Source organism: Mirounga leonina, unplaced genomic scaffold (assembly GCF_011800145.1).
Source record: "Mirounga leonina isolate KUSES-001 unplaced genomic scaffold, KU_Mleo_1.0 Mir_166, whole genome shotgun sequence".
In the NCBI taxonomy this organism is placed as follows: domain Eukaryota; kingdom Metazoa; phylum Chordata; class Mammalia; order Carnivora; family Phocidae; genus Mirounga; species Mirounga leonina.
The window spans coordinates 28689654-28815440 of NW_023270418.1; the positions used below are offsets into that span (position 1 = coordinate 28689654).

The 125787-nt window shown below is 54.1% G+C and overlaps 3 protein-coding genes across 4 annotated transcripts; 1 reads left to right on the top strand and 2 right to left on the bottom strand.

Annotated features, from left to right (window-relative positions):
* Positions 1–41994: 41994 nt before the first annotated feature.
* FADS2 (fatty acid desaturase 2) lies at positions 41995–72622 on the top strand. Its single transcript, XM_035012986.1, has 12 exons — positions 41995–42201; positions 50155–50265; positions 51947–52144; positions 52264–52365; positions 56882–57007; positions 64185–64245; positions 64636–64712; positions 69360–69457; positions 69631–69727; positions 69976–70055; positions 70510–70635; positions 70973–72622. Exons 1-12 carry the CDS (start codon positions 41995–41997, stop codon positions 71022–71024), a joined length of 1335 nt encoding a protein of 444 aa, XP_034868877.1. The 3' UTR covers positions 71025–72622.
* Positions 72623–77239: 4617 nt separating this feature from the next.
* On the bottom strand, positions 77240–90848 carry FADS3 (fatty acid desaturase 3). Its single transcript, XM_035012995.1, has 12 exons — positions 90470–90848; positions 82502–82612; positions 81810–82007; positions 81339–81440; positions 81088–81210; positions 80711–80771; positions 80061–80137; positions 79500–79597; positions 79017–79113; positions 78816–78895; positions 78486–78611; positions 77240–77598 (listed from the first exon to the last, which is right to left on the bottom strand). Exons 1-12 carry the CDS (start codon positions 90674–90676, stop codon positions 77547–77549), a joined length of 1332 nt encoding a protein of 443 aa, XP_034868886.1. The 5' UTR covers positions 90677–90848; the 3' UTR covers positions 77240–77546.
* Positions 90849–94244: 3396 nt separating this feature from the next.
* On the bottom strand, positions 94245–114430 carry RAB3IL1 (RAB3A interacting protein like 1). Of its 2 annotated transcripts, none has more exons than XM_035012997.1 (10): positions 114353–114430; positions 105335–105572; positions 104807–104902; positions 104632–104709; positions 104174–104392; positions 102476–102604; positions 102268–102380; positions 100652–100751; positions 97744–97810; positions 94245–96932 (listed from the first exon to the last, which is right to left on the bottom strand). In XM_035012997.1, exons 1-10 carry the CDS (start codon positions 114361–114363, stop codon positions 96850–96852), a joined length of 1134 nt encoding a protein of 377 aa, XP_034868888.1. In that variant the 5' UTR covers positions 114364–114430; the 3' UTR covers positions 94245–96849. The 2 variants fall into 2 exon arrangements, with proteins under 2 accessions (XP_034868888.1, XP_034868887.1); XM_035012996.1 differs by having other exon boundaries at positions 104632–104727.
* Between the last annotated feature and the right edge of the window lie 11357 nt (positions 114431–125787).

Genomic DNA, 125787 nt, shown 5'->3' on the forward strand with positions numbered 1-125787 from the left:
ATTGTGCAAGACTGTTGAATGTCAGATCTGTACCTCTGAAACAAATAATGCAATATATGTTAAGAAAAAAAAAAAGAAGAAGAAGGTAGCAGGAGGGGAAGAACGAAGGCGGGGAAATCGGAGGGGGAGATGAACCATGAGAGATGATGGACTCTGAAAAACAAACTGAGGGTTCTAGAGGGGAGGGGGGTGCGAGGATGGTTTAGCCTGGTGATGGGTATTGAGGAGGGCACATTCTGCATGGAGCACTGGGTGTTATGCACAAACAATGAATCATGGAACACTACATCTAAAACTAATGATGTAATGTATGGGGATTAACATAACAATAAAAAAATTAAAAAAAAAAAAAAAGAAAAGAAATGGGCAGAAGACATGAACAGACATTTCTCCAAAGAAGACATCCAAATGGCCAACAGACACATGAAAAAGTGCTCAACATCACTCGGCATCAGGGAAATACAAATCAAAACCACAATGAGATACCTCCTCACACCAGTCAGAATGGCTAAAATTAACAAGTCAGGTAAAGACAGATGTTGGCAAGGATGTTGGTGGGAATGCAAGCTGGTGCAGCCACTCTGGAAAACAGTATGGAGGTTCCTCAAAAAGTTGAAAATAGAGCTACCCTATGACCCAGCAATTGCACTACTGCATATTTACCTCAAAGATACAAATGTAGTGATCTGAAGGGGCATGTGCATCCCAATGTTTATAGCAGCAATGTCAAAAATAACCAAACTATGGAAAGAGCAGAGGTGTCCATCGACAGATGAATGGATAAAGAAGAAATGGTGTATATATATACACAATGGAATATTATGCAGCCACCAAAAAATGAAATCTTGCCATTTGAAATGACATGGGTGGAACTAGAACGTATTATGCTAAGCGAAATAAGTCAATCAAAGAAAGAAAATTATCATATGATCTCACTGATATGTGGAATTTGAGAAACAAGGCAGAGGATCATATGGGAAGAGAGGGAAAAATGAAACATGATGAAACCAGAGGGGGGAGACACACCATAAAAGACTCTTAATCTCAGGAAACAAACTGAGGGTTGATGGAGTGGAGGGGGGTAGGAGAGATGGGATAGCTGGGTGATGGACACTGGGGAGGGTATGTGCTATGATGAGCACTGTGAATTGTGTAAGACTGATGAATTACAGACCTGTACCCCTGAAACAAATAATACATTATATGTTAATTTTTAAAAATGGGCAAAGACTTTACCAGACACCAGAGAAGATACACAGATGGCAAGTTAACATATGAAAAGATGCTCAACATTGTATGTAGTTAGAGAATTGTACATTAAAAAAACAATGACTTATCATTACACACCTATTAACATGGCAAAAATCCAAAACACTGATGATACCAAAATGCTGGCAATGATGTAGAGCCACAGGAATTCTTATTCATTGCTTGGTGGAAATGCAAAATGGTACAGCCACTTTGAAAGACAGTTTGGCAGTTTCTTACAAAACTAAGCATAGTCTTACCACATGATCCAGACAGTGCACTTGTAGGTATTTACTCAACTGAGTTTAAAACTTATGTCCACATAAAAATCTACAACCAATGTTTACTAAACCAATGTTTGCTAAAACCAATGTTTGGCTTTATTCATAATTACCAAAACTTGGAAGTGACCAAGATGTCCTTCAGTAAGTGAATGGACAAACAAACTTTGGTTCATCCAGACAATGGATTATTATTATTTTTTTTTTTAGTGCTAAAAATAAATGAGGTATCAAGCCATAAAAAGACATGGAGGAAAGTTAAATGTGTATTGTTAAGTGAGAGAAACCAGTCTTGGTCTCTTCAGCCTAATATAATAGAAATACCACAGACTAGGTATTATTTATTTATTTATTTTTAAGATTTTATTTATTTGCAAGAGAGAGAATGAGAGACAGAGAGCATGAGAGAGAGGAGGGTCAGAGGGAGAAGCAGACTCCCTGCTGAGCAAGGAGCCCGATGCGGGACTCGATCCCGGGATTCCAGGATCATGACCTGAGCTGAAGGCAGTCACTTAACCAACTGAGCCCCACAGGTGCCCAGAGACAGAAATTTATTTCTCATAGTTCTGGATGCTGGGAAGTCCAAGATCAAAGTGCTGACAGAATGGGTGTCTAGTGAGGGAGTCCACTTCCTAAGCCATCCTGCTTGCTTTCACCTCCATGGCAGTAGAGTGGAGTGTTTCTTTTATAGGGGCCCATTCATTTGTCTATCCCATGTATGAAGGCTGCACCCTTATGACCTAGTCACCTCCCAAAGACCTCATCTCCAAATACCATCACACTGGGGATTAGGTCCAACATAATGAATTTTGCGGGAGACACAAAGAGTCATTCCATTGCTTAGTGTATGATTCCAATTATATGACATTCTGGAAAGGGAGACAGTAAAAAGATCAGTGGTTTCCAGGGCTTAGTGAGACAGGGAGGGATGAATAAGTGGAGCACAGAGGATTTTTAGGGAGTGAAACTATTCTATATGATACCATGATCATAAATACATGTCATTACACATTTGTCCAAATCATAGAATGTACAACCCTAAGAGTGAACCCTAACCTATGGACTTCGGATGATAATGATGTGTCAATACAGGTTAATCAGTTCTAACAAATATACCGCTGGTCGGGGATGTTGATAATGGGGGAGGCTGTGTGCGTGTAGGGACAGGGGTTATGTGGGAACTCTCTGTACTTTCTGCTCAATTTTGCTGTGAGCCTAAAACTGCTCTGAAGAATAAAGTCTATTTTAAAAAAAGAGAGAACTTAAAAATCAAAAACCATCTATTTCGTAGCAGAGGTAACACCTGCAGTGTCCAACTTGGACCATATCTGTAGTACCCACTTTCTTTTTTTTCTTTTCAAATTTTTATTTAATTTCTAGTTAGTTAACGTACAGTGCAATATTGGTTTCAGGAGTAGAATTCAGTAATCCATCACTTGCATACAACACCCAGTGCTCATCACAACAAGTGCCCTCCGTAATCCCCATCACCCATTTAGCCCATTCCCCGCCTGCCTTCCTCCATCAACCCACAGTTTGTTCTCTATAGTTAAGAGTCTCTTATGATTTGTTTCCCTCTCTGTCTCTTTTTGCCCCCTGTAGTACACACCTTTTTTTTTTAGATTTATTTATTTATTTTAGAGAGAGAAACCCAATGTGAGTGGGGGAGGGGCAGAGTGGGAGGAAGAGGGAGAGAGTCCCAAGCAGACTCCACACCCAGCTTGGAGCCTGACAGGTGGCCCAATCCCACAACCCCGAGATCATGACGTGAGCTGAAATCAAGTGTTGGATGCTTAACTGACAGAGCCACCCAGGCACCCCTATAGTGCCCACTTTCTAACTCTAGGGCTTTGAGCAAGTCATGGGACCTCTTGAGGGCTTGATTTTGGTTCTATTTGAAAATGAAGAATTGACCAAGATCTGTTCTTTTGCTTTTAAATTTTTCATGAAGAAGTAAATTAAAAATAGAAATAAGTGTGGAGTTGTCAACTTTTCATTTTGTCAAATAAATACATTTTTTAGAACTCCACCTACTGTTACCATTTCATTAAAAAAAAACACTTTAGTATAAAAAATTAGGGCTTAATTTTTATTCGTTTTTTATTTTTTATGACATAACTTTTAAATAAAAGGCAATTATTTAAATTGAATATCTTTAGTTTTATGGAGAACTCTACATTTTCCTTTATTTTTCTGAGTTTTCCATTAAGTGCTGCAAACTCTATCATATCTGGTACCAGTTTCTGGACCAGCACTTTGTCTGACTAAATATATTCCAACCCTAATTTTCTGAGACTTTATGCACAAGTAGATTTTGTGTTGCAGAAAGGTCCACAGTAGATATCTTCAGTGTGGGTCCTAAGCAAGACAGTGAAAAATAATTACCAGCATGGAAGCCTGCCCCCACCATATATGCTAGGCATATTATTGCTAATACTTAAAACAACCCTATAGGGTAGATATTATAGGTGCCAAAACTGAGACTCAGAAAAAGTAAGTAACCTGCTCAGTCATACGGTAGTGGTGGCAACACCACTTTTAAAAATGGTTCCTTTCATCATTCTGACATGTGGATTACTTGAGATCAATCTCCAGGCCATAGTAAATTCATGCAAGATTCATGCATCAATCATGCATGATTCCTTGGAACTTGATCCAAAGAGGGAGTGCCAGCCAGAGCCCTTCCTCATGTGTTTGTTTACACTTCAAGAGATTAGAAGGTGTTACAGTTCAATGCAACAAACCATAAGATCTAAGACCTGGTGGTTTTTAGCACTCTATCCACCAGAAACTGCTCTGCAAGGAGAGAGAATGACATGACACCAACAAGAAACAGGAGGGGGAAACCTGGAACCTTCAAGTCCCAGATCCATTTGTTCCTGAGGCCTCACCTTTCCACAGTTAGATTCCACAGTTAGATTGTTGCACCTTTCCTTGAATTTAGTGAGGCAACACATTCCTCCCTTTTTCCTGAACCAATTCAAGTTTTGTCCCACACAATATAGCATAGATCCCAGAGCTCTCATCCTTCTGCCCTAGGAAGGAGACAGCACTCTATTATAATGGAAAGAATGTGAACTTCAGAGAAACATCCTTGGCAAGATGATGACAAAACAATGCCTCATGGTGTGAGAGCTTTGGAAACTATTGGATGCACTTATATTAAAGCCACCACAGAAAGAACAAGAGACTGGGCTGTTGTCTCAAACACCAGATAGTACATTTAGGCTGTTGTGCTGGAGGACAAAGGTCTTAGATCTATTTGAGAAAGGAAAACAAAACAAACCCCGTATGTTCATTTTCAGTTCAGTTTCCTTTCTTTAAAAACATTTTATTTATTTATTTGAGAGAGAGAGAGAGAGCACAAACAGGGGGAATGGCAGGCTGAGGGAGAGGGAAAGCAGGCTTCCTGCTGAGAAGGGAGCCTGATGCAGGGCTCTATCCCAGGACCCCAGAGTCATGACCTGAGCTGAAGGCAGATGCTTAACTGCCTGAGCCACCCAGGCACCCCCAGTTCAGTTACTTTTGAAGTAATAACAAAAAGTACATTTTATGAAATGTACTTTTAGCAGTCATTTTTTTATAATTCTAACATTTTACAATTCCATTTATTTTTATTATTTTTATTTTATTTAAAGATTTTTATTTTTATTTTTTTGAGAGAGAGAGAGAATGATAGAGAGAGAGCTTGAGAGGGAAGAGGGTCAGAAGGAGAAGCAGACTCCCTGCTGAGCAGGGAGCCCGATGCGGGACTCAATCCTGGGACTCCAGGATCATGACCTGAGCCAAAGGCAGTCGCTTAACCAACTGAGCCACCCAGGAGCCCCCTACAATTCCATTTATTTTTAAAGAACATGCTATGTACATTCATATGGGTCAAAATTCAAAAAGTCACAAAAGACTGCGCCTGACCCAGTCCTCCCTACCCCCAGGCAACCAATGTAACCTGTAAAGAAGTCTTTCCAGAGATACCCTCTGCATGCATATGTTGGCTTTTGCTGCATATATAGCTAAAGAGTCACTCCAAAACTTAACCACTTAAAACAACAAGCATTTATATTCACTCAAGATTCTATGGGCCACTGGACAGTGTATGACCTCTTTTTAATATAACATTACTCTGAGGTGTAGGAAATATTACAAGCTTTCATAACATACAAAAGATAGAAATTTAGCCAAAATGACAAGACGGAGGAATTCTCTCAAAAAAAATCAGGAAGATATCACAGCCAGGGACTTACTCAAAACAGATATAAACAATATACCTGAACAAGAATTTAGATGAACAGTCATAAGATGACTAGCTGGACTTGAAAAAAGCATAGAAGACACCAGAGAAACCCTTGCTGCAGAGATAAAATACCTAAAAATTAGTCAGGCTGAAATTTAAAAATGCTATAATTGAGATGCAACACCAACTGGATATAATCACAACAAGGATTGAAGAAGCAGAGGAGAGAATAGGCAGTTAGAAGATAAAATTATGGAAAATAATGAAGCTGAAAAGAAGAGGGAAGGAAAACTATTAGATCACAAAGGTAGACTTAGGGAACTCAGTGATTCCATAAAGCGAAATAATATCTATATCATGGGTGTCCGAGAAGAAGAAGAGTGGGGGGGCGTGCATCTGGGTGGCTCAGTCGTTAATCGTCTGCCTTCAGCTCAGGTCCTGATCCCAGGGTCCTGGGATCGAGCCCCGCATTGGACTCCCTGCTCTGTGGGAAGCCTCCTTCTCCTTCTCCCACTCCCCCTTCTTGTGTTCCCTCTCTTGCTGTTTCTCTCTCTGTCAAATAAATAAATAAAATCTTTAAAAAAGAAGAAGAGTGGGGGAAATGGGGCAGAAGGTTTACTTGAACAAATTATAGCTGAGAACTTTCCTAACCTGGGGAAGGAAACAGGCATTCCAGTTTAAGAGGCACAGAGAACTCCCTCAAAATCAACAAAAACAGGTCGACACCAGGACATATAGTGAAATTTGCAAAATACAGTGATAAAGAGAGAATCCTGAAAGCAGCTCTGGAAAAAAAGTCCTTTACAAGGGTAGACATATAAGGCTGGCAGCATACCTGTCCACAGAGACCTGGCAGGCCAAAAAGGACTGGCATGATATATCCAATGTGCTAATTGGGAAAAATATGCAGCCAAGAATACTTTATCCAGCAAGGGTATCATTCAGAATAGAAGGAGAGATAGAATTTCCAAGATAAACAAAAACTAAAGGAGTTCATAAACACTAAACCAGCTCTGTAAGAAATATTAAAGGAGACCCTTTGAATAGGAAAGAGAAACCAAAAGTAACAGAGACTAGAAAGAAACAGAGACAATCTACAGGCACAGTGACTTTATAGGTAGCACAATGGCACTAAACTCATATCTGTCAATAATTACTCTGAATGTAAATGGACTAAATGCTCCAATCAAAAGACATATGGTATCAGAATGGATAAAAAACAAGACTCATTGGTATGCTGCTTACAAGATACTCATTTTTTACCCAAAGACACTTCCAGATTGAAAGTAATGGGATGGAGAACCATTTATCACACTAATGGACATCAAAAGAAAGCTGAAGTAGCCATACTTATATCAGACAAACTAGATTTTAAACCAAAGACTGGAATAAGAGATGAAGAAAGATATTATATCATAATAAAGCGGTCTATCGAGCAAGAAGATCTTACAAATGTAAATATTTATGACCCTAACTTGGGAGCAACCAAATATATAAATCAGTCAATAATGAACTTAAAGAAACTCATTGATAATAATACAATGATTGTAGGGGACTTTAACACCCCATTCACAGCAATGGACAGATCATCTAAGCAGAAGATCAACAAGGAAACAAGGGTTTTAAATGACTCACTGGACCAGATAGACTTAACAGATATATTCAGAGCATTTTTCTTTTAAAGATTTTATTTTTTTTATTTGACAGAGAGAGAGAGAGCACAAGCAGGGGGAGCAGCAGGGAGGGGGAGAAGCAGGCTTCCCGAGGAGCAGGGAGCCTCATGCGGGGCTCAATCCCAGGACCCTGGGATCATGACCTAAGCCAAAGGCAGTCGCTTAACCAACTTGAGCCACCCAGGCGCCCTATTCAGAGCACTTTATCCTAAAGCAGTAGAATACACATTCTTTTGGAGTGCACATGGAACATTCTCCAGAATAGATCACATCCTGGGTCACAAATCAGGCCTCAACTGGTACAGAAAGATTGAGATCATACCATGCATGTTTTCAGACCATAATGTTATGAAACTAGAAGTCAACTACAGGAAAAATTTTGGAAAGACCACAAATACATAGAGATTAAAGAATATCCTAGTAAAGAATGAATGGATCAACCAGGAAATTAAAGAACTAAAAAAGACATGGAGGCAAATGAAAATGAAAACATGACAGTCCAAAACCTTTGAGATGCAGCAAAGGCTGTCCTAAGAAGGAAGTATATAGCAATATAAGCCTTTCTCAAGAAACAAGAAAAGTCTTAAATACACAACCTAACCTTACACCTAAAGGAGCTGGGAAAAGAATAAAGCCTAAAGGAATAAAGCAGGAGAAGGGAAATAATGAATATTAGAGCAGAAATCAATGATACGGAAATTTCAAAAAACCAGAACAGATCAGTGAAACCAGGAGCTGGTTCTTTGAAAGAATTAACAAAATTGATAAATGCCTTGCCAGCCTTATAAAAAGAAAAGAGAAAGGACCCAAATAAATAAAATCATGAATGAAAGAGGAGAGATCAAAACCAACACTGCAGAAATACAAACAATTATAAGAGAATATTATGAACAATTACATGCCAACAAATTAGGCAATCTGGAAGAAATGGATGCATTCCTAGAAACTAATATAAATGACCAAAACTGAAACAGGAAAAAATAGAAAATCTGAACAGTCCCATGACCAGCAAAGAAATTGAATCAGTAATCAAAAATCTCCCAACAAACAGGAGTCCAGGGCCTGACGGGTTCCCAGGGGAATTCTACCAAACATTTAAAAAAGAATTAATACCTATTCTTCTGAAACTGTTCAAAAAAATAGAAATGGAAGGAAAACTTCCAAACTCGTTTTATGAGGCCAGGATTACTTTGATCCCCAAACCAGATAAAGACCCCACCAAAAGGGAGAATTACAGACCAATATTCCTGATGAACATGGTTGCAAAAATTCTCACCAAGATACTAGCTAATTGGATCCAACAGTACATTAAAAGGATTATTCACCACAATCAGGTGAGATTCATTCCTGGAATGTAGGGGTGGTTCAAAATCCACAAATCTATCATTATCAAACACCACATTAATAAAAGAAAGGATAAGAATCATGATCCTGTCAACAGATGCAGATAAGGCAAATACAGTATCCTTTCTTTATAAAAACCCTCAAGAAGTAGGGCTAGAAGGAACATACCTCAACATCATAACGGCCATATATGAAAGACCCACAGCAAATATCATCCTCATTGGGGAAAAACCGAGAGCTTTTCCCCTAAGGTCAGGAACACAACAGGATTCTCTACTCTCACCACTGTTGTTCAACATAGTACTGGAAGTCCTAGCTTCAGCAACCAGACAACAAAAAGAAGTAAAATGCATCCAAATTGGCAAGGAAGAAGTCAAACTTTCATTCTTCTCAGACAACATGATATTCTATATAGAAAACCCAAAAGACTCCACCAAAAAATTGCTAGAACTATTACAGGAATTCAATAAAGTCACAGGATATAAAATTAATGCACAGAAGTCTGTTGCATTTCTATGCATCAATAATGAAACAGCTGAAAGAGAAATCAAGGAATTGATCCCATTTACAATTGCACCAAAAACCATAAGATATCTAGGAATAAATATAACCAAAGAGGTAAGAGATCTGTACTTAGAAAACTATAGAACACTTATGAAAGAAATTGAGAAAGACACAAAGAAATGGAAAAACATTCCATGCTCTTTGGAAGGACAAATACTGTTAAAATGTCTATACTATCCAAAGTAATCTACACATTCAATGCAATCCCTATCAAAATAACACCAGCATTTTTCACAGAGCTGGAACAAACAATTCTAAAATTTGTATGGAACCAGAGAAGAATCCGAATAGCCAAAGTAATGTTGAAAAAGAAAACCAAAGCTGGTGGCTTCACAATTCTGGACATTAAGCTCAATTACAAAGCTGTAATCATCAAGACACTGGCACAAAACTGGCACAAAAACAGACACATAGATCAATGGAATAGAATAGAGAACCCAGAAATGGACCCTCAACTCTATGGTCAATTAATCTTCAACAAAGCAGGAAAGAATATCCAATGGAAAAAAAGACAGTCTCTTTAATAAACGGTGCTGGGAATATTGGACAGCCACCTGCAGAAGAATGAAACTAGACTATCTTCTTACACCACACACAAAGATAAACTCAAAATGGATAAAAGACCTAAATGTGAGACAAGAGTCCATCAAAATCCTGGAGGAGAACACAGGCAGCAACCTCTTTGACCTTGGCCACAGCATCTTCTTACTAGACATGTCTCCAGAAGCAAGGGAAATGAAAATAAAAATAAACTATTGGGACTTCATCAAGATAAAAAGCTTCTGCACAGCAAAGTAAATAGTCAACAAAACTAAAAGGCAACCTACAGAATGGGAGAAGATATTTGCAAATGACATATCAGATAAAGGGCTAGTATCCTAAATCTATAAAGAACTTATCAAACTCAACACCCAAAGAACAAATAATCCAATCAAGAAATGGGCAGAAGACATGAACAGACATTTCTCCAAAGAAGACATACAAATGGCCAACAGACACATGAGAAAATGCTCAACATCACTCGGCATCAGGGAAATACAAATCAAAACCACAATGAGATACCACCTCACACTAGTCAGAATGGCTAAAATTAACAAGTCAGGAAATGACAGATGTTGGAGAGGGTGTGGAGAAAGGGGAACGCTCTTACACTGTTGGTGGGAATACAAACTGTTGCTGCCACCCTGGAAAACAGGGAGGGTCCTGAAAAATCTAAAAATATAGGTGCCTGGGTGCCTCAGTGCCTTCAGCTCAGGTCATGATCCTAGGGTCCTGGGATCGAGGCCCGCATCGGGCTCCCTGTTCAGAGGGGAGCCTGTTTCTCCCTCTCCCTCTGCCCCTCCCCTGACTTGTGCTCTCTCTCCAATAAATAAATAAAATCTTGAAAATAGAGCTACCCTACCACCCAGCAATTGCACTACGAGGTATTTATCCAAAGGATATAAAAATAGTGATTTGAAGGAGCACATGCACCCCAATGTTTATAGCAGCAATGTCCATAATAGCCAAACTATGGAAAGAGCCCAGATATCCATAAAAAAGATGTGAGATATATGTATATATATAATGAAATATTACTCAGCCATCAAAAAGAATGAAATCTTGCCATTTGCAATGATGTGGATGGAATTAGAGTATATTATGATAAGTGAAATTTTAAGTCAGTTAGAGAAAGACAAATACCATATTATTTTACTCATATGTGGAATTTAAGAAACAAAACAGATGAACATAGGGGAAGGGAAGGAAAAATAAAATAAGATAAAAACAGAAAGGGAGGCAAAGCATAAGATACTCTTAACTCTAAGGAACAGACTGAGGGTTGCTGGAGGGGAGGTGGGTGGGGAGTTGGGGTAACTGGGTGATGGGCATTATTAAGGAGGCCACTTGATATAAGGAACACTGGATGTTATATGCAACTGATGAATCACTAAATTCTACCCCTGAATTTAATAATGCACTATATGTTAACTAACTTGAATTTAAATAAAATTAAAAAAAAAAAAAGAAAGAAAAGATTCTATGGGCCAACAGGGGAGCTCTCATCCAGGCTTGCTCAGTGGGGTGGATGGTCTAGAATGGCCCTGGTCACATGCCTGGCAGTTGGCAGGCTGTTCGGATGAGGGCATCTTCACGTATCTGGAAGCTGGCTCATTGTTAGCTGGCATGACAGCCACATACTTCCCATCAAGCAGGCACTAATGTGATGACAGAAGAGCTCCCAGCAGTGAAAGAGGGTGTGTTCCAAGGCCGCCTCTGCTTCCATCTTATTTGCTAAAGGCTGATGAAATTTTGACCAAAGCAGATTAAATCAAAGAAAATGTCCAAGACTGGGTTTAAGGGGTCTGAAAAAGTAGACTCCACATCTTGGAGGAAAGAGCTGTAAAGTCACATTGCAACAGGTACGTTCAGGTATGAGAAGGGTTAGTGGTATTTTTTGCAGTGTACCATAGTAAGTTTGTAAATATAAGTGAATGGATGTGTGTTGTGTGTGTGTGTGTGTGTGTGCGTGTGTATACTTTTTACTATTTTTTACATAAATGGTAGTACACTAATCTATGGCTTTTTACAAATATTTAAAACCTGTTTTACAAACCTTGTTGTCTATCAGAACAAAACTTTATATTTTAGGTGGTAAAGCCAGATTGTAGTTAAACAATCTGACAAGAGGGGCACCGGGTTGGCTCAGTCAGAAGAGCACACGACTCTTGATCTCGGGGTCAAGAGTTTCAGCCCCACGTTGGGTGTAGAGATCACTTTAATTAATTAATTAATTAATTTTAAAAAAAACCAGTTTGACAGGAGAGTTGTTCTCTATGTCAAATAGTAGGAAGCTCAAATGGAGGGATCTGTAACCTACAGCAGAGGACAGAACAGATGGAACTGTAGTTTTATATGCCACTTTTGCCTGAGCTGATTCGTGAGCTAATCAAGGATCCTGTTATAGTTCTCTAAGATTGGAAATTCATCTTCTCACAGAATACCCACAGTGTCCGAATAATCAAAGTACTTTTTAGTCCAAGGATTTCCTTCATAGCGTCCAGTTCACTAGAGCTGATTCCCTCTTTTTTTTTAAGAGAGATTTTATTTATTTATTTGAGAGAGAATGAGAGAGAGAGAGAGAGCATGAGAGAGGGGAGGGTCAGAGGGAGAAGCAGACTCCCTGCTGAGCAGGGAGCTCCATGCGGGACTTGATCCCAGAACTCCAGGATCATGACCTGAGCCCAAGACAGTCGCTTGACCAACTGAGCCACCCAGGTGCCCCAAGCTGATTCCCTCTTGGAAGAAAACTCATTTTTTAAAGTTATCCTTTATCTAAGAAGGGGCTTGCATTGTTCTTCGGGTCTCAAATGTCACCTTTTTCAGAAGGCCTTCCCACCTGCTATAAAGGAGTACTCTACTTCAACTCCTAGCTCCTCCCCCTTTCCACCTTTATTCTTCTAGGTAACACACTCCCAACCCAATATACTATATTTTCATGTCTTTGTCCTCTACCTACACCTAGTCTAGGAGGGCAGGGACTTTCTCTTGTTTATTCCTGTATCCCTGGTCCTCAGCGCAGTGACACATAGAAAGCCCTTGATAAATATTTATTGAAAAAGTGAAAACAGTGACTATTTCCAAATGTTGGTTACCTTTCCAAGTCCCAATTGCCTTGTATTTAAGATGGAGGTTTTTAGTACCTCAGTCATTAGATTTCCATGTGGAGTAAACAAGTTCTATATGGACAATACTTCGTGAATGTTGACATCCAGACAGACCTCCATTGCTCTGTCAGTCAGAAGATGTGCTCAGGGCCTTCACATACACAAGGGCATAAATGTTCCTAACAGTGAGTAGTACCTCTCCTGGGACATTTGAACTTTTATATGGATTAAAACCTTGTAAAAAGAAGAAGGTTTGCCTTTTGAGAGGTTACTCTGGACTTCCCTTGCAGCATAGTGAACTGAAAACATGTCTGTCTCCACACACTCCTCACCCCCATCCTGATACTCCATTAAAATTAGAAAAATAAACAGAAAGCTAAACTCAGAAAACTCAGAAAAGAGGAGAATAGGATGGGCTTTCAGCAGATGGGATTTCAGTGAATTTCTGGAAGATATAAAGTAGCTAGAAATGTCTTGATGGATGAAATGGAGCCAAGAATAAGCACTGGAGGATACAGCCAACCTGCTGAGCAAAATCCCCCAGAGTGGGGAACCTCCAGAAAGAGGGTGGGAGCAAGATGGGAAGGCCACATCAAAGATTAATGAAAGCCCATCAGCCAGCTGCTCACCCTCCCAAACCCTCTCCCTTCACCCCTACTCCTGTGCCAGTAGATGCCAGTAGATGGTCAGCCATTTAGCCTTAGCCAAAAATCCCAGAGGATGTTTAAGAAACTGAATGAACTGCAGCCAAAGTGGAGTGCTGGAGCCCCAGAGGAGAGCCCCCTCCATTCTGCCATTTAAGGTTTCCCATGACCCAAAGCATAACCATTCATCCCAAAGCAACCAAGCAAACAAGCCCTACCAAGGTACACAGATGGACCAGTCAGGAGAGAGGCTTTGTGGGAGAAGAGGAAATGCCCGTTGGCTACTAGGATAATCAACCCTGCCTTCATTAATAAATGTAAAATGTTAATCAAGGAAGAAGACCAGGAGCATGGAAAAGAAAAATAAACCATTCCTGTACAGAGAGCTGAAGTTGGTCATTCACTCAGTCCTGGGACAGACTTCTTAGAGAGGGGAAAGAAGAAGGACAACAGGGAAAGAGGAAATAAAGGAATGAAACACTTATTAAGCACATACATCTGCTCTCAGGGGACACAGAAATGAGTAAGATCAACACTCATTCATACTTGTAGGTATGGGGGGGGTGCTTCACAGAGGGTGTGTTTGAGAGGTTCTTAGATGGTTAATTTTATGTATCAATTTGGCTTGACATGGTGCCCAGATATTTGGTTAAACACTATTCTGGATGTTTCTGTGAGGGTGTGTTTGGGTGAGATTAACATTTAAATCAGTGGACTTGAAGTGAGGCACATTGCTCTCCATAATGTGGGTGGGTCTCATCCAATCAGTTGAAGGTCTTATAAAACAAAAGACAGACTTCCCTTAAGCAAAAGGGAATTCTGCCCACAGAGGGCCTTCAGACTTGAACTGCAACGTTAGCTCTTCTGTGGGTCTCTAGCCTGCCCACTCTGCAGATTTTGGAGGTGCCAGCCTCCATTATCACATGAGACAATTCTTTTAAATAATCTCTTTCTATATATGTATATAAACACCCATTCTGTTCTGTTTCTTTGGAGAGTTCTGACTCATCCAGTGGGTATCTCTGGCCCTCTCCAAAGGCTCTCCTGGCCTATTTTCCTCATGGAAAGAATGGGTAGTTGCTGGTAGATACTAGAGGGCAACTATGGACTAAGTTGAGATCGTTATTCTATGCCAAGGAGGCAGCAATCAAGCCAGAGAATTGTTTGTCACAAAAGAGATAGTTTGAGAGCAAGATGAATGTAAGCACTGAAGTGTCATCTCTGCCACTTTCCAGCTGAGGGCCTCAGACACTAGCCTGAGCATTGGGGATGTCGTGATGAACAAAACTCTAATGAAGAAGACATTAAAGATTAAAGTCATAACTGATTCATCTTAAGTGTGCAAAATGCTGCCAAGGAGTGGTGTGGGTGCTCAGGGTGCTGAGGGGACTGTGGCCGGTTGGGAGGTCAGGGAGGGTTTCTCTGAGGATGTGATATTTAGCTAAGATTCAAAAGGAAGGGTAGGAGTCAGTTGGAGTGGGGAGAGCCCTCCAGGCAGAGGGCACAGCATGTGGAAAAGCCCAGGCTGGGAGGAAGTTTGTAGAGCTAAGTCCTACATGGTTGGAGGGAAGTGGGTGAAAGAGGTTGGTGGAGCTAATATTGGAGAGGTGAGCAGAGGAGGTGGGTAGAATCTTGTAAGGCAAGAGAAGGAATGCGGGCACTATTTTAAGATACATGGAAAATTATCACACAGTGTTCACTGGGAGAGTGGCCTGATTATGCCTTCAGCTACTTTTTCTGTCTCTCTTTCCACAACTCCAATAACATGTATTTGAGAATGGTTATTTCCACAAGTCACAGGGGCTCTGCTCTGTTTTGTCAGTCTTTTTTCTCTCTGTTCCTCATTTTGGACAATTTCTATGGCTATGTCTTCAAGTTCACTGATCTTTTCTTCTGCAGTGTCCAATCGACTGTTTATCTCATCCAGTGTGGTTTTTGACTTAGATATTGTAGTTGTCATCTCTAGAGGGGTCTTTTTTTTATCTTTCTTTTCTGTCCTCATTTTGTTCCTGTCCCCCTCTAGCTTCTTAAACATATGGAATTTATGAGAGCTCTGTCATATCCTTGTCTGCTAATCCCATTATCTCTGTCAATACTGGATCTGTTTTCCTCCAGGATATGGGCCACATTTGCTGCTTTTTTGCATGCCTCGTAATATCTGATTGGCTACCAGACATTGTCAAATTTACACTGACAGATGATGGATTTTGTTGTACTTATATAGTGCTGAGCTTTGTTCTGCCGTGCAGTTAGTTACTTGGAATCAGTTTGATCCTTTTGAGGCTTGCTTTTAAGCTCTGTTGAGGCCGATCCATAGCAGCCTTTAATCTAGGGCTAATTAATTTCCACCACTAAGGTGCCACCTTGGGCATTGTGAGGTTTCCTCTTTCACCTGCTGGAACCATTCCCAGTGCTGTATGTGCTTCAGGAATTATTTGGCTTACAGCTTTATGGTGGTTCCTTCCCTGGACAAGTAGTTTCCTCTCATGTGTGTTCTGGTCAACACTCAGCCAGAGACTGGAGGAGATTCTCCTGCAGTTCCCTGTGCAGTCCTCCTACCTAACATGGACTTTCTTTTTACTTAGTCCAGATGAGTTTAAGATAGAAACCATGGTATTGCTTCCTCTCTCCTATTCAGAGATCTTGGCCTGGCCCCCGGCACATAGCTCTTGCTGTCCATTATCCTCTGCTCACTTTCCTATTTCAGCAAGAGGGTGTAGGTTTCCAGGAATGAGATACCATGGCACATGAAAGTTTTTTTAACCTGGAATTATATTGCTTAAGTAAAACAAAGGAAAATGGCATTTTAGGTAATCCCTCTCTGAGGGGGTCTCCTCTGCAGCTCTGTCCTGGAATTATTCCCTGAACCAAAACCCATAACCTGACTTTTGACTTGGGGTCCTTTGCCTCTGTAATGACACAAGGGAATCTGGTTTTCTGATTTGCCCTGACAAAAATCCAAGGAATTCCATCACCTGAGCCTACCCAAACATCCTATTTTATTTATTTATTTATTTATTTATTTATTTATTTATTTATTTATTTATTTGACAGAGAGAGACAGCGAGAGCAGGAACGCAAGCAGGAGGAGTGGGAGAGGGAGAAGCAGGCTTCCCGCGGAGCGGGGAGACCGATGCGGGGCTCGATCCCAGTACCCTGGGACCATGACCTGAGCTGAAGGCAGACACTTAACAACTGAGCCACCCAGGCGCCCCCAAACATCCTATTTTAAAACAAACCTCTCCAGAGGAGTCTTATGGTTTTTTTTTTTTTTCCTCCTTTTTTCTGTAGCAATGGTAGAGCCAGTGATATGAGGCCGGGCCACCCCACATACTCTGGAGCACCAAGACTTAGGGCCCAACGTTTCAGATTGATGTGCCAGAAACTTCTAGAGATAGATTTTTAAGGAAAATTAGCAGAGGATTTATCTGTCCTACAAGACTAAATCTTCTGCTGTTTTAGCGAGGGCATCAGTGATTTGATAAGAAGGGAAGGAGGACCCACCATGCCCAGCCTATTCAAGGTGAAGCCCTTTTATTTTCTTTATTTCTTTTTTAAATTGAGGTAAAATTCACATAATTTAAAATTAACCACTTTAAAGTGTTCAATGCAGTGGCACTTAGTACATTCCCAAGGTTGTGCAACTATCACCTCTAGTTCCAAACTGTTTTCATCACCCCAAAAGGAAACTGCATACCCAGTGAGCAGCCACTCCCCATCCCCCACCTTACCCCAAAGCCCCTGAGAGAAACCCTATCTTGCACAGGATTTCTAAGTGCCAGGGTTGGCATTAAGAATATTTTTCTCTGGGAAGCTTGGGTGGTTCAGTCAGGTAAGCATCTGACTGTAGATTTCGGTTCAGGTCATGATCTCAGGGTCATGAGATCAAGCCCCGCATTAGGCTCTGTTCTGAGCATGGAGCCTGCTTGAGAGTCTTTCTCTCCCTCCCACTCCCCCTTTTAGGATAAGCAAGCGCCACTACCCTTTTGGAGTTCTCTGCCTCTTAGACACTTCCACGGGAGCATCGGGCTGGCTGGGAATGAGTGGAAAGAGTGCACGGGGGCCAAGCTTCTCCTGTGGCCTGCAGAGCCTCAGAGGTAGTGCCCCCCCAACAACCTGTCCAAGAGGCACAGCTATGGAATAGTCACTGGGCTCCCCACCCTCCCCTGCTGTGTGGGAAAACTCCCTCTCATGTCTTTAGGGCACTGACAGTGGGCGTTCATATTACCGGTCACAGTGGGTTCCACGTTTCCCTGGGGTGTAGTCTGTGAAGCAGATTCTGAAGCTTGAGGACAATCTCGTTCTGGGATTCCTGGCTGGAGAAACTGATAATAGCTCTGGGGCCCTTAGCAAGTGAACAACTTTGGAGAAGGCCTAGCAACTCAGTCTTAACCAGCTCCAGAATCCCAGAATGATTGCAGAACTCTTCAAGACCCTTCTGGGCATGGCTGTGGGCCTCTGGAACTCCTGGCAGTGACTAGGTCTGGCCTTGTGTGTCCAACCAGTGGTTAGACAGAACCCGACCTGCTGAAACAAGCTTTATCAAGAAGAGAGGTTGCAGGAGTTGGGCTCAGCTGGAGCCTGTTTCTGTAATGCTGATGAAGAGTGGATTTCTGGGGTGTGGGGAAGTCCCAGGGGTCAGGAAGCTGTGACTTATTCAGAAGACATGATTTGCTGGACTTCAGAGGCTCTGGGAGAAGAGGCATGGGTTTCTTAGGGGCAGGGGAGTGGGGCCGAAGGGGTGGCAGGCTTGGCTGGATCCAGGGACAAAGCATTTTCATGGTGAGTTTGGGAGTTCTCCTCTCATTAGAGTTCCTTCAAATCTGGTAAAAATTCAGTATTAACCTCCTTGCTATTTTCTGGCAAGGAAGCCATGGCCCACAGATGGCTGATTAGCCAGAAATCTCAGTAAGGCACTGTCATGAGTCTTCCTGAAAGGCTTTTTGCATTTCAGAGTGAAAGCAGTACATGGATGTCATCGGTGACTGTGAAAACCCTTCCCAAGCCTTGGGCTAATCCCTGGAGAGCACCTCTGGAAGGAAAGAAAGAAAGGGGAGCCAGCAGCCTTGATGACCAACAGTCCTTGGTTTGCCCACCTGTGTGAAAAAAATGGCCCTAGACCTTCTATTAGTGAGGCGCCCCCAAGTCCTTATTTTTAAAAAATATTTTATTGGTGCGCCTGGGTGGCTCAGTCATTAAGTGTCTGCCTTTGGCTCAGGTCATAATCCCGGGGTCCTGGGATTAAGCCCCGCATCGGGCTCCCTGCTCGGCGGGAAGCCTGCTTCTCCCTCTCCCACTCCCCTTGCTTGTGTTCTCTCTCTCGCTGTGTCTCTCTCTGTCAAATAAATAAATAAAATCTTTAAAAATATATATTTTATTGGGGCGCCTGGGTGGCTCAGATGGTTAAGCGTCTGCCTTCGGCTCAGGTCATATCCCAGGGTCCTGGGATCGAGTCCCGCATCGGGCTCTCTGCTCCTTGGGAGCCTGCTTCTCCCTCTGCCTCTCTCTCTCTCTGTCTCTCATGAATAAATAAATAAAAATCTTTAAAATATATATATATATATTTTTTATTTATTTGAGAGAAAGAACACAAGGAGGGAGGAGGGGCAGAGGGGGAGGGAGAAGCAGACTCCCCACTGAGCAGGGAACTGACGCAGGGCTCGATCCCAGGACTCTGGGATCATGACTCTAGCTGAAGGCAGAGGCTTAACCGACTAACCCACCCAGGCATCCCAATAAATAAATCTTTAAAAAAAAACCTTTAAAAATAAATCTTTAAAAAATCTTTCTCTTCAAATGACACGGATCATCAAATGAGATGTGGAGTCACAGACTGAGGGAACACGTTTGTGCGACATCTATCCATACACATCATATGTAAAGAGCTCTTACAACTCACTTACAGGAAGATAAAAACCCAACAAAAAGTTGGCAAAATATTCCAACAGACACTTCGCCAAATAATATCGGTGGGTGGCACATAAGACACTTCACCAAAGGTTATAGATATGTGACAAATAGCATCATTAGTCATTGGGAAAATGCAAATTAAAACCACAAAGAGATGACTAAAATTGAAGACTAAAAATATCAAGCGTTGGCAGGATGCAAAGGAACTGGAACTCTCATGCACGGCTGGTGGGAATGCAAAATGGCCCAGCCACTTCAGAAAACAGTTTGGAGGTTCCTATCAAATTGAGCAGAGATTTACTATACGACCCAGGAATTGCATTCCTGCGCATTTGCCCAAGGGAGAAGAAAGCATTTGTCTATATAAAGACTTGTGTAGAATGTTTATAGCAGTGTTATTGACAAGAGCCCCAAACTGGAAACAATCCAAATGTCTAGCACCCCTGGTGAGTGGAGGAACTAAATGCGTGGTAGCCATACAATGGAATACTACTCAGCAATGAAAATGAACCCAACTCTGCTACTGGGCAACAATATGGGTGAATCTTAAAATTAAAAAGCAGGGAGTCTGCTTCTCCCTCTGACCCTCCTCCCTCTCATGCTCTCTGTCTCTCATTCTCTCTCTCTCAAATAAAAAAAAAAAGAAAGAAAGAAATGTTCCTTGTCTGGGTGGTACTTGCATAGGAGTGTGTGTGTGTGTGTGTGTGTGTGTGTCTACGCTAAACGAGAGAAGGCAGACACAAAAAACTACATCCTGTATGTTTGTGTTGATAGGAAATTCTACAAAAGACAAAAAAACAGTGATAGAAAGCACATAGTTGTTGCCAGAGGCCAGAAGGTAGGAGGAGAGGTTTGACGGCAAAACGGGTAGGGAAACTTTTTGGGAAGATGTGGAAATGTTTCATAATATGATTATGGCAGTGGTTACATTACTATATATTTGTCAAAACATAAAACTGTTCACTTAAAAATAGTGAACTTTATTGCACGTCAATTTTCCCTCAATGAAGCTGACACAGGAAATTGGCAAAAAGGGTTATCAAATGTGTTTAGTGTTTACCCCCCCAAGTCATATATTGAAACCCTAACCCCAATGTTACAGTATTTGTAATGAGGTCTTTGGGAGGTAATCAAGTCATGAGGGTGGGGACCTGATCTGATGGGATTAGTACCCTTCTATTTTTTAATTTTAATTTTTATTTATTTTTTATTTTTTAATTTTTTTAAGATTTTATTTATTTATTTGACAGAGAGAGACACAGCGAGAGGGAACACAAGCAGGTGGAGTGGGAGAGGGAGAAGCAGGCTCCCCGCTGAGCAGGGAGCCCAATGTGGGGCTCGATCCCAGGAGCCTGGGATCACGACTGAGCCAAAGGCAGGTGCTTTAACAATTGAGCCACGCAGGTGCCCCTCCTCTTTCTTTTTTTTTTTTAAGATTTTTTTGATTTATTTGCCAGAGAGAGAGTGAGAGTACAAGCAGGGAAGGCAGCAGGCAGAGGGAGAAGCAGGCTCCCCACTGAGCAGGGAGCCCGATGTGGGTCTCCATCCCAGGACCCTGGGATCATGCCCTGAACGGAAGGCAGATGCTTAACCAACTGAGCCAGCCAGGTGTCCCGGGATTAGTGCCCTTATCAGAAGAGATGTCAGAGAGCTTGAACTACCCCCTCTCTCTGCACCCAGGAATTACCATGGAAGACACAGCAAGAAGGCGGCCCCATGTGCAAGCCAGGAAGAAAGTCCTCACCAGAATCCCACCATGCTGGCACCCTGAGCTCAGACTTCCAGTCTTCGGAACTGTGAGAAAACGAATTTCTGCTGTTTAAGTCACGCAGTCTCTGGTGTTTTGTTATGGCACCCTGAGCTAATATATTATGTATTCTGAAAGAAAATCTCAGTAGGAAAAACAAACAAAATTATCAGCAACCAAGAACATTCAACTGTAATTCCAGGCCAGGTCCTGTACAAAACAAGTTCCAAAGAGCAAGACAACTGGTGATCAAAGGGCCTGATGACCAGCCCTGGCCTGCCGCGGGGTAGTCCTGTAATCTTGGGCAAAACACTGTCACCTTGGCTCCTACCTTCACTCCTGCTCAAACCGAGAAGGTTGAACTATACGAGTTTGGTGAATATGTGCTACCATTATTTTAAAATATAGAAGTAATTCATGCGCATTTAAAAACTTCAACCATCACAGAAATATGTGGAGCAGAATGTGAATGTTCCCTGTGTCATTCTCTCTGCAGAGTTAACCAGTTACCCGGGTAGCATACATCCTCCCAGAGTTTTTTTCTGCCACGGCCCTGCTCAAAGTTGCACCCCTTCGTGCAGCCTTCCCACGTCCCAGGTCCCATATTGTCCTGCTAGTTTCCCCCTTGGCGCTTTATATAGGAAGACAGAAGCTAAAGGGACAGACGGGAGGCAAATGGAAGCAGTTGCTTCCGAGGGCTGGTCATGGAGGCAGCCGCTGAGAGCATCACGAGCTTCAGAGCAGAAAACCCCTGAAGAGCCATTTCTGGAACAGCCCAACCCAGCACCCCAGCTGACAAAGAAAGCAAGTATGGCTGGGATGCTTTCATTGGTGGGGAAAGAGCCAGAATGAACACTTTCAAGGACAAATTTTGAATGCATTTTATCATTTAATTGTTTTAATTGAGGTACACCATACATTCAGTAAAACGTGCATATTTTAAGCATACAATTTGAAGATTTTTACACACACACACACACTCCTATGCAAGTACCACCCAGACAAGGAACATTTCTAAGACCCTGGAATTTCCCTAGGTCCCTTGGCGGGCAGTCCCCCACCCCGAGGTAACCACTACTCTGACTGTCTGTTCATGTTGGCTGTTCTTGGATTCCATCTAAATGGACTCTCACATGCCTGCCTTCTTTTGATCATCATTGTGTCTCTTAAATTCCTCCAAGTGGCTGCACATGGCAGTGGCTAATCTGACTGTTGAGTAGTATTCCACTGGGGGACTGTGTCACAATTTGTTGACGCTTTCTACAATGGACTGACATTTGCTGTTTCCTGTTTGGGGCTATTATGAATAAAGCTGTCCTGCTTGCTCTTGTATGTGTTGTTTGTTTGTTTGTTTAGATTTTTTTGTTTGCGCTCACGCAGGTGCACACACACCCGAGAGAGAGAGAGCGCGCGCACGCGCACACGAGTGGGGGGTGCAGGGGGTGAAGCAGACTCCCCGCTGAGCAGGGAGCCCGATGCAGGACTCGATCCCAGGACGCTGGGCCAAAGGCAGACGCTTAACAGACTGAGCCAGCCAGGCGCCCCTTGTAGGTGTTTTTTTGGTGGGTACACGTGCTCGTTTCTCTGGTGGATCTCCCTAGCCATGGAATTGCTCCCTCAGGGTTTGTTCCTTAAGGAAATGTTCAGAAGGATTTGTGGGGACCTGCCCTGGCCGTGGATGCTGAGGCCTCAGAAGGAGCTGTAGGAAGACCGTGGAATGGTGAGACATGTGCCCAACAAGGTCATCTCCCTCTGGAAGGGGCAGCGGCCAGAGGCTGACCTAAAGAGCCCCAAGACAGCAGGGGGGGTTATCTTGCCCAATCCCCGCCGCCAGGAGCGAGGCTGGGTGGCCCATTCCAAGGCCAGCGCTTCTCTGGCTTCCCAGGCTGTTTATCTGTTGTTCCTTGTGACTCGGCCCCGCGGCTCGGTGGGTGATTTGGGGGAGCGAGTTCACATCCTGGGGGCTGCAGGCAGGCTTGCTCAGTCACTCGGCTCAGGCCAGCGTCCGTTCCTGCCTCCAGAAGGACTTTGAGTTTTCAGGAATTAGCCCCGATCGGCAGGAAGCCCGGGGACAAATCAGCAGCCCCAGTCCGAGCGGGACCAGAGCTCCTGAGGCGTTCACCTTGTGGGACCACCAGGGCCAGCAAATCAGAGTCTGGAAGCGAAGGAGGCAGTAATCTCCCGAGGAAGCAGGTGGAATTAGCCTTCCACGCCCCGCACCTCCCAGCCAGCCGGGCTTGGTCAGGGCCGCTCAGGGCCCCCAGGTGCCGGTCAGCTCTTGTGAGCACTCTGTACATCCAGACACACGGTAGTGTCTTGGGATCCTGCCTGGAAACGGATCTCAGAGACCATTCTACTTACTGTCATCGGTCTGAGAGCGCCCGGGGCAGCCTCCGGGCCTGCAGCCCAGCCCCTGGGGTTCATACAATGGCAGCAGGAGGAAGGGGGAGACAGCGCCGCTGTCAGCCAGACCATGCAGCCTAAGCCCCAGCCCTACCAGCGACTGCCCTCCGGAACCACAGTTTGTTCAGGGCTCTGATGGGCCTGTGTACGCCCGGAGTTAGTTTTGAGAATCACCTGATCATTGTTGTTCGCCAGAAAGAGTAGATATGGCTCTATAAATATAAAATATGATAGCGATCGTTTGCGGTCAGAGTGAGGGAATGCTCACTGACGTGGCGTCTGCCCGGGTCTCACTGCCCTCCTCCCCCAATCCTTCCCAGGTGGAGAGCTCGTGGCTGTGGCACCTGCCTCAGCCTACGGGAGGAGGGGATGGCCCTGAGCATGCGTGTGATCAGAGTTGTGAGGAACCAGACAGGAAAGCTTCAGGACCTTGAGTCAGAGGGGTTGCCAAATCCACAGTTATTATTACCTTTGTAGATGAAGAAACTGACGGTTAGAGGTCAAGCAATGAAATCAGGACTGCACAGTCTTTAGCAGCACAGAACCAGGCTCCTACTCCAAGTTCCACCTCTTTCCACAGCCTCTCCTGAGCAGCATGGATCCTGATCCCGATACGGGCTGACTTGGGCAGGGGGCCACGTGAGGCCCTGGGAGCTGGTCTGAGATTCCTGAGCCGATGCCCGCTGGAAAAGCTTCTCAGCCGGCTCCCCGGTCCGGCCCGTGCCACCTCCCCAGGCTTCTGCTGGCCCATACCAGTCCCCCAAGCCAGCCAGCCTTCTCTGCCTTCCAGGCCCTTTTCAAATGCTGCCACTGCCGAGAAGCCTTCCCTGATTGCCTCGGCAATATTAATCACCCCTCTTCTGATCTCTTATAGTTTTTGTTTTGTGTTGTGTTTAAGGAAAAAACATGCATCAGAGATTTATTTAACTCATTCATGAGGGAACCAGCAGGACAGTCAAGATGACTCCCAGGAGAATTGGAAGAACAAGATTTTCATAGGCATTGTTAGAATATCTTTGGTGGGGTATTGGTATTGCCCTCCAGGGCAAAAATCCTTGATCTCTGGAATGATTTTTCTGCCTAAGGGAAATCATTTGCACTTTGCCTGATAAGAGGTGACAAGTTAATACGGAACTTCAGGGGCGCCTGGGTGGCTCAGTTGGTTAAGCGACTGCCTTCAGCTCAGGTCATGATCCCAGGGTCCTGGGATCGAGTCCCACATCGGGCTCCCTGCTCTGCGGGGAGCCTGCTTCTCCCTCTCCCACTCCCCCTGCTTGTGTTCCCTCTCTCGCTGTGTCTCTCTCTGTCAAATAAATAAATAAAATCTTTTTAAAAAAAAAATATGGAACTTCAGGGACCCAGAGCCTTCAATCAGTCCTCAACAGAAAGTCAGATGCAGGTGAGGACTTCTAGATCAGGAGTCAGCAAATGACAGTCTGCGGGCCACACCTGCTCTCCACTTCTTTTTATAAGTCAAGTTTTAGCAGAACCCAGCCACGATCCTTTGTGTATTCATTACCTATGGTGGCTTCTTCTGCACCAAATTGGCAGAGTTGAGCGCTTTGTAGCCGTGACAGAGATTGGGTGATCTGCAAAGCTGAAAATATTTACCGTCTGGCCCTTTACAGGAAAAGTTTACTGACCCCCAATCTCTCATTGGATTTTTTTTTTCTTTTCCAATTTTTTTTATTATGGTAAAATGCACATGACATAACATTTATCGTCGTAACCATTTTTAATTGTACAGTTCCGTGGTATTAAATACAAATTGTTGTGTGCGACCATCAGCACCATCTGTCACCAGAACATTTTCATCTTCCCAAACTGAAACTCTGTCCCCATGAAACAGTGCCACCACCCCCCCAGTCTCCTCCTCCCCAGCCCCTGGCAGCCCCCTTCCTACTTTCTGTCTCTATGAACTTGACTATTCTAGTAGCCTCATATAAGTGCAACCACACAGTATTTATCTTTCTGTGACTAATGCTTTTTTTTTTTTTAAAGATTTCTATTTATTTATTTGAGAGAGAGAGAGAGAGAATGAGCGGAGGGAGGGACGGAGGGAGAGGGAGGGACAGAGGGAGAGGGAGAAGCAGGCTCCCCGCTGAGCAGGGAGCCCGATGCAGGACTTGATCCCAGAACCCTGAGATCATGACCTGACCCGAATACAGAAGCCTAACCGATTGAGTCACCCAGGTGCGACGAGCTTCTTTCACTTAGCATAATGTCCTCAAGGTTCATCCACAATATAGTGTGGGTTAGGTTTTCCTCCCTTTGTAAGGCTGAGTAATATTCCATTGCGTGAACAGACTACATTGTGTTTATCTCATCTGGCAGTGGGCCTGCATGTTGCTTCCATGTTTTAGCCATCGTGAATAAGGCTGCTATGAACATGGCTATGAAGTATATCTCTGAGACCCTGCTTTCGGTTCTTTTGGATATTAACCCAGAAGTGGAATTGCTGGGTCATAAGGTATTCTGTTTTTAGCTTTTTGAGAAACTGCTCTATGATCTTCCACAGGAATGACACCATTTTGCATTCCCACCACCAAGTGTTTCAGTTTCTCCAGCACTTGTGATTTTCTGGCTTTGTTTTTGTTTTTTGGTTTTCTGATGGTAGTAGTCATCCTAACCTCCTAGGCGTTTGCGCCTACTCCCCGCTGCCCCTACCCCTGACCCTCTGCCTCGTGGGTCACTTGTGTCCTCAGGGCGAGGAGGCCACATCCTCTGGGCAGAGACAATCATTTCTGTATCCCCTCCAGAGACCAGCACACTTGTCGTCTGGAATGATCCCTGGGGTCCTGGAGTTGGCACTCTACAGGAGGAAGTAAATTCCTCCTCAGAAAGCCGACCCCCACGGCGTCTCCTCCGACCCGCTCTCACCCTCCTTCCCCTGAGCCCCTGCGGCTCCAGGCACCAGAATCTCGCTGCACCAGAATCAGCAGCATTTTACCTTCTCTACCAGCCTGTGGGTCCTGAGGAGCACAGTCCCCTCTTCCTCATCCTTGCTGACAGCCCCGTTGCTCCTGCTAGTTGTCTGCAGACAGGAGGAGGCGAAGTCGGGGAGATGAACACAAAGGAAGTATTGTGTCCAAGGGACGTTCAGGACGCCCTGCTTCCCCTCTGGCTGCACAGTGTCCCGGGACGTAGCCTCACAGAGCCCAGGCCTAGTGCCCATAGCAACGGGATGACTTTTACTCCGCTCTCCCTGTGTCTCCTCTCCTTGTTCTCTTGGACGAGGCCTTGGCCCTCCAGAAGCTCCTTCTCAGCCACACCCCTAGAGTCTCTAGGCGACTGTGGTGGCTGCATCCCGCGGCTCCTGTGGACACTCGGCCCTTGGAAAGGGGCCACTAAGCAGATCTGGGAGGTGAGGGGAAGAGACCTACCAGTGGAGCTCCAGGGAGTGAGCTCATACCGGGATTAGTCCCCCCACTCAAGAGGCTTTTGGACCCAGCACGGCTTCCTCCTTCCCTTGGGGGCAGGGGAGGCCAGGACTCACAGCTTGGATGACCATGTTGTGCCACCCGCCATACAGGAAAACAGACCAAACGAAGCAGTCTGCTCCAGAAGGGTCCCAGGTTTTAGGAACGGGGGCGCAGAAGGGGCTGGGGCAATCTATCTCCAATGAAGTCACATTGGAGGGACCGGGTAAGTGGCGGTCAGAGCTGTGCCACAAGAGGGAGGCTGGGGGAGAATGGCAGACTTCAGCAGTCCCCCAAACCTGCCTGGGCCTCGGAACCACCTGGAGGCTTTTACTTGTCCTGTTATGAGAGTAAATTTTCTTTCTGTAGAGTCCTAAATAAGAGATGGATAGTAACATCTAAAAAAAAAAAGCACCAACCCGATTGACAGGGTTAATCAGTCCACCTGAGGTCCTCCTGAGCGTGGAGCAGGCTGAGCGTGGGCAGTATGGGCAGGAGCAATGGGTGAAGATGTGTTCAGGGAGGAGGACCCAGACTCTGGCAACTCAAGAGACCACCGTGTGTGTGATTCACAGGGGTGGGCAGCAAAGGACGTAAGACTCGACCACATGGGATGGAAGTCAACACAGACATGAAGTCCCCACTGGTGATGGCCAAAGGTGGGGGCTGAGGAAAATATCGGGAGCCAGGTTCCAAGTCATTGCACAAGAAGAAGACAGAAGAGAAGCCTTTTGTTTGTTAGCTTGAACCATAGACTCCTATGCTCTCGAATCAGTGTCTCCAGGAGCAAGGTCCTTTCTTCCCAGGGTGGCCAGCCTGGCATGGGTCCAAGAATTGATCAGCCATCAGGATGGACAAAGAGCACTGACAGGAGTAAAGCGCTAAGCCATAGACCCAGAGCTACCAAGTAATACCTGTGTGATCTCAGGCTGCCGGGTTCCTGCTCCTCTTCATCTCCAGTTCTTCATACGATCAAAATAAGAGACTGTAACACCTCCCCAACTGCTCTGATAGAGGGATGAAATGCGATCATGTAGGTGGAGGTATTTGTTGGCCCCACTTCGCCTGGCAGCTGAACCCAGGGGCTAGAGACCCCTTGCCAGTGCTGATCATGAAGCCTCAGGAGGAGATCTGTGTGTGGTTATGATTCGTAGGGGGCATGGTGGGGTGGGAGTGGGCTGGTGGCCCAAACCAGGTGGGCTTTGCCAATGTCATCTCAGAGGGTGTGGGCATCTGGGACCAGAGCCCTGGCCAGGAACATGTCTACTCCCCGACCATGGTGGTTCTGCCTAGAAAAAGGCAGAAGTATGAATGCCCAGGCGTGGGCACATCGTTCCTTCAGGGTGTAGGTTGTTGACATATTTCCCAGGTCTATGAGCCTAGCAGATGGCCCAATGCTGACTTTTCCTGAAGCACTGAGCTGCGGAATTCTCGAGGCAATGAGGGTCTTGGGGACTTCATTGCTCAGATAGGACCCAGAGGTTCTCAGAAGGAAAAGCTTGCTTAAGGTCACATGGGAAATTAATGTCAGAACCTGGTTGCAAGAAACCACCCCCACACTGAACTCAAGACTGGCTGAGGATGGGGCGCCTGGGTGGCTCAGTTGGTTAAGCGACTGCCTTCGGCTCAGGTCATGATCCTGGAGTCCCGGGATCGAGTCCCGCATCGGGCTCCCTGCTCAGCGGGGAGTCTGCTTCTCCCTCTGACCCTCCTGCCTCTCATGCTCTCTGTCTCTCATTCTCTCTCTCTAAAAAAAAAAAGACTGGCTGAGGATCAGCACAAGTTAGTGCATGGGGAGAGGTGAACATTCTTCCCTGGAGGCCCCACAGCAGGGGGGATATGCGCCCAATATACGGAGAGTCTATACCCTCTCACCCAATGAAACCGTTTCACACCATAAGGTAAATTTAGGGAACATTCAGACAGGCAAAAGGTGGAGGTGGGTGGCACTCTTCCCTGTCATTCTCTATGCCAGGTAGGATGGGGAGGAAGGCCCAGCTGTAGAGTTCGCTCCGAGGGATCTGAGCTAAGCCTGGGATATCTCAAGTCAAAGACTGTGTTTGCTTTAATGGCACCATTTGGGTGCCCTCTGCACTGCCTTCTGGGACCCCAGTGACCTTGGGGGAACCCCTTGCTTGCAGCTTTTCAGTAGGAGCTGCAGGGAATGGTTCAGGTGCCTGCAGCAGCCCCCGGGGCCTTTCAGCAGAACCAGGCACCACTGGCCTTGTCAAGACCCTTGGTGGGCATGTTGGTGGCAGGAGCATTTCAGTTGGGGGCTAGAGACACCCCTGGCCACTGCCTGGCTGATGACTCAGAAAGAGTAGTTCCGGAAGCATCTGTGCGCAGACACTTTGACATCTTCTTTCCAAGGACAGCTTTGGTCATCTAGGAAACTGCCAGAACTGAAGATGGTCACCCCTCCTGCCTGGGCACCACCACCCTAGCATTAATGGAAAACACTCTTTGAAAGAGAGGGGGTTTTCCCTATAGGGGGTCACCAGGAAGCATCAGAGAACAGGCAACAGGAGAAAGATCTTGGAACCAGGGAGTCCAGACACCTGGGACCCAACCCTTACCAGATGACCTTGAAACAAGTCAGTCTCGGGCTCATCTTGTAAAACGAGAAGGAAGGCCGCCAGCTTGGCTAACCCACAGATGCTTGTGAAGTCAGTGGCAATGTATTACAAGGAGAAGCGCTCTCCTCATGGCAGGGATACCCTCTGCCCTCATCTCTGGCTTGTTGCCAGTCATGGTCTACCCACCCCTGCCCTGGCACCTCTGCCAGGCTTCCTGGGCCTTAATTCCTGTTGACTCTCCACGTGGAGCACCGGACAACGTTGTGAAAATAAGAAAGGGGTACAGGGCTCTCAACTCTAATACGTCAAGCCTGAGCTCAGGCTTTCTTCCCAGTTCTGCTGCGTCTTGAGTCTTCTCCACCCGAGGAACAGAATCTCCCATCAAGGTAGCCACAGGAACCAGCAACCTAGACATCCATTCTAGTAGATTCTGAGACCATGGCTCACTTTTCCCTCCACTGGGCCCACTGGAAGTGAGCTAAGCAGAGAGTCACTGATTTTCAGAGCACCCCCACACACACCAGGGGAAGGAACCCCAGCAACTAGGACTTCGGTGCTCCTTAGGGAAGGATGGAGCTCAGATAGGAAGTGGGCAGAGCCTCCTTGTGCCCGACACTCTGCTAGGAGTTGAGTATACAGCAGTGGGCAAATGGACCCCGGGCCTTACCCTCAGGAAGTTTCCAGTCTATCGGGAAGAAAGACAACAAACCAGTCAACAAAGTGACAACTGGCTCTGAAGGAAAGAAAACTGAGTGCTAGAGAACAGTGTCGGAGGGAGTGGTAACGGAAAACTTCTCTGAGCTATGTATGACCTTTGAACCAGATGAAGGCAGGGGAAGAGGAGGAACATTTTTTAGGAAAAGCCAGAAGTTTGGGCCAAGGCCATGATATAAGAAAGAACTTGACTTTTCCAAACCAGAAGGCAGTTGTGGAATGAGGCTTTCAGGCTATTTTAAGTACCATGGGAAAGGTTTTAAGCAGGGGAGTGCCAGGTTCCAATGAGTATTTTAAGATCGCTCTGGCTGAATGGGTCGGGAGAGTCAGGAGGCTCCGTGCCTGGAAGGAGAGGAAGTTTGGAAAGGGTGCTGTGCAGACTGTGGGGCAGGACACGGGGTGAGGAAGGAAAAGTCCCCCCATTTAGCCGACACGTCCAGAACGGCCCCAGGCCTGCGGACCATTCCGGGAATGGGTATAGGAGCAGACACTTGGCTGGTTAGAGCTAACCAGTCAGTACCATGCCTCCGAAGCTGGCGGCTTCTTGAGACTGCTGAGGAGAGCCATGTGGACAGATCAGGGCTTTGGAAGAGAGCAGCCTGATGCTGAAGAATGGTAGGTTCCTGTCTGCAGGGTGCTCAGGAGTTTGGGGTTTGTTCTTCCGAATAACACAACCTGGGGTACGAGTGGATTTCACCGTCTTATTGCATCTTTGCAATCTCAAACCCTTTCTTCATTATTGTACCCCTTAGGAACCAGTTTAGACATCACCCTCCCCCCAGTCATAACCCCTTTTAAAAGCTGAATGCCACAGATAGCTGATTACCTACTGTTTGTATATTTGTGTTTATATATAGAAAGAGCAAGATTCGGCCCTCCCCCAAGAAGTAATTTTTGCCCCCTTGGGTGTGATCCTGCCCCACTGAGAATGCATGCTGGAAATCAGAGTCTCCCCCAGTTCTTACAGGACCCACAGAGAGTGTCTCATGTGACTTACCAACATGTCCCCCCCCTTTTTTTTTAAGATTTTATTTACTTATTTGAGAGAGAGAGTGAGCGAGCGAGCAAGAGGGAGAGAACACATGAGCAGGGGCAGAGGGAGAAGGAGAAGTAGATTCTCCGATGAGCAGGAAGCCTGACGGGGGCTTGATCCCAGGACCTCAGGACCATGGCCTGAGCTGAAGGCAGACGCTTAACCAACTGAGCCACCCGGCATCCCATCAACATGTCCACTGTTGCTTCCTGGAAGAACGGGCTTTGCTGCCGCCGCCCCTGCTCAGCAAGGGCTGCAGGAGAAACCCTGTGCTTGCCAAGGTCACCTTCCCAGACTCTCAGAGTAGCAGAAGCCTTGACAGCTAAGCCCATGGGGTTCCCTGCGGACCTCACCATCGTCACAAACCCTTTCCCCAACTGCAGATCGGCAGACGCGGCTGAATCCAGCTTAGGCTCCACTGCTCTTCCCCACACAGTGGAGAGTTTACAACATGCCCTTACTCACAAGTGTCACCATATGGCCCTGACAGCACCCTGTTTTGGAGATGAGAAACCAGGAGCCGGAGAGGGTTGGGCTAGAAGCAAGGTCACAGAGCGAATGGTTCCAAGGCCTCTTTACTTCGTTCTCGCCCTTGATCCCTCGGGTGCCACAGGCCTCCTCAAATTGCCATCCCCATGTCAGCACCTGTCGGCAAATCCTTACCCGGCAGTGCTGAAGTCAGTACAGAAACTGAGAGCAAGCTTTTGGAAATGTTCACAGGAATCCCGTGGAGAAGTTTTATACCTACTAACTCTGATCATAAAGAAGGCCGGCCTTGGATGGTGTATGATTGTTTTAGTGTAGTGCTTCTTTTCCTAATGATTTTTTCTAATGACGCCGTGTGCCTGTGGACAAGTCTTTCATTCTTTCATTCAGCATTTAGAGGCGTGGTGGTGACTTTATCGTGTGTCGCCTTAGCGGAGCTGAACTACATTCCTCAGGATTCCCGCCTCTCTAAGGTCCTGGCCACGTTGGCATCGGCCACGGGAGAAATGTGTGTGAGATCTGGGAGGCGCAGGTTTGTTACCCCCTGAAGGAGGTGCAGGGCAGGCCGGCCAGCACAGGAGCTCTCTGATCCAATCCTGCCGGATACTCTGGGACAGGCAACCCCCTAGGCACTGGAGACTGGAAAATAAACAAATTCTCCTCCTTCCAGCTCTTGGATTCCCCGTCAGCAGGATGGGGAAGGAGGGGTAATTCAATGAGATAAGAGGGCATCTGGGTGGCTCAGTCGTTGGGCATCTGCCTTCGGCTCAGGTCATGATCCCAGGGTCCTGGGATTGAGCCCCGCATCGGGCTCCCTGCTCAGCGGGAGGCCTGCTTCTCCCTCTCCCGCTCCCCCTGCTTGTGTTCCCTCTCTCGCTGTGTCTCTCTCTGTCAAATAAATAAATAAAATCTTTTTAGATTTTATTTATTTATTTGAGAAAGAGAGAATGAGAGACAGAGAGCACGAGAGGGAAGAGAGTAAGAGGGAGAAGCAGATAGCCCAATGCGGGACTCGATCCCGGGACTCCAGGATCATGACCTGAGCTGAAGGCAGTCGCTTAACCAACTGAGCCACCCAGGCGCCCCAAATAAATAAAATCTTTAAATACATATATATATATATATATATATATATATATATATATATATATGAATTTTTTAAAAAAGACTCCCAACTGCTCTGTCAAATGTCTGAGTGGACAAGCCCCCAGTGAAGGGCACATGGAGCCTCCACCCATTGCTTTAGGGATCCATTCCCATGGGATGGGCTCAGGGAGACCAGGAGCCCCCAGGAGCTAGGTTTCGGTGACCTTGAGGTGTGTCTGCTCAGAGCTAAAAAGAGAGACCTTTGGGCTCAGTCCACCAGTTAGTCCAGACAAACAGCTCCATGTTAGTCTTCTTTCTTTCATCCTGAGGTCAAGACCTTGCCGTGTGTGGGAGGCAGGGACAAGCAGCCTCTACCCTGTGTTTCTCAAACTATTGGTGGTGAAAGATCAGCTTCAAAAGAAAAAAGAGTTCCATCCATCACAGATCGACACTTTTGTTAAAATATGATAGAAATGAGCCCTTGAGACGCGAAGCTGGAAAGGGAGTGGTGGTCTTCTGGCCCAAAGGCAGGGTGCCACGCTGACTTGCGCAGAGGACCCGGCTGCTTAGCTCCGTGAGGCACGACAGCCCCGCTCTGCGGCTTGGACTTCTTCCCCCAAAGCTCCCCCTTGGAGCTTGCACGAATGTGCCATGAGCCTGCCCGGTATGTGCGCCCCGTCCGGGGCTCAGCTCTGAGCCAGCGTCTGCCCCTGGGAGCCTACAGGTCTAGGATGTACACACGTACAGAGGATCTACAGGAAGGGAACTTCTCACTTGGCCAGAGTGAAAGCGACTCAGAAACCGAATCCTGAGGTCCAGCGGGAGCTGCAGGCAGACAAGGTGGGGGAGGAAGGGCACTCGGGCCAGGCGAAGAGCGAAAGCCAGGAGGACTGAGAGAGGTCGAGGCTGCAGGGCAGGACGATCGGAGGAGAGCAAGGAGCCCAGGAGAGTGATGCGGGCGGCCAGATCACGGGGGGCCCGACGTGCCGTCTGTGGAACCCTGGCAGAGAGACTCGGAGGGCTGAACTCGGATGGAACCTTCTGGAGGGAGAGGAAATAGGCGGCAGAGACCGTCAGAGGTGGGGCTCCGCTGACAGACGTGGGATCTCGTGGAGGGCAGGGGAGTGTGTAGGCTTGAATTAGAGGCTTAGGGCAGTAGCTGACCAGGGTGAGGAAGCCTCTCCCTGAGCCACGTGCAGTCACAGCCTAGGGCAGGAGGTGAGCAGAGACTGGCTTTTGCTTCAGGGTCAGCCTCTCCTGGGTTTGCTCGGGTAGGCCCAGAGTGTTTGCTAGCCTATCAGAGCCAGTCTAGACAGGGCTCCCAAATGACTCAGAAACCTGGCAGGTGGCTGGCCCCTGCTCGTACTGCCCAGCTTCCTCCTCAACCCAGCTACCTTGAAACGAGGGACTCTGGGGCCTTGAACTTGAAGCAACCGATTGCTCTTGGAGAAAGTAGAATTTAGGGATTATCTACTCAAAACCATGTTCTTGATAAGAAAGGAGAGGGCCAAGAGGTGCCAAGTGAGGGCAATGAACCTGGCTCTATTCTGCCCCCATTTGGGGTTCTAACTATAGCACCCCTATCATCTGGTTGCCCCCGGCCTTGCTTGGCCTCCAGATAGAGATGCCGAGGACATTAAAAGGTGATGCCAGGGCAGGGTGTCATTTCCCTGGGGTCGTGACCCCGCGTGAGGCACACTGCTCTGTCAGCACAGGGACAGGTCATCCAAGGACTGACCAGCCCTTGTGTGGCAGGAGCCGTCAGATTTTTAGTAGATTTCATTGAGGGTGGAGCCAGGTGCCGAGACAACTCGTATTAGAACCAGGGACCTCTCAGATTTCCTCATTGCAGGGTGATTTTGGACAAGCCAATCTCCGGGCCTCGGTTTCTCTGTCTCAAAGTGAGAATGGATCACTGCCAGACTCCCCTCCAGCCCAAGTTACGGCATTCCCGTGACCCTGTCCCCTCCCGGCCTACACCTTGAGCTGTGTACCCCACCGGGGTTCTGCCTGAGCACCCATGGCTGCACTCTCCCTGTGTCTCAGCTCTGCTCCTGGGGGACTCCCCCCCTCCTCTGCTGCTCCTGAGCCTCTCAAAGTTGGTCCCGCACAGGCTGAACCCTGAGGACACCTGTCTTGGTTGTTGCCGATAAATAGATCATACATGAAAGGCACTGACTGTTGAGTCAGAAAACCTGAATTTCTAGTCCTTGTTCAGCCACTAATCTGCTACATGGCCTTGGTCAAGACCCTCGTCGTTTCTGGGCCTTAGCCATTTTGTTGGTGTAATGAGGTCCTTCCAGCTCTAAAGACTATGACGTGATGAAATGAGCAAATGCACTTGAACTTACGAACTTGAAAGCAGAACCTAAGGTCTCAAGTGCTGCTTTTCCTCCTGATAGAGGACTATTCAGCCCTCGGACACAGCTTGCTTGCTCACTCTGAGCCTGGCAGGAGAGGGCCCTCAATAAATAGCTGTTGCATGAATGAATCAATGGTTTTAGGTTTTACTATTTACCATTTGGACACTGCTCTCATCAATTTGGTGCAAAGAGCAAGAGCCACAGAATCAGACAAATTCCATCTCTGTTTAGAAGCTGTGGGACCTTGGGCAAGTTACTTAAGCTCTCTGAGCCTTCGTGTCTTTGGGGTGTTTGCAGGATTGTTAGAGGATTAAAATAGATAATGGATTTAAGGGATTTAACACAGGGCTTAGCGCATAGTAAATGCTCAAGAAACATTAATTATCAGCGCTGATAGCCAGAGAAACAGATATTGACAGTGGTACTAAAAACCTGCGACTTCTGATAGAATAACAACAGCAATAAGAATAAATCCCTGGGGCTCCTGGTGGCTCAGTCAGTTAAGCATCTGCCTTCGGCTCAGGTCATGATCCCAGGGTCCTGGGATCCAGTCCTGCCTGGGGCTCCCTGCTCAGTGGGGAGTCTGCTTCTCCCTCTCCCTCTGTGTGTTCTCTCTCTCTCAAATAAATAAATACAATCTTATTTTTTTAAAGAATAAATCCCTTATATCAGGTATATTACTTCATAAACTGTCAAGTGTTTTTAGTTTTTATTGTGTTTACCTGATTTTTATTTTTATAATCCTGTGAGGTAAGTACTACCTCCGTTTGACAGATGAGGAGACTGAGGCTCAGAGAATTAGTGACTTGGTCAAGGAAGGTCACACAGCCAATAGGTGCCAGAGCTTGGACTAGAATTCAGGCCTCCTTTTTTTTTTTTTTTTTTAATTTTTTTAATGAAGTCATCTCTATGCCCAACGTGGGGCTTGAACTCATGATCTCGAGATCAAGAGTCTCATGCTCCACCGACTGAGCCAGCTCCGTGCCCCGAATCCAGGCCTTCTAATGCCCGTATTCTCCAGGGTGTGGCTTGTGGTCCATCAGGCTACTGTCCTTCCTTGATAGGGACACAGAGGGACACGTTGTAAAAGTGCGCATGATGATCTTCTCTGCTGTGAGAATCAGAGATTAGACACACCCCACCCAGCCTGGGTTCCCCAAGTAAGTATTCCGGAGCGGGCATCACCTGTTCATTCTTACCCTGCTTTCCCGCTACATAAAGTAAGCCTTCTTTTTATATGTATCGTGTTCATTGCTTCTCCGGTCTCAAGGAGGCACTCTTATTTTGGTATTCTAGGACTTAGTGAACAAGCCTGACTCCCCGCAGTTTAACCTTCCTTATTTCTTCTTTCAATCTGCAGACTAATGAGGAGCGTCCTTCTGCATGAACAACATCCTCTCCTTAGTCATTAGTTGGTTTCATGATCAGAACTACGCGGGACATTCCCACAAGGATTTTGCAAAAAATAAGGTGATAACCCCCTAGCGTCCTCTCCTATACTTTTTTAGCCATTTGGGTTGGAGCTGCAGAAAAGGCCAGTACCTTCCTGGAAGATTATTAATATTTACATGCGTTCCTTCCTCACCCCACCCCTGCTTAATTCACTAGGCAATGAGAACCTTTGGACAGGAGTCTCACTCAGCAAAATGACATTGTGGTGGCGTGTGCGGTGATCGAGTGTCGGACACCCTCCACCCGGACAGCGGCCGTGGCAACGGAATAAAAGGGACAGATGGGAAACACTGTCGGAGTAGAATCTGTTGAACACAACGACTTTTCTTTGCAAAGGTGGGAGGCAAGAGAAAGAGAAGTAAAAGACATTCTGAAATTCTGAGCCCGAGTGACAAGAAGCAAAGTGGTATCATTAATAGAAATGAGCAAGTTAAAAGGCAGGGCTGCCATTTGGAAAGGAAGATGCCAAATTCACTTTTGCATCAAAAACAGTGAAGGTGAGACCTGCCTAGATCCAAAGGACACATCCGCTGAGACCTAATTCTTGACTCGGGGAGGTTATGTCGAGTCTGCCATGCTAGCAGGACATTCAGAGTTGCCTGTGTAGGAAGTAAGTGGATATAGATTTGAGATCCAGAGTCATCCCTGATGTGGTCACGTCCTAAACGTGGGCCCTGAAGGAGAAAATATTGGGTGAGCCAAGGGCCAAGAACATTTAGAGGGGAGGAGAAGGAAGACAAGCAAATGGAGACAAGAAAGGCTGTGGTCCAACGGTAGGATTGGGATTGTGTATTGCCAAAGAACCAAGAGAGGGTGGTATGGCAAGAGGAAAGGATGTCAGCCTGCCAGAATTCTCTGAGAGGTCTGAGAAAATGTGATTGGACTTACTGGAGACCTCTCAGAGAAGGTTCTAGAAGGTTTGATGGGAGCAGGATCTGGGGTTTGTGTTCTAGGACTCAGTCTGCTATCTGCTGGTTGAGGGCGCCAGTGTCTACGTCCACAGCAGAAAAGATGGAGTAAGAATACGCACTTTCGGCCTTGCTGTGAAGAATGAGATCCAGAGGAGGAAGGGTAAGAGCCCCTTTGAGTGCCTCCTTTGTCCTGGGCATTGTGCCAAGGGCTTTTGTCCACCATATGAGAGTCCTTTGGACACCCTAACATGATAGGCCAAATTGAGAGATGGTTACCACCACTATTAAAATCGGAGAAGATTATAATGATCAGAGAAATGAATGGGAGACAGGAAGGAGACCCAGAGAGGGTTGACTGTTCATTCACAAAACCTGACAATGCATGGACTGTGAAAGATAAGAGCCATGGCTTGACAGAAAGTCACCTGTGAAAATGAAGGGCACGGGGGTGACTCAGTCGGTTAAGCGTCTGGCTTCGGCTCAGGTCATGAACTCAGGGTCCTGGGATAGAGCCCCACATAGGGCTTCTTGCTCAGCAGGGAGCCTGCTTCTCCCTCTCCCTCTGCCTGCCACTCTGCCTACTTGGGATGGCTCTCTCAATCTGTCAAATAAATAAATAAAATCTTAGAAAGAAAAAGATTAGTGTTGCCTTGACCATCTTTATCAACCAGGGAGAGGAAGAGCCAGAAGGGGCCAGGAGGAGCATACTCCTTCGGCCACCGGCCCTCTGCCTCTGAGGGTCTCCATGTTAGAACCCTGTTCCCTCTCCTCACCCCCCTACGCCCCCACCCCTCCACCTCCGCTGTGGCTGCCTCCTGCAGGCATTTTCCACATTCACTTTCCTGCCGATTAACCAGTCTCTTCACTCCCGTGACCCCACCCGTCCACCTGCAGACCTCAGAGAGCCCCTGTGAGCACAGACCGAAAGGCCACCCAGCTGTTTTGTGGATACCAGTTAGTCTGCCCTCAGGCCCTGCCTCCTAAGGCACCTCCCCCAGGCTTTCACCCACTTGGCTGGCAGGGAGGACCTGGGCTCCAAGCCACCCATGCTTTTCTCTTTTGTTCCCAATAAAGTACAGTGATCACAATGAGGTCCTGGCAGAATCCCCAGGAAGCTGCAGTCCTCGGGAGGAGGGATTCTGTGGGGCAGGAGTAAACCATGGGAACCTCAACCCTCTCTGAGATCACCTCTTTTCCTAAGTGGCTCTGGGGTCAGCTGGGTACTGTGGGGTTTTCTCTAAGGGAACAGTCTTATCAGGCCCCTCCGAGTAGTGACAGCAATAAATAATAGAGCAGGAGAAGGGCGTCTGCCTGCCTTGGACTCCCTCTGGCTTCAGCCCCTCCTCTACTCTCTTCTGGATTGCCACAGGGTCCCCTTGGTCTCCCACATCCCGTCCAGCCCAAGCTTGCCTCCTGAGGTCTCTCCTGGATCTGGGCATAGCCAACACTTCTGCTTTATGAATCTCCCCACCTCCCCCAGGATAAAGTCCTCCATACTTGGCAAAGCATGCGAGGCTTTTCCCATTTTGAACTCTGCCTGTTGCAGGTCTGAGAGAACTGTGGCTGGAGCCATTCCCCTCTGTTCTTTATTCATTTTTTAATTCATGCACTCATTCACGTCTTCAGCAAATGTCTTTCCGAGCCTACTCTGGGTGGCATTATGCTGGGATCTGCTGGGCACCCCACACCTGGCTGGTCCCCACTTCGCACCCATCCTCAGCTGCACTCACTGCCTTTTAGACCTTGATGCCTTCTCGCGGCCCGTTCTTAGCCTGCGAGGCTCCTCCATGAGAGAGTCCCCGGTTCTTCTGTTCAGATTGTCACTCATTCTGAGCTCCCCGACCTTTTAAATCTTTTCATTAAAGTTATCTATGTATTTGTGATAATCCCCCTTTTGAAAAAAATTACAGTCTTCCTTACTGTTTCAGTACATCTTTAACAGACATAAATGTCAGTATACTCTCCTGGTGGGGGTGGGGGTGGGGGTGTGGGGAGCTTGCTTCATCCTCTCTTATCCCGTGAGCCAGGCTTTTTGGTTCGGATGTCTATTGCTACTCTTTAAAGTCAGAGCGGCCTCATTCTCTCCCTTTGGGGGTTTATGACATGAACGAAGCACACTCAGGACTGCTACCAGCCTGACACCGAGGAGGCTGACCACTGTGACAATGGCACAAAGGGGACCCTGTGTCGCCTCCACTGTCCCACCCCCCACCCCCGCAGTTGGCTAGAGTGATTTTCCTACCCACCCTGCATCAGGTTGCTCCACACCAAAGTTCTACAATGGGTCCTTTCCATTGACCTCATTAGGAGAGAGGCGGGGTGATGTCTGGAAGGTGCCCAGCTGAGCTAGTGGCTAGAGCCCCAAGTACCTGCCTAGTTCATCTCTCTTAAACCTCAGTCTCTCCAGGTTGTAGTTCAATATAACAACATGGGTCCTGTTTGTCATCAAACACAGGCCTGCTCTGCTTGCCCCACGAGAGGCCAGTAAGAGACAAGGAACTAGAGCAACAAAAGCAACTTTATTTGAGAAACCAGTTAACCAAGAAGAGGGTGGACTACTGTCCTGAAAAACCATCTTCCCATCCCGGTGCGTTGAGGGGTTTTTAAAGGGGGAGGGAAACAGGAAAAGAAACTGGCTAAGGTGCCACCAGGGTTTGAGCAATCAATCCGATGTCTTCTATAAACACTGGCCAGGTTCTTCAAATTCCTCAAGAAACTCTAAACAGAATTGATTACTATAAGCTTATCACTTGCTTAGGGGGTAACATGCAAGAACATGCCGATTAGTTTATTTTGTGCAATGTGTTGTCTTAATTCAGTGTTCCGATTTCAGCTAGTCCGTCCAACGGGCTTAGAGCACTCAAAAATCTAAAGTGTAGCACTAACAAGGGAGGGAGAAGTGTTCAAGGCGAAATGAATTCAAGATCGAGTTAGTCCTGCTACACGTTCACCTCATAGGGTTGGGGTGAGAAGCTAATGAGGGGAGTGTGCCAGCACTCAGGGACCGAGAAATCACCCCACCGAAACATGAGGGCCGCTTATGAGCTCCTGATTCCCAAGGCTGTCCTCACCCCCCACCTCCCTCTGTTCATCCTTCCGTCCCACTTATCCTCAGCCCACCTTCACGATCCAGGGCTCGGGCCACCGATCCCAAGCAAGCTCCGTGCAGCTGGAGTCTGGGGGCCTGCCTCTCCACCTATCCTTTTGATGTCTCCATCTTTATTTCCTGGAGTCAGTCGGGCACTACTGTCCAGTGCCTCGTGTGTGCTCCCTGTCCCGTCGCCCAACTCGCCTGTGCGCTTCCCGAGCACAGGGCAAGGACCGTGTCCGGTTGGTCGCCGCGCCCCCCCCCCGCTCCCCCCACCCCCATGGCGCCTCGCACAAAGAAGCAGAGCAGAGGTGCCCCAGTTCTTTCCTGAGAGCGTCTGATTACAGGGTTCAGAGCCCTGCACGAGTCCGGGGCCGGCTCGTTCCTCCAGGGAGGCTGCGGGACGGCGCTAACGTGGAGAGCGCGGGCAGGGCGGAGATAATGGACTCCCGAGCCCAGCGGGCCGGGAAGGGCGTCACCCAGCCCCGGCCGGGCCAGGCCGGGAGGGCGCCCGCGTCAGGTGCAGAGCCCGGGAGCGCGGGCCGAGCGCGGACGCGCCCAGCAACCGCCCCCGCCCGCCGCCCCCGCCCGCCCGGCTCCTCTGGGATCTCCTCCGGCGCCCGGGGCTGGAGCGCCAGGGGCGGGGGGCCGGGGGGCGGGGGCGGTCGGACACGTAGCGGCCGGCGCGCGGGCGGGGGAGCCGGGGACCACCGCTCCAGCCCGCTGGCCTTCGAAAGATCCTCCTGGGCCAATGGCAGGCGGGGCGACGCGCCCGGATTGGTGCAGGCGCTCTGCTGATCACTGTGGAAACCAGGGCGGCGGGGAACGCGGGAGGATGCGGAGCCGCGGGCGGGGGGAGCCGGAGGGGCGGGCGCAAGAGGCGTCCGGGTCCTGAACGACCCCGGAGTTTCTCCTGGAGGCAGAAGTCCACTGCGGGCTGGCGGGCGGAGGGCGGGGCGGAGCAAAGACACCGCTTGGGGGCACTGGGTAGCCGGGGATAGTCAGAGGGAAGGCAGGGGTGACTCCCGAGCGCGGGCAAGGAGGCTGGGGGAAGGGCGCGGCGGGAGGAGGAGTAGGAGAAGACAAAAGCCGAAAGGGAGGAGGGCCCGGGCCGCACACTCGAGCTGCGGGCGTGGAGGCCACAGTGCACGGGGCATCCCGGTCAGCAGGCAGCATGGGGAAAGGGGGGAACCAGGGCGAGGAGGCCACCGAGCGCGAGGCGCCCATGGCCACCTTCAGCTGGGAGGAGATTCAGAAGCACAACCTGCTCACGGACAAGTGGCTCGTCATCGACCGCAAGGTCTACAACATCACCAAATGGTCCAGCCGGCACCCAGGGGGCCAGCGGGTCATCGGGCACTACGCGGGGGAGGATGCTACGGTAAGGGTGTGGGGGCTCTCCTGCCGCCTTTCTCTTCTGCAGGCGGGAGTCAGGAGCCAGGGATCCCGGGGCTCCAAACCAGACCTTCAGCGCTGAATGCAGCGTCCAGGAGGCAAGGAAAGTGTGCCTACTGCGCTCGTTCTCCGCCCCAAATCCTCATCCTTTAGGACAGCGGGGCCACCTGGCTATGGGGGTCGGATTTTGGAACCCGGGAGGCAGCGGCGCGGTGGAGATCCAAGCGGTGGGGAACCGGGTCTACCGAGCGCGCTAAGGACACACGCCTCCCCCGTCCTTCCGCCGGGTTCACAAGGAGCCAGGTACTCCCCAAAGGGGGCCCTCGGGCCCTAGGAGTTTGGCATCCCCAGCTCGGAAGATGGCCGCTTCTGGGCGCCGAGGATCGGAGCGGGAGAGGAGCCAGGTGTGGGATTCAGCGCACGTCCCTCACTCTCCAGCCAGAGTAGGGGGTGAGGAAGGAAAAGGCCTGTCCCCGCCGGGCTTGCTCCTGCTCTGAGAAGGTCCGCAATGGCTGCCACGGAGAGACTGCCCCGGGAGCTCCTGTTCTCAGGCTTGCAAGGACTACCAGGACCCACCCCCTAAAGGGTCGGTTCTTGGGCACCGGGGTCGGGAATTGGAAGGAGAGTTGGCCGAGCCCAGGTCGAGAGGGGCTGGGAGCAGTGTGGATTTAGCAGCCCTACGCTGGTTTGGCAACAGGTCCAGCTGGGCCAGGGTTACTCTCAGACTTCTCAACTACTCAATGGTCCTCTGTCTCTAAATCCTGCCAGGAATGCCCTTCCCTCATCTGCACTCCCAAAGGTATTGGGAGCCCAAGCTATTGGGCCCAGAGCCAGAGCGGCCCATCTTACCCACACCAGAGGTGTGGCTGTCCCTTTGGCACCTCCTGATCCCCGAGTCTGCAATCCTTGCATTTCTTTAGAATGCTGCTGGAGCCCAGAGGAACTCCAGTGGCAGAGAGGGAACCCAAGAGAGTCAAGGAGGGAAGAAAGGGGCCTCTCGGCGGCAGCGAGTCAGAGGCTACTTGGGAAGGGTGAATAGGGGAGAGGCCACAGGAGAGATAGCTAGATCGGGAGAGATAGCTAGATCGTGGCACCTGGACGCCTAGCATGCTGACCAGTTGGGGGCTTTTGCTGTCCTAGCTGTCTGGGCCCCTGTCAGTCCGTGGAACTTTTGATCTCCCTACCTTTTCCAAGTCTCCTTGGGATAGGCCTACCCAGGCAGTTATAATCTAGGCTGTGAATGGCTTATGGCTTTGGGGAGCAGGGTCCGGGCATACATGTGAGCTCAAGAAGATGGTCAACAAGAGATGGTGCCTACAGCTTTTGGGCCCGTCCGGTTTTACCTGCTTGTCAACACTGCTTCAGCCCTGGGGGCCGTGCCGCTAATCATAACTTAGTGGGCATAAGGTTTTCAGACCATCTGTGTTATGTCACGTGGCCCTTCCCGCCCCTGTGTGCGGGAGCTGGGTAAGGGCGATTCTCAAATAAAAGACCTGCCTCCTGGTCGAGGTCGTCCCACCATTAACTATATTCTCTTATGTGGAAAAATATATACTGTGCGGCGAAGCGCTTCGTAAGCTGTGAGTAAGCACTAGAAACCTTGCTTCTTGTCACTGGTCAGGCAAGTGAGAGAAGATGAGGATTATGTAAAGTAAGCAACAAGGAATTAGGTTAAAAAAATGTTGAAATCTACTCCAGTTTTATGTGTTGTGTTAACGCATTGCGAAATCCTTATCCTCGAAGCATACCGCCTTCTAAGATGAGGCTTTTAGGGCCTGGCATGTTCTAAGTGGGGATATAGTGGTGTAACGTGGAGTGGGCACCTGGGTTCTCCTCTCTTCGTTGCCTGCGACCAGGGTGGGGAAAGGGCAGCACGGGGTGTATAGGAAGAGGATTCTGGGAGGTAGGAATAGGCTAGGAATCAAGAGACCCTTGGTCTTGGGCTGTTGAGCGGTGGCTTTGCCCCTCAGAGCACAGACTTCTTCCTTAGAGCTTGCGACAGACAGAGTATTAGGGCCATGCAAGTTGGGGAGGGACGGGTCAGCAGATAACATTTCGGATCCCCTGGAGCACTCAGCGCACTGTTTTGAGCCGATCGTGGTGCAGTAACATCCTCCGAAGAGGCCGAAAGTCCAAGAAGCCATTCTTGGGACAATTCAGGGCCTCTATAAGGGATTTTCCTGTTTCTGAAGAAAGGGCCTCAGAAGTCAAGATCACCTCTTCCCCAAAGGGTGACCTAGCCAAGGGCAGTTGTCATTTGGTGCTTCTGCAGAAGGAAGAATTTGGCCTTGCCTGTAAGAATACAGGTGCTTAATCTTTGCAACTCACAGAGCACATTCATGCATGTTAGTGCAGCTGGCCCTCGGATCAGACCTGTAGGTATCTCTCATTGCTCTTAGGTTTGAAAACCTTGCTCAAGTTTGAAAACCTTGCTCCAGTGGTAGCACTCAGCCCCTAAGCTCAAGATCTGTCATTACGGAGTCCTCCAGGCCCACCTCTCTCCGTCTCTCCCTTCCTATTCCACCTCCCCTGCCCTCTGGCACTCCTTTGCTCTCCACCTTGCTGTGGGAAAAGGAACCCCCCGAGTCCCAAGGATGTCTGCTCTTCAAGGCAGAGGCCCACCACCCACCACTGCAGAACTTTCCCCACTTGGGGCTTTTAATCTTCAGCTGCAATTCATCACACATTTATTCGGTGTCTCCTCGGCTCTGAGCTGGGCCCCGGGCATTAAGATGAACAATTCAGACAATGACCACATCTGGTGGGTTTGTTTCTCTCCCTTCCTCTCAAGCTGGGACTTGACGCTGGACCCTCTCCTTCTAGGCACCAGCTCCCCACCTCCTGCCTTGTCTCCAGCTTTTCCTGCCCCATCTGCATCAGTCGCCTCTTAGAACCCAGGGAAGGCAAGAAGTGGTCAGGGTTCTTTCCATTGGTGAACCTGCTCCTATGTTGTTCTTATGAAAAGGCAACGGATTGAAAATGGCACGATCTCTGACCTCCTTTAGACAGGGCAGGAGGGTGGTGGTATTCGGAGTCAGAGGACCTAGGCTTGCATCCCTGCTTTAGGAATTCCTAAGCGAGGCATTTCCTGTGAACTTTGCTTTCACACGTCTGTGAAATGGGAGGTTGTTGCCTTCCAATGGGCTGGGCATAACTTCACTCTTTCACCCTCAGGACGCCCTACAGGTGTGAGGGATCCTTACTGGGTGTCCCTTAGCCTCCTGTGCATGTATGTGCATGTCCCCAGCACCCAGAGTAGGCAGTTAAGTAGACCACCAACAGAGTGTGAAGAAATGTTGAGTGTCCCCATTTTCACCAGAGGCAAAGGTGTGTTGACAGCGCATGAAATCGCTCCTCTGTTTTTGCCCAGAAGGCAGCTGTACCTCCTGAGCTGAATCTGGGCAGGGCAGGCTGGCCCCCGCCGACCGCAGCCTCAGGCAAGCACCCAGCGAAGCATCCTCCCATTGCTTACCCTTTGTGAGAATCCTCTCAGGCCCCGTGGGTTTCCTCTGCTGTCACTTGCGCCTACCTTCTGTGTAGATGTGCCCTTCCCACCCCGGGGCCTTGCGTGTGCCAGACATCAGCTGAGATGCTCTCACTGAGGGTGCTCTGGTCACAGAGCTCGGGCAACAGCCTCTTCCTTTCCCTGGGATGCGCCACGGTCCAGGGGCTCCACCGTGGGAAGGGCGTCAGTGACTCTGTCTCTAGCTGAGAACCCAGGGTACTTCCTCAGCTTCTCCCTCTTTAACCCCTTGTCCTGCGGAGTCCCGGTCCCCAGGGCTGCTACCTGCGACATGGAATGCCCTGAGTTTGCTCCTCCCGTGTTTCCTGGGTCCAGGCTCAGTGCCCAGGTGTATGAGGCTGGCCTGGAGACTAGCTCTGCTCTGCAGAGAAGGTGGGCACAGCCGGAAACAGATCATGGCCCCCAACCCTCGGTGTGGTAGGAGCCACCAGCTCTACCCTGAGTGGAGTTGGGCCAGGGAAGGTGTCTTCATGCAGAAGTTGGCTGGCGTTGGCGCTGGGGGGTGGCGGACGCAGAAGTGCGCGGCATACGGTGTCTTCCATTTTGGAATCTCTGGCCCTTCCTCCCGCAGCCTGCCCTCCCCACCCTGCAGCCCACACACCTGCCCGCCTGAGGACAGGTCTGGTCTGCTCTCAAGCTGTTGCTGCTCTTTTCTCTTCACCCTTGTCTCAGGCCCTCCTGGAAAGCCGTTGGCTTCTCTTCCTGACAAGTGAGGACAGATTCTGGTTCCAATTCTTGTTCCCAAAGTCAACGTTTGGAGTGGCCCCTTCTTGCCTTGCCCGGTGACGTCCCTAGCACCAGCCAGACCCTTCTATAACCCAACAGTTACTGGGAACCTTCTGTAGGAGTGTGAGGTCCCTCCGTGACACTTTGAAGGGGAAGACACAAAAAGTGCTCAACTCTCAGCGGGGAGGAAGCGTGTTTTGATTGAGGCGTGTGTATGAGCTTTGGAAAACTCTAGAAGTAGGCACGCCTGCAATGTGACTGCAGGCTCCAGCTTCGCCTCCCTCAGTCTCTTTTCTTGTCTCTAAAATAGGACCTGCTTGGGCGCCTGGGTGGCTCAGTTGGTTAAGCGACTGCCTTCGGCTCAGGTCATGATCCTGGAGTCCCGGGATCGAGTCCCGCATCGGGCTCCCTGCTCGGCAGGGAGTCTGCTTCTCCCTCTGACCCTCCTCCCTCTCATGTGCTCTCTCCCATTCTCTCTGTCTCAAATAAATAAATAAAATCTTTAAAAATAAATAAATAAAATAAAATAAAATAGGACCTGCCTTAGAGTTTGGTAAAGGTTAGCGCTTACATGCACCTAAGTGTAGCTCAGTGGCTAGCCTACATGTCTCAGCATGTGGCGACTCTGCAACCACCAGACTGGGGCGGGAGAGGGTGAAGAGTTCTGGTGTCTTAGAAGCATGAGCCAGTTGCACAGAACAGCGCGAGAAGGGTCTGAACATGACTGCAGAGTGGGAAAGTTTCCTGGGGTTCGAGGTGGCAGAGCTGTGGGATCCTGGGCCCTCACACTCACTTGTGAGCCCCTCTTAAGCGTGGTCATAAGCCTTGGGGTTGCAGTGAACAAGACGGCTGTGGCCCTTCCCTTGTGGAGCTCACCATAGTCTCGCGGGGGGAGAATGACATATATGGAAGTAATACAGCTTGTGAATTTGTAACTGTTATGAAGAAGGCAAAACAGGGCAATGTCCAAGAGAGAGTGTGGGGCTGAGGGCTGGTTGGGAAAAGCAGGCCACGGGGCACCACGGGAGCAGGGGTCCCAGGCAGGAGGAAGTGCCGTGCGAAGGCCCTGGCATTAGCATGAGTTTGGTGGGTTCACAGGTGGTCTTCATCTGGTCTGCTCAGAAAGCCGTCAGATCCACCAGGGACGGCCAGACAATCTAACGGCACTTGGCTTCCTCGACGGGCAGGAGGGATGTGGTGCAGCGGTCCCTGAGTCAGGTGAACCTGGGTTTGATCCTGGCTCTGTGCTTGGAGCAGAGGATGTCCCCTTCTTGTGCTCCGATGTCTTCATCTATACAACAGGGCGCTCAGCCTTCGGGGAGGAGCGTAAACAAGGCTCCTGGCTCCCTCCCTGTCACTTGGGGGGGGGTGAGAGGCCACCCGAGAGCCCTCTGGAAATGGCCAAGGAATGGCCTGGGTCAGGACAGGAGTCTGTCTGTCTGTCTGTCTGCTCCACCAAGTTCCCCAGCCCAGGTGGGGGCTTGAGGGCATGACCTGGACCTGGGGGGTGGGGTGGGGGAGGGCAGCGGGTGCTGGCTGAGAAATGAGCCACCTCGTCCCTCAGTTCTTCACCACCTGCTCCTAAGAATGGGGACATGGTCTAACATCATCACAAAACCTTCTTTGCGATTAAGTAAATGAATAGTAAGTCCTTCCTATGACCAGATATGTGGTCCATATTCAAATTTTCTCATTCAACCCCAAAAATGTCCTGTGGAACGGCTGGGTCTTTATTTATTTTCCCCCTCCAAATAGGAGCCTTTCAAATCAAGCATTGCCTTTTTTTTTTTTAAGATTTTTTTATTTATTTTTATTTGAGAGAGAGAGAATGAGAGACAGAGAGCACGAGAGGGAAGAGGGCAGAGGGAGAAGCAGACCCCCCGCTGAGCAAGGACCCGGATGTGGGACTCGATCCCGGGACTCCAGGATCATGGCCTGAGCCGAAGGCAGTTGCTTAACCAACTGAGCCACCCAGGTGCCCCAAGCATTGCCTTTTTTATAATCTTTTTTGTTTTATCTTTTTCAGTTTTTTAAAAGCTAAACACCCCCTCCCAACACACACACACACACTTCCCACCCCCAACTACGTTGATGTTTCTCATGGTTTCTCGTGGTGTCATTTGACTTAGTCCTCTGCCCTGCAATGTGTGAAAGTTCGGCTTACTGCTGGGAAAATGTTTGCCACTGAGTCATCATATCGTAGCCCATGATGCCTAATGGAAATGCCATGTTGGTTATGAGACGATTTATGTAATAATTTACATAACGCATATAGAAAAGAATCTGGAGAGGGCGCCTGGGTGGCTCAGTTGGTTAAGCGACTGCCTTCGGCTCAGGTCATGATCTTGGAGTCCCGGGATCAAGTCCCTGGATCGAGTCCCTGGATCGAGTCCCGCATTGGGCTCCCTGCTCGGCAGGGAGTCTGCTTCTCCCTCTGACCCTCGCCCCTCTCATGTGCTCTCTGTCTCATTCTCTCTGTCTCAAATAAATAAATAAAACCTTTTAAAAAAAGAAAAAGAAAAGAAAAGAATCTGGAGAGAAACAAGCTAAAATATTAGCAACGGTGGTCGCTCTCTGGGTGGTATTTATTTTCCTCTTCATTCTTCTGTACATTCTCTAAATTTGCCCAAATCGAGCACATTATAACTTTGTAATTGGAATTACAATAATAATTTTTTTAAGATTATTTATTTATTTATTTGACAGAGAGAGAGTACAAACATGGGGAGCAGCAGGCAGAGGGAAAAGGAGAAGCAGACGCCCCACAGAGCAGGGAGCCCGATGTGGGGCTCAATCCCAGAACCCCGAGATCATGACCTGAGCCAAAGGCCGATGCCCAACCAACTGAGCCACCCAGGCCCCCCTACAATAATAATATTATTATATAATATTTTAAATAAATATTTTTTAAAGATTTTATTTATTCGAGAGAGAGAGCAAGCATGAGCAGGGGGGAGGGGCAGAGGGAGAAGCAGACTCCCTGCCCAGCAGGGAGCCCCGACATGGGGTTCGATCTCAGGACCCTGGGATCATGACCTGAACTGAAGGCAGATGCTTAACCGACTGAGCCACTCAGGCGCCCCTATTTTTAAAATTTTAAAAGCAGTAATATAGCAGTGTCAGAGAAAGTTTGAGAAGTAATAAAATAAAGCAAGGCATAATGCCGCTATTTTAACACATTACTGTTTAGGGCTTTATCTTTTTCGTAATTATTTTCATGCTTTTTCTAATTATGAAAAAGCTTTTTTCAGACATGTTTTTTACCTAGTTTTGTATTTGGTTTTGGCTTGACATGATCTCCCAAGCACATTTTCTGTGCTGTAGTGGGCTCCAGCCCTGTGCTTTTCGTTGTAAACCATGTGCATGGGGTGGCAGGTCGTGTGGTTTCCTGGGTGCCCTGCCCTGCCCAGTCCGTGCATCTCCCTGCAGGGGTACATTTTTCTGACTCGCCCGGAGGCATCCTGAATGTCTGCACACACCCTTGGTGAGCTGAGGGTGGAGATCCAGGGGTAGCGCCGGTTTGGCCGGGCACCGGGATCCGCCGAGATGAGGCAGGAGAGAGCATTTGGCGCCAGGTCCCGGGAGGCCTCGATCGGTGTCCCAAGTGGGGACATGGAGAGCGGCTGCTGGTGAGCCCTGCCCTCCCTGGGTTGAGGTCTCCCACTTACCACCTGCTTCCCTGCTCCCTAGGATGCCTTCCTCGCCTTCCACCGTGACCTTGATTTCGTGCGCAAGTTCATGAAGCCTCTGCTGATTGGAGAGCTGGCTCCAGAGGAGCCCAGCCAGGACCGTGGCAAGAACGTGAGTGTGCCCAGACCAAGGAAGGAGGGGAGGGTTTGCAGGGAGAAGGGGTGCCCGCCTAAAGACAGAGTGCCAGGTGTGGGCCAAGGGACCTTAATGCCAGTCCAGGGGAGCCACCGCCCAATGCCTGGGGTTAGGCAGGACTCTTGAGATTCTGCAGTGAGCCTCTTCCTCTTGCTGCCGGCCTAGGCTGGCCCCTTACCTTGGAGTGATTCTTTCCCAGCCTCTTCATGTCCGTGGTGTCAATAGAGTTAGGCTGGGCCCAGGGTCTTCTCTTCTGGTCCAGTTCTCCCACCGTTTTCTCTTTCTCCTTCCCTGGGAAATCCAGCCCATTCCATGTGCCCCTCCCCCTGGCTCTCCCCATCTCTGCCCCTCCCTTTCTCCCCAGGGCTGAAGGGGGAAATTGTCTTCATCCCTCCCTAGAGCTGACCTGGGTTTCCATCCTGTTTCCTTCACCCATGGCTCCATCCTCCGCCCTCCCCAGCCCCCCTGTAGGCAGGCAGCTTCTCTCCTCTCTTCGGTGTCCTGTGGGCTTCCTCCTTCCTGACCCTGCCTTCTTTGGCCCCTACCTGGTTTCCCCACTTTTCCTACTTAAACGGGTGTTCACCACTCTTCAAGATCCTTTGCCACTTATCACCCGGGCTCCCAAACCTGGCTTCCTCCACCCACATGGCACCCTGTCTACCCTTTCAAAGCACCCTCTTCCCCCCACCTGCCTGACCCCTGCCTCCCAGCTGCTTTCTTTCTCCCAGCCGTGCTCATGTCTCCAGAGCTGCCCCCGACTCCACCTTGGCCTCCCCAGCCCCACATCCCCAAGGCCCACCCAGTGGTCCCGCCTCCCTGAGCTCTCTAGGGGCAGGGATGTCGTCTGGCAGTCTTGTGTCCCCCACCACAACCCCCTCGACAGAGTGCCCAGAGCAAGTGGGGGCAGGGGTGGGTAGTGGAAAAGTGCGAGCTGTGTGTGTGTGTGGTATACAGAGCACAAATTTTACCATTTTAGCCAGTTTTAGATGCATAGTTCAGTGGCTTGGGAGCACATTCACATTGTTATGCAACCTTTACCACCATCCACTTCCAGAACTTATTCATCACCCCAAATTATAACTGTCCCCATTAAACATTAACTCCCCATTAAACATCCCCCCTCCCTGCAGCCCCGGTAAACACTACTCCACTTCCTGTCTGTGATTTGCCTGCTCTGGGTAGCTCGGGTACATGGGATCATACAGTATTTGTCCTGTGGTGTCTGGCTTAATTTCACGGAGCACGGGGTGTGCAAGGTTCATCCCTGCAGTAACGGGAGTCGGACTCTCCTTCCTCTTCGAGGCTGAATAGTATTCCATTGTGCGGATAGACCACATTCTCTTTAGCCATGCATCCATTGATGGCCAGTTGGGTTGTTTCTGCCTCGTGCCTTGGGAGTAATGCCACTGTGAACGAAAAAACACCGGCTTTTGAGTCGAATCCTTTCTCTGCCACCTACCTGGCTGGGGCCAAATTTGCAGTCCTCAGGACTATGGAGGCCCAGGCAGGTGTGGCGGGCATGATGCGCGGTGGCCGGGCTCCCTCGGGTCACGGGCCTGTGGAGTGGCCCCTCTTGCCACCGCTTCTGGCAAGAAGATGTTGGTCCCCTCCGGTGCAGCTAGGTGGCCGACACTTGCCCTGTGCCCTTGCTCAACAGCCCCAGATCACCGAGGACTTCCGGGCCCTGAGGAAGGCCGCCGAGGACATGAACCTGTTCAAGAGTAACCACCTGTTCTTCCTCCTTCTCCTGGCCCACATCATCGTCATGGAGAGCATTGCTTGGTTCATCATCTTTTACTTTGGCAATGGCTGGATTCCAACCATCATCACGGCCTTTGTCCTTGCTACCTCTCAGGTGAGGTGGGGCGCCCTCACCAGACGCCTAAAGCCCCCACCCTAACCCCCCCACCCCCTTAGCTCACAGAGGCCGGGGACGCTTGGAAGCTGGCTCTGTGAAAGCATCTCTTTCCCCAGGCCCAAGCTGGATGGCTGCAACACGATTATGGCCACCTGTCTGTCTTCAAGAAGTCCGCGTGGAACCACGTTGTCCACAAGTTCATCATTGGCCATTTAAAGGTAAATACTGGCAGCCCTGGGCATCTGCCCATCAATTAGCGGCTGGCTCGGCCCTGGCTTACTTTGCCTGGGGCCAAGTCTCCTCTCGGGTCAGTGTCTGTGGCCGCAGGGTAACACCGCGGGTGCGCCGGGGAGCCAGGCCTCCCTGCTGGGTTTCTCGAATCCTCCCCTCCTCTGACCTTCCCAGGCCTGTCTCCGTATCAAATCAACCAGCAAAAGCAGCGTGCTGGTTATGAGGACAGGCACGCGCTGCCTTTGTACATTGACTCAGTTCATGATATTGATGATATTGCTTACTAGTTATCTAAAAACTTTTCTAATATGTCCCTCTTAGTCTGAAAGAGAGATATTGTCACGGAAGTGACAATAAGGGACATGAAAGAGCACAGTGATCAGCTGAGCCAGAGGACCAGAGTTGTATTTAAGGCTCGTGGGGAAATAGTTCCTGTCTCTCCCTCCTGCCACTGAGGAGGTCGCCCCGCAAAGCGTTACAGCGAGGCAAGTTCGTCAGAAGACAGGCTGGACTTGCCAGCGACCTTGGACTCGTCCGATTGGCTTATCTCCTTGGTTTTGGAAATAAGTCCTTGCTGGCTCGTTCTGAAACGGATCATCCCCCACTCAGCCCTTTCCCAGAAGCACCCAGCTGCTTCCTAAGAAAGGCTGGGTCCTACAGAATCCCACCCCGCCTCACTCTGGCTTGGGAAGAGCTACCTGTCTGGGTTAAGCATATCCCCCCGCGACCCAGACCGCGGAGAGCCCATGGCTTTCGGGCCCCGGATCTGGTTGGGGGTGAACCAGCGCTGAACTAGGAACCAGTTCCCTCGCAGCTTGCCTGGCCCTGAGCCTGAGGCGGCCTGAGAACCTGGTTTCTGTCCAGAAATTCAGGGCTGAAGGGAGCGGGTGTGCATAGTAGAGCGCTTTGTTTCATTTCATACTCTTGTCTGCTGGATAAAACCCTCCTCAGTATTGGAAAGTAACATCTCACTCCCAACCCACGTTATCCCCACCCACTTAACAAAGATGGGCTGTGTCCTGTATCCAGATTCTGGGTGGGAGCCGGGAGGACCTTTCCTGCCTCCCGTCCCTCAGTTTTTGCAAGGCCTTGGAGCGCAGCTCTCGTGTCAGACGGAGGACGAGGCCAGGACAGAGGACTGGCCTCCATGGAGAACGTGGGTTAATGACATCAGAACTCTGGGATAGGGGGAAGATGGGGTACTTGGGCCCGGAGGTTAGAGGTCAGAGACGGGGGCTGCACTCATGGCTGGCCAGTTCTCTGCTTTGCTGTGTCCTTCTTGCCATGTGTAGGACGGGGGGGCACAGTTATGCAGCTCACCCCAGGGTGCCCCAGAGCCTGGGGCCTCACAGCTTGGCTGAAACCAGTCTGGCACCCCATAGTCACATGGCTGCAGACGAGTCTTGTAGATCCATCTGCTCTCTTGGTTTCCCTTTGCTGAGAAAAAAGGGGGCTGGCTGCAGGGAGGTCCCCAGGTGCCCTGCCACCTCGAGCATCCTATACCACAAGTTGGTGTGGAGCAGAGAACGGGGTGCCAGGCGCCTCGAGGGGCTGGGACCTGCTTCCTACCAGCAGCCTGAGCAGCTGCGGGATTCCAGAGTGGGCTCTCCCCATCCCGACTTGCGGGCTATTCCGGCGGACAGGTCTTTCAGAGGATGGTCTTGTACAAAGAGTTCTGAGTCATCACACCTCTGTTAAAAACCCTTTAAGTGTTCGGCATTGCACTTAGGATAAAATGCACACGGCAAGGCCAGCACCCTCCAGACTCCGCATCTGGAGACGGAGACCAGGAGACTGCCAACTTTTCCACTACATCATCTCGGGCCACCAGGGCCAGGACTAGGGCGAGGCAAGTGAGGTACTTGCCTCGGGCACAAAATTTAAGGGGACACTAAAGGGCTCAGTAATCAAGATGAAGAACATTTTAACATAGGTTTTAAAAAACAACATTAAGGCCAAGGAAAATCTACAGTGAACAAAATAGCAACATTTTAAATAAAGATCAGGACTGTGCTGGGCCATATTGGAACCTGAGGCAAAAGGAAAAAATCTGTGACCCTATATACGTGTTTGTATGTATTCTTTTTTTAATGGTTAGTTGGTCTTTTTCCTCAGAACATTAAAGTAGTTGAGAAATATTTAAGAGTTGGGAAGCTGGACGTTTTAAAGGTCCCAACATTAAGGGAAAGTATATTATTTGTACCAAAACAGAACTTATTATTATTTTGCTTTGGTTTAAGTTAGTTAAAAATTATTTAAGGGGCGCCTGGATGGCTTAGTCGGTTAAGCGTCTGACTCTTGGTTTCAGCTCAGGTCATGATCTCAGGATCAGGAGATTGAGTCCCATGTTGGGCTCCGTGCTGGGTGGGGAGTCTGCTTGAGAGTCTCTCTCTCCCTTTCCCCCTGCCCCTCCCGCCCTAAAAAAAATTTTTTTTTTTTAATTTTTGAATTAAGATTGTCACTTGGTGGAGAAAAGTCCTCCAACTTGGCAATTCTCTCATTTGAAAATGAGACAAACTAAAAAGTCGATTCGGAAACTGTTGTTGATGTCTTTGTGACCATTCAAGCCAGGAGTACACATTTTTCGATTTCCCTCAGGCTCTGATAGGGTTTAGCCCAGGACTTTTGGCTGCGATCCTGGGTTTTCAGCTCAACCAAGGGGACCTCGCCCAACCTCTTCCCTCTGTCAGGAAGGCACCCCTCACTCTCACTCTGCCTGGCCCCCTCCCCTCCCCCAGTTTTGCTTGTCTTTCCCCGCCCCATCTCAGTGTGTTGGGGTGCCCTACTCTCCCTTGCCAGGCCAAGGGCTTGCCTCTGGATCGCCGCTTCATCCGCAGGGCTGCTCCTCATCCCAGGGCAGGCAGGGCTTCTGGGTGGGAAGACTAAGTAGGGCTCTGCCTAGTGAAGAATGGAAATGGAAGAGAACTCCCTTCGCTGACTCGTCGCCGGGGTGTTCACAGCTCATCTCTCTTTCCTTCCTTCATTTATTCCACAAACATCCCTGGGTCGGTGTATTCTAAACATCTGCCCACTCTTAACATGACTTGCTCCTCAATGTCTTTGTGCTGGGGACTTTCCATGTGACCTTTCCCAGGAGTGGGGTTCCTTCCGGCTGGAAAGGTGAACGTGTCATCTGAGTCCTCAGTCCTCTGAGCCCTCACTCACTGACATTTTTTTTCCCGCTTTGATGGGTTTTGAGACCCACGTGCTTACAGGCAAAGGCCAAACTTGTGCCCGCGCAGGCCTCTCCGTGTCCAGAGACCTTGTTTGTGCCAAAAGGATCTTCCAAGTAAAATATTTGTTTTAGCAGTTAGTCCTTCTTGTGGATGGCCAGACCCTGGGCCCAAGGGTTGATTGATCCAGCAGTAGTTCACCAGTAAAGAGTGAGGAGTTGGAAGGGTCCCATTTCCTTCTATGGGCCACAGGGCAACTGTGGGGAGAGGCATGCCTCCAAACTGTGTCGAGAGCTTGAGTTGGTGAGACAGAGCTTTGTGACTTTGAAATAAATACTTAGGCAATGCTTCCTGTCTCCTAGAATTGTGGTTTTATATTTTCATGTTAGAACCTGGGAGCTCTTCCCTGTTCCTGTTAGCGATGGCTTATTAAGCCTTCCTTTGGCCTTCCGGGCGGGACCTCACTGAGTCCTCACCGCTCAGGGCAGCAACTGATCGGGCTGTTGGGCTGTCTCTTGCCAACTGCTTATAGAATATTCACAGATTTATGCAACCATCATCACAATCGACTTGGGAACATCTTCATCATCCCCAAAAGAAACCTCACACCTCTTAGCTGCCGCCTCCTAAGCCCCTCATCCCTCCCACGCGTCCCCAACCCTAACCCTGGGCAGCCACTAACCTTTCTATCTCTAGATTCTCTAGTCTGGACATTTCCTATAAATGGAATCACGTATGTGGTCCTTTGTGTCTGGCTTCGTTCACTCAGCAGGATGTTTTCAAGTTTCGTCCACGTTATAGCAGGTGCTTCCCACCTTTCTGTGGTATGGCCACACAGTTTCCACCTGTTGGTCATTTTGAGTAATGGGAATGTTGCTGTACGATTTTGCGTGGCCATGTTTTCATTTCTCTTGGGTACACACCTAGGAGTAGAATCCTGGGCCATGTAGTAGAGACCCCCTCTTACCGTTCCTGAAACAGAAGTGTTTCTCCTTGTATAACACGGCACTCGGGGGACGTGCGGAGGCTGAGGGGTGTGGGGGCTCACACCTGGTGCTGGCAGAGGGCAAGAGGCTGCCCCACACCAGCCCAGGTGCTCGCCATGCACCCTGGCAACAGCTGGCCTCGCTGCCGTTGCTCTGGGGGATGGGGAAACATGGAGGGACGGCCTGGCTTGGCTCCATTCACAAGTCCTGGCCTCAGGGCTGGCCGGCACTCTGGACTCAGTACCGGCAGGGCTGTTTTCGGAGGCTCGGGGGCCCGAGGCCCCGGGTGTGATGGCGAAGTTGGTTCTGAGTCTCGGTGCTGCTCACCCCATTTCCCCCCCCAGGGTGCCTCCGCCAACTGGTGGAACCATCGCCACTTCCAACATCACGCCAAGCCCAACATCTTCGGCAAGGATCCCGATGTGAACATGCTGCACGTGCTCGTCCTGGGCGAATCGCAGCCCGTTGAGGTATGATGAAGGGTCAGTGTTGATGTGGGAAGTGTTTGACCTGAGCTGAAACCAGAGAAGGAGTCCTGGAGGTTGGATAGCCGTCCAAACACATCTGCCCCTGATGTTTACTTGGAAACCCTTCCTGGACGCCCTGAATTATTCAAGCTGGAATTTCGATGGAATGGCCTCATGTATGAATAATGAACCAGCTCCTTATCAGCGTTAGAGGCCTCTCTCCCTCCCATGGGTTGGGGAAGAACATTTCCAGGCTTGTTTCTTCCTGGGGGCCAGGGAACTCTGGTCCCAGTTCAGCAGGCAGGCACAGGTCCGGGGCTCGAGCGTGGTCCCCAAACACCAGCTCAAGGAAACTTTATTGGGAGAGTCGCAGTCCTCGATGCTGAGAGGGACCTCAGCGTAGTCTGGTCCAACCTGCCTCACCAGATGTGACAAAGGGAGGCTCCGGGGAGGGAGGGGATGTGTTCAGGATCCTATAATTTAGTGGCTAGTCTAGGATGAGGCCCTGGATCTGAGAGTGAGGTCATTTCCTTCTGCTCTAGCACATTGCCTTATTTTTCTGTTAGTTCAATTTTTAGTAGAAATATAGAATTTACCTGTGACAAGCAGTTAAATATTACTAGAAATACACAAAATCACAAAGTGAATCTCCTATTACCTCCATCATCCCCCTTTGCCCCAAAGATCTTACCCCTGAGGATAGCCACTGATGAAAACATGGTACATAAATCCTTCCAGATTTCTTTTTTTTTTTTTAAAGATTTTATTTATTTATTTGAGAGAGAGAATGAGAGACAGAGCACGAGAGGGAAGAGGGTCAGAGGGAGAAGCAGACCCCCCGCTGAGCAGAGAGCCCGATGTGGGACTCGATCCCGGGACTCCAGGATCATGACCTGAGCCGAAGGCAGTCGCTTAACCAACTGAGCCACCCAAGGCACCCTCCTTCCAGATTTCTTGTATGTGCATATTCATATGCACATTCATTTTGTATTTATTTATTTATTTTTAAAGATTTTATTTATTTATTTGAGAGAGAGAGGGAGAATGAGCAGGGGGGAGGGGCCGAGTGAGAGGGAGAAGCAGACCCCCGGCTGAGCAGGGAGCCCAACGCGGGGCTCCATCCCAGGACCCTGAGATCACGACCTGGCCGAAGGCAGACACTTAACCGACTGAGCCACCCAGGTACCCCAGCACATACTCATTTTAAAAACCAAAATTAAAACTTAGACATTCTGTCCTGCAACTTGCCGCCTTACCAAACACAGACCTCTTTCTGGTAGTCCAAGTGATTTGGCCTTTGCCTGGGTCTGTCTGGTGCTCCATTGTATTTCTGTAGCATCATGTAACCCATGTTGTTTTGTAAGATAGGAAACTTGTTGCTACTTCTCTATTTCTTTTTAATAAAATCACCCCCAATGCCTTTAAAGAATGCCCTCATTTAAACGCTTTTTTTTTTTTAGAAAGTAGAGCCCCTATGGGACAGCCTCTATGTTAGGGTTTAATTTACAAAAAAATCTACCTATGCTTTGCCTTTTGGAAGTACGGTGATGAGGTAAGCCCAAGTTTAGAAGATCCTGTTGCTTTTGTACAGCTCGTAAGCATCCCAGTGCCGGGCACAGAGGAGGGGCTCAGTAAGCATCTTTCAAGCGAGGCCCATTGAGGAAGGAGAAGGGTCCCGGATTCCCACCAGTGGTGTATTCCTGACAATGTTGGCATCCGAGACTTGGAACAAGGAGAGGAGAGAGCGTGTCCCTCCAATTCTAGTTTGTACCCTGTCTTTCCCATCTCAGTTCCACCCAAGAGAATATCTGAGCAGAAACACGGATTTTCTGCAACATGGTCCATAGCAGAGGAAATTAGCCAACATTCAGTACTTGGGAAGCCAGGCAGGGATTATATTCCCTTCCAAAGTACGTGCTGCTTGCCTCTTTCTTCTAGGAAGCAGTTTGCTAGCTTTGATTAGAGGTGTCCAGATAATGCAGCTGATTCACTTGGGGCCTTCTGCTGAGTGAAATCAAAGGCTTCCCTTTCTGCATGAGGCTTCCTATTGGAGAGCTGGTGGCTGTCCTGCCAGTTGTTCTCTGCGTCCCTAACACCAGAAATCTAGTCTCACCAGCTCCGCTCTGTGCCTTGGCCAGCGAAGCCTCTTCCAACACTTCCTCTCCCTAGACACCTCTTCAGTGCCGGCTTTGGGGCCGGGTGGGAGGTTTTGGAGATCTGGTTACCCCATTGCTAGTAGCATTTGAAAGACCACCCTGTGGAAATCCTCAACTCTTAACACACGTGTAGGGGGAAAGGCCAGATATTCGCTGGGCTCCTGGTCGAGCTGTGCCCCGGTGTCCACGAGAGCATGCTGCCACCCTGGGAGTGGGTCCAATGGCCTTGTCTCCTGCCAGCCCCACATACCACACACCACACCAGGGCCACCCACCTGGCCCCATGTGGCCAGGCCTTGGGGGTGTTGAGCCAGCCTCTGGCCTCCAGAGCAAGGAGGCCAGGCCTCTTATCTCCAGGCTCAGATAAACAAACCAGCTCCAAAGAGCTAGGCAGAAATTAAGGAGAGGGATCTCAGCGGCGAAATCCCTTTCCTCGTAAGTTCTCTGCCTTCTGGTCTTATTTATGACTTCTGGGAGGATTTTGTTTGTTTTATGTAGAAAGAGGTATTCACTTTTTTCCCCCCTCCTGCAGATTCCTTTAATTTCTTTCATGCTTAGAAAGTTCTTTTTTTTTTTTAAGATTTTATTTTTAAGTAGTCTCTACACCCAACGTGGGGCTCCAACCCCGAGATCGAGAGTCGCCTGCTCTACCAAGTGAGCCAGCCAAGCACCCCAAGAAAGTTCTCCACTCGTACTATTTTCAGTGTTTTGTGGCTTCGCGTTTGAATTATTTAACTTTGGCCACATGTGCTGTGGGTAGGCTGGTGTCCGTCCTTCTCATTTGTCTGGAGTCAGCCAGGTTCCCCAGCACCCCCATCAGGATGCATGGCCCCATCTGTGCGGGAAAGTGTCCCCCCCCGAGCCCCGCGCCCGGGCTGGGTGGTCAGCCTCACGGGGGCGTCGTCTGCGAGACTTGGGCGGCCCTCCATCCGCCCCTGGCCCTTCATCACTGGCCGGCAGCCCTCTTAGCACAAGTCACCATCTTCACACTCTGTCTTTCCATCTTGCAGTAAGGCCTGTTTCTCCAGTTCCTCAAGCCTCTTTTTTTTCCCTCTTAGAAAAGTTTTATACTTTTCTTTATATGTCTCGTGGGTGTTTCTTTTCCAGTTCAATCCTGGATCTTTCCTACTTTGGCTATTGGGATCGGTGTTTCTCCAATGTTCCGGGAAGCTGTTGCTACTTGGTGGGTAACTTAGGTCCATCTGGCATCTGCTCAGGCCTCTCTGCGATCCTAGTTGTCTTTCAGTTGGTTCTTTTTTGAGTTTCCTGGGTAGACAGTTATATCCTTGAAAATAATGAAAGGTACTCTTTCTCATAGCTCCACACTCTTACTTCTGGAGCTTCCAGAACAGCATTAAATAGAGGTGAAGTCAGCGGCAGGCTTCGCCCCTCCCTTTATCTGTCTGCCACATCCCAGAGGGCGACAGGGAGGCCATTATCCCTGTGGTACTGAGGCGGGCTTTCGGAAGCCAGGAGTATTTGCGCCTCCTCACCGGAGATCCTGCCTTTCCACCTATCTGGGACGCTCTCCCTGCCCCACTGCCTGTCTGCAGCCAACCCTCCAGGCTTCTTTGTGAACCAGCCAAGGGACCAGTCCTCCCTTGGAACAACCAGGGCCCTCCTGTCAGGGCCCGTGGACCGGGGCCTTGCCATTCTACGCATGCCCGGCCTGGCTATGTAGCTCATTTCTCTCTGGGAGTTTGCAGGTTCCCAGAGGCGGGGACTGGGCTTTGCGACAGCTCCCTTCCCCCAACCCTGAAGGGACAAGGAAGGCCCTTGTCATTCCTCAGACATTTTGTTCCAAAGCTGAAAAGTCCCCCACACATGCCCCTGGCATGCACTCAGCCTGCAATCCAAGCCTGGTCCGGGGTTTGTGGAGAGGGTGAGCACAGGAGGGCCAGCCCAGCCTGGGCAAAGGGGCAGGGACCTCCGGGAAACCAGGCCACCAGGGTTGGCAGGGCCCCCCCTCCCTCCGCCCTGATTTGCATCCCCTGTGAGCCACAGCTTGGGAATGCGTCAAAGGGAGCCCTTGGTCTGCTACCATTTTCATCTCTCGACCACAACAAGCCGCCTTGCCCGAGTGAAAGCACCCTCTGTCTTCCCCGAGCCTCACCTATGACAGCCACCCGAGCTTTCTCCCTGTGTGTGATGAGGACTCTCCCGGAGGGGAGGACGTGTGGGGAGGAGGGCAGACTCTCACCGAGTCCGCGCATCCAGCACCGTGCCAGGCCCGGCATGCAGGACGTCACTTCACCTTTGCTTAACCATGAGGCAGGGGCTCTCATCACGCCCATTTCAGGATGGAAGGGCTAAGGCCGAGAGACGTGAAGTAACTTGCTTGAGGTTCTAACGGGAAAAGGCAGTGCCACCACCCAAACCCAGGCTGTCTTGCTCCCAGCTGGGGCTTCTGGGTCCCGCAGGAACCTGCCCAGGGCCACTACCTGCTGGACCCCAGGGAACTGGCTTGTTGGGTCCCTCCAGCTTTCTGATGAATTGAGATGCCAGGAGCCACCCCCCCCCAGCTCGGTACGTTCTAAAGCCCTCTTCCAGCCCTCGCTGCGCCCATGACTTACGGGGCTAGACGCTGGCCGAGAGCCAAGCCAGCAAGGTAGCCATGCATCGTCAGAGCGAGCGTGTGCTCTCTGGTTTTCCGAGGAAAGTGGGTGCTGTGGGCCAGCCATAGCCCGACAGGTGGCCTTGCAGTTAGTTGCCCCGCCTGAGGTCACCGAGCTGGGAACAGACGTGCAGTGACCGTTCGCTGTGTCACCACACACAGCTGTGCGTGTTGCTGGGACCGCAGCTCCCCGTTCTGTTCCCGAAGGACTGGGACGCCCACCTCATCGGCCGGTCCCTCAGCAGCCCCGGGAAGTGCCCATCGGACCCCCACTGGATGAGGCGGGGACCCACAGCTCATGGCGGGGCAGAGGAGGGTGTGTGTGGAGCAATTTGCTCAAATGCTGAATTGTGTCTGAATCCTGAGGGCCTGCCTCCCTGAGCCTGGGAGCCCCCAGGGCCTGACAGAGAGGCCGGGGACCCGGCAGCTGCTGCAGGATAGTCTGTGGCATTGAAGGGGCCCACGTGGGGGCCAGGAGTGCCCACGGGCCAGGGGCAGCTGGGGGAGCGTCAGCGCGTGGGACCTGTCGCTCCCCAGAGGTCACCATAAATCAATGGGAAAGCATGCTTACTAAGGAAACGCAACTTCAAATGAATCCCCTGGTGCCCTTCCCCCCACCCCAGCAGCTTAGCCGCCCCTGGGTCCTTCTATGGGAACTCTCTGGTCCGCCCACCTGTCTGGGCTGCCCTTAGTGTTCACTTCCCAGGAGTCTAATTAGCCTGAGAGGGTCCATGGGGCCTGGGGCCACCTCCTGGGATGACCCATGGGCAGAGCTGTGGCAGGGAGGGCTCCTGTTCAGGGCCGAGAAGCCTGCACACAGAGGCTGGGCCTGTGGGTCTGTTTCCTGGCTCCTGGGAGGAGGTTAGAGCGGGATCCCGGGGCCATATGCTCCCTGGAACCCCGACAGGCCACTGAGTGGGTGCCCTCCACTCCCTCCTCTGAGAAATCTTCCAAGGCTGCTTTGAAGCGTCCTTGGCTAGGACCTCTCCAAGGCCAGCCTCTGCCCCGGCCTAGTGACCGTCCTTGTGCCCATGGCCACACTTTCCGGGGATGAGTGAGACCCCTGCCAAGGCACAAGAGGCCGCACGGGACAAAGGGGTCGGTTCTGGTGGTGCTTCGGCCAGATGGGCCATGACCACAGCCATGGTGCCAAGACGCCGGTCCTGGGGGCAAGCTGGGCTTCTTTCCCATCCAGGGCTCCAACTTACAGGCGTCGTGGGCCCGCCCTGCGATTTTGATGGTCGTTACCCTCTCCGCTCCCACCCGCAGACAGCGGCGTTGGCTTAGCCAACATCCGGGGTCTCTCCATCCGTAACGTGTCTCCATCTCCTGAGTACAATAAATAGGAATGAGCACCTGCAAAGGGCTGGACCCGGGGAAGGGCGAGTGAGGGGCAGTGTCCCAGGGGCCAGCCCCCCAGCGTTTATGCCTGTGTTCTCATCGGCTCCTCTTAACCACCAGTGATTTGGGTGCCAAATGGGGTGGGGGCACGGGGGCTAAAAGATCTGTACCGGTGATCCTGGCAGATCTTGGCACCGAAAGCAAGAGCGGGGGTCACTCTCTGAGCAACATCTTATGGTCTCCGTCTCCAAGGAGCAAGGTGGGCTGGTCTGCAGAGAGCTGGACCCTAGCACTGAAGGGCTCCAGGGACCCGTGGGGCAGTGACTTCCCTGCAGGCTCGTGCTCAGCATGGCCTGAGCGACTTGGTGCAGTGAGGATGCCCAGGCCCCAGCACGGCCTTCCTCGCTGTGACTGTCTGGGCATCAGGGTACCCTGGGTGGGTCCCCGGCCTGCCGGCACCCTCAACTAAAAACTATCTCCCTGGGAGAAGTGATTAGCTTTGGAAAGTTGCAGGGAGCTCTGGGAAGGTAGATGCTCCCAGCCCGGTGACTGTTAACAATTCCCCAGGCCCTAATCTGTGTTCTCCCGGCTCCTGCGGGCTCTGGGGAGCTCCCCAGCGTGCCCCGGGAGCTTTTCTCACTCTCAAAGGGGTGGAGACTGGCCAAGGAGCTCCCTCGGTGGGACCCCGTATGAGTTGTTCAGTTGTGCATTCACTCCACAAACATTTATTTGGTGCCTGCCATGTGGGCTCTGAGTCAGCTTTCTTGGGTTCAGATCCCAGCTGGGCCCATTTCTCATGTGGCCTTGAGCAGTGATTTGACCCTGAGCCTCAGCTTCAGAAGCCCCAGCCTCGTGGGCTGGCGGAGGAGGGCGTGAGCTGAGGCCTGGATGGGACAAAGCTGGGGCCGAGGAAATGGTGGCCAGTGTCGGCCGGAGCAGCTAGGAGCCAGAGGGCCGGAGGGGCCCAGCCTTGAGGGCCCAGGCTGTGGACTGACAGGACAGGAACGGTGACTGCCGAGCGGGCAGGGGGGGCCTGGGCGGGTGCTCACCCTCTCTTCTCTCTCCTCAGTACGGCAAGAAGAAGCTCAAATACCTGCCTTACAACTACCAGCACAAGTACTTCCTCCTGAGTGAGTGTTGGGGGCTGCCCTCCAACCACACCCCAGAATGGCCATCTGTCCTCCCCCTGCAACCACCTGCCACCTCTTTAGACCCAGGAATCGCCCCTGAGCCTGTTTGAGCAGGAAGGGCCATCCATCCCGAGTAAACTGCTCCTGGCACATGGTGCAGACAGGACCCAGAGGCCCAGGGTCCCACACTCGGGGGCCCCTGGGTAGGGAAAGGGGGCGGCAGGGGGGAGGGGGACGTGTGCTCCCAGCCCCTCCTCAGGCACAGGTCGCTGCCTCTGCCTGGGAGCTGCGGAGCTGGGCCCCCAGTTCAGTGCTCGCCGGGCTCCCCCTGACTGACCAGCCCGGTGCGCTGGGACGGGATGCCTCTAAGTACCCCTGCTCTCCCCGCAGTCGGGCCGCCAATGCTCATCCCCATGTACTTCCAGTACCAGATCATCACGACCATGATCTCACGCCGAGACTGGGTGGTGAGTCAAGGGGTACAGGTGGGCCCCGGGGGCCTGCACGTTGCCCCCGGTCCCTGCCCCCGGGGTGGGGGGGGTGGGCGGCCTGATCACTCTCAGGAAGGGACCTGCTCTGGGGCTGCCAGGATCTCTGCCACATCCCTCTGCCACCCGTGGGGTCAGTGGGGGGCCACGGCCTTTGCAGAGCTCCCTCAGAAAGCTCCTGCAGGCAACGTGATGAGAGACAAATTGGGCCCGCCTGTCCGCCACCCCGGCCGTTGCCCCCCGCGTCCCCGCATCCCCCGAGACCCCGTGGCCGGGGCACATCGCGCTCCCCGTGGTAAAGGGAGAGCAGCCGGGCAGTGGCTGAGCTGAGAGGTGGATTCGTTTGCTCGGCCTGCACAACAAGGCCGCTCTGTTCCGCAGAGATGCGGCATCAGAGTTCTGGAGGCCAGAAGTCCAAGACGAGGTGTTGTCCGCGTAGGTCCTTCTGTGGGCAGTTAGGCAGGACCTGGTCCGGGCCAGTGTCCCTGGCTGCTGGGCGGCCGGGTCTTCTGCCTGGGTCTTGGGATCGTTGTCCCTGCATTCATCTGTGTCTGCGTCCAGAGTCCCCTTTCTTAAGAACGCCGGTTGCAGTGAGCTAGAGCCCACCCTATTGACCCCATCGGCCACGACCCTATCTCCAAATAAAGTCATGCGAGGCCCTGGGATGAGCGCTTCAACATGTGCATTTTAGGGGACACGATCCAGCCTGTAACACCAGGCTTGGCGGAAGCTCCAGATTCTGTGTCCAGAGAGAGAGAGTGCGTGTGGTGCACGCCCTTGTCGTTGGCTTTATGTGCATGTGCAGGCGGGATTCGGCATGAAAGGTGATCAGAATGACCTGGATGGAGTAGTCACCAACAGGCAGAGTCTGCGGCAAAGTGGGGTTCGTGGGGACAGGGACAGTGCCCCCTGCCCTGGAGACCAAGTGGAGGGTCACTTAGGATCACGGGTTTGTTTGTTTTCTTAGTCCAGTTTTATAAATGAACATATTGGGACTCTGAGGGTTTGGGGACTTGCCCAGGGTGACACCAAGGGGTGGGTCAGGCCCTTAGAACCTAGGCCGTGTCCTGTACTGTCCCCCCCACTTCAGCTACCAATCTCCCAAGTAACAGTCCCTCATATTTCTATAGCGTTTGCAGGGTTTCAAAGTACTTCGCCTTGTCCTCTCTCACTGAAACTGTGGGCGAAGGGGCCACGCCTGTTGATTCTGCTGATGTCCAGGACTGGGACTCAGGAGCCCCGGGTGGGGGGTGTGGGGGTGAGCGAGGCAGCGGGACTCTGGAAGTCTCTGCCAGTCCTGTGTTGGTAGAAACTGTACCACCCACTTCTAGGGCACGATGTTTTCCCAGAAGTGAGCCTTTCATCCGTACTTACTATGTCCCAGCACGGCCACCCTCATTATGTCATTTGACCCTGGCTTGTGAGTGAAGGGACACGGGCATGTTGGGAATTTGAGCCCAGATCTCTCGCCTATGGTAACTACTGTTTCCACTGGGCTCCCTGGGGCCTGGAAGGAGTCACTCAAGCTGAAGAGGAGTTTGAGCCCTGCTGTGTGGGGTTTCGTGGTGCTGCTGGGCGTATTTTAATGAACTTTTATGGCAAACGACTCCTGCCTAAATATATACTTTTCTTTTTACTGTGCTTGTTCCCCAAGGGACAAAGCGCTCAATAAGGACAACAGGAAAGGAAATAAGACTGTGCCTGGATGGGATCAGATGGCAGACCCAGGGAAATCTGATAGGGCCCCTAGGTCTTTCGGGGCCCCCCGCTCGGTGGTGGGGAGTCTGGGCAGCCCTGCCCTTGACCCTACTGGGGAGTAGGGCTCCAGCTGGGTGGGAGGGATAGGCCTCCAGCCTTAGGCTCCTTCTTTGAAGCAGTTGACTGCAGTCAGTGCTCGTGCTCAGGATTCAGGGAAGATAAGATCCGGTGTCCCCCACCCCCAGGGGTCCGTGACTGCGTGGGGCAGAGGTGGGTCCTGCGCTGCGCTTTTCTGATTTACGGTAACAGCGAGCTTAGGTGCCAAGTGCAGCCCTGGCTTGGGGCTGTGGTCCTCAACAGGAGCAATTCTCTTGGGCCAGTTGGCAATATCCGGAGACGTTTTGATTGTCACACCGCAGGGGAGATTGGGTGCTCCTGGCATCAGGCATCTGGTGGGCATCCAGCCGGGGATGCTGCCGAGCATCATGTCGGGTACGGCACAGTCCCCCACAGTGAGGGCTTATCCAGGCCCAGACGCCAGTCATGTGGAGGAGAGGGCTTGATGCGCTCGGAGAGCCTCAAGGAGGGAGGTTTTTGCCCCCCTGGCAGTGTTGGTGGCGACCGTATCCTGGAGATGCTTCTCAGCCGCCCTCCCTGGAGGTTCTGCGTCCGACACCACAAACCGCTCTCTCCTGAAATTCTCCCTGTCAGCTTCCAAGTCCCACCTCTGCTGGTTCTCCTCCACCTCTCTATTACCCCCGCACATGCTTTACACCCTATCCCTGAGACCAGTGGTTCCGGGGTCATGGGTCGCTCTGCACAAAAAGAAATAAGATTGGCCCCATGGATATACATGTATTTTCTACTGTACTACGTACACACACGAAAGAAACAAAGGCGAATGTGATGAAGTGTAGGAGCAGAGCTTGTAATGCTTGCTTCTCCCACCCCCTTAAAGACCCCTCGCTGGATCCCAGGTCATGCCCGGGGCCCACTGCCGCCCGTCCAGACTCTCCCTTCCCGCAGACCTCCCAGCTGCTCCTCTCTGCTCGCCTCCTCAGCTGACGACACCCATGCGGGGACCAGCCTGGATTCCTCACGACTAAGCAGTCCCCAAACGCAACTGCCCAGGCCTCCTAGATCATTCTGGAATCTGTATCTCCTCCTTGGGGCTGTGGGCCTTGCTCTGGGTCTCCCATCATTTCGTGTCCATCTCCTGATGGAGGCCTTTCCTAAATTCGAGCGTCAGGTCAGGACCACCCCCATGCTCCCCTTGCTTCTGTCACCTTCCAAACGGTATTGAAGGGATATCTTTATAAGCCTGTCCTTCCAGGCGCAGTGCTCCCGAAGGCCCTCCTTTGGCTCCCAGCACCCAACTCCGCCCACGAATAGAGAGGAGGCATTCACGGAGTTTGAGGAGCTTAACTGCACGCAGACTTGAGGATGAGTTTGCCAAGCAGACGAGGGTGGGCAGGAGGCCCAGATGGAAGTGACCCTGCAGTGTGACAGAGCCTGGCCTGGCTGGGTGCACGTGGGTCGGGAGACTGGCTGCACGAGGCCAGGTTGGCGGGCTGGCGTGCGGAGGGCCCATGCGCCCTACCCAGGGGCTGGATCTCATCCTGTATCCCCTAGTGGGGAAGGAGGCGAGTGGGGGCTTTGAGGATGGCAGCGTCACCACCCATGTGGGGAAGATCTCCATGGCGACAAAGCGCAAAGGGACTGGGTTAGAGTCGTTCAGAGCTTTTCCTTGCGGGCTACACTCACTGTTGCAATACATGGCCAACCCATGGCCAACTTCAGTGGGAGGTCTCTCCCCAGCCTGCAGATGGGGGCACGGAGGCCCAGCTGAATACATCACCACACAGAGCCAGCGGGGAGCCGGGACTCACACGGGCAGCCCGACCCAGTGCCTGTTCTCGGATCACTACCCTGCCAAGGCTCTGGAGAGGAAAAGTGATGGGGGGGGCGGGGGGGGAGGAAACCGTGCAAAGGCCCCGAGGCAGGAATAACCTGGGTCAGGGTGGCCCAAGAGAGGGTTCGTCCTGATCCCACTGAGCTCTGTGGGAAAGGCAGCTTCTTCAATTGGGGCTAAGAAGGTGGCTCTGGTTGCCATGGTACCCGAGGGAGAGCAGGAGACCAACGGGAGGCTCCCGCTATGGCCCAGTGGAGGCACGCAGCCTCGGGTCAAAGAGGTGGTGGGGAGAGAGGGACACCCGCCACAGAGCACCTGGCTGGGAGGTTTGCCATGGAGGGTGGGGCAGTCAGGGCAGCTGAGGGAAGCGCTTGTCCAGGTGAGGGAAGACCTGCAAGCTCAGGATTCCATGGCCACCCCAGCGAGGGGCAGGAAGGGAGAGGGGACAGGAGAACTGGGCACGGAGCGGGGGGGGGGGGGGGGCCAGGGAGGGGGGGGGAGGCCGGGGGGGGGGGCCAGGGGGGGGGGGGGGGGGGGGGGGGGCGACTAGCATGTGAGAGGTAGCTCGTGGGGGGGCCCATATGGAGAGGATGGACAGTATCGTCGGCCTTTGCCCTGCCAGGAAAGAGATCCCAGGTGCTGATGGGTAAGAAGGACATGGCCGAAGGGCAGTTGTTGGTGGGGGGGAGGTCCATGTACATTCAGAATCCCTGGGGCCGTGAAAGGGCTGCTCCTGGCTGACATCTCCTGGTCCCTGCCCTGTTTCCCTGAAGCAAAGCCCCCAGCCCCCTCCTGCGGCTCACTCAGCATTTCCCTGGAAACAAAGACGGTCACCAACCTTGTGCAAGCAAGCATCACATTCTCCGTGGGCCTGGTGCCCAACTTCCTCGAGGCCTGTTGGGGGTTCTTGGACACTTTTGCCTCTCGGGGCGTGGGAGGGCTGTGTGCACATCGGTGATCAGGACGTGGTGCTGGGGTGGGTGGTGGTCCCGTATCCAATCTCGTTCTCTCTGCAGGACTTGGCCTGGGCTATGAGCTACTATGCCCGGTTCTTCATCACCTACGTCCCTTTCTATGGCATTCTGGGAGCCGTCCTTTTCCTCAACTTCATCAGGTACCTGCGCTTGGCCTTGACAGGACTTTGACAGGAGGGGCCGTGCGGAAGGGCTCTGAGCTCCCCACTTCCTGCCCAGGCTGTCTGGGGCTGGGGGAGAGGGTCTGTTCCCACCGTGGCCGGGCCCCGTGGCAACTCCCGTGGCTCCCGCACTGAGCTGTGCTCTCTTCCAGGTTCCTGGAAAGCCACTGGTTTGTGTGGGTCACACAGATGAACCACCTCGTCATGGAGATTGACCATGAGCCCTACCGCGACTGGTTCAGCAGCCAGGTGAGGGCAGCCAGAGCTGGTCACCGGGGCCCAGTGGAGCCTGTGGGTCCACCTCCCTGGCCTCCAGCACTCGGCTGCTCAGTGGGCCTGGTGCTGTACTGGGCTTCCCTGGGGCTGCCTGTGGCCTTCCGCTGGGCGGGCCGAGGTCTCTAGGCCGGGCGGGATGTTAGGGAGGGGTGGGCCTCCTGGGAAGGAGACGAAGCCTTTCCTTCTCCCTTGTCCTGGCCTCTCACCCCTCCCCTCCGCAGCTGGTAGCCACCTGCAACGTGGAGCAGTCCTTTTTCAACGACTGGTTCAGCGGGCACCTCAACTTCCAGATCGAGCACCAGTGAGCGCGGGCGGGCGGGCAGGCTGGGAAGGTGGGGGGCACCGGGGGAGGGAGGAGGTCACCAGCCCCATCTGGGCACGGGCAGCGCATGGGGGCTACCTCCCTCTCCACCCTGGCCAGGCCCCGAGCGTGGCTCTGCAGCCAGCCCACTAAGGTGAGGGGGAGGGGCTCGCACGGCCCTATGACAGCCACCCCTCCTGAGTGGCCCAAGCTTTCTCATTACAGAGGTCTCCCTTGATCCTGCAAGCCTAGCAGGGCAGGGGGATTGATCCCTTTATTTACAGGGAAACAGAGGCCCAGCTCCCCCCGCCCCCGTGCGCCGGTCTCCTGGGGAGGGGCGGGGGGGCCGCACAGGGAGAGCTGTGGACAGGGTCTCCCTGGCCCTGACCGCCCATGTCTGTGCGGGCTGTGAGCGGAGGCGGGGGCGCCCTCACCCTGCCCCCGCTCTCCCCAGCCTCTTCCCCACGATGCCTCGGCACAACCTCCACAAGGTCGCACCGCTGGTGAAGTCTCTGTGCGCCAAGCACGGCGTCAAGTACCAGGAGAAGCCGCTGCTGAGGGCCATGCTGGACATCATCAGGTAAGCGGGAGTGGGGGGGGGGTTCCTGGGGCCCGAGGGAGAGACCAAGAGGCGCGCAGCTGGGACTGCCCACGTTGGGGACTGACAGCCACCGGAGGGGAGGAGCCCTCCTGGCTCAAGTGTCCCCGTCGGGCCACCTCCCTTACTAGGAATGACCTGGCTTCGCTCTGGGCTGGATGGGGACCCTCCCTTTATCCTTCCTCCGGGGGTTCCCCGGGGAGCCCTGAGCAGGCAACCCTGCAGCCCCGCTGAGAGCTGAGAAGCACCGCACCCCCAGCGCGGCCTCTGCAGCCTCCCTCTCCCTAGGGCTCCCCTGACGGTCCCCTCCTCTTCCCAGGTGTCTGAAGAAGTCCGGGGAGCTGTGGCTGGACGCCTACCTCCACAAATGAAGCAACAGCCCTGGGGGCACCCACGGGGAAGGGGGAGCAGGTGGGAGTGCTGGCCACAGGGAGGGGTGGGCTTTTGTTCTGAGGGGTGTCCACGAGGTTGGGGTACATGCTGGCTTGGGGATCCCATTTTTGGTCTTTCTGCTGTTTTTCTCTCTGCTTTCGCTTCGCTTCTCTCTCTGACACCCTCCCTCATGGGGCCGCCCTCTATCAGGTGGCCCCTCACCTTCTCCCAGCTCCCACCCCCAGGAGCAGAGAGAGGTGCTCTGTCCCAGCCCCCAGCTTCTGCCAGACCAGAGGTCCACAGATACCGCCCCATCTTGCTGCCTGGCCTCTAGGCCTCACACTACCTTGTCTTCCTCCGATAGTCCTGGGGTCCTAGCTGGGCACCACGGCTCCCTGGTCTGCAGGCCCGGCCCCCCCCCGACATGGCCCCACTGGACCGGGGCTCGGGGCCTCCCTGCTGGCACCCCTTCTCTTCAGATGTCCAGGGTCCTGGCCCTGACCCTGGCTCCCTTTGCCTGCAGTGCAGCCAGCTCAGACCTCGGGGCCCAGGCAAGTGTCCTCGCCCCGTGGGAGCCCCCTGACCCGAGGCTTGTGCTGTTCCATCCCACCATCTGCCATGTCTCCCCAGCTCCACAGCCTGGGACCTGGGGGCCAAGGCGGCCATCCTGAAGGTGGGCTTGGCCAAGGCCATGGCCCGGTCAGAGGATCAGCCGGCCTGTTGGCTCAGCCCTGCCCCACCCCCCACACCCCCTTCAGATGTTTGACGGGGCTGGGAGACCTAAGATTCTGGAGCGATCGGACCCTTCTCCGAAGCGCTCCGTTACCTGCCAGGCAGTGCTAGTCAGTCTCTAGCTGCTTGGCCGAGTGGCCTTGAGCCCTTCAAGCTGCAGGAGGGCGCCTCACACAGCCCCTCCCCATGCAGGACTGCTCTCTCCTGTCCTGTTTTTTTTAACCTTTTGTTATAGATACATTCTGACAGGGGGAGCGACAACAGGGCTGGGCCTTGTCAGAACCTTTTCCCACCTGCCTCTCCGTGCCCCGCCGTGGGCTGAGCCCGCCCGGCTCACTCACGGAGGCCACAGGGACCCCAACTGTGGGGGCTGCAGGAGCCGCTGCTGTCGAGAGGGCAGCAGGGGCCCAGGGGGAGGCAGTGCCAGAGAAGATGACCCTGAGGATCTGGGGGTTTGGGAGGGAGATATGATGAGGGCCCAGTGAAAACTGCAACAAGAAGTTTGAGGGCTGGAGGCCAGGCGGCGGAGGGGTTGGGGAGTGAGCGGGAGGGAGGGACCCGGGGCTGCTAGATTCGGAAATCTAACCCACTAACCAATATTTAGCTTCGGGGGAGGGGAGCTCAAAGTGGGGGCCTGTGGGGGAGGGCTGTCGTCCCCCAGCTCTGGCCAGCCACGGGGGACGCATCCTGTGTGACAGACCTGTGGGTTGCCATGGCAACGTGGGCCCCCCAGGCCCTCCCGCCAAGAACACAGGCCCTAAGAGCTGTCCTTCCCCAGAGACAGAATGGATCCATAGGGAACTGATGTTAATTTTTACCATGTCACTTCCCCACCCCTACATTTTTTGGAAATAAAAGTAATTTTATTCTCATTTCTTGCCCGTTAATGCTGGGCGGGCTGTCGGGACCGAGGAAGGGGCTTTGTAACCGGGGCACCAGGGAGGAGGCCCATGGTGGTGGAGGCAGGCTTTTTGCTGTCCCCTCCCCAGCTGCAGTCACCCTACCCCCATCCCCTGCTGCCTCTGCTCAGGAGAGAACTTCTCTCCCCTTCCCTGAAGTACATTCACACAAACCCAACCCCACACATGGCCGCTGGAGCCCAAGGAGGCTTTCTGGAAGGTCTCTGGAGGGCAACAAGGAGAAGCACATTCCTGACCTCCCCATTCCCCATCTCTGTTCCCAGTTCCTCCTGGGACCAGCTATCTGCTCACAATTTTCTGGTCAGTGCACAGAGCGCTGGGGGGCAAAGAGACTCTCAGAAGGGGCTTTGGAAAGTCCTGGAGACCTATGCTTCCATCCTATGGCCCCTGGGTCCAGCTCAGCGGCTCATTTGGTCCCCACACCCTGGGGAGACACCCAGGCCGTCTCAGCCCAGGGCTGCCAGGTTCACAGGCAGTGGCAAACAATGAATCCTGGGTCTGTCCTACTGCCAAGCCTGGGCAAAGTCCACAGGGCTGTACCAGAAGCCCGCGTGCTGCCCTGCTCCCCTGCCCGCGGGCTGGCTCGGCCAGCAGGTGAAGCTAGGTGTGCCAGCGAAGGGCCAAGGGTTTCGGCATAGCCAGCACCTGGCCTTGTGTCTCCTCCCAGCAGGGCTGCGGGGTAGACTCTCGTGCCCCTCTTGCTTTCCCCGTGACTCCAGGATCACGGGCAGGGACAGCCAGCTGTCCCAGGTAGGGTGGGAGTGGTTCCCCGGTGGGTGCAGGGACTCGGCAGCAGGACCCGGGTTTGCAGGAAGGAGCCCTGAGCCAGGAGGCAGAGACCCACTGAGTGGCCTTGGGTGAGCCCCGTGCCCTGGTCCTCTGGGCCAGTTCCGCCATTTGTATAGGGAAGGCACTGGGCTGCCGTGATGCTGTCACTCTCCGCACCTGTGAGCCTTGGCCTGGCCCTTCCAGGAGAGAGGTCTTCGAGGCTGGAAGACCACGAGGGACACACCTTCCATCCTTCTTACCTGTGCCTGTGTTCTGCCTCCTACCTGGGCAGGGCGTGGCTCCTGGTCCCCCAGGATGGGACATTACAGGCCCCGCCACCCCACCAGCTCTAAGTTCATCCCCTGCGCCAAGCAGGCTCCTGGGGACAGGGAGAGTGGTGGGGAGGACTGACGGGCTTGGAGGACGTTGTGGCTCTGAGGGCACCAGCTAAATCTTGGATCAGGTCAGCGGGCACGTGGATCTTCGCTGTGGCTTTTTCCTTTTTTAAAAAATTTTATTTATCTGACAGAACGAGAGAGAGCACAAGCAGGGGGAACAGACAGTAGAGGGAGAGGGAGAAGCAGGCTCCCTGCCAAGCAGGGAGCCTGATGTCGGGCTCGATCCCAGGACCCTGAGATCACGACCTGAGCCAAAGGCAGACGCTTAACGACTGAGCCACCCAGGCGCCCCTCGCTGTGGCTTTTTCCCCCCACACCGTCTTTGTGCTCAAATATTCTTACCCTGGCGGCACGAAGTTGGGGACACCCATACCTGCTCTCTGCTTAATTGTTTCTCCTGTCCCCAAACTCTGTGGAGGCTCTTGCCCAACACAGAGTCATGGGTTTCCCCACCCTCGCACCCCATCCCAAAGTCATGAGTCCCTGACATGGGTGGTCCTCAGTGATCACAAGACCCGAAGCTTCCATTCTCGGTGGAGCCTGGGACCAGAAGGGCAAGAACTGGCCAGAGGCCACATGGTGGCAGCAGCTGGATCCCTGCTCCTCACCCCGCACTCTGCCTGGCCATCTCCTCCACTCCCTCAAGGCAAGGGCTGTTTCTCAGAACAAGACGTCCCCCAACACCATCATGTCAAATGTCAGACCACTCCCAAGAGGCCCAGCAGCTGGCCAGAGGGGGCAGAGATGGTGGAAGGAGTCCCTGGGGGGCTGAGAGCCTGCTCAGCTTGGTGGGTGGCCTGGGCACGTGCAGGGCGCTGGGCCCCGAGGAGGGGCTGGCCCAGCAGCCTGGACTGTGCGTGGACCTGGAGCTGCAGCGGTGGTCAGTACCCTGGCAAGTTCCTTAGGCGTCCGGTGGGCCACTCAGAAACCCTCTTGGTCCGTTGGGAGGAGAGAGGAGGCCTTTGGTGACAAGGGGCAGGGTGGAGGTGGCAGCCCTGGGCTCCAATTGCCTTTGGGAGTCACCGATCACTGCTCAGGAGATAGTGCCTTGGGCCAATCAGGACTCCTCAGCTGTCCTAGCTGCAACGTCCCTGGAGAGGTGCGTCACTCTGGACAGGATGCAGCTTCTCACAAAGCCCCTGGTCTGACACCTGACATGGAAATGAGAAACTGTGGATCCCAGGAGTGCCTACAAGCACTTTTGGGAAAAGACTGAGGCCCGAGGGGAAGGCGTGGCCCGGGTCCAGGAACTCGGGGTTCTCTGGGCTGCATTGGACATTTCGAATCAGACTGGCCAAGCATACACAACCAGCGGCCACCTAGCATGCTAGCATTTGAAGACCAAGTCTCCACTGCCCTCTGCCCTCATAAATGTTTCTTTGGATGTTGAAGGCATTTAGTTCTTTCTTCCAAATCACCTGGTTCAAGAATCCAGGAGAATTAGGGACAGGTCCCGAGAGCTTGGAAAGGGCCAAGCAGAATACGCAGCCAGGTGCTCCCAGACCTGCCGCGGGTGGGGGTGGGGGGACCCTGTGAAAGATCTATGACCTGTCTTGTCACATAGAAGTTCATGTATAACCCAGACCAGCCACTCCCAACATTACCGGCAGGTCTGGTTCTTGTGAATCTCCTTTCCCACCATCTGCCCGGGCTGACCACGGGAGACTCCGTAAATGCTGGTTGACTGAAGGAACAAATCAGCAAGTCCTGGCTGCCCACAGCCTTTCTGCTTTTCCTCTGCGCCCAAGACTATGTGCAGACCATCAAGCAGGGATCGGGGGTTTCTTGGAGGCTCCGCCAAGGCCCATCCTTCTCTCCTTTTACACCCCTGGCCCACACTGCCTAGGTTTTTGTTCCAGGACTCCGGAAGAGACCTCCTGATAGAGAAGTGGAGCTCAGCTCAGGAGAGGGGTGATGACCTGTCCGCATGGGGGACAGAGTGGGACAAGGGCAAAGATGACCCGCCAGTGAAGGACACTTCCCCAAGTGTCCTCTGAGCAAGTCACTAGGCAACCACCGATTTGCAGAGGAAGAGCGCACTCCCCGAGGCCACCACCAGGGGCAGCACGGAGCGCGGCACGCCCCACCGCGGTGCAGATACTCTGGACGCCCCTAGGTGGCGTCGCAGGCTCAGCATTCCCCACCGCGGGGACATGCCGCCCCCAAGGACAGGGTGTTAACATTTCCGGTAGGTGGCTGTGCGTCCGGGCCACGGCAGGAAATGCACTGACGGCCCAGGAGATGGAGGGGCTGCCGTCAGGGCCCACATGGCACCCGGAGGCAGCAGGGCTTCCATAGGCGGCCACAGGAAAGGGGGTCTCCCAGCAGAGGGAACAGCCTGGGCAGGGGCCCTGAATGTGGGATCTGCTCTGGACATGGGGTCAGAGACAGCCACGGGCTTGTCCCAGGTCAGGGCAGGTGGGGCCCCAGGGTGTTGGAGTGCGTGCACGAAGTTTTAAAAAAATTCTGAGCCCTGTTGTTAAGCCCTATGCAAAGAACCTTCCACCACCCTAGGAGGTCATAGTACCGCTCAGAGAGGTTAAATAACTCCCCACAAGGTGATACAGCCGTGAGTCCCAGTGCAGGCAGGACCCCCATCCCCCCACCCGGGTTTTCCTGACCAGAGAAGAGTGGGTGGGAGCCGCATGGAGGGGCTCAGGTTGGGGGGGGGTGGTCCTGGGAAAGGACTGGAGAAGATCTCCAGGATGTGTGCCCCTTCCACCTCCTGAAGAGAACCCAGCCCGCGGCAATGGCAGGCCTGACAAAGTGAGGGGCATCCTGCGGCGGATGGGGGGACTCCGGCTCCCGCTCCAGAAAGGCCCTCAGAGAAATCCTAGCTCAGCGCTTCATTTTCTTTAAGCTGCTGACACCACACAGGAACCTGGTCCCAGGCAGGCGTTCGAGAAGGCCGGTGTCCCCCGCTCTTGGGGGCCACTGAGCACAGTCAACCTGCACCCCCACCAGCCTGATGCCAAGTGCAGGACCGGCGGGTGGCCCGAGGAGGCCCCTCATCACGGAGGCTGCGGGAGGCCAGTGCAGGTCCGGGCCATACTGGCTTCGCTTCCTGTGCTCACGGGGCGCCTGTGGACATGGCCTTCTGCCCTGAGCCCTGGTCTGCTGGACCAGCCCCCGTCCCGCTGTGTAGAGGACTCAGGTGAGGGGACCCCAACGTGACTGCCCAAGGTTGCTGGTGAGTGGGTAAAGAATAGGAAGGGACGGCCCAGGCCCACAGAGAGATCTGAGCCTGGGGCAGCTGCTGGCTCCCCGACCCAGGGCAGAGGGGACCTCTGAAAGTCACCATTTATCCCCCTGCCCCCATCTCCCAGCACCCAAGGGCCCGAACTCCTCTCAGGAAGTCTGGGGCAGACTCCAGCCCCAAGATTCTTGCAGATTCAATACTCTACTCCATCACAGATCTGGGTTTGTTTTTATATAAAAATAACAGTTTTCCCTAAATTTTTGCTCTAGGAAAACATGCCATGCTGTGTGGCTTTATGTACCATCCCCCTAGCCCTGGTCCTGTTTGGCCAAGAACCATGGCCTTAGGGCTGCCAAGCAGACAGGTGAGGGGGCCGAGGTGAAGACAGCAGATCCAGAAGGGTGGGCAGGGCCCCCTACGCCAGGTGGGGAGGGGGGCAGGGGGGCGGAGGGGTCAAGCCTGCCTGGGCCAGCTTGGTGGCAGCCGGGGCCCTGCATGCTGCCCTCACTGGTGGAGGTAGGCTTCCAGCCAGACGTCGCCAGACTTCTTCAGGGATCTAGGAGGCAGAGATGGGGTGGATGTGTTAACTGCAAGATACTAGCCCCTTCCCCCCAAGACAGTGAGGGTGAGTGGACTTGTCCCCATTCCTCTGGGGCAGGAGGCTGGCATGGGGGTGGGGGTGGTGCAGAAGGGTCACTGGGAGAGGCCTTTGCACTCTTCCCTTGCCCCAGGTAGTCTCTCCCCCCACCCACCGCCACACACGTTCCCATCCCAGCCCTCCCCCCTTGTCCCCATCTCTGCTTACGTGGCGCTTTCTCAATACCACCTACCCTGCCACCCTATTAAAAACCGCAAGTCCTGCCTAGCCCTCCCATCCCCTCGCCCGCTCCCGTTCTTAGGTTTCATGGTTTTGTTTTGCCAAAGTATATCTTCTCTTCCCACATTTTCTGTACTTATTTTAACTGCTTTCTGTTTCCCCTACTAGGATGTCAGCTCCAGGAAGGCAGGGATCTCGGCCTGTTCTGCTCATAGATACTGATGCATCGACAGCCCTCAGGACAGGGCCTGGGTCCCCAAAAGGTGCTCCCTAAACCCGGCGGTATGAGAGAGCCCTGGGAAAGGAGGGAGGGCACAGGCTGAGGACAGAAAGTTTGATCAGCAAGGCCTCGAGTGGGGCGCCTGGGTGGCTCAGTCGTTAAGCATCTGCCTTCGGCTCAGGTCATGGTCCCAGGGTCCTGGGATCGAGCCCCACATCGGGCTCCCCGCTCAGCGGGAAGCCTGCTTCTCCCTCTCCCACCTCTCTCGCTGTGTCTCTGTGATAAATAAAAATAAAATCTTAAAAAAAAAAAAAAAAAAAAAGGCCTCGAGTGCCAGCTCTTGGAGAGGGACCTGTGTGCCCAGGAAGGGGCCCCAGGGGAGCCGCCGCGCATGGAGGGCCCTTACCCAACGATGTCCACCAGGGCGGTGAGGAAGGGCTTCACTTCGTAGTTGAGGCCATGCTTGGCACACAGGGCCTTGACCAGCGGGGCCACCCTGCGGTAGTTGTGCCTTGGCATCGTGGGGAAGAGGCTGGCGGGGAGAGTGTGGGCTGGCACCTGAGGCGAGGGGGTGCTGGAGGGAGCCCCTACCCACCCATCACCTCCCAGGCCTCCAGGGAGTCCCGGGCTTATGTCTTGGCCTCCCCAGGGAAAGAGTGGACACAGGGGCCCCTCGTCAGCCCCTGGGCTCGGGACCCACTCCCACCCCCGTGGGGCCTCCAGGGACCACGCTCACTGGTGCTCAATCTGGAAGTTGAGGTGCCCGCTGAACCAGTCAGTGAAGAGCGAGGGCTCCACGTTGCAGGTGGCTGCCAGCTGCCAGGAACGGGTGGGGCACCGGTGAGACAGGTGGGCAAGGGGCCCGGACCTGGCAGCCCTGCCAGGGCCCCCATTCCCCCTAGCGGGGACTCGGCCCGGCGGCGCCCCAGCGGCCCACCTGAGAGCTGGCCCAGTCCCGGTGCTTCTCGTGGCCGATCTCCTTGGGGATGTGGTTCATCTGCGTGATCCACACGAACCAGTGGCTCTCCAGGACCCTGTGAGGGGAGGCTCAGGCACTGCCCGTGTCCAGCTCACCACCTGGATCAGACCTGGGCCTCGGCTTCCTCATCTGCGCCACGGGATTGCAGTAGCCCCTCCCCCACTGGGCAAAGCAGGGGCCATTGCTCAGCGGAGCCCAGAGCAGTCCTGCTCGTGAGGGTGGCCATCCACGGGGCCCCCTGTAAGCCAGGCCACGTCGCCCAGACCCACTGTCCCTGGGATCCTGCCACTCATGTTCCTCAGCCACCCAGGGAGGCAACCCTGCTGTCCCCATACTGCAGATGGGGACGTGGAGGCTCTGAGAGCGGAGGGCTGTGGTCGGGGTCCCCTGCTGCCTGTGTGTGGCCTCTCCAACTCGCTGCCATTCCAAACCTGGCCGTACCTGACAGCGACGAAGAGGAGCAGGGCCCCAGGGAGGCCATAGAAGGGACTGTAGCACAGGAAGAAGCGCGAGTAGAAGCTGGCGGCCCAGAGCAAGTCCTGCGGAGGAGGGGAGAGGAGCACAGAGGCCCCGAGGCAGCCGGGAGGGGAGCTGGGGTCATCCACCCCTCCTGCTGGCTGCGCCTCGGAGCCCTGCACGGGTCCCCGTCTGCCTCTGGGCCTCGGTTTTTCTCAGCAAGGTAAAGGGACAGGGTCCTTTTGCCTTGCCAGCCTCATGGGACTGACTCTGGAGGGGAAGGTGCCATGGGGGGACCCCTCTGTGGGAGACAAATGCCTGGCAGAGTCGGCCCAGGGGATCCCCACCCCCTGGAAGGACACCCTGATTGGGAGAGACCCCCAGCACACCCCGTGCACACTCACGTGCGCACGCGCACACACACACACGTGTATCAGAGTCCCGTGCACACCTGTTTGCATTCGTGGGCAGGGCTGCCCCCTCGTGCCCTACCTCCTGCTGCCACAGCTGGCTTCCCTAGGGGACCCGAGCAGAACCCCCACTCACCGCCCACTGCATGCACACCAGCATGTAGGCCAGATTTTCCACTTCAAAGTTCACCAGCGTGAGCAGCGGTGGGCCGACTGCAAGGGAGCACAAGGGGGCTCAGGAGGAGCAGGGCTGGCAGCCAAGCAGAGCAGGCCGAGGGTGGACATCCACGGGGCTTGGGGAGTTGGGGAGCGAGGAGCTGTTATCCCGGGAACACCTGTGGGACCTGGTGCCGGTCCCCTCCAGCTGGGTGACCTCGCATCACCCACAAGGCCTAGTCCACGATCTTCCCTTGGCATCTGAGCCTTCCGCAGGCTGGGGCCAGCTTCCCACGTCCCGACCCTTAAACCCTCACCCTGGCCGCCCCAACGACTGTCCTAATGCTCTAGGGCTCCGGACCCCTCTGGTGTGAGTGCAGGAGGGAACTCTGAACGCTTCGGGCAGGGCAGGGCCGTGGCGGCCTCTGGCGAGGGGACAGTCAGGCCTGGCCGCAGGCTGGGGTGACCGGGGCGACCGGGGCTGGGAGAGGCCTGCAGGTGCCGTATGGAGGGAGGTTTAACAAGTGGGCCCCTGTCCCGGGAGGCGGTGGCGACCTCTGTCCAGGGCTGGCAGGCACGGTCCCAGGCCCCACTGTGCCCCCACCTCTGGCAGGACACACAGACACTCACTCAGGAAGAAGTACAGATGCTGGTGGTTGTAGGGTAAGTAGCGGCGCTTCTTCTTGCCGTACTGTGGAGACAGCCGGGGCTGGGGAGAGCGGCCTGCCAGGCCCTCTTCCTCCTCCCAGGTCGGGGCAGGGGGCTGGCTGGGGGCAAGGCAACCCCAGGTTCTGGCCACTGGGCCCATCCCCAGCCCCCACCCGGCTGGCAAGCAGGGAAGAGGAGGCCCTCGGGCAGGGGCGAGGCCTGGAGTCGGGGGCGGGGGGAGCTGGGTCAAGGGCCAGGTCTGGGCTACAGCAAGGGACTCGGTGGCCACAGTCCTCCCCGCCCCTCCCCCCCAATGAGCTGCAGGCCCAGCCGAGTGAGTCCATATTCTCCCCACACACCTCAATGGACGGCTCCCCCAGGAGGAAGATGGGTGCCACGGTCACGTCTGGGTCTTTGTGGAAGATGTTGGGCTTGGCGTGGTGCTGGAAATGGCGGAAGTTCCACCAGTGGGCTGAGAAGCCCTATAGGGGTGAGAGGGGCTCTCAGGGCAGGGGCCAGGTCCTCCACCCCGTGCCTGCAATCTCGCACAGACCCGGCGAGACAGCCCCAGCTCAGCCCCTGGCTCCCGACCACCCGCCCCCACCCTCACCTTCAGCTGCCCCATCACAAACTGCTGGGCCACGTGGTTCCACTGGGACTTCCTGAAGACCGAGGTATGGCCCAGGTCATGCTGCAGACACCAGCACTGAGCCTGGGGGCAGGAGCAGGGTTAGGAGCCAGTGGGAGGGAACCATGGGGGGCCCAGCTCTGGAGCCCCAGGGAGCCCTCCCAGGTCCAGGGCACCCCCACAGCTAATGTTGGGTTTTAAGACCCTGTGAGCCATCTTCCTCTTTTTAACAGATGAGGACAACTGAGATTCGGGAGGCCTAGGGGCTTGCAAGTCTGTCAGGGAGCTTGTTTAAAATGCAGCTTGACCTACAGATACACGCCTTTTGGGAACCTCTGCTGCTCATTCATTCATTCATTCATTCACTCAGCAAATATGTCCAGAGTGTCCTGGTGTGCCAGGCCCCGTATCTACTAGATAGTTCAGGTGGTGGCAAAACGGTGCTGGAGTCACCTGGGAGGTGGCCAAGACAAGGGCGGCAAGGGTGCTGGGCACCCAGCCCGGGCCGAAGAGGTAGATGAGGAGCCAAGCGAGCACCTCCATGGCCAGGATGTGGCCCAGCAGGAGAGCGAAGAAGGCGGGCTTGGCCTCAAACAGCTTCATGTCCTCAGCCGCCTGGCGCAGGGCGCGGAAGTCCTCGACCAGCTGGGCCTGCCACAGTGGAAGGGCTGGTTGGCTATAGAAGCGAGCTCCCAGTGGTCCCAGGGAGCCTCCAACAGCGACCCATGCCTCAGCCGGTCCCAGTGTGAGATCCTGGGGGTGCAGCTGGAGGGACGGAGGGGCGAGAGCACCAGCCTGGGGTCTGAGCCGGGGAGTCGGCTGGTGGCAAAGCCTCGCCCCACAAAAGGTATGGGGCACGTGAGAAGCAGAGAAAGCCAGAGCGGGGCAAACCCTAAGAACCCAGTGCGTCCAAACTCTCAGTGTAGATGGGGATACTGGGCCCAGAGCAGGAAACACCAGCAAATGCTGGCCCAGCCAGCCCCGCAGCCCCGGGTTCCTGCAGGCGTCCCTCTAGCTCCACCTTCGGCTACCTGCCCAGGGAGGGATGGTAAACCCAGCCTTGGCCCCGGGGGGCCCCTGGGGGGAATGTGGACGGAGTTGCTCCTGGCGATGCCCCCCCCAGCAACCCCCTCCCCCCAGCTCACGTCCTGGGGTCCATCCTGACTGGACTCCTCCGGGGCCAGCTCTCCAATCAGCAGGGGCTGCAGGAACTTGCGCACGAAATTGAGGTCCTGGTGGAAGGCGTGGAAGGCATCCTGAAGGAAGGCCAACAGTCAGGGGGACAGACAGACAGCTCCGGCGGCCCCCAGAGGCAGCAGGCAGACAAGGCAGGAGGAGGACCGCAGATGGAAGTGCGGGGCTCCGATGGATGGAGACGCAGCTGAATGTTTTGTGGTCAGATAAATAGGGCCAAACGGGTCGGCCTTGCCCACTGGCCCGGCTGGGTCCTCCCCAGGCCCTAGGTGTCCTGCTGGAAGCTCCTCACCTGCCTGGCCCCAGCTGCTTTCCCCAGAAGGGGGGTGGGGGGGGGTCCAAAAATCAGGCAAGGGCCACACAGACTGAGTTCTTAGGTTTGCAAGGGAGACACTGAAACAGTTAAACACATTTGATTTTAAAAACAGAGGGGAAAAATACCACTTTTTTTAAAAAAGCAAATGAAATAAATATCACACATTCCCGTGATTCTGTAACAGCTGGGGGTGGGGTGCAATGCGACAGGGGTTAGAGGGCCAAAGCCAAAGCGCTAGGGCCCGGGACCAGTGAGGAAGCCGGCCCAGGCAGCTCTGAAATGTGAGCCAACTGGGCTCCCTTAGTCTTGCTGATCGAGTCCTGGTGCCACAGGCTTGTTCTTGTTCCCAGTTCTTCACTGGATCTTTATCCCTGGACTTTCAGAGGCTCTCTCTGAACGAACTAGCCCTCGCCACCCAGCTGCCCTGACCAGGGACTGGGGTGAGAGGCTGTCCCGGCGGGCCTGGGGAAGGGGCCTGCTGGCTGCCAAAGGAAACAGCTTTGAAGAAGGCTGAGAACGCATGGGGCCTCCTATTGTTCCCTTGCTAACAAGCCTTCCAGCTTCTGGGGGATGTTCAAATGGACAGCTGGGCCCCTATACTTGCTACTGGACATCCCACGCGGTCCTGTGGGGAGGAAGCACTTCAGGCCCCTCCAGCCCCCACTTAGAGGCCACACCTGCGGAATCCACCCGAGGGGTCCCTTTTCCTTTTGTCTGCTCTCTTGCTGGCCAGGAGCAGCCTAGAGACGGGTTGGGGGGGTTGCTGGGAGGGTGAAGCTTCTGGAATAACCGAGGCCCTGGGGAAGGTGACTTGGGGGCCCTTTCCTGAGCTCCTAAGAGGGGAGACGGCTGTGTAGTGCAGACCTCCCCCTCTCCAGGGCGACCTTGACTTGGGGGAGAGGAGGTGGAGGGGAGACTGGCCCCACAGGAAGCTGCCTGGCCCGGGGCCTCCTGGGAAGCCGGGAGGGAAGACGGCTCTGGGGCTCCAGCTGACCCACTCGCTGTGACCTTGAGCAAGTCTGTCCTCCTGCTGGGACCAGGCAGAAGAGGGCAAGACTTCAGCACCTTTCTGGCTCTGGATGCAGAGCATAACTTTTTTTGTTTTCTTACTTTACTCTTTTAACCATTTTGTTCAGTGGCATCAAGTGCATTCACACTGCTGGTGACCACGACCACAATCCACCTCCGCAACTTTTTCACCTCTGCCCCCACGAAACACTGACGGCCCCCCCTCCCCAGCCCCCGGCAACCACCACTCTGCTGTCTCTAGGAATGTGACTGCTCTAGGGACCTCTGATAAGAGGAATCAAACATATTTGTCCTTTTGTGACTAACTTGTCACTCAGCATCCTGTCCTCAAGCTTCATCCATGTTGTAGCAGGTGGTAGAATTTCCTTCCTTTCGAAGGCTGATGAGCACTGACTCTGATTCCTGCTTGCTTCCTCTAAAACTCCCCTGGCAGCAGAGAGCTACACCACAGGATTCCTTCCCTCCTCTTCCAGCCCTTCTTCTCCCCCATCCTCTGTGTTCTGGGGCCACCCTGGCGCCCAGCAGACCCCCAGATGCTCCAGGGCCATGCTCTGGAGCTGAGTTGCTGCAGGAACAGGCCAGCCTCCTGGACTCTCTCCCTGGGTCCCGACTCACCCAGGCCACGCCTGGGTATGCACCAAGGCCGAGGGCCACCTGAGGGACTTCCAGCCAGGTCTATCCCCTGGCGTGACAAGGGGAAGTGTGAGCCCCCAAAGGGCCGGTGAGAAAATCCCACAGCTCACAGACAAAGCTCTGGCTAATGAGAGGGGATGGGCAGGGCTGTGGCAGGTCCTTGGAAAGCAGGTGGGCACCGCTGAGCCTGTTCTTTTTTTTTAAGATTTTATTTATTTATTTGCGAGAGGGAGAGGAGAAAGAATCTGAAGCCAACTCCAGACTGAGTATGGAGCCCAATGCTGGGCTCAATCCCACAACCATGATATCATGACCTAAGCCGAAACCAAGAGTCGGACGCCTAACAGACTGAGCCGCCCAGGCGCCCCGAGCCTGTTCTTCTCATGCTCTCAGTCCCAACAAGGTGCATCGCTGGCCTCAGACCAAAACCTGATGCACCAGCAAACAGCTTTTGCTGGAACACTTGCCAGGGCCATGTGACCAGATCCTCTCTGGGCCACTGCTTAAGGACCCAGGGGCTGGGCAGAAGACCTAGAGAGGTTAAGCCACGGACAAAGGTCACACAGCTCCATCTGATGGAGATTAGATCAGAACCCAGTCTGACTGTAAAACTGTGCTTGGGGGCCACTCAGCAGTAGCCCCAGGGTGACCACTCCTGGGCCAGAGGGGGGGCGGTGGGTCTCCGGGGCCGGGGAGGGGGGGGGGGGGGGTGGAGCGTGGCCCTCACCACGAAGCTGGCCACCATCCCACAGAGCCAAGGACCCAGCTGCTTGGAGGCTGGACTGTGGGGCACAGGAGGGGGGGTCCTGGCGTTTCTTGGGCTGCACTGCCTGAGGAGACCCCACCCTCACCTACCCCTGGTGCACCTGGAAACATCCTACGGTCCTCCCCCACCTAATGTGCCAAGGGTGGCACTCCAGGTCTCTCCCGCGGGCCTAGAACAGAGCTGGGTGAGGCTGCCAGTGGCCCTAACATAAGCTGCTAGTAGCAGTGAGAGGCTCCGTCCACAGGGCTGTCCCCAGGGCCTGGCAGAGCTGGGGCTGGATAGCAGGTGTGAATAAGGGGACAAGAGCCAACCCTCCACAGCCCACAAGGCAGGGGTAAGAACCATTTTACTGGAACGGAGGCTCAGTGTGGTAGGGGCATCCGCCCAGGCCAGAGATTGTCACGGCAGGGCGGGGATTTGAATCCGCCCAGACCAGAGATCGTCACGGCAGGGCGGGGACAAGAGCCAACCCTCCACAGCCCACAAGGCAGGGGTAAGAACCATTTTACTGGAACGGAGGCTCAGCGTGGTAGGGGCATCCGCCCAGGCCAGAGATCGTCACGGCAGGGCGGGGATGCCCACGCCCTCCCAGCCCTGCCTCGGCCCCTGCAGGGGCTCCTGCCCTGCCCCACAGCCCCTCGTGAGCCCCGAGTAGCAGCCAGCTAAGGCTCTGCACCAGCCTGCTGGGGCCGGCATCTGAGCAGCGTTACGAGCCGAGCTGGGGAGCACAGACAAGATCGCATGCCCCTCCATTTCGTATTTCCTCATTAGGACAGCAGAAACCACCGACGCCCATCTCGCGGGGCTGCCGGGAGGACGGAGTCAGTGCAGGCCCTTAGAAGGGCCTGGCGTCCAGCTCTGGCCGAGCCCCCCCCCACCCGCCCCACCGCTGGCCCAACATGCCCCTCTCCCAAGTCCACTGGGGTTTAGCGGTCTCCAAGGGCGGGCCTGTGGGCGTTGAGGTAGGAGAGTGGAGTGCACCCTGCCAGCCGGAAGCGGGGGAACAGGGACACAGTGGGGACGGGCAAGCATTCCTGGTCACTCCCCGAAGGATCGGGAATGTTCCAGATCAGGAAGGGAATGCAGCAGGGCTGCTGGGGGCTCAGGTGGTCTGGGTCTGTGCTTGCGGCCTCCTTAAGCCTCTGTTGAGTTGTGACAATGGGGGGGGGGGGTAAGCCTCAGGGAATACCCCAGGAATCCCTCCCTCCGTCCCTCTCCCAGGTGGGAAGATGAAGGAGGCCCTCATGCCCAGCACGCATGCTCCTTCCCATCCCCCGACCCCAGCACTCCTTAGCGGAGCCAGTGGGAAGGTAGTATCAGGGTCCCCGTTTTATAGACGGGGACATGAAGACACAGAGGCTCTGAACTCTGAACACGGCCCACCCAACTCCCACCCGTGCAGGCCAGCCCAGCGCAAGGACAGACCCTCCCAGAGAGCCGCTCCCGGTGCCCCTGGTGATGGGCCGGTACCCACATTAGGGTTCCACCCAGCACCTTGGCTTCACAAGTGTCAGGCACCCCAAAGGGGCCAGGCCGTCTGACACGTGGTCCTTTCTCTACCACCACTCTCCCGCTCTGGCTCTTCCTAGCTGTTTCGTGGGAAACCATGCTTGGGTGCCCTCGGCAAGAAAAGCAGAGGGCCACCAGCGTGCTGGGGCCACCAGCGTCCCTACATCTGCACGGTGTTCCTGCCCAGCACTCCCCCAGGGCAGGAGCCTGGCACTGCAACTACCCTGGGAAGGAGCCTGAGTGGGTGGGGACCCTGCAGAAACCACCCACGGAGCCCAGGGAGGTCACACTCCATGGGGAGTGCTGTCAGGCAGCCGGGCTACGCAGGCAGCCGGCGTGGTGGGTGGGAAGAGCATGGGCTCTGGAGCCAGGTCCTCTGCATTCCCGGCCAGCCCCCTCTGAGCCCCCCCTCCCTCTAGAGCCCCCCATCTGCCCCACCTCCCCCCAGCTCCGACCCAGACACAAACCCCACCCTCCAAGCCCAAGGACAAGGCCCTGCCCTTTGAGGGCCCCAAGAAAGTCCCTTCATGTCACCCACATTCAGCCTGTCTCCTCATCTGCAAAATGGGCCAACACTCATACCTGCCTTCAGTGCGTTGTTGTCTGAACACCCCCTGAAGCTAACTCCTAATACCGCCCCCCTGGTGCACCTGGGCCCCGAGCAGCTCCTGCCTTCTGCCCTGGCCATGCCTGCCCTTCAGAGCCCAGGTGAATGGCCACCTCTTCTGAGTGACCTCACCTGGGAGAAGGTAGGTCCCCACCGTCTCTTCCCTTAGCCTCCTGCCCTTCTCCTGGAGGGCTCTGCCTTCCCCTCCACATTAGGGATCCTTTTAAATGTATCTCAGATTGCCCTGGCTTCCCTGCTCTGCCCTCCAAGATCCCCTTAGAATAAAACCGAAGTTCTGCTTTCGGGGACACGGAAGCCCAGCAGGAGCCAGCTCCCCGTTACCTCTGGACCTCACTGCGTGCCCCTCTCCCCACTACTGCACTCCAGCCCCGCCAATATCCTTGCTGTTCCTTGAGTACCTTCCCACCTCTGAGTCTCTGCTCTAGCTCAATCCCCTGCCAAGGAACTTCGTCCTTGGTCCTTGCGATGTTTTGTTCGCGGCTGTATCTTCAGAGGTTAGAACAGAGTTTGGTGGATACAGTATGCTCACTGAATATCTACCTGCTGGTGGGTTTAATGATTCAGTAAGTGAAGAATGAATGAATGGGAAAAACCCAGTTAAGCCACAGGGCAGCATGTTGAAGAGGATGGGCTATGGATTCACATCTCAGACCCTGCCACTTAATTTCAAGTCACTTTCCTTTTTTGAGCCTCAGTTTTCCCATCTGTAAAGTGGGAAAATCACTAAAAGTACCGGCCTCATAGGGGTATCCTGAGGATTAGAAGAGTACCTATCAATCAAATGCTGAATTTGGAGCCCAGCACATAGTAGGTACTCAGTGCCCAGCCCTGGTACACTTCTGACCAGCAGCAGCCAGGCCTCGCCCTTCCCTGGCTGGCTCAGCTAGTCTCAAGCCGCCTCTGACTTCTTAGGCAAACCTGGCTCAGGGCCCAGAGCACTCTCCCCAGGGTACCCAGCTTTGTATCCCAGGATGGCCACAGGCTGACTTCATGGCACAGGAACTCTGGGAATTTCCTGGCAGGAAGGCTTCTGTTGCCTGGACATGAGAACAGCTGATGGGCGGCTGGGGCTAATGAAGGGTGGGGAGGGAACACAGCCTGGAATGGGGTGCCTGGGCCTGGACTCGACCACACACAGCATCTGTCATCTGTGCTGTGGGCCCATCAGAGACAAACGTTGTGGCCCCCCAGCCACCTCAGAACCCCTTTGGCCCGAACAGACCAGGTATTTCTGGCAACTCCGGCCCAGTGTTTGGACCCTGAGGAAGCTAAGATGGCCCCAGTGCAACTCCTTCCCGTTCCAGACCTGGATAGAATGAGACAAGGCCACTCAGCCCAGGGGCGGCCATGCCCCGGCTAGTCCACTGCCCTGTGTGGTTTGCAGGGCACACTCACGCTTACCAGCCAGCCACACGTACCAACCAGGAGCCACTACGTGGCAGCCCCAGGACCACAAAGTTGAGAAGGCACGGTCTTGCCCGCAGGCGGCTCACTGTCTGGCTCAGCTCTCCCCACTTTACAGATGAAGAAACTGAGGCTCAGAGGAGTAACACCTGGTTCAAGGTCACTCAAAGTCTCCAGTGGCAGAGCCAGGACCCAGCCCCAAGGAGCAGACAGATTGCTTTTTGGAAATGGGAAACAGACCTTACTGGCGATGAACCAATGCGAAATCTGTCAGATGGAGGTCTCGGGGTCGAGCCCTAACTGTATGATGGGGTTCCCATGCGGGAGGCCCCCAGCACCGGCCTGGGCACCAAGCAGGAGCAAGTAATTGAGAAATGCTCTATGTCATCCTTCCCCTCTCCTGCCTCCATCCTGCCCCTCAGCTCCAAGGTTGGGGTGGCCTTGAGGGGTGGTCAGAGTCGTGGCACCTCACCCCCCCCAACCCCCCAGCAGAAATGCACACACGTACGACCATGCACACAAATGTGTTCAGTGCACACGCATACAGGCCTGTGCGTGGTCACACACTGTTGGCCCCCAGTCATCTTCAACTCCATGGCCACCACCTGGCCCATGGACAAGGCTTTCTGTCAGGTTCTAGACTTTCAGGAGGCTTCTGACTCTAAACCCTCAGTTTCTTAGGGTAGAAGTGGGGAAGAAAGACCTTTTCCCTTAAAGAGTCCATGGAGATCGCCCAACCCGGCAACCCTGGTAAACAGGGACACTGACCTCCTGGGACAGAGCACAATTTCTTCTGCTGCTTAAAGTTCTGCCAGTTAGGGATTCATCTCCTGATATCTTGAAGACTCCTGGTACTCAGGGTGGCCAACCCAGAATTCTAGACGTTCAAGGCAGAGCATCGTGGCCTCAACTCGTCGTCTCTGGATGGGGGGACTGCTGGACTCCGGCCAGACAGTCCCAGTGGACCAGGCCACATCCCTCCTTGGCAAGGCATGTCTAGATATGGGCTGGGAAGGGGAAGTTGGGGTCCGCCAGGGCCAGCCTATTCCTGGGGTGACCATGCTTCCCGAGGAGGCCCACCCAGCCTGGCTGGCAAAGTTCTCCCACGTGTAGCTGCCAGCCCAGGAGAGGTGAGTCACTGCCCCTCAGAGCGGTTTACAGTGGCTTTTGCAAAAGCCACAGACCTCTGGGCCCTGCCCAAGCTTTGCTGCCCAGCCCCCAGCCTCTGGTGGCACATCCCTGCCAGTCTCCCGGGGGACCCCACCCTACCCCTGGCACTCAGCAAAAGGAACCTGGCCTGGGGGACCCAGAACTGAGAGGAGGAGCTCAGGGCACAAGGAGGGCTCCTTGACCATGACACACCCACCTGAGAGCCCCTTACTCCTGCACAGACCAGCTCTGGCCCAGCCCAGCCCTGTGGCCAGGTGTGCAGGTCCTCCATGCAGAGACCTGGCCTCCTTACTCCACATCCGGCCCTGGCTTGTCCATCCCAATCCTGGGTCCCGGACCAGGAGCTCAAAGGTCAGCGAAGAGTAGAAAGGATGCCAGACCCCGCAAGTAGAGAGAGTCCCCGTGCCCACGACCAGGCCCCAGCCAGCGCCAGGCTCCACCCGGCCAGCGGTGGGCTTGCTTACCGTGGCGTCCTCCGCGCCGTGGTGGCCAATGAGGCGGCTGCCCCCCGGGTGCCGCTGTGCCCAGCGGCTGATGTCGTAGACGCGACGCTCGATGACCAGCCACTTGTCGCCCGGCAGGTTGTGCTGGCGGATCTGCTCCCAGCGGAAGGCGGGCAGCGGCGCCCCCGGCTGCGCGGGTCCCTCGCCGGGCTCCCCGACGCCGCCCATGGCTGCGTGCGAAAGCCCTCGGGCCGCCGGTACCTTGGCGAGGTCCGCCAGAGACCCCGAGGGGAGCGAGTCGCGGCCCCGGGGGCGTCCTCCGCCGCCACCGGCTCCTCCGCGGCCCCGCCCTGCCGCTGCGGCCGCCGTACGAGCGTGCGCCTGCCCGGCTCCCGGCGCAGGGAACTTTTCCCTCCCTTATAACCGCGCTGACAGCGCCCGCCTCGCCTCCTCCCCCCGCCCGGCCCCGCCGGCCCGCCCCGCGCCCGCTCCAATCCCCGCGCGGCGCCTCGGCCTCCATTGGCTGCGCCGCGCTCCGGGCCGGCGAGGGCGGTGTCCGGGCGGTGTCCGGGCGGTGTCCCGGCGGGCCCACCCCGCCTGCGGGGGCCGCGGCCACCACGCCGGGCGCTGCCCCGCGCCGGGCTCCCGGCTCGCGGCTCGCGGCGCCCGGCGGGCGGGCGGGGCGGGGGGCACGGGGGAGGGGCGGGGACTTTACACCCTTGACCGGTGCGGCCTTGCCCTCGGGGCCCAGGTCTGCGCCAGCGGGGTTTGGAACCACACGCTGCGCACACGGGGCTTCCAGCCACGCGTCCTGGAACGTTCAGTCCTGAGCGCACGGAGGTGGGAACGCTGCCTCGGGGTGACTGTAAATAGCTTTCAAACAATCGGCCCCCAGCGTCTGCGCAGCGAGGCCGCCGTCGGGGCTGAGCGACCGGCCGCGCCATCCGGCCCCGCGCGGGGCGGTCTGCGGGGTGGGGGGGCGGGGGGCGTGGTCTTCCTGCCGCTGGGGCTGCAGGGTGGGCATGTGGAAGGGGGGCAGGGGCCCCGGCATCGGTAGCGGGTCGCTGTCATTCACTGGCTGCTCTGCTTGTTGCAGCCCCCTCCCCCATTTTTACTTAAATAAATTCAAGTCCTTTCGAGAGTGTAAGGTGCTCCCCAAACTACTTTCTGTGTGTTTTTGAGATAAAGACACCTGTTCCTAGAAGCGAGGCGTTCACACTCGACATGGAAGGCAATCAGGCCAAGGCTGTGCTGCAGGGCAGCGGGGGTATGAAACTCGAGCACAGCGGGATCACCGGAGAGCCTGTTAAGGCAGGACCGCTGCGCTCGCCGCCAGGGTGGGATTCAGCAGGGCTGGTTTGGGGGCGGAGAATTGCATTTGGAACAGGTTCGCAGGGGAGTGATGCTGCTGCGCCCGTTCAGGGAATGCACTTGGAGAACACGAAGTATATTTCGCCGATATGCTAACCTTTTATCTTGGTTTGACAATTTGTAGTAAATCATTAAAGCTAGTATTTGTGGGGCAGGAGGGCCAGGGCGCCAGGAAAGGCTGAAGGGGCTTCTGGGTTCTCCTTGGTACCGAGACCCCTCTATTTGGTTGCCAAGACAACCGTGAAGGCCTTGCCCATGGCCCTGGGCTGCCTGAGCACCGAGATGTCCTTGAACCCCCTCCCTGAGCATGTGTGTGGGGGGGTGGGGGGCAGCAGAGGTGTGTGTGGCTGGCGGCCGAGGTGGGCGGTGACTGCAGATACCCCTGCTGCCACCATGTTTGCAGGTGAGCTCAAGGATAGGCAGGCTCTTACAGGAACTGAACCTCCTGCCCCAATCTCCAGCCCCTCCACAAGGGGCGGGGCCTCCACCCCAGCTTCAGCAGCCCTCAGGGTTCAGATGCTGACTCCTGCCGCCTTCTCTGGGCCCCGACCTGGTCTCAGCCACATGCAAGGCCCCTGGGGGACTGGAGAGGATCAGAACCTCCACTTGCCCCAGCCGCTCCCAGGCAGATGAGGAAGATGAAGGCCTGCACAGGGTCCCCCAGGCCATAAAGCAAGGACAGGGCTTGGGGCAGTGCTGCCCCTCCGGCCACTTGATCCTGGCAAGGAGAGAGTGGTGGTCAAGATCTCCTGACGCCTGTCATTGTGTTCCTGTAAGGCCTGAACTGTGTGTCTCTTTCTCAGAGCGGAACCAACAGCTGCCCACACGATTTCTCCGTAGGCCTCGGGGCCTTCCATAGGTGGCTTTACCCCTCCAGGCTTCAACCCAGTGGACCTTGCAACTCTCCTAAAATCAGGGGCTCCAGGAGAACTTGAGACTCTATTATCCCCCTCCCCGCACCCTCCCTGTCAGGGAGAGGCTCCACTTGACATTCCTGAGCTGCCATTGGGCCACCGCCAGGAATCGGGCTTAGGCAGGGGGAGGGGAGAACTAGCCAAAAGGCCCAGGAGGGTCTGGCCAGCTGGAGCATTTTGGGGGGAGGGTGCCTGCTTGAGGTTGAGCCCCTCCAACCCGTGGCTTGCCCCTGGCCCAGAGCGTCTCCTGGCTGTGAGCTGACACGCCTCTCGTGGGACACACTCAAGTCTCTAGCCCCCACGGAACCACTAGCCATGGTCAGGGAGCTGAATGATACTTGTGCAGACCAGCAGGGGCCCGGGCAAGCAGCAGAGGTGCGGCGGTGGCCCCTTTGGGGGGACATGGGGAAGCTCTGGGCCTACCAGAAAGAGCAGTCCTAAAGCCCAGGCAGTGTGTGTTCTCAGCAGATGCACAAAGCGGACTCAAGTCAGAGCTTTGCAACTTGGCTTTGAGCTAAAGCTTGCCACGCTGTGGGCTTGGTTATTAGGCCCTGGACACAACTCGTTGCCATGTGAGGGGGGCCGGGGGCCACAGAATGACAGAAGAGCTGTCCGACCAGCCACGAAAGTCACTCCCCGGAGGCATCACTCTGGTGCGTGGTAGGGCTCCTCAGGATGTCCAAGGCCAACAAGCATATGAAAAGATGAGCTCAAGGGCATTAAGCATCAGAGAAATGCACGTCAAAACCACAGTGAGCTATCACCTCACAGGCAATTATCAAAAAACACCAACGTTGACACGTGTTGGCGAGGATGTGGAGAAACCGGAACCCCTGTGCACTGTTGGCAGGATCGTAAAATGGTACCACTTCTGCGGAAGACGATCTGGAGGTTCCTCGGAAAACTGAAGACAGAACGGTGGCATATCACCGGGCGAACCCGCCTCTCGGTAAATATCCAAAGGAACTGAAAGCAAGGCCTCGAAGAAATCACTGCTCTCGCGCATCCACATCAGCATCATTCACATTAGCTAGTAGGTGGGAGCAACCCACATGTCCAACAAGGGATGGATGGGTAAAGAAAGTGTGGCACGTACAGACGATGGCAGGAAGTTAAGATGGTAAACCGCTTTTTACCCCAATGAAATAAATGAAAAAGGGGTGGGGGAGGGGCTGCAAAGGTCACGTGGTCCAATCTTCCCAACTCATGGAGGAGCAAACTGAGGCCCAGACAGGAGCCCCGTGGCCCAGGTACACAGTCCCGGCAGCATCCAATCCGGGTGGGCTTGGTGGATGGTAAAACGTGACACAGCAGAGCAACGTGAAAGGTGCGCGCATGGGCTCAGGCTCGATGGCCACGGTTGGAGCTAGCTTTTTTTTTTTTTTTTAAAGATTTTATTTATTTATTTGAGAGAGAGAGAATGAGAGAGCACATGAGAGGGGGGAGGGTCAGGGGGAGAAGCAGACTCCCTGCTGAGCAGGGGGCCCGATGCGGGACTCGATCCAGGGACTCCAGGATCATGACCTGAGCCGAAGGCAGTCGCTTAACCAACTGAGCCACCCAGGCGCCCCTTGGAGCTAGCTTTTAAGAGGTGACCACAGATGCCGGGAGCACTTACAGAGTTATCTAGAAATTCACTTAAGAGGAAAAACTCCTGTCCGGCCGATGTCAGTTAAACCTCTCCCAACTCCAAGAGCCGAAGCCCTGAGCCTCTCCCTCCGGAGGGCCCCCAGTCACCCCCAGAAGCCTGAAGAGTGGGGGTGGGGAGCAGCTGTAACCCCGTAAAAATGTGGGAAACAAGCCTAATGAAAATCCAGCTCCGCCTCTGCCTGAGACTCAGTTTCTACGTCTCTGAGAAACAGGGAAAGGCCTCATCCAGCGTCAGGCACAAGGCAGCTGTCTAGTGCAAGGAGTCCTGGGTGCTGGCTCCGGAGCTGGGCTCAGGCATTCCTGTCCTGGGGGCACCCTTGACTGTGTGACCTCTCGGTGCCTCAGGGGATTCATCTGCAAAATGGGGAAATAGTAGTACCTCACGGGAGTTCTCTGAGGGTTAAGTGCACTGGTTTGCTTAAAGGGCGTGGAGCCAGCCCTGGGGCTGATGTTAGTGCTCAGATATTAGCTACTGTTGGGAGGTCCTGAGCCAGATTGTGTGCCCCTGGGTCCCCCACAAGCACCCCACCCGCTGTTGTTTGCCCACCACAGCCCTGCCTTGGCCTGACAGGAAATCCTGTCCTGGGGGCAGGCCAAGCGAGTCGGCTGTGGGACCCTCTGCCAGGGCTCTGAAATGTGGCCTGGTGTTTCCTCGGCCTGGGTGGCTCATCCAGGGGCACAGAAGCTTCAGAGCCCAGACCTTCATTCTCTTTCTCCCCCAGCTGACCCAGGACTGACCAAGAGGAGGGCAGAAAGAGGCGGGTATGCAGGAGAGGATGTTGGGATCACCCCGTGAGGAAGTGGGGGAAGGAAGGGGGAATCTGCAAGGCAGGAGACCAAGAGCGAAAAGGCTCCTGGCTGGAGAGGGTGATAGGGTTGCGTGGCCTTGACAGAGTCCTGGCCAGCCCACAGCCGGCCTCAGGCCTCAGGCCAGTAGGGACCCCCTCACCAGCCCCAGTACACACTGACCAGAAGCTGCTATGCTCCCCCCTCCCCGGGACCCCCACGGGCCTGGACCCACACCCCTACAGGTGGGCAGGGGATCTGGAATCACAAGATAGCTCCCCAGGTCCACACCTTGCTAAGATGTCTGCGCCGCTGGCAGACATCACCAATCGATCCCGTCACTGTCCAGCTCTCGCCAGGCAGCCTCGCGACCTCTAAGCTCCCGTTAGACAGACACAGGGAGACCAGAGGGTGATCTACCCCACGAGACAGCGCGAGGGGCAGCCTCAGCACCGCTGCTCTCCCCACAGCAGGCCCCTCGGCAGAAAGCCAGGCTCGGCCCTGAAAACCCACAGCCCCACGGACCTCTGGAGAGGCCTCGAGTGGTACTCCCCACAGCAGTCCCTTCAGGATTTGGGCCTAATCCCAAGCACGAGGGCGGGCTACGGAAGGATTTGGTTTCATTCCTTTAGATGCCCAAGCCTTGGCCCGAACCCCAGGGCGCAGGAGTGAAGGCGCGTGGCGCCCAGCCTCTACCAACAAAGCCTTCCTTTATTAAATAGAGATCGTGTTACATTCCATCCAAAGGAGGAAATCAGCTGTGGTGAGGGATGTGTCCAGGTTGGACCCCAGTCCCAAGTGGGCTGTGAGGAGTGAGGAGGGGCCTGGGTCCTCCCCACCCTACCCCAGTCCTGTGTGCAGGGCTTGGCGGCCTCAGCCCCCATTGTCTGAATGGCCACCCACAGCTGAACACAGACACTGGTGTCCTGAGGCCCTGTCTGTGTTTTACTTCGGGAGAAAAGTATCCTAATCCTTCCAACGGTGGTGGGGGCAAGGCCTCCCTGAGCACAGGGCTCAGACGGGGGAGGGGGAAGGTCAAGGGCAAGGAGGAGGGGCCCTGATCCACCTTAAGAACAGTTTGGGGGCAGTTCTCAAGCAGATCCAGGTTGGTGTGGAAGTCCCTGACAGCCCCTTGTGGCCCCACCGCCCCGCGGACACCGGACACAGGGGGCCCGCTGGGGGCAGTCCGACAGGGAGGCCACCTGGGAATGGGTGAGGGATGGCCACCAGGGGGCGCTGGTGGCCCAGGGCTTGGGACCAGAGGTGGGGGATACCCTGGAGATCAGGCCACCCAGCGTGGCCCCTTTCTGAGGACATGGCAGCAACAAGGCACCTGCAAGCAGCAGGTCCCAGGCCCGCAAAGGGGGTGCTGCCCCGGGTACCCCCTCCTAAGGGCTGAGCCCCTTAGTGTGGGTCCGAGCTCCTCGGTCTTTGGTGCTTCCTTGGAAGTCTCCTGGCGGCTGTGTGCCACTGATGAAGGGAGACGCGTCGGCTCATGAGGTCCTGTCTGTCCCAGGACAAAGGTTTGGTACCAGCTCAGCAAGGCGTCCGCAGCCTGGCCATCTGTCCATCTGCTCAGCTTCTGGCTCAGGGCCGGATCCAGGACTCTGTCTTCCTGTCTCTGTGCTGGGGCAGGGGTCAGCTGCTGCTGAGAGCCCCCCTCTAGGCCTGGGCCATGCCCTAGGCCTCCTGGGGGAAGAAGCCGAGCTTGGCCAGCGACATCTCCTTCCGCAGCCTCGTGATCTCCCAAAACATCGGCTCCGCTGCAGGCGGAACGAAGGTGGACAGCTCAGGGACAGGGTCACCTCAGGCAGATGGCCGGGTCCCTCTCCCCTGGCTTTGGGCAGGGCAGCTGGTAGGCACCTAGGGCTCCCCCAGCCCCCCAGCACAGATGATCTCAGTGAGTGGCCCGACCTCTTTGAGGCTCCACACTGAGGCCCTGCAAACTGTTGAGTGCTGAACAAACTCTGCACCACCATGCATCGCCCCCCAGCCCAGCACCGACATGCATGAGCACACTGCCACACATTTGGCAGGCCACAAATGCTTTCCAACCCCATCTCCCTGGGGTCTCAGAGACCCTGAGCCGTCAGCAGAGCCACGGGGTCAGTCCGAGTTCCCCTCCAAGGCCAAAGCTTGATGCCCAAGCTGGGGAGGAGAGGCTCAGACTTCAAACTGACAAGCTTGGTGGAGGAGCGGGATGCTAGGCCTTGCAGAACAGGGGTAGAGGGGACAACAGGTAGATGGAGGACCTGCTGGGTGGGCAAGGGTAAAGTGGGAGGCAGCAGCTGGTGTCAAATGACCATGAGGAGGCCACTCCCAGTGAGGAGGAGATCCACAAGGGACACCCCATCGTGCAGGGCTTCCAATGCCAGGCCAGTAACAGGGAGCAATTCCCACAAGCCCCGGGGCCTGGGAGAAGTTTCTGGCGGGGAGAAGGCAGCGGGACCTGGCAGAGCCTGGCAGAGTCTTCCCCTCTGTCCAGGCAACAACGCGCATAGGTTGACCCCACCGCTGCTGGCCCGCCCGCTCCCTCCCACAGGCCAGCCCCGCCGGCCACCAGGGGGCGCTCACCTTCCTGACGCACCAGGCCTTGCTGGATGTAGCGGATGTAAGTGAAGAAGTTGCACACTGCAGTGATCTGGGGGCAGAAGCGGGGAGGCTGTGACCAGCCAGCCCTCACACTTGGGGTCTCCCCAAAAGCCAGGGCAGATCAGAGACCAGAGTGGGAAACCCCATGTCCCATCAGAGCCAGGTAATGCTCCCTCAATTGAACAGGGCTGGGCTCTAAACTTTAATTACCTGGGCGCCTGGGTGGCTCAGTCCGTTAAGCATCTGCCTTCGGCTCAGGTCATGGTCCCAGGGTCCTGGGATCGAGCCCCGAGTCGGGCTCCCCGCTCAATGGGAGAGTCTGCTTCTTCCTCTGCCTCTGCCCCTTCCCCCTACTCCTACCCCCCCTCCCCCTCACTCTCTAATAAAATCTTTAAAATATATATATAAATAAAATAAAATTTAATTACCAACAGTGGTATTAGTACTACTCCCAATAAAAACAACAGCAGCAGCTAACATTTAATCCAGCACATGCATCCAGTGAAGCAGACATGCTTATTATTCCCATTTTACACATGGGGAAAACAGAGACTCCAAGAACAAAGCCACCAGACAACAATTACAGAGTCCACAGAGACAGTAAGTGGCTGAACTGGAAGGTGAAACCAGGCGGCCTGCCCTTGAATCCACGCTCATCCTGAGGGGCCTGCCTGCTCTGCGTGCTGGAGGCCCTGGCCAACCAGGCCTTGGCCCAGTGCTCCTGGTAATGCCAGGATAGGCAGGGGGATCAGAAGCTGCTCACTGGGGCTGCCCTGGATCCCCAGGCCTGAAGCCCCCAGCCTGGCCTGAGGCCTGCTCCATATGCCCTATGCTGGGCACCGCGGACCCCAAGTTGGCTCAGACGTGGGCCCTTCTACTCTCCTCTGCAGAGAGGGTGCTGCTGGTACCCTGCCCAGGCCCCTTCCCCAGGCTGGGGCCCCTCTCCCCATGGCTGAGAGTGTTGGCCACCAAGGGCTCATGGGTGCCCCTCTGTCCCCCCTAGCCCTGCATACCACAGCCAGGGGGGTATGGCTGGGGGCTGGCTGGCATGCGGTGTATAAAAGGCCAGCCCCCTTGCCTCCGGGTGGAACCCACCCTGGGCTCCAGAGCCCCCGTGGATCAGGTTGCAGCCAGACTCCAGCCGAAGCCACACCCCGCCATTCTGCTTTCCTCAGTCCTCCTAAGAATGGCATAAAATCCTCATCTTAGGCTCGGCTTTTAGGGAGCCCAGCCAGAGACAGGGCAGAAGGTGGCCAGCAGCTGTGCCCCAAAAGCACCCACTCAATGTCCAGCGCCCCGGGGGGAGGGACGCCAAGCGTGTGGGGGCCCACGGGGTCCAGAGTTCCGGGGGGGGGGGGCCCTCAAACACATAGGAATCCTTGCCAGCCAGGAGGACAAAGTGGGTGCAGGGGGTTGGTGGCCCAGGCAAGCGTGAGAGAGGGGTGCCCCAGAGGGGACTAAGCCGGTGTGGCTCAGGAGGGGCTGTGGTGAGGTGGCCAGTGGGCCCCCACGGGAGGCTGGCGAGCAAGGAGAGGCAGGGAGCAGTGGGGTTCTCTCCCCAGGGCTGTGCTGTGGGGACAGAAACCTCTTCTCTCTATGGATGCCACATTCCTTGGTCTCTTCAGGGTGGGGACCACCTCCTAAAACTTCACACGGTTCTTGTCTCCCATCCCAGCTCTGCCCGACGCAGAGACATGCAGGCCTTTGGAAGAAACAGAGTTCTACAGTGTTTTTTTAGTTTTTATATCTACAGATACAGTTCTGCCGGGCACAGAATGTCTGGTGAGGCTCCTTCTGTTGAGCCCTGGTGGGGATCAGAAAAAGGCCCCTGGAGAGGGCTCTGGGCACAGAGGCGCGGGGCGGAGGCTGCAGGGAAGGCGGACTGGGCTCAGAATGGGGAGGCCCCAGGGCCAGGTCACACCCCCCCTTTCTAAGGCACAGACTCCCCATCTGCAAATGGAGCTCAGCTCGTTGCTGTGGGGTGTTTCGGGACAATACACTGGACACCCTGCGGAAGCTTGTCGGGACCAGACAAGCTGCCTAGCAGCGGGGCCATCTGTCCACCTTAATCCCTATGAGCAGCCTCTAGTAGGTCAAGGGCAGGAGATGGTTCCTACAAAAGGGCCCATCCACTCTGTGCTACCTGTGCACCAAGCTTCAGAATCTTCTAACGCATTCTCTTTGGTTCCTTATAATCCTATTCACGGTCTGTGAGGAGACAGAGGAACGGGGACCACCCGCCCTTATCCCCCAGCTTGGGGACCACTGACCCAGCGTGGGCCACTCGGCAGGTGAGGAGGGAAGCTGGGATTCCCGGAGGCCTCGTTGAATCCACCACTACTGTCAGGCCTCAGAACCTTCTCAAAAGTCTGGGGCCAGAGCCTGAGCTGGGAGGCAGGAGCCTGGAATTTTAACCTGAATTCTAATGTCACTCCCATGATTAGGTTTCGGCAAGCAAACAGGTACCTCAGTCCTTCACGCCCCCGCCATCCCCCGCCATCCCCCGCCGCCCCGAGGGACTGAGTCCTGCCAACAGCCATGTGAGCTCGGAAGAGGACCACTATCTCCAGAAAGCAGGCAGCCAGCCTACCCCTTGACTGCAGCTCCTGAGCCCCTGAGCAGAAGATCCAGCTAAGCTGTGCTCACTCCTGCCCCAGGGAGAGCATGATAATAAATGGGGGTTGTTTTAAGCCACTAAGTTTATGGTAATTGGTTCTGCAGTAATGACAAACTAATTCACCAGGCTTGGCTGTGTGGCCTGAGTCGGTCTCCGTACCTCCCTGAGTCTGTGCCCTGTTCTGCAGATCAAAGTTGAGCTCCTAGGCTGGCCTAGGGTCCCAGCCCAGGGGGCCCCTAAGAAGCCCAGTGACCCTCCCACTGGATGACTCACCCTGGCCCGGGAGGACGGCGAGATGTAGTAATGGCTCTCAGAGTCCCCAAGCCGGATTCGGTGGCGACAGGCACGAGCCAGCCCGCTCAGGGCACAGGTACTAGAGGAAAGCAGAGGGGGTCGTGGGGGCTGGCGGGGGCTCGCCCACCCAGCTCATGCAGGGAGGATGCAGCAGGCAGAAGGATGCACCAAGGGAGGGAGAGGCAAGCGGACCTGGGGCTGGGGCCTGGCATCCTCTCCCTCGACCCCACCTTCCCCAGGAGCCGGGGGCCAGGCCAAGGAGAGACCCTAGTCCCTGGGATAGACCTTTGACCTAAGCTGGATCTCACCCCTAAACCCCTCACCTTGCCCCTAGTGGGCAGGAGAGCCCAGTGCACCTCATGCCAGGTATCTTATCAAAGCTCCCCTCTCTGCAGCCCCTAAAAACGTACCCCCTACTTTACGGGGACTCTCAGGCTCAGTCACGCCTTCCCCAACTAAACAGGAGTCCATTCTCTCCTCCACTTGGTCACCGAGTCCTCAGGCTAGGTCATGCCAGCAGGACCTCTTGCTTGAATCCCCTTAGCTCCTCCAACCAGCCCTTTGCCTCGTCTCTCCCCTTCTCCACATTATAGCCAGGGGCTCCTCCAAAAGCCCACATCTAGCCCATCATCGTTCCCTGCTGCTTTCCTACTGCCCAGGAAACCATTATGGAGACTCCGGAGCAGAGGAAGGTTAAGTAGGCTCCTGGGTTGCAGGACTTATCAGTGCCTTTGCTGCCTCCAGGTTCACTGTGACTCTGACTGGACTTGGCAACTCTCTTTTTAGGAAACATCTATTGATGATTTGGCCTAGTGGGTCAAAGCCCAAACCTCATTCAAGACCTTTTACACTCTGGCCCCAAACATCCTCTGTGGCCTCAGCCCTATCTCCCTACCCACCCCACTGCTCTGCCCACAAACCCAGTGATGTTTCCATTAATACCCCGGTTTCTCATACCTTCACTCATTTTGTTCCCTCTGCCTGAAAGGCCCTTCCCTACTTGGCAAACTGCTATTCATCCTTCAAAACCTGGCTCAAATGTGCCCCTCTGTGCCAAGGCTCCCCCCTGGGGCTTCCCTGGCAGGTCAAATCCTGGGCTGCCGAGGGAAAGTGCTCCCCACCTCTGCCCCTTGTTCCACCCTGGCTGTCTGGTTCTGCTGCGAGCCCTGCTTGATGGCAGCTGAGTCGCAGGAGGGACAAGATACCAGGGCTGTTTGGTTATTTATTAGCACAAGGAGAGCCAACAGCTGACATCACTTACATGTCAGTCGGGGCCCAGAACCCATTGTGGGAGAGAGGATGGGGGTGGGAGAGGGATGCCGGCAGACCAGCCAGGAAGAGGGAGACTCTGGCTCCCAGACTCCCGGTAGGGCCTGGGGATCTGTGACTAGAGGCCGGGATTTGTGCCAAAGGTGCCTCCTTGCCCTGCCTGATGTCAGCCACTGCGCCTCTGCACCCCTCCCCCAGCCAGGCCTGTGTGCCCCACTCCCGCCTCCCGCTTGGGTCCCGGGTCCCTGGCTACTGCCTCGGCAGAGCGCGGGGCTAGGTGTGGCTTTCCCAAGCGGGCAGCAAAGGATGAAGGGCGCTAGGCTTACTTGGTGCTGCCAAACTCAACTGTGGCCACCTTCACGGTGGGCAGCGACTGCGAAGCCACGGGCTCGATGGTGAGCGTGTTGTCCTCCACCGCGGCCCGGACCAGCGCTGAGAGCTGCGACAAAGCAGGGCGGCAGGCCGGGGCAGTGAGGGGCTGGCCTCCGGCTGAGGGGCATGCCCCGGGGCCGGCCGCCCTCTGCCCCGCCTCACCTCCCGCATGGTGAAGTCCAGACAGGGGCCCACGTCCTCCCGGTACACCCTTTCGAGGAAGGGGCAGGTCTTGTCCAGGGTGGGCGATTCCCGCCAGGCCTGGAATTCTGCGAACAGGGTTGTGTCCACCTGCAAGGGAGGGTGAGCCGGAGAGAGTGGTTAAGGCACAGGGGGCGGGGGTGGGGCAGCTGAAGATGGTGGGGAGCCAGGGAGGTTGCGGGGCAGGCCCCAGCCTGCCAGCGGGTCTGTCCCCAGTGGCCCAGCAGGGGACAGAGCTCCAAGGAAGAACCGCCTCCTTCCCTTTGTACCAAGGGCCTCAGAACTCAAACTTTCATAGCCAGGTGTGCTTTTAGCTTCCCAGCTCTACAAGGTTGCAGACTTGGGTCCAGGGCCTCGTTCTGAAGCCCCTCTCTGCCTCCTGGAGGAGGAAAAGCTGAAGATGGGCCCTGCAGGTCCCCCCACCCGCCCCCCGCACACACAGACACATGCACACAGAGGGAACACACACGGGGCCGCCTACTCGGGAGAGACGACTGGCTGGCCGCCCTGGGGCGCATGCAGTGTGAGTGAGGCTGGGCGGGGGCAGAGGGGCGGCCCCTCTCCCCAGCCATTACCTGTCGGGAAAAGGAGAAAGAGGTAGCAGAGGTGGGGGCCGTGAGCGGCTCCCCAGACAGGAGCTGCCAGGCCGGCTCGTAGGTGAGGTGAACAGCTTTGCTGGGGACCACGCAGAGGAGCAGGGAGAGGAGGGGGGGCAGCCCAGGCTGGGGGGGGGGGCGGCGGGGCAGACAGACAGATGACAGGTGCACAGAGACAGACAGGAGGAAGGAGATGTTAGTGTTCAGTCAGAAGCTGAGAACTCGGAAGTAGGGGGCGAGGCCTGGCCTGCGTCCCTTCCTTGGAAGCCCCAGAGACACAGGGCAGGATGGAGCTGGGGGCTCAGAGACCACAGGACCCCGAGTCCCATGTAGCCCTTGTAGGGCTCACTGAGTGCGGCCCTGAGCTGAGCTCCTGACACCCAGGTCTTATCAGTCACCATGGGCATTGGGGAGCCCTTATGTGAGGAAGCTGAGGCTCTGGCAGGTGCCTTCACTTGCCCAAGGACCCACGGTCAAGGACATCACAGCCCACTGCCCAGCCTGGACCAAATACCCTATGTACCCAAGGTGAGGAGGGAGGGAGACAGCCCCCAAAGGCTCTGCCTGTCTACGTACCAAGGCAGAAGGCGCTGAGGACCCTCGAATCCAGGGATGTCACGAGCTGGTCCTGGACCTCAGGGCTGCGGGCATGCAGGGCCCAAGCAGCCTGTCCCCAGAGGCCCAGCAGTAGCCTCCTAGGCCCAGGGAAGGTGTTTTCCCGAAGAACTCCCCCATCCCCCCCCACCCAGGCCAGGCCCTCAGGCCCCAGGCCGGCCTCAGGTGCCCAGAATACCACCTACTGCTTGGAGGGGCATGGAGAGGTGACCAGGCCCTCACGGGACCCATGAGATGTACACAGGGTACACACAGAGGCTGAGGGCCAAACCTCATTATCACAAAAAGGCTGCCCAGCCTTCCCAGAGGACACAGAGGCCCGGGGATGGCAGCCCAGGCTCCAGGTCACAGTGTGAGGCGTCAGGCCTCCCCACTGGGCCCCACTGCCTGGCTGATGCTGGACACCGTCTCCCTTTCCCGTGTCCACTGCCCACCCACCACCCCTCACCTCTTTGCCCTCCTTGTCCAGGGTGAGGGTATGTCCAGCCGCGGGGCACACAGCGGGGCAGAGGGTGCTGCCAGTGCTCTTATGACGCAAGTGGCCCTTGCGGGGTCCGGCCTTGGTGGGGCTCAGCAGCTGTGGGTGGAGCTCACGGTTGGGGGAGGCTGGTGTGGATGTGAGGACCAGTGTCTTCAAGGCGCTCACCTCTGCCTGCAGCATGTCGATCTGGCCGGGATGAGGTGGCCGTCAACCACCGGCCACCCCAGCTCAGGACAGCCTGTCCTGACGGTGACCGGTACCTAACCCCCCTGCTACCCCTGGAACAGCCTCTGAGGTGGGGACTGAGGCACCCATTTTACAGATGGGGAAACTGAGGCTCAGAGCGGACCCATGGCCTGCCTGGCGTCACACTGTACGCCCAGGCTCTGTTAGATGCACCTGTCTGGGAGCTGGCCAGGCCTCACCTTGCCCCGCGCCTCCTTCAGTTGCTTTTCCGACGCTGCCTGCTTCATGTTGGCTTCCCGCACCATCTTGTGGGCTTCCTGGGGAGAAGGCAGGCTCTGCATGAGCGGTGAGGAGCCAGCGCGGCCCCAGCGGCCCCACTGCCCAGCCGGTCCCCCAGCTGGCCGGCCCTGGTACCTCGAACAGGCTGGCCGTCAGCTCCTCTAGCTCCCGTTCTAGCTGCTCCCGCACCTTGGACAGCCGCTCACACTCTTCGTCCTTCAGCTTCAGCTCCTGGGGGGTTCCACGGGGTGGGGGGGGGCTGTCAGCCCCACGGGGACCCCGGCCTGGGGGGGGGGGGGGGGGGGGGGGCATCGGGCCCACTGACGGGGCTCCACTGTGGGGGGCCTCTGAGCGGGCCTCTGAGCCCCCACCTCCCTTCCTCTGTCGCCCTACGGTTTAGGATGCGTTTCCCACTTAGCATGTAGCATGATGTCGAAACACCAACCGTCAGCCTATTAGAGCTCAGAACGGGCATTCAGAGAAGTCAAGACTTCAAAAAATCCTTCCAAAGTCACAAGAACTTGTTTCTCCTCTGCGCTTCCCTCGCGCCCAGCCCCGGCCTCCATGCGGGGTGCTCTGGGAGAGCCCACAGCACCTCCAGGTGGGCCCCTTGTCCCTGCCGTTCCCCCCCCCACCCCCCCCCCCCCGCCCTCCAAGCCCCACCTTCTGGGCTTTGTGCAGCTCCTCCTTCAGGAACTCTGAGCCCTTCTCCCGGATCTCCATGGAAGAGCTTCGCAGGCGCAACACGTCCAGCTGGGCGGCTGCAGGGCCCTCCTCCCCTCCAGGGGTCTCCGCCAGGCCTCTTGGGGACTCCCTGTGGCTTTTGCAGGGGCCCACGCTCTTCCAGGGGACCGGGACAGCTTCGAGGGGCGGCGGGTGGCCCTCGTCTGGGTGGGGCTGGCTGCGGGCAAACAGCAAATCCAGGGTGGGGTCCCGAGACCCAGATCTGAGCTGAGGGACCCACCCTGGGCCACATGCCTGCCACTCTGGGCCTGGTCTGGGCCCCGTCTGCAAGACAGGGACACTACCTGTGAGGCTATCACTGGGTTGTCCCAAGGGCAGAGGGACCAAACACGTGGTCTCCTAGGGGCCAGGACAGGACGCATTCATCTTTGTCAACCACCCTCTCCAGCCCAGGGCCTAGGGCTGGGCTTGGCACACAGTAGGTGCTCAGTTCGGGTTTGTCCAGCAGGTGACTGTAAACGTGTCAGTGCTGAGAATCTGAATCTCCATTTCTACAAAGCGGGGACATCCCCTTGGTCCTACCTCTAGGGTCACCGAATGCATCTGACGTGCATAAAACCTTGGCCCACAGGGGGCACCTGGGTGGCTCAGATGGTTGAGCATCTGCCTTCGACTCAGATCATGATCCCAGGGTTCTGGGATCAAGCCCCGCATGGGGCTCCCTGCTTGGTGGGGTGTCTGTTTCTCTCCCTCTGTCCTTTCCCCCACTTGTGCTCTTGGGCCCTCTCTCTCTCAAATAAATAAGGTCTTAAAAAAAAAAAAAAACCAGCAAAAACCTTTGCATACAGGAGGAACTTAAATGGGAACTGCCTTCTAGGCTACTGTTAATGCAAATGTTATGCAAATTAAAACCCACTTAGTGTGGGCGGGAGAGGGAGGACCCAGCCAGGGCCCCACAGAGCTGAGGCAGGAAGATTCTGCCAAACAACCCAGGCAGGGCAGACCGTCTTCCTGCTCCCTGAGCCTTGTGGGGAGCAGTCCCGGCTCGGCTCTCCGCTGGTCTGCCCTGTGACCTCAGGCAAACACCGCTCTCTGGGCCTCAGGACCCTTCTCTCCCTGAAGTTGAAGACCCTAGAGATAGTGCTGCGGCCATCAGCCTCCGTCCCCTCCTCGTCCCGCCCAGCACTGTCCATCCACACCCCCCACTTTGCAAGAGACCCTGCGGAGGGAGGGAGGCAGGAAGGGAGAAGGCTCGGCAGCCAGCAGTGGTTTGTGCCAAGACAGCACCTCTGGACTCGCTCACTCAGCAAAAGCTGGTGGCTCCTGAGCCAGCAGCTTCGGAGCCGCGGTGGCTGGGCTGAGAGTGACAGGCTGGGCCTGGCGGCTGATAAGGGCGGGGAAGTGGAGGGGAGGCAGGACGGAGGAAAGACAAGGCCAAGGGGTCGTGGGCCTCAGGCTTACTGAGGGGAATGTGTGAAAGGCAAGACTGGGGATCAGTCCCTCCTCCCTGTCATCTGGACCCTGAGACGGTCACCAAGCAGCCTCTGAGCTTCGGTCCCTCCCGAGGTAACACAAAGGGACTGGGTGCCCGGGGAAGCCCAGCAATGAGCCCATTCCCAACCCTTCACATGGCCCTGTCCCTGCGCCCAGCCCAGCCTGCCCTCTGCTTTGGAATCGGCCCATAGTGTGGCCTCATGGGTCCTTGGCTGGGTCCCGCCTGGCAGGGACCAGGGCTCTGATAGACGAAGTGGGAAAACACATCTATCACTCCATCAGTAGTGATTATGCCAGACAGGGATCCTTCCTAATACCTCTGGGGGGGGGGGGGGGCGTTGGCAAGGGGTCCCTGAGGCGTGAGCAGGGGCTGTGGCAGTGCCATGGTGGCCCTGGGCTGGGGTCTGCACCCAGGGGCCTCACACTGGCCAGGTGCCACCTGGTTGCTCTGTGCATGTCCTCTCATTTAGAGCTCTCAACAGCATTCGTGGGACTGTCCCCATCCTACAGATGAGGGACGGGGGTCTCAGAGGAGGGCAGAACTTGCCCAGGCCCACATGGCTGCTCGCTCGGTGGCGGTGCTGGACAGGCAGCCAGGGCTTGGGTCCAGGCCCGAAGCGCCCCCCTTCCAGCCGGTAAGTGGGGGTGTGACTGTGGAAATCAGTGCATCTGCTTCAGGATCGAAGGCTGTGAGGCCCAGGCCAACTCGGGAGACTCCTCCTTGGCTGCAGCAGGGAAATCGGACCCCATTCTGGCCCGACTGACTTCTCAGCTTCTGCTCGGGCCCAGAAACTGCCTCCCAGGAGGGCAGGCCAGGGCTGGGGGAGCTGTGGCTGAGAGCAGAGGCCAGAGTCAGGCCAGGCCAGGGTCCACGCCAGGCTCCGAGCTGGGGTACGCACCAGCCCCTGGGAATATCACTACAATTCTCTGAAGCTGCTTCCCACCTTTGGGATGGGGGTAAAAACCTGGAGGAGGCGTACTAAGAACCAGGTGAAGAAGTCACGGGATACAGCACCAGGTAAAGACCGTGCCGTCTGCGGCCACGTTGGCAAACACCCCCACTGCCTGCCCAGGCTCTGGGTCCCACAGCCAAAACCACAGGCCTCAGGGAGGTCTTCTGGCTGACAGTCTGGAGGCTTGGGGCCCAGGGCCATTTCCTCAGGTGAGAGAGGATGGTCCTTGTCACTCAGGCTTGACAGGGGCAACAGACCCCAACTCAGGGGCTGCACGCCTCAAGAGGATGAGCAAGAACTGTGGGCCAACGAGGGGGGTGACCAGCAGGGACGGCATGGGGCACAGGGCAGGATCCCAGGTTTTAGACACCCGGCGCTGGGGGTCTTTTCCTCTGTAAGGACCACCCCAGACATCACCCACGCCCCTGCCGAGGAGAAAAAGACCTCCAGCCCCTCCCACGAGGGCCACCAGTGTGGTCACTAATTCTCCTGTTGGTCCCAAGGGCATGGGCTGGGGTTACAGCTGGACTGTCCCCCATCATTTTCCAACAGATTCTCACTTTAGCCCACTGCTGGGAAGGATGGGACCCAATTCTGCAGCCAGAGGAAACGGTGGCCCTCCATGTCCCCCCTCCCCAGTGTAAAAGCCCAACTCGAAACCCTGTGGCAGAAAGCGTGGGAAGAGCAGGGCCGCCTAGTAGTTACCAACTGCCCAACACCTGGGCCAGGGGTTCAGGAAAGAAGGGTTGAGGAAAGGGGTTCTGTCCTGGGAGAGAAGCTTGAATCTGCAGGCCCTCCCCTCACACTTCAGGGCTGTGAGGCAACTCGGAAATTTCAGAGGAAGGAGGGATGCGAGGGACCCCAGGCCCCATAGGTCCAGCCCAAGCCAGAATCCTCTATCTTCACACACTTCAGCATCCCAGACCAGGAGCTGGAAAACCTGGAGGTGAATGCCCGTGGGGCTGGGGAACTCACTCCTTGGACAAGCATGGGCTACCATTTAAGTTCTTCTGCACCACACCCCCTCCCTGCCCCTCAGTCCAGGTCCATGGCCCTCAGCCTGAACCTTCTCAGCCCCCATTCCCTGCAGAAACAGAGTCCAGAGTACAGGGAAGGCCTGTAGCAGGACCCAGGGCCACTGGGAAGAGATTAGAGGCAGGAGACAGTAAGAGTCAAGGTCAGAGGAAAGTGGGAGCATCCAACATCCCCCATCCTGAAGCTGGCTTCGCTGTCTAGAGCCCACGACAGTTTAGACAGGAAAGGCCCCACTGGCTTACTTCCTCAGGAAACACACGGGGGGTGTGGGGGGGGGAGCAGAAACCGCAATGCTCACCCCCCAGTCCTGTCCTAGGAGGGCCAGCAGGGCTTTTGTCCCCATCCACAAAAAGTGGCAAAATGAGAATGAGGACCCGTGGATTCTATCGTTCCCAGTCACCCAGCAGCCCCCACTGGGCCAGAAGGGCCCCGACCAGGATCCGGCATACTCTTCCCATTTCCAGCCCAACCCGCCTGCCATGAGGTCTCTCTGCCCTTCGATCTCTCCCTGTCCACTGACCAGCGCCCAGGTCACCTCTTTGAACTAAAGATCCCGGTGCTAACGGGCACGATGGATTCCTTAGAGAAGACGGAAGGAACTAGTTAGGGAAGCTCTGAAACGGGGGGAAGGAGAGGCAGGGAGGGCACGCTGGGAGCGCTCACCCTCTGCCCGGGGCCAACAGGGTGGCTGCAGCTGATCTGGTCTGCGGGGCAGGGCCACACACAGGGGCCCTGTTCAGACTCAGGGCCCTGCACCCACAGGCCTTCTGGTAAGCTGGGAGAGCACAGAGGCTGATGGCCAAGTGACTCCTCCTGTCCAGGGGCCCCAGGGGCCCCAGGAGAGGTTTCCCGCATCGGCTCCCCGCCCAGCCTGCAAGCCCGGCCAGGTGAAGCTGACAGAGAAGGGTTGAGGTCGCAGCTCCAAACCCTCAGGACGCCGCTGCAGGGAGACGCTCTCCCCAGCCTGGGTGGCACAAGGAGGTGCCTGGTGTTCAGAGATGGATGGCGACCTGACCGGAACACACAGCAAAGTGGTGGCAGGGTGGGAACAGAACTCAGAGTCCCAGCTCTATCGCATCATGTGACCTGTCACCCAGAGAAATCCAGACGGGACGCAAGGGGATGAATGGTGGTTTTGGAGAAGTGAGGCAGGATGCAGATGGGGTTTGAGGAAGTTGGAGCCAAGTGCCTGAGGGGGTGGCGGTGGGGATGGTGGGGCTTCCATCCAAGGCCGTTGCATAAGCCAGGCAGGTCCTGGCCTCGGAAGGGATGTGCAGAGGGGACAGAGACACAAGACTCTGAGGGGGGAATTGTGGCAGGAACCGGGGGCTGGAGAGGGTGACAGAGAAAAAAAAAAAAAGCAACAAAACTACAGTAATTAACTAATATAATGAAATGGTGCCCAGGACGGGAATAAGGAACTGGGAGGGGGTCTGTCGGGGAAGAGAAAGAGGGTCGCTGAGGCATCTGGGGAGCGGCATGTCCTATATGGGTCTACAGGTGGCTGAGGGAGGTGCGGGGCCAGAGGGAGCGGCTGCAGGCTGAGCGTGCTCTGGGGGAGGGGTCACAGAGGAGTAGAGCGCCACAGAGCCAGCCTGGAGGTCTGAGGAGCAGCCATCACCAGGGTTGGAAGGGAAGGTTCCAGAATGGGGCAATGGTGTCATATATGTCACACATGGGAACAGAGTATCAGGCATGCGAGCCGAGCAGGACCCTGGGGGAGGGGGGTTGGAAGCAGGTGACTCTGGACCACTCCAGCAAGCGGGACGCAGGTGTGTGCCTTGTAGAACACGGAGCAGGGGGCGGAGAAGGTCAGGAACAGCCGTAGGATGCAGGACAGAAGGCAGGGAGGTTGGAACACCTGAATCAGGTGGATTGGGCCAAGCAAGCCTCTCCTCACCATAGCCCCAGGGCCGCCAGTCCAGCCCAGCCCTGCCAGGGAATCCAGCCCTGCGTCTCCCCTGGGAGCCAGCACAAGGCCTGGGACAGTGGGGGCTCACTCTGTGCTGGGGCGGAGCGGGGCGCACAGCACCTGCCTCACATCCGCCTGCTCAGTCCTAGAAGGATCTGACACCTCGAAAATCCAACACATACAGAGTGAGCACCTATCATGTGCTAGGCACCCCATCAGCCCCGATCTGCCCAATCTGCATGACCGCACAGATTTTGGCAGCAACATCCCTGAGCTCCCTTCTGACCGCATTCTAATTCACTCTGCTCCCTGTCCCCCACCACCCTATTGGGCACAAATCTTGGGCAGACCTGGGGAGAGTCTACACCAAGCAGGATTCTAGTGAGGGTCTGAGCTCCTCACACATGTGCAGAGTAAGGAACGGCAGGAGGTATATCCCCACTAGGTAGTCAGATCAAGGAAGGCTTCCAGAAAGCAGCAGCTGGGAAAGGTGCACAACTGCTTCCCAGGCAGGAGGCCCACCTTCCTTCCACACTTCAGATGAAGTCTGAGCCTTCAGACCTCTGTAGCTTAGGCCCAACAGGCAGGAGCTTGCAAATCCAAGCCCCTTCGGGTAATCAAAACCCAGAGCAGTTAGGTGACCTGCTCAAGATCACACAGCCCGTCTGCAGCCCTGGGGCTCCCCAGCATCTTGCTTGTTCCAAAGACAGAGTCCTCCATCCCTGGGAGGGTGGGGGAATCTCATTTCATTCCTGAGCAGTCCATCAGAGCCCGGCCCTCCCTAGAAATAGGTAATATTAGCCCCATCTATCAGACAGGGAAACTGAGACCAGGGGAGAAAACTAACCCAGAACTCAATTTCTGGCCTTTGCTGACCAAGCCCCAAGTGCCCAGCACTGTGTCAGCTGCAGATACTCGAGATGCCACCATCACCCCATCTCAGGACAGGCTTGGCACCCAAGACTATGGACATGAGAAACTATGGGGGATGGGGAGAGGAGCATCCCAATTTTGGGGGAGCTGCCTCTGGGTTCAGAGTTCAGGGCTCCTGCTCAAGGAGTCCCAAGGAAGAGGGCCCACCTGAGCTCCTGCAGAGTCCTGTCACTGCCACCCACCCCAGGGGAGCAGCCCTGGGGCCAGGGCCAAGGGGATGAACTGGCACCAGGGCCTAGCCATTAACGGCAACCATCCCTCACCTACAGATGAGGAAAGAAACTCCAGAGACACTGACAACTTAGCCAGGGCCACTGATCCCAGAGTCTTCATACTCTAGAATAAAGGGCCCAAATATACACCTACCCAGACTGTCCTGAGCCCCTGGGGGCCGCAAGCCCAAGCAGCTCAGTTAGACTTACATGGACAAGTGTGACCCCAGGCAGGGTCCCTTCTGGCTCCTGCTGGGGTCTGGGTGAGCTCCTAGGACACCAGGCCCCCAGTGGATTCTGGCAGCTTGGCCCCTGATCCTTCAATCCCTTCCTCTAATACCCGAGTTGGGAGGGGGGGATCCATAAAAATGCAGTGCTCAAGGAAACCCCCAAACTCTGCCTCTCACTCCCAGGTGTGCAGCTCCCCCTTCTGTCCCTCATGTTTTCCATCTGCATTTATAAAGCACCTCCTAGGTGCTCTGTACCTGGCTAGGCCCTGGGGGTCTAAATGTACATGCAAGAAGTGAGTTATAGGGCGCCTAGGTGGCTCAGTTGGTTAAGCGTCTGCCTTCAGCTCAGGTCATGGTTCCAGGATCATAGGATCGAGCCCCGGGATCGAGCTCCCTGCCCAGCAGGGAGTCTGCTTCTCTCTCTCCCTCTACTCTCTGCTTATGCTATCTCTCTCTCTCTCTCTCTCTCTCAAATAAATAAATAAATAAAATCTTAAAAAAAAAAGAAAGAAAGAAATGAGTTATACTGAGGATCATGTGGGGGTCAGCTTGGCAGCCTGGTTTATCCAGAAGCCTCTTGGGAATATGGCAGGGAGGCTGGACTGGCGGTGGGGGGAGGGGGTCTTCTCCAGGACCCTGAGTCTTTTTGACACTGTCCTTAAAGAGAGCATCTATCGGGCGCCTGGGTGGCTCAGTTGGTTAAGCGACAGCCTTCGGCTCAGGTCATGATCCTGGAGTCCCTGGATCGAGTCCCGCATCGGGCTCCCTGCTGAGCAGGGAGTCTGCTTCTCCCTCTGACTCTCCCCCCTCTCATGTGCTCTCTCTCAAAAAATAAAGAAAATCTTAAAAAAAAAAAAAAAAAGAGAGCATCTATCTACTGATGGCTCCCAGCCCTGTCTGTCTGGCTCTGGCCTGCATGCCTCCAGGGAAGGGCACTCTGGTCATGGATCAGCCTGCAGCTCTCCACCCCACAACCTGCTCATTTCGCCCAGAGACCCAGAGAAGTGAGGCCATACTCTCAAGATCACATAGTAACTCAATGACTGTTTTGCCTGGGTGCCCCCAACATATGGGGTCACAAGCTTCTTCCAGACTGGGATGCCCCTTAAACACAGTTAGCCCCACGCAAGATTGTGCTAACCCCACCAGGTCCCACACAACACTTTCTCCCTGAACTCAGTCATCTTCAGGGGTGGGGGGGGGGGGTGGAGGAGGGTACTTTTCCAAAAAACATGTGCTCTGCTTCACCTTTCCACCCTTTAAGAGGCATGCCTCTCCACACCTCACCCCTGCCAGGAGCCCTTTCTCTCAGCACCCCCTGCTGGGGACAAAGCCCCACTATTCCCTAGCATCTCAGCCCAAGCTTTGCTAGGGGCCATGGAGTCAAGTGGACCTAGACTGCATCAGAAACCCCTCCAGCCTGCCAGCGCCCCCAGAGGCCGTCCCTCACTCCCCAGCTCTGGCTAGGAAAGAGTCCTGTCCTGGGACCCCCCAAGTGGTCCAGTTCTTTACAGGAATACAACCCACCCCACTCTGGCCACAGCTCTTCCAGGACCTGGCCTTCCCAGGCCATGGGGAGGAGGAAGTGTTTGCCCAAGTCCCTGAGAAAACCACAGCCTTCCTGCACGAACATGGCAGGGGACCCACACCAGGTCGGCCAAGGGACTGGGATCACCCCTGAGAGCCAATAAACAGTCATAGGGACTGGGGCCACTAAGCCAGGACCCAGGGCTCTGCTGCCCTCCTTCCGACTGCAGGGAGGTCCTACCCCACACCTCTGAGCTGGGCTGGATCCAGGAGCCCCAGATGGAGGTTCATCAACTTACTAGCGACCTTGGCAGAGACCCAGCCCCCTTTCCCAATTGCACTGCTCTCCAAGGGTTCATCCAGGCTGGAGGGGGGGAGCGCTCCTCCAGGTGCGTACCCCAGACTTACTCTGGCTTGCAAGCGCCGCCCCCCCCCCCGCCCGCCTGCCCGCCCCCCTCTCACTCGCGCTCCAGACGAGCTAGGAGTTGGCGCCGTCATGCCGGGAAGGTCCCCACCCATAGAGAGCCCCCGACCCCTCCCCGCGGGGCGTCCTTCCACCTCCGCCGCGCGGTGGCTCGCGCGTCCCGGGACTACGGGGCGCCCGTCCGCCGCGGGCCGGGTGCACACGCGGCAGGGATCCGCAGCCCCGGAGGCCGCCGCGGCCCGAGCCCGCGCGGTGCGGCGAGCGCGCCCCGACCTACCCGCTCCACATCCCGGCGCCGCCGCGAGCTCCCCGCGCCGACCCGCGCCGCGTCCCCGCCCGCCGCCTGTCAGTCCCTCCGCAGCCGCCCCCCGGCCACCCCCGCCCCCGGCGGGTCACGTGGCCGAGGGGGCGGCCCGAGGACACGTGCCCGGCCCCGCCCCCCCGCCGCCCGCCCGCCCCGGGACCGTGCGCCGGCGGGCGCGGGGGAGGAGCCGGCGGCCGGCGCGTCCTGCGGTCAGCGCTGCGCTCCGCGGCCCGCGGCTGACTCGTCTCGGATCCGCCGGCGCGGCGCGGGCCCTCGGCCACCGCTGCTCGAGAGCCTTGGCGGACGGTCTCTCGGAGCCCGCCGACACCCACCCGCTGGCCAGCACGCCCCTTCCCTGGGCTCCCTGCTCTGTGCCCGTCCTTGGGCAACGTCCTGCAGGGTGGGAAAGGGGCTAGACCCCAAAACAAGTTTTCTCGGGTTTACTCTGAGCGCTTATCCCAGGGGAAGACCCCCCTTTGGCCCAAGTCTTCAACCCCAGCCCTCCCCCAGCCCCACACCACCCCCACCCCGCAAAGGGGCCTTCCCCTCTTGTTCGGAACACTCCCTGACCATCTCTTCCCTGCCTTTGCCCGGCATCTACTGTCTGGGGGAATGCACCCCCACCCTGCACACCTGTCTGGATTTAGGTCCTCTGCAAAACCTTTTCCTGCATCCCAGACCACTGGTCTTCCTGTCCCTCCATCCTTCTGCCCCTTTGTCACCAGTCCTGAGCCCTGACTACTGGCCTCAACTTCAGCCTGCAGCTGGACCCAGTGAGAGTATAGTTCTTCTCTCCTGCCAGGGATCCTGGCTCCCACCCTCTGGGTCTAGAGAGGCCTAGGAAGCCAGGAGGAAGGAGGTGCTTCCCTTCCAGATGCTACCAGAACTCAGGACACTACTCTTCTGAGCCCACAGAGCTGGGACCCCAGGCTTGAATTTGTCAGGTCTTCACTGGGGACACACATTTCTTTCATTCATCCATTCGTTCGTTCATTCATTCATTCATCCATCCATCCCTTCTGAGCACAAACTGTGGACCACACAAGGGCTGAGATCCAAAGGCAAACTGCATCGACACATGCTCTGTCATCCCGGAGCTCCAATATGGTAGGGAGACATACTCACAAGGACCTCCACTTCCAGGGCTGCTGCCCAGGGCACACTCTACTAAGTGCACGGTGTCTTTGTCACAAATAGAAAATGGTACTGCCTTCCTAGATGGCGACAGCCCATGCCAAGGTACAGGACTGGGTGAGTGGAGGGCAGGCTGGATTTCATGCCTTGCTTGCTCACTCCCTTGGCTGGCACCTTGTGCAGTGAACAACCTGGGCAGCCCACTGTGACATCCCTTCTGACTTACCAGAATCATTCTGCCCAGACCTCCAATGCCCTTCACTCTGCAGGGTAACTCTTTCTAAGACTGTGGTTTCCCAAGGGCAGAAACCATCTCCTCGGTGCAGTGTTTCTGTGCCTACCCCAGTCTAGTCCAGGGTCTGGCCCAAAGCAGATGTCACCATGTTTGTTTTGTTGACTTGAATCCTACACCAAGTAAGTCTTGAGCAACTGCTGTCTTCCTGGCCCTTGCTCTGTTCATTATTTAGGAGAAGGGGGAAAAGACACAAAAAGGGCTCAGGACAGGGCCCTTACCCTCCAAGACTTCACAAGCCTGGGCAGGAGATAAGACTGGTCCAAGTCATGGTAACCCAGACTGGTGGGAGATAAGGCATGGAGGCAGTGTCAGCCCAGGCTAAGGCCCCAGAGGAAGAGCCCTTAGCAGGACAGGGTAGCACCAGTGGGCTTAAGTGAGGCCTCCAAGGACAAATGTGGGGTCGCCACTCTGGGAGCACTGATACCCGAATTACTACCTAAAAATACCACATCATCTATGCATCCAGTGACCTTCGATTGCCAAGCCTCACTAGCTTCTTCCACAGTCCAGTGAGCTCTGCTCCTCAGCCGAAAAGGATTGGGCTCAGAGAAGTTCAGGAACCTACCTGATGTCACACAGCCAGGGGTGGTGGGGCTGTGACCCCTTATATCAATTTTCTGAAAAGACAGCCCAGAAACTCGAGAACTCGCTAGAAGCTGCAACTGTGTGCAGTCAGGCAAAAAGGGGAGCATACTAGGGGCCTGGCCAGCAGGTGCGGAGGAAGAAGTAAAAGGTCAAGACCTCAAACGACTGCCCTTTGCCCGTCTCCCCACCATCCCCATCCCCGCCTGGCAGCCTTGACCACAGAGCCTCGACTGAAAGCAGATGAGGAACAGGAAACTGCCAGCCTGGTTGACCCAGGCCCCAATTCTGACTTAGGTCTCTTCTCCCATCCAAGTACTAACCAGGCCCTACCCTGCTTAGCTTCCGAGATCAGACAAGATCGGGCGCGTTCAGGGTGGTATGGCCGTAGACTGACTTAGGTCTGTCCTCAGCTCACCACGTGACCCAGGATGTTTGTCTTGCCCTCTCTGAGCCTCAGATTCTGTCTGTCCAACCACCAAGTTAGACAATCAGGGTCATCCGCTGGCACTGACCTTGTAAGAGGCTCATGAAATGCCTCAGAGTTCCATGCCAGTCCCCTGTCAGGAGCCTGGCTTCTGCCTCCCTCCTCCCCCAGTGCCCCTACAGAATAGCAAGATTTCCCTCCCTCCCCTTCGTGACCGTGACCGTGACCGAGGTCACTGGCTCACCTGTCTGTGTCCCAGGGATCCTCTCCCAAGTTCCCCTCGAGTGCAGGGCCCAGAACTGATGGGGCGTAGCGGACAGCCCCTGAGCTCAGTGCCAGGAACACGGGGCATGTTCCTCGGGCAGGACACCTGGTGTGCTCCTTGGGGTCATCCATGCCAGGGCCAGCCTGAGGGTCGCTCGGAAGACTGCCAGGCAGGCAGGTGGCAGAAGCCTTCTCCCTTCCCTCCTCCCCGCCTCCCCAGGCTGAGCCTCACGCTAACCTTTGCTATCTCTGAGGAGCAGGGCCTGGGACGAAGGCCCCTCCCAGCAGGCCTCTATCTCTTGAAACCCCGTAATTATTAACTCCTGTGGCTCAGCGGGCAGCAGAAGGCACTGGGGGCCCTGCTTCCTGGGCTCCGGGCCAGGAAAGGTGAGACTCCCTGAAGGGTCGTGGGAGTTGTCCTCTGCATGCCCAAGTCCCAGCTTCCACGAGGGCCCGAAGGAGGAGCCACCTAACCCCTCCCTGCCCAGGTTGGCAAGTTGGAAAGACCTGTCCAGCCCAGGCTCTATCACTAGTTGGTTGTGTGGCTTTGGGCAAGGACCCCCGCCTGCCCTGCATCCCGCCCTTGGCCTCAATATCCCCTTTAAAACTTGTAACCACCAACAAAAAAGCACAACTCAGTGCAGCAGTTAAGAACCCAGGCCCAGTGTCCGAGAGGCTGGATTCAACCCCATTCCAGACTATGAGCCTTTGGGCATGTTAGTCTCTCTGTGCCTCAGTTTCCCCGACCATCATACAGAATCTCACTCTCTAAGGCACACCAGGCCAGCTGCTACTGCCCAGACATGCCCTACACCACCCCTTTCCTCACACAGTGCCCTCGGCAGCACATCCTACCTCCTGCTGATAATTTCTCTTTTGCTTCCCCCCGCCTCCACCAGGAAGCCTTCCCCCATGGATTGCTTTCCTGAGGGTGAAGCCCTCAGGCACGTGTCCACCTTGTGTCATGACAAGTAAAACCGTCGGACACCCCCACAAGAACCGAGTGACCCCATGGGCAGAGGCTGGCCCGTGCTCACCCCCAAATCCTCAGTACCCCCTTGTCTGGGACATGGTCAGCCTCAGCCCATTGGAATGGTTTGAAGGTTCCACCCTATCTCATTTGGCTTGAAGTCTAATCCTAGTTCTGCTGGTCCCTGGCTGTGTGACCTCGGGCAAGTCACTTCACCTCTCTGGGACTCATTTCCCTCATCTGTAAAATGGGAACAGTTGTCCCCAGTGCAGTTGTGAACATCACAGTAGGCGACATCTGTGAAGGGTCTGCCCACACTCGAAATGAGAATGTCCTCCGCCTTTCTCCCTCGTCTTCCCTCTTCTTTCCTGGCAGCCTCTGACTGCCCGGGCGGGGGGAGAAGCTTCCAGTTCCTGACTAGCAGTCACACCCCACCAGCCCTGCCCTGCGGATAACAATATCTCCCACTCAGGCTTTGGGCTTCGAAGCTCTCAGCCTAATGCAAACCAGATGCTGGCCTTGCCTTTCCTGGCAGTGAATTTTCCATGGCCTGCTCCCACCCCCTTCCTGTTTTTGCTCCTCACTGATACCCTGCTCAATTCTCCTGTGCCCCCACCTTCCTCTGTGGGCAACCTCTGGGCCCACCTGGAAACAATTAATGGAAAACAGGAAGTATGAAAAGGGGGGAGGGTCTCCCCATCACCCCAACACAGCAGGAGGGGAAGGAGCTCAGCCTGGCTGAGGACAGGGGGTATGAGAGCGAACCCCCCCCCCCCCAAGCACCAGCCTGCCCCTTGGGGAGGAAACGGAGTCAGAGTTGCTCTGGGGACTGTAGAGAAAAAAATTGCTGCTCTCTGGACATTTAGGCAGAGCTGGGGCTTCATGGGGAGCTATAAGGGCCTTATGTCCTTGGCTGTGACTTAGAAAAATCAGAGCCAGAAGAGGCCCAAGTCCCTCCTGCTGCAGATGAAGAAACTGAGGCTCGTCCAGGGTCACCAGTGAGTCAGAGCCAAGAGGCAGCCAGGCCTGGGGCTGCTTGCCAGTAACCCCGGCTCCCCGAAGTCACTTCCGGGGCTTGCTGTCCCAGCGGCATTCCCACTGCCCATCCCCCACAGCACGGCCGCGGGGCCCTGGGCGCCGTCAGTCACGAGGATGCTCACAAGGCCGCCCGCAGCACCTGGCCAGGCAGACCTGGATCTTCCCCCGTGGGGCGGGCCCTGGGAAGGGAGGCCTGGGGCAAGCCCAGGAGTATGGCTGTCGTGCGCTCTTCCTTTAGCCTCAGCCCCCTGAACCCCCTCAGGGCATCCTTGTGAGGACGCTCCCATCCCGGTGAAAACAACAGCGCAAGGGCTCCCTGAGAGCCGGGCTCTGGCCGCCCCTCCCTCCGCCAGCTGTGCCGAGTGTTTGGACAACTGGATGGAATGTTTTCCCGCTGCAGTCCTGCCTGGATCCCTGAGCTCGGATTTCAAGAGGGGCGGGGCAAGGACGCTGGCTCCAGGGAGAGGGAAAGAGGCTCGAGAGGTCAAATATGAGTCTGGAGCCCACGTGCCCCCCCCCAACACCCCCCCAACCCCCGCAACTCCCTGCCCAGGGCCTGAGCAAGACCACTGGCCGCCCAGCCCCAGTGTGGTGGGGAGCGGGAACCCGGCTCAGGCCCCTGGGAGGACAGGACAGAGGGTGGAGGCAGCCTGATGGCGTCAGAGATTTGGTGGGGCCAACCTGGTGAAGTCAGGCCCTGGAGACAGTCTGGGCTCGGGGAGGGGCAGGGCCCAGGACGGCACTCTGACATTAAGATTGCGAGCTAAGATTCCACAACAGAGATGGGTCCATCTACCACCATCTCCAGTTTACAGATAAAACAACTGGGGTCCAGAGGGAGTGGGAGATCACCCCAGGTGACACTGCATGCTGGGTGTAGAGCTGGGCTAGAACCCAGGGCTCCAGATCCTAAGCTTGTTCTTCTCATTATTCAGGCTGATCACGCACCCCAGCCAGTGAATCATCATCCTTGCTCTTCCTCAGAAGACATAGACAAAATAACCTATGTAGGTGGGGTACTCCGGCTTCACAAAGAGAATGCATAGACATTAAGCTCGCTGCCAGCCTCTGAGAGCGCTAACCCACTTGTGGACAAGGGGTGGAAGCCCCAGTAGCCAGGATTTCTGCACCATCTTTGACTCTGAGGCCAGAGCTCACCCAGATTCCCCCACACAGCTGCTCAGGTCTCCCAGAGCCCCTTGAATAAGGCTGAGTAGACACACACATTCTACACCCAACTATATGGAAGACAGTTTGAGCCTCAGTTTACCCACCTTAAAATTGAGAGGATTGTCTTTGCTCTACTTGACTCACCACCATATTGTGGGTGCTGAAGGCAAGGAATGGAAGGTTCCAGTGGACACCTTTGGAGACTTAAATATTTCCTAGCAATAAAACCATTGGAGCTCACTTATGAAGAAAGGAGGGGGGGGTGGGATTCCTTTGAGCCCAGATGGGTGTAGGAGTCCCATCAAGGTGCCTGGGGGCCTGATTCCTTGAGGTGGAACCTGTTTGGCCACTCCCAGCTCCTGAGGAGGAAAGTTCAGAAACCTAAGGGAATTTGAGAACCAGCGAAACCTTCAGAGGCAAATATGACTAGAGGGGGGTGGGTGTGCCCTCGCCCCACAGCTGGTGACTCCCTTCCAAAATGGCAGGGTGAGATGGGGACTGTGCTAGGATCTTTTTTTTTTTTTTAATTTTTATGTATTTATTTTTAGTAACCTCTACACCCATCATGGGGCTTAAACTCACAACCTCAAACTCACAAACCAAGAGTCACATGCTCCTCTCACTGAGCCAGCCGGGTGCCCCGTGCTCGGATCTCTACATTTGATTGATTTAGGTCAGTCACCCTCAAACCACCCAGTGTGGTCCTTCATTGCTTTCTGTTCCCATTTTAATGATGAAAGAATGGAGACTAGGAAAAGGTGAAAGGATTTGGCACCTGGGAACAAGTTGAAGGAATTAGGATTTTAATCCACATTGTCTGACTCCAAAAGTTCATGTGATATTATCCCTTCACCACTCACCCTCTCAAAGGGTAAGGTGAGGCTTTTTTGAGAAAAGAGGGCTTGAGGACTAAGCAGGATTTAAATATATAGAATGGAGGATGGGCATTCTATGCCAAGGGACACCAGCACCAAAGCCTTGGAGGTGGGACAGAGCAATAGCACAGAGAGAGAAGCAAACTCTTCACTTTGGCTGGAACTTAAGCTGATTTGGGGGACACTAGAGAAAAGACTGGACAGGCAGGCTTGGGATGTATCATGACGAGAATTAGAGGCCAAGTTAAAGAGTTTGGACTTTATTCTGAAGGCTCCAAGGAGACAGTTAAACATTTTTGAGCAGGAGAGTGACGTGATCAGAGCCCTGCTATGGGAAGATTAAACTGACAGCAGTGTGCATAGAAAATAGAAATGAACACTTATCAAATTTCCAGAGAAGTAAAGGTTTTCTAAATTTAGATGCATTTGAAGAGACCTCAGAAGAAAAAAAATCCATAGATCTGTTTACATTAAAATTTAAAACTTCTCCATCTTCCTCCTTCCACCAAAAAATAACCAAAATTAAAAGGCAAATAGCCTAGGGAAAATATTCCCAGCAAATGGCAAAGTGTTGACCTCTTTTATATGTAAAGAATTCATAAAAATCAATAAGAAAAAAACCCAGGAGCCCAATAAACATGTTGTTCCTTCATTCATTCATTTATTCAAGCAACATGTAATGAGCACCTGTGTCAGGTGCTGAGAAGATATTTGTGGACAAGACATAATTTATTTTAAAAAACACTTAGAAATCTGAGAATAAAAGGGAATTTCATTAAATTTCATTAAACTGATAAAGAGTATCCACCAGGGCGCCTGGGTGGCTCATTTGGTTAAGCGACAGCCTTCGGCTCAGGTCGTGATCCTGGAGTCCTGGGATCGAGTCCCGCATCGGGCTCCCTGCTCAGCAGGGGGTCTGCTTCTCCCTCTGACCCTCCCCCCTCTCATGTGCTTGCTCTCTCTCATTCTCGCTCTCTCAAATAAATAAATAAAATCTTAAAAAAAAAAAAAAAAAGAGTATCCGCCAAAACCTCACAGCAGATGTCATTCTTAATGCTAGAAACATTATTTTAAAATCAGGAATGAGATAGGCATTGCTGCTATCATTGCTTCTATACTGTATTGTGATTTTAGCTAGTGCAATAAGACTAGAAAAAGAAATTTAAGACATAGGGGCACCTGCGTGGCTCAGTCGGTCAAGTATCTGCCTTGGGCTGAGGTCATGATCTCAGGGTCCTGGGATTGATTCCCACATTGGGCTCCTTGCTCAGCAGGGAGTCTGCTTCTCCCTCTCTGTCCCTCTGTCTGCTTGTGCTCTCCCTCTCTGTATCTCTCAAATAAATAAATAAAATCTTAGAAAAAAAAAAAGAAATTTAAGACATAAAGATTGGAAAAGAAAAACCAGAACTCATTTTTCACAGATGATTGTCTACATTTCAAATCCAAAGGATTCTATAGAGAAATTATTATCATAAGAAGGCTTGGAAAAAAGGTTGGCTATAATATCAATATAAAAATTATTTGCAGCTCTGCACACTGGTAAAAATTAGCAAAATAGAATTTATAAAAATACATGATTTATTATAGCAATAATGACAAGCACCTATAATAAAGCTAACAAAATATGTACAAGCTTTATTATAGAGAAAGTTTTAATTTTGGATACAAATTAAAAAATTATAATCATTATAGTATGAATTATTATAGAATCTAAATTATTTTAATAATAAAAATATCAAAATGATACAAATTATAAAACTAGATATTTCACAAAAATGTCAATTTTCTCCCATTTGATCTATGGATTCAATGCAATTGCAATCAAAATTCTAACAGGGATTTTCTTAAATATGACACGCTGATTTTAAAATTTATGTAGAAGAGTAAAAATATCTAAGACATCCCTGAGGATGAAGAATGAGGCAGTTGCTTAGTCCCCAGCTATCAGGACTTATAAAACTCTAGTAATAAGAACAGTATGATATTAGCTAAAGAAGGAAGATATATAGACTGATGAAATCAAATAGAGAAAGGAGAAAAAGACCCACACATATCTGGAGCTCTGATGTTCAGGTACAGTCTTGCTGATCAGTGGGGAAAGAAAGAGACCAATTAATACATTGTGTAGGAACAAACTGATCAAGCCTATGTGGATAAAATAATTGGAACCCTATCTCACACTATGCAGAAAAATTAATTCCAGATAGATTAACAATTTAAATACAGAAGGCAAAACTCTTGGAATAAATTGTAGAATATCTTTTTTACTTCAGAGAAAGGAAGGGTTTTTAAGTAATCTCTACACCCAACGTAGTGCGCTCAAACCCACAACCCCAAGATCAAGAGTAGCATGCTCTCCTGACTGAGCCAGACAGATGCCCCATGAAAGGAAGGATTTAAAAAAAAAAAAAAAGACATAAAAAAAGTGCTAACCATAAAAGAAAAGACTGATAAATCCAACTACATTAAAATTGAGAACTTCTTTTCATTAACTGACACCATAAAACCAAGTCAAAAGAGGAGCCATAACCAACAAAGTTTTAGTATCTAGAATATAAAAGGAACTCCTCCAAGTCAATAAAAATATATAAAATAATTAGAAAAATGGGCAAAAGACATGAACATTCATTTCACGGAAGAAACATTACAAATGGCCAATAAGAGTTTGAAAAGATGCTCAAACCTAATCACATTGGTTGTCAGGGAAATTCAAATAAAATCACAATGAGACACCAACTTACATTTCCTAGGATTGGCGAAAGTTAGGAAATCTGATAATACCAAGTGATGACCAAAATGTGTATCCACAGGAACTATAGTGTTGGTGGAAGTGTAAATTGGTAACCACTTTGGCAAACAATTTGGCATTCCCTTGTAGAATTGAACATTTGCATATGCTATGACCAAGCAATTCCACTCCCAGGTCTCTGTGCTAAAGCAAGTCTAGCATTTTTGCACGAGGAAACATGTACAAGACTGTTCATAATAGCAATCCAAATGTCTAATGAGCAGGGATTGGATAAATGCATCGTGTTATTGTTTCTTATAGTTTCTTATAGAAATGGTATCAAATTACCATAAACTAGGAGGTTTAAAATAACAGAAATTTATTTTCCCACCATTCTGGAAGCACAAGTCCAAAATGAGGACTTAAATGAAGATGTCAGTTGGTCCAAGCTCCCTCTGGAGGCTCTAAGGGAGAGTTTGTTCCTTGCCTCTTCTGGTGCGATTTATTGTCTGTGCATAACACCCAGTGCTCCATGTAGAACGTGCCCTCTTTAATACCCATCACCAGGCTAACCCATCCTCCCACCCCCCTCCCCTCTAGAACCCTGTTTGTTTTTCAGAGTCCATCGTCTCTCATGGTTCGTCTCCCCCTCCGATTTCCCCACCTTCATTCTTCCCCTCCTGCTATCTTCTTCTTTTTTTTTTTCTTAACATATAATGTATTATTTGTTTCAGAGGTACAGATCTGTGATTCAACAGTCTTGCACAATTCACAGCGCTCACCATAGTACATACCCTCCCCAGTGTCTATCACCCAGCCGCCCCATCCCTCCCACCTCCCACCACTCCGGGAACCCTGTTTGTTTCCTGAGATTAAGAATTCCTCATATCAGTGAGGTCATATGATACATGTCTTTCTCTGATTGACTTATTTCGCTCAGCATAATACTCTCCAGTTCCATCCATGTCGTTGCAAATGGCAATATTTCATTCCTTTTGCTGGCTGCATAATATTCCATTGTGTATATATACCACATCTTTTTTATCCATTCATCTGTCAATGGACATCTTGGCTCTTTCCCTAGTTTGGCTATTGTGGACATTGCTGCTATAAACATCGGGGTGCATGTACCCCTTCGGATCCTTACATTTGTATCTTTGGGGTAAATACCCAGTAGTCCTCTAGCTCCCTCTTATAAGGACACTTGTGACTGCATTTAGAGCCCACCCTGAAAATCCAGGATAATCACCACCTGTCAAGATGCTTAATTTTTTTTTTTTTTTAGAGCCACAAGGTCTCACATTTATTACTGAACCAACCTATCGGTGCAGAGGCATAGTCATAGAGAAAAATCATTTCCATGATAAGACAAGTCTATGGCCAGGTAGGAAGGATGTTTACAGAATGATAGAACACATGATCTTCACGCAGCTTCATTAAATACGTGTGCCAATTAAGTGTGTCATCTCATGATGTGTGACGCCTTATAGACTCAGGTTGGTTCTTCTCCAGTGCCTCCTCTTGGGAGTTGCACCTAATTTTATTACCAGTTTTCATCCGAATCTACTAGGGAATGGGATGATTCTGCTTTTGTTTCTTGGCCAGGAATCGCTTGACTCTGAAAGTCTTGTGAGAAGACATGGCGAGAAGCAGTCAGTCACACAGAGCAGGATGGCGGCGAAAAAGAGCAAGATGCTTAACTTAATCACATTTCCAAAGACTCTGTTTTTATATTAGGCAGGATTTACAGGATTTATATAAGATCAGGGATTAGAATTGATATCTTGGGGGGGGATTTTTTTTTTCAGTTTTCTACAGTCTGCCATTAGTCTGTCAACACACAAAATACATTCATCCCATCCCAACATCTCCAAAAGTCTTAACCCATTGTAATATCAACTCAAGCCCAAAATCTCATCTAAATA

Coding starts and splice junctions, on each gene's coding strand:
- FADS2 (XM_035012986.1), top strand. CDS start 41,995: ATGGGGAAAGGGGGGAACCAGGGCGAGGAGGCCACCGAGCGCGAGGCG. Junction 69,728..69,975: donor GCGACTGGTTCAGCAGCCAG/GTGAGGGCAGCC, acceptor TCCCCTCCGCAG/CTGGTAGCCACCTGCAACGT. Junction 70,056..70,509: donor AACTTCCAGATCGAGCACCA/GTGAGCGCGGGC, acceptor CGCTCTCCCCAG/CCTCTTCCCCACGATGCCTC.
- FADS3 (XM_035012995.1), bottom strand. CDS start 90,676: ATGGGCGGCGTCGGGGAGCCCGGCGAGGGACCCGCGCAGCCGGGGGCG. Junction 82,613..90,469: donor ACGGCGCGGAGGACGCCACG/GTAAGCAAGCCC, acceptor GCCTTCCTTCAG/GATGCCTTCCACGCCTTCCA. Junction 80,138..80,710: donor GCATCTGTACTTCTTCCTGA/GTGAGTGTCTGT, acceptor GCTCCCTTGCAG/TCGGCCCACCGCTGCTCACG.
- RAB3IL1 (XM_035012996.1), bottom strand. Junction 104,903..105,334: donor AGCTGCACAAAGCCCAGAAG/GTGGGGCTTGGA, acceptor GGAACCCCCCAG/GAGCTGAAGCTGAAGGACGA. Junction 102,381..102,475: donor TGGACTTCACCATGCGGGAG/GTGAGGCGGGGC, acceptor GCTTTGTCGCAG/CTCTCAGCGCTGGTCCGGGC.